This window comes from Myotis yumanensis, unplaced genomic scaffold (genome assembly GCF_028538775.1).
Source record: "Myotis yumanensis isolate MYYU_CA2020_CCGP unplaced genomic scaffold, mMyoYum1.0.hap1 SCAF_11, whole genome shotgun sequence".
Lineage (NCBI taxonomy): Eukaryota > Metazoa > Chordata > Mammalia > Chiroptera > Vespertilionidae > Myotis > Myotis yumanensis.
In genome coordinates, this window is record NW_027223762.1 from 7,031,198 (window position 1) to 7,174,755 (window position 143,558).

The 143,558-nt window shown below is 44.4% G+C and overlaps 4 protein-coding genes across 11 annotated transcripts; all 4 read right to left on the reverse strand.

Moving 5' to 3' along the window:
• Positions 1 to 15,908: 15,908 nt before the first annotated feature.
• Positions 15,909 to 27,930, reverse strand: TTC32 (tetratricopeptide repeat domain 32). Of its 7 annotated transcripts, XM_070428732.1 has the most exons (7): positions 27,556 to 27,930; positions 24,205 to 24,371; positions 23,072 to 23,265; positions 20,076 to 20,143; positions 18,080 to 18,196; positions 17,877 to 17,907; positions 16,006 to 17,617 (listed from the first exon to the last, which is right to left on the reverse strand). In XM_070428732.1, the coding sequence occupies exons 1-3, from the start codon at positions 27,705 to 27,707 to the stop codon at positions 23,138 to 23,140; spliced, it is 447 nt and encodes a 148-aa protein (XP_070284833.1). In that variant the 5' UTR covers positions 27,708 to 27,930; the 3' UTR covers positions 16,006 to 17,617; positions 17,877 to 17,907; positions 18,080 to 18,196; positions 20,076 to 20,143; positions 23,072 to 23,137. The 7 variants fall into 7 exon arrangements, with proteins under 7 accessions (XP_070284834.1, XP_070284833.1, XP_070284830.1 ...); XM_070428733.1 differs by lacking the exon at positions 16,006 to 17,617 and adding an exon at positions 15,909 to 15,927 and having other exon boundaries at positions 17,877 to 18,196; XM_070428729.1 differs by having other exon boundaries at positions 16,006 to 17,907.
• A 2,343-nt stretch (positions 27,931 to 30,273) lies between these two features.
• On the reverse strand, positions 30,274 to 77,711 carry WDR35 (WD repeat domain 35). Of its 2 annotated transcripts, XM_070428723.1 has the most exons (28): positions 77,577 to 77,711; positions 76,882 to 76,999; positions 74,178 to 74,249; positions 69,876 to 69,968; positions 69,118 to 69,246; positions 68,653 to 68,786; positions 66,456 to 66,621; positions 66,191 to 66,336; positions 65,021 to 65,146; positions 61,652 to 61,837; positions 59,776 to 59,808; positions 59,354 to 59,414; positions 49,846 to 49,990; positions 49,013 to 49,082; positions 47,903 to 47,956; positions 45,979 to 46,088; positions 45,314 to 45,524; positions 44,712 to 44,792; positions 42,264 to 42,400; positions 41,515 to 41,718; positions 40,503 to 40,649; positions 39,715 to 39,847; positions 37,369 to 37,479; positions 36,291 to 36,455; positions 34,814 to 34,954; positions 34,039 to 34,195; positions 32,287 to 32,527; positions 30,274 to 31,730 (listed from the first exon to the last, which is right to left on the reverse strand). In XM_070428723.1, exons 1-28 carry the CDS (start codon positions 77,598 to 77,600, stop codon positions 31,580 to 31,582), a joined length of 3,546 nt encoding a protein of 1,181 aa, XP_070284824.1. In that variant the 5' UTR covers positions 77,601 to 77,711; the 3' UTR covers positions 30,274 to 31,579. The 2 variants fall into 2 exon arrangements, with proteins under 2 accessions (XP_070284824.1, XP_070284826.1); XM_070428725.1 differs by lacking the exon at positions 59,776 to 59,808.
• Positions 77,712 to 80,548: 2,837 nt separating this feature from the next.
• Positions 80,549 to 96,287, reverse strand: MATN3 (matrilin 3). The gene is made up of 8 exons (XM_070428734.1): positions 96,071 to 96,287; positions 93,230 to 93,796; positions 90,071 to 90,196; positions 89,268 to 89,393; positions 87,777 to 87,902; positions 84,776 to 84,901; positions 82,962 to 83,072; positions 80,549 to 81,086 (listed from the first exon to the last, which is right to left on the reverse strand). Exons 1-8 carry the CDS (start codon positions 96,285 to 96,287, stop codon positions 81,031 to 81,033), a joined length of 1,455 nt encoding a protein of 484 aa, XP_070284835.1. The 3' UTR covers positions 80,549 to 81,030.
• Positions 96,288 to 99,488: 3,201 nt separating this feature from the next.
• Positions 99,489 to 117,374, reverse strand: LAPTM4A (lysosomal protein transmembrane 4 alpha). Its single transcript, XM_070428735.1, has 7 exons — positions 117,133 to 117,374; positions 107,190 to 107,310; positions 104,505 to 104,581; positions 104,283 to 104,405; positions 101,768 to 101,863; positions 101,174 to 101,272; positions 99,489 to 100,111 (listed from the first exon to the last, which is right to left on the reverse strand). The coding sequence occupies exons 1-7, from the start codon at positions 117,241 to 117,243 to the stop codon at positions 100,037 to 100,039; spliced, it is 702 nt and encodes a 233-aa protein (XP_070284836.1). The 5' UTR covers positions 117,244 to 117,374; the 3' UTR covers positions 99,489 to 100,036.
• Between the last annotated feature and the right edge of the window lie 26,184 nt (positions 117,375 to 143,558).

A 143,558-nucleotide genomic window follows, 5' to 3' on the forward strand; every position in this document is an offset into this window, starting at 1 on the left:
CTGTATTAAACTACTGGGAATTCCAGGTTGATTTTCACATCACCTGACTACTATAATGGCCAACCCCATAAAACCTACCCCTAAAACAAAAATGGGAGGGGGGGCCAGAAATTAGCAGAATGTAGAGAGCCTGAATGGAGAACCCAGGGAGAAAAGCCACAGAAAACAGTGCCGGGGGCTGCCAACAGAAGCTTTACCAAGTTCATGTTCTCTGGAGGTCAATGCCACCCTGTCCTATCCCAGCCAGCACCTACCCCAGCCCCATCTAGAAATGTTCTCTACTCGGCTCCTTCCCCCCAACCCTCCCCAGTCATCCATTTGAGCTGCATGAGGGATTGGGGGACTCTATGTGGGGATGGGGATGGGACCAGGTACAGAATTCAGGGGTCTGAGGGGAGACTGAAAACCCCTCTTGTTCAAACCTATGAAGAGTTTCAAGCTGGCGATTGTGTGACGCCTAAGTGTCGACCACCAGGAAGTGGGGGGACAACAGACGAGGCACAGGCAGGAGTGAAAGCCTCACACGGGGTCTCCATGCCACCAAGATTGCGCCAGAGCGCTTTGCTCCTAAACTGCCCCAGGAGCAGCAAAGGCTCCTGGAAAAACTCAGTGGACCACACAGCACAGGTGTGCCCTTAACCCAGGCCTCCCCATCACCCAGCGTCAGAGCTCAGCCCTCGGGTGGTCCAGGAGGTCCAGGTATGAGGCTGAGACCCAGCACCCATCTCCCAGCTATAGCCACCATCAACAGAATGCGTGAGGAATGAGCTTTCTTAGACCCCCATGCCCACGCTATCTGGCAACCCCAGGGCACCAGGCAGCCTCAGGGGAGGTACCAGGACATCTCAGCAGCACCAGGCTCAGCGCTGGGGGCAGGGAGGAGACGTCACAGGCTGGGAAGATGACCAGTGGCTCAGGCTCCCTGTAGAGCCATGAGAACCACATCCCACTAGCTCGGGGTCTCTAGAAGACGACCCTGCTGGGCATGAAGACACACCCCTCTCTCCCATCCCTGGCTCCTCCCATTCTTGGTCTAAAGAGACAACAGAGATGAGGAAAAGAGGTCCGGTCTCAGCCCCCGCAGTGACCTACTTTGACCTTCAGAGAAACACCCCTCCCTTACAGAGCCTGTGTCCTTCGCAGTAAAACCCAAAGCTGGGTCGTATGATCCCAAAGGCACTGCTGGCTCCCGAGTCATGATTCTTCCTGAGAGGACCCTATCCGAGTAGGACAAGGCACATCACACCAGCCAGGGGACTGAGCCTCACGTCCAGCTGAGAGCAGACCAGGAGATGGAGCCACACGACGTCACCTCCGCCCAGCTTTCCTGGAGCCGACTTCCTTGTGAGGTCCTGGGGCCGCTCTGCCCAGATCGCTGTGGTGTGATTTCCCGGCCTCGGCGAGGGCTTTGCCATGGACGCAGCCAGAGCCGCCGTCCAGCTGGCAATGCGTGGATTCTCGGACAAAGGCCATGTGCAAATCACCCATAAAAATCCCTCTCCTGCTCCCCACCCAGCTTTAGTGGACCCCACAGAATCATTTATGACGCCCACGTGAGGAAGACTTCATCTACCACCCGGGGCCATAAAGCCGAGGGTCTCCTGGTTGTTCCCACCGCCCCCAGCCCAGGCTGGAGCAGGGGAGACCCCCCCCCCCAACACACATGCTTCCAGCACAGACGGCTGTTTCACTTCCACGAAGGCCTCGCTGTAAAGGCGTGGGTGTCCCAGCCTCAGAACAGGGACATGGGCAGCGGCTCAGAGCTCCCGGCTCTGTGTATCCCCATCACTCCCGCAGGATAGAGCAAGACTGGCATGGTCACGTGGCATTCCATAAATTATTTCCAGATAGCTGTTTAGTATTAACACTAGTGATGCCTATACAGAGGTATAACGTCAAATAGCACACGAGGTCATACAATGAAAAGGCCTGCCATCTCACATCGAAGACGCCGCTCCTGCATACAGCCCAGTCCCCACTCTACAGATGTGGAAATTGCAGGAAGCGAAGTCAGGTGGCTTGTCCAAGGTCACTCAGCTGGCCTGTCATGGAGCCCAGGCCCTCTGACCACCTGAGGCGGCCGGTCCCTGAGGACAGCATTTGTTACTCTCTGCATCCCAGTGCTGGGAGGCCCAAAGCGCCTCCTGTCTGCCCCCGAGACCACGCACAAGCGCTGGTGCCCTGCCCGCCCTAAAGAAAGACGTCAGCAGGGATGGTTTCCGGTCCTGCCGTGCAGGTGTGGGGCCTGGCGGCCGGCCCCTCATTATGGAGCGTCCTCTGGCCCCAGACACTGAGAGGGACTAAGCTGGGTAGGGCCGTGGGACACAGGGGGAGAGGAGAGAAAGTTCTGAGTCGGGCACCCAGAGAATAGGGCTCTAACAACCAGAACAGACTCGCGCGGGGAGCATAGCACCCAGTGGTTACTGGAATGGAGAACAAAGAAATGAGTACCCTGTTCAGGGACAAACTGACCGGCAGCACCTTCGGGCCCTGGGGGAAGGTCCAGCAGGGCCTGAGAAAGGCAGCCAGGACCTCCAGGGCCAGGCCATCCCCAGTCATGGCAGGATGAGATCCGTGCCATCTGTGCCTGGCCCAGCCAGAGCTGTGTGATCTGGGACAAGCCCCAGAGTCATCTGAACACAAAAAAAACAAAAAACAAAAAACAAAAAAACAAAAAACAGATTCTAGGGATACTGAATTGTAGGAGAGCCCAGGGTAGAACACTGTATGGCCTTAACCAGAATCACAGAGGAGAGGAGAAAGGATAGCTATGATCAGGACATTCTCCCCACCCCAGGGCAGGAGACCGCTCAGCAGCCTCCCTGACAAGCGGCCATCCTCACTTCTCTAGTCTAGTATTCACGCCCTCAGAAGTCAGCTGATTCTTTGGTTGAAACTTATATTTCTTTGAAGTTTCTTTTCTTATTAGACTAGAGTCTGCCTTTTTTTTATAATTGTAACTGATTCAAGCAAGCCTAGTCTCTTAAAGCAGTTTCTCCAACATTTTCTCCTCCATAACATGTAACGGATGACCTCCAAAAGCACACTCATGGGCATTCTTCATTCACGCAGTCATTTAATACATTTCATGAAGCACCTACTAGGTGCCAGGCACTAGAGCAGAAGAGAGTATTAAAAAGACAAAAACCCCTGCTTCATAGACCCTACATTTATTATTGCTTAAAACAACACTAAGTAAAATGCACACTATACCAAATGGAAATAAGTAGAAAAGTAAATAAAGCAGGGAAGAGAGTGGTACGTTTCCAAATAGAGTGGTCAAGGAACGCTTCATTGAGTAGAGACCTCAAAGAGGGGGAGGAGCGAGCCGGCCATGCAGAGCGAGCAGTAGGTGCCAAGGCCCTGAGGCAGCAAAGGTTGGGGCACGGCTGGCACGGGCTTCCAGATGGACCTGATTCTGTGGCGTCTCAGTAGACTCCACCCTTAGCTGTCCGCTCAGTAAAGAACTGGAAACGCAAAGGAACGAGACAGATATTTCAGAGATAAACCTTGAATCTGCTCTCTCTCTCTTTTTTTTAAGTACTTGATTATTAGCCACAGATTATGCTGACAACATACCTCACAGCGAAGACGGCTCCCCAGGCACACACCGTGCTGGGAGCTCTCCCTCCAGGATGCAACCAACCCCGCTCCTCTTTGGAGAAGAGGAGAGCGCGCTCACCTCCCTCGCTGTCCTCCTGTCCTCCTCTGGACCCACTCCAGCCTGTCCGGGACAATCAATCACTCTCCACCCTTCGGTAACTCACGATGTGCAGCACACGACACGGAAGATGGAGAAAAGGCACGCAGCCGCCCCGTTCACACACCACTCAGGTTGCCTTAACCCAGACGCGTGACCTCCATGTCGGGGAGCCGGCGCACGGGGCCCCCCTCCCCCTTTCCATCCACGTCACCTTCAATACCAGAAACATGTATCACTCGGATCGTTTCCTTTTTTTTTTTCTTAAAAAGATGTTCCCCAGAAAATCTGTATTTAATTTATGGGCAATTTATAATGGAAATAGACCATATAAAATGTATACAAATGTGTAGGGCCATGGATGGGGCCGGGAAGCAGACGAGCTTTGCGGTAATTAACGTGAAGGGTCTCATCCCTGCTGCCAGGTACACGTTTGGACGGCCCGGACATTCGTTAAGCTGAAACCTCCGGGGCCGGGGTCCAGACATTCCGCAGGCCCGTGGAGGACGTCAGGACGGCGGAGCTGAGGACAGTGCGTCTCCCCGGGGGTGCTGATCCCGTCACAGTTCCCAGGATGCCAGTATTGCATTGCTTGGACGGCGGGGGCCAGCCCGGGCGCCACAATCAATTTTCCGGAGAAACGAAAGCATTTGCAACCAAGTCAACCCCAAACCGACGTGAGGCCGCGGGGCCTGCAAAGAGGTCGGTGGGCAGGCGCAGGGGACACCCGTCTGTCGGTCCCCACCCCTGCTCCTTGGCCTCCAGAGGCGGGATGGCCGGGGCTCCCAGGCCAGGACCGCTTGCTCACGTCCAGAAAGAGTTACAGAGAACCCCAGAGTTGCCAAAAGCTATTTCCAGGGGACTTTGATCAACTGATGCTGTAATCTCTGAAGGGAAGCAGACTTCACTGGGAAGGTATTCTCTGGGTCCTGCCCAAGGAGAAGGCATACTTGTGTTTGGAATAACAGAGCTCTCTCTCTCTCTCTCCTCTCTCCTCTCTCCTCTCTCCTCTCTCCTCTCTCCCTCCCCCAGGCCATGAGCACTAATTGTGATGGTACACAAACAGTCTTGCGGAATTGAACACAGTGAGAGAACATAGGACATTCTGTCGGCCAGGAAAGCGTGTTTTCAACAATGCCCCATTCGGAGCCAAAATCCGAGATGGCGGCCATACCCCAGCCTAAGGGCCAAATCCCCGGCTCCAGCCTCCCTCCCCAACCCCCCCCCCGCCCCGCCCCCGGCCTCCCCCAGCCTCCACTGCCCAGGACGCCCTGCCTCTGCCCCCATTCGGGGTGGGACCCCATTGTGGGAGAGAGGGGCAGGCCCCCATAAAGCGCATATGGGTCCCTCGGATCCCCTTCATGCCATGCTGAAGGGTGGTAGATTTAAATAATTTTTTCCTGGCATATTCTGACATGGCTTAGATCAATTACCTCATTTTTCAACAATGAAAAGATTAAACAGTTTGTTAAGGGTTATAAAATGATTTAATATGCTATTAAGCGGAGATGTAAACTATCAAAGTTTAAGTTTCCAGAGAGAGACTTAAATATCAATTATATTCGCATCCAATTTGTTCGCAGCTCCCCCCACGCCGGCCACCACAGGGACACAAGGCCCCTCGGCCCGTGGCTTTGAAAACCCCGTTCCTCTGCTCTGGTTTCATGAGAACTCGCCATGGACCGGGAATCCAGGCTCAGGCTGTTCACACGACTTTTTTCTCTTCCTGGAAACGGAGAAGAAAAGCGAATTCGGGAGACATTCGGGCTGTGTCCTCGTGCTGAGTGACAGCAGAGGACCCTCAAGTGCCTCACGTGAAACCAGAGTCGGACTCTGACCTCTGACCTCCCGGGGTTCCCACTCATTCACCACTGGCGGCATTTCAAAGGAGATTTTTTTTCCTCCAAATTACCTTCTAAGGCAAAATGAAAAAGAACCCTTTTCTTCATCTGTCTCCTCTCGTAGCATTCACTTTTACAGACCCTGGTTCTTCCGGCTCTCTCCTCCCCCAAACAATCCACGCTGGAAACCTGCAGCCCTAGAGTGACGCCCCTCGGTTTGCATGGAGCCCAGTTTCCATGACCCCCATGGGGGGGGGGGGGGGGGGCAGAGCACGCATCCTGCCTGGTCCACCTCTTGGCCCGGGGCAGATTCCGACACCGCAGGCCGTCAGGAGGGTGACTCAATCACCCGTGTTACCCACCCCGACCGCAAGAGGAAGTCAAGGCAGACCCCGCCACGTGAGACGCTCCGATCGGTTTTCATAGAACACAGATGTGTCCTGTTGTCTGTCTGCTGTTCACTCCGCTAGAGAAAGTCAGGGGCGCAGGGCACCAGCGAGGCCAGGCTGCCGAGTGATCAGACCAGGCTTCCTGTCCCGGCCGGACCCCCAGACCCTCGGTCCCCTCCTTCGGACCCCAGCAAGTGTGTGAAGACGAGGAAGAAGGAACCAGGGCTGGGAGCAGTGCGCCCCACTCCTGACAAGAGTCTGGAGGAAGCGGCTGAGAGCAGGGCCGGGAAATGTTTGCAGTGCGAACGCCTCTAGACCCTGTCCGATTGCTACCCAGTGTCCGGGGAGGCAGAAAGCTCCCACCAGGGCAAGCTTTCATTGCCATTCCAAAAATGTGCACACTCCACGCCTTCCCAGAACCAGCCAGGCTCCCCAAGTGAGCAGTAAATCAAAACGGCCCAGCAGGGACCGCTGTCCTCAGAGCAGCTTAACCGCAGGAACCCTCGGCCCTGCGGAGAGGAGCGTGCCTGGCCGCCGGACCGAGTGGTTTTCCGAGGGGGGCTCACAGTTCCTCACAAGACAAACGAAGTGGGTTTTGTGTGAGGATGGCCTCTTCCCTCCCGAGAGGAGGGCCACGCCTGCGCAGCGCGAGGAGCCGAGGGGGCAATGGAAGGGAGGACTCCCCAGCCCTCTGTGCGTGCAAGGACTGAGCTCACGGTTGGCCTGTCAAAGCAATGACACTCAAGTCACCAAGTGTGAGGGCCACGGGACAGGGGGACAGGGGTGGGGGAGGCAGCCTGGTGACTTCCAAGTTTCTCCTGGTCTTCCTCCTCTCACCAGTCTGCTACAGAGGAAGGAACTCAAGGTTCCATTCCTTTGGATTTGGGGTTTTTCCAATTGTGTGCCCAGACAGCTGGTGACTGGGTGTGTACCTCAGCCACACCCAGAGCACCTTTGCCAGAGGCCAAGGCAGGTCCTGCGGTGAGAACAGTGGTTCTCAACCTTGGCTGCACATTAGAATCACCTGGGAATCTTTTTAAAATCCTGATTTCTGGGCCTCATCCTCCGGAAATTCTGTTTCTTTGTTATGGGGTGGGGCCACAACATTAGTAACAAAGAAACAGAATTTCCGGAGAATGAGGCCCAGAAATCAGGACTTTAAAAAGATTCCCAGGGGATTCTAATGTGCAGCCAAGGTTGAGAACCACTGGGTTAGAAGGTCTCCTCTTCCATTTCTGACCAGTTGCGCCCCTGGTGCCGTTTCTGCAGCAAACAGATGCTTTTCCAAAGGGGGCACAGGGGAGCAATGGTGAGAGGGGATATGCAAGCACCGACAGGAGCCACCCTCCAGGCCCCCCCAGAGGTGCCCCACACACATCTCAGAGCCAGGGGTGAGCTCCCCTGGAAGGTAGACTCAGGGTACTGAGAAGTGAGAGCAAAAACTAAGTCAAGCGTGGCTCAGTGGTTGAGCGTTGACCTATGAACCAGGAGGTCACGATTCGGTCATGCCCGGGTTGCGGGCTCGATCCCCAATGTAGGGTGTGCAGGAGACAGCCGATCAATGATTCTCTCTCATCATTGATGTTTCTGTCTCTCTCTCTCTCCCTCTCTCTTCCTCTCTGAAATAAATAAAAATATATTTTTTTAAAAAAACAACAACACTAAGTCATTACAATCTTCATGCTTCAGTCAGTTTCTGCCTTTTGAAAACTTGTTTGGGGTCTGAAAAGGGGCAGGCATGAGCAGTTGGGATCCCAGCAGAGGCAGGTGAACTGAGGGCTCTGTGCGTGGGAGGGGTTCTCGCCCGGTGTCCCCAGTGCCTCCGTCCCCGCCCAGGTTTGTTCTCCCAGCAGAGCCCTCGGGCCCCTGCCCGGGCCTCAGTAGGAGAGCCCAAACCCAGCTCGGGCTGCAGGCCCAGCTTTCCTGAGAAGCAGTGATCAGTGCTGTGTCCAGAAGGCCTGTGGTTTCCCTCCTTACAAGGGCAGCAGCTGCGTGTTCTCCTGCATGAACTGAGCCAACGCGATTGTGAACTCAGGGCCATCATGTAAAAATGGGGTGAACTGGCGTTCTCTGGGGGATGGGGCCATAAAAGTGCTGAGTGGTCTTTTCTCCAACAGAGTGTCATGCCGGGAGCAGAGCTAACGTAGCACCTACCTTCTTACCCTGGACACACCCAAGCAGCTTCCTGAAAATCGGGGTGAAGGAAGAAAGGTAGGTAAAGAGCCCCTAGTGCCTGAGGAACCCCTTAATCCATGGTGTGAATTGAAAGATTCCAGGACCACTCGCCGGGGCCTAACACACTCGCTCCCAGGAAGCACTTCCGGAACCACAGGCCGACCTGGCCCCTGGACACCTGTTCTTCAGACACACAGACCACGACAACCCCAGGGATCTCTGGGGTCTGCGTCAGTGCACCCCAGCTTTCAGAGGAGGGACTGAGGAGAGGGGTCACTCTGGTAGGAATGTAATCGGGCAACCAAAGGGTCCGGCTGCCTGTCACTACTTGAGCCAATTCATCAGAGACGGGGTGGGATCATATGTGAGCGTTTATTCCAATCCTGCCGGCAGCAGGGGAGAGCAGCAGGTCAGCCACGAAGATCTGCTCTGCACCCCATAAGCCAGCTGCTTAGATAGGGCAGGAGGGCAGAGAACGGGGAAGTAGGAGAAGGGTGTGCCCAGTGGGCAGCGTGTACAGGTCTTCAAAGGGCTAGTGATTGCAAAGGGGGTCGGCAACGGGCTGGCGATCTGGTGTCTGCCACAAGGTCGTGCCTCCTGCCATGACAATAGGAGCTTCCCATGTGACCTTGCGTCCCTCTCAACCCACCCTGCCATATAACACAGGAACTGTGTGTCAACAGTCCTGGTTAGGGCTGCTTCCCTACAACTATGGGAATTTCAGCCATAACACTGGCGTCTTGTTTCTGGAAATTAAAGCCTGGGAACAGTGGAAATCAAGTCCATGGAGCAGTGAGTGACATTTCCGTACACACGTTAGCTCCCGGCGCTGTGGGGAAACAGAAGTGCAGCCCGGAGACCAGCAGCTCAGACCAGCCTCAGTTTCCCCACTTTCTGCCGGGAAGCCGGGCTCTCCATGAGGTCCCTGCTAAGACCGAAGCGGACTGACCTAGCACCGCAGGGAACACGGACACTCTCAGCAAGAGCGACTGGCTCCTGGGGAACGGCTCCGCCGCTGCCCACCAGGGACTGCTGGCCTTCCCAGCCTTGGCCCAGGTGCCAGGGCGTCTACCCCCTTCTCTAAGGCTCCTGAGGAAGAAAGCTCCTCCCCCACGTTCACAAGGCAACTCCGCCTCTGTGCCTCCCCGAGACCCGAGACCCGCAGGTCCCCCACCTCGCCAGCCCTCCACACCTGAAGGCCGTGGGTCACCACTCATTTAAGCCAGGCAGTGTGGCCTGCCTGGTGCCAGCGCTCTCCGGGCACCAGCACATCCAGCCGGCCCCACTCCCAGGAGGCCAACTAGGCCCCGCTGCCAGCACCAGCCATCCCCCCGGGCACTTGCCTGGTCAGAGCAGCTGAGAACAGCCCTACCCCAACGAGCAATCCCACTTTTACCACTTTTACAAGGCCACAGAGGGGAGCTGTGGGTGGGGGGAGGGAGGTGGGAGGGCTGGGCCGAGCTCTGGCCTCAGTCCTTCCCACAGAGGAGGGGGTAGGAAGACTAGCTCTTGCCTCTTCTAGCCCAGGTGAGAGGTGGGCCTGCACAGGAGGCCCCCAGCTGTGAAGCAGCCAGACCAGCACAGACTCTGTCCCTCCTCACAAGAACACACACCATGTTGAATGAATTACTTCGGGGCAAGCATTCCCAGGCCAAGAATACCCTCCATTCAACAAAGGGCCCTCTTCAGGCATTAACAAACTCCTCTTGAACACCCTTGCCCTGAAATCACATGACTTAGTGTGAGTCACACACCTCTGCGTGTGCAGCAGCTTGGTCACACTGCTTTCCTGACGTCTTCTGGCCGAATTCTACTTCCTGAGAGAATGGATACTGTGGGGGACTGATCCGGGTGGGTCATTTGGGAGTAGGGGGCACATTTGAGGCTGAGAAGAATGGCGGAGAGAAAGAAAAGGGGTGAACAAGGGATGGAGGGGGACAGCCAGCTGATCACAGTCAGAGGCCCAGAGGGAAGACTCGAGGACCCAAAACAACCTCTCAGACTGGACCTGTGTTAATGTGTTAGGGCTACGAGGCTTACCATCTCCAGTTCTGGGGGCCAGAAGTCCGAGATGGAGCTGTCAGCAAGGTCGCTGCCACCTGAGGCTGTGGGGGTGATCGGCACGTGCTGGTCACCTCTGGTCATGGCATATAGAAACACCATCTTCACGTGGCATTCTCTCTGTGTGCCCATCTGTGTCCAAATTTCCCTTTTATAAGAACACCAAAAGCCCAGCCAGCATGGCTCAGTGGTTGAGCATCGACCTGTGAACCAGGAGGTCATGGTTAGATTCCCAATCAGGGCACATGCCCAGGTTGTGGGCTTGATCCCCAGGAGCGGGCGTGCAGGAGGCAACCGATCAATGATTCTCTCCCATCATTGATGTTTCTATCTCTCCCTCTTCTTTCCTCTCTAAAATCAATAAAAATACGTAAAAAATAAAAAAGAACACCATCTTATTGGATCAGGGCCCACCCTAGTCTAGTATGACCTCATCTAAATAAAGACATCTGCAACAGCCATACTGCAAAATAATGTCACGTTCTGAGGGTTAGGACTTCAACACATGAATGTGGGGGGACGGGATTCAACGCAAACAGGCACCTTTTCTGGGAGGAAGTGCCCAGAAAGAACAAAGCTAAATGGCCCGGAGCAAGGCGCTCCTCATCAGATCCTCAGTCTATGGCATGGGATGGTGGGTCCCTTCCCGTCTGCCCGCAGCCTGTTCAAAGGAGCCATGAGGCAGGCACCAGGGCAGGGCCAGTGTCTCAGCCATGCCTGGCCTGTCTCAGTCCTCTCTTCCTTCCCTCAAATAAGGTCATAGGCCTCACTACCACACCCCAAGCCCCAGGGATAGGCCGCCGGGACCCTGCGGGGTGCAAAAGTACCAGCGGGGCCCTGAGAGCCCTGGAGACATGGGTAAGCCTCCGAGACCACATCTATGACCTCCACAGACAAGCATCCTAGCGAACATTTCCAATAGCTTCCTGACTTGCCTACACTTGTCCTTTCAGGGACAGCAGCCCTGGCTCTGGCCTAGTGGGGCCCGTTGCCTTCAGATCAGAGCCAGACAAGGGGGTGCGCCTCCCAGTACCTATCACAGGCCCACCCCCTACGCCAGCGGTTCTCAACCTGTGGGTCTCGACCCCTTTGGGGGTCGAACGACCCTTTCACAGGGGTCGCCTAAGACCATCGGAAAACACATACATAACTACATATTGTTTTTGTGATTAATCACCATGCTTTAATTATGTTCTATTTGTAACAATGAAATTGGGGGTCACCACAACATGAGGAACTGTATTAAAGGGTCGAGGCATTAGGAAGGTTGAGAACCACTGCCCTACGCCCTCAAGGAGCCTCCGACTGCAGAAAGGGAGGCCTCTGGTGGAGCGAGAGCAGCACCCAGTGGACATCTAGAAAATGGCACTCTCGGGGCCCCCGAGGCGGAGCTGGAGGGAAGTCACCCAATCAATCAACCAAGGAGCCCAAGTACATGCACGTGGCTGTATCACAAGAGTTACATCTCTGGGCTCCAAGCTGAGGCTCCCAGTCTTAGAAGGGGCGGCAAGGCTTCCGCCACCTTGGCAGCACAAGCCATAGCCGGCATCGGAAACACTCAGTAGAGGAAGGAGGGGTTTGGGGTTCCCCCGGCCCCATGTCCCCAGAGCAACCTCCTGTCCCCACCCAGCTGAGTGCTCTGCCACCCTGAGCAACCCAGCAAGGCAAGCCTGGCGCGAGGGGGAAGAGGGGGAGCAGAGAGCGCCCAGGGAGGGGCTGCCAGCGCAGCCTGCGTTCTGACTGGGCCGGGCCTGTGCTTCCGTAGGAACATCTGCCCTGCCCTCTGCCCTCCCCTGGGGTCAGCCCTGAGCTTTGCCCGACGTGACCTGGTACCAGGGACACAGGGCTGCCACGGGCTGGCAGGCGACCTTACCTCCCACTGCAGGCCCCTCTGGGCGCCTCCGTGCCCCGGATGCCCAGCTGGCCTCCGGCTGTGGCGGTGCTGAAGGAAGGTGTCTGGGGGACCCTGTGTCCCAGCGTCTGTGCTGGGCTGTCACATGGGCAACCACGTGAGAAGGCTTCCGAGGGGCCCTCCTTCAGCACCCCAGGAAGCAGGAGTCCATGGCCGAAACGCGAACAATAGCCACAGCAAGCCCCGGTCACAGTGTGGAGGAGCACCAGGCTGCCCGGAGCCAAGGCCATTGGAGTCCACACTCCCTCCCGGCGCGTCCGCTCACCTGGGCACGAGCTCCTTCCCAGCTGCAGAGCTCTCACCTGTGCTTGCCAGGGCGGACCTGCCAGGCCCAAGGAGCAGAGCATCTCTGCAGGGTGGGCCAAGAAAACCCGCTGCAACCTCCAGCGCTGAGGGAAGACCCGGTCCGTCCCCGCTCGCTGCCTGCGCTTCCTGCCTGGTGGGAGGGGGGCAGCCCACGGGACCTGCGCCCAGGTGAGGCTTCAGGCAGAATGAGGTTGTTCCAGGAGAGAGCGATTGGGGAAGGAGCCTCAGGTGCGAGGGCAAAGCCATTGGCCTGGCTACGGTGCAGGTGGGTGGAAGGCCAGATGGGAGCCTGGGCGTGGCTCAGACTGGGGTCTGGAGATTTAAGGATACAGCGCTGCCTGGAGTTTTTGAACAGAACAGATGAGACTGAACATCAGATTTCTAAATCCTGAGCCTTGGTAAACATAAAGGAAGGAAGGGAGGGAGGGAGGGAGGGAGGGAGGGAGGGAGGGAGGGAAGGAAGGAAGGAAAGGAAGGAAGGAGAAAGAACCACTCTAGTGAGTGATATTGACCATTGAGGGAGGCTACACATGTGTGGGACTCAGGGACATAGGCATATTCTCTTGTACATTTTGTTGTAGACCTAACACTTCTCTAAAAATAATGTGTTTTTTAAATAAATAGTAAAAACTAAATAAAAAATTAAGGAATGAGTGATTTCTCAAGTGCCCTCCAGCGTAAGTGTCATATGACTCTAATCAAAACTAGATGCCCATTAAGCAATTCAAAAAGAATTGTGTCTAGAACAGCGGTCGCCAACCTTTCGGACCTCATAGATCGCCAGTGGTCTGCGGACCACGGGTTGGCGACCGCTGGTCTAGAAATCTGAAAGCTGGCAGCCAGCAGGAGGAGGAAGAGCACTCGTGGCAAGGACACCGTGCGCACCCGCCCACCCTCCTCGAGGACTGCCGGCTGGGGGTTCATGAGGAGGCTGGGACCCAGCCGTGTGTGAGGAGAGCTATGAGGAGGAAGCCCGAGGAGACTACCCATCAGTCAGGCTGGGAAGTCCTTCTTCCCGCCGTGAGCCAGAAGAGCTAGCCCTCCCCCTGCCCAGATGAAGGACTGATTGATCCGCAAAAGGAACCATTAGCCAGCATTGCTTTACTTGCTCAATAGCAATGATTTTTTCCCAGGAGGGGAAACCCACATAAAACCATTGGAAACAGAAGCCCCAACAAGTCCGGTTCCCACGTGGGAACTCTTACCTATTATGCGAAATTACATGATGCTGATTTGGTCTCCAATTTGAGAGAGGAAACCTAATGCTGCCCCCAAGAAACTGAAACCCTGGAAAGACCATGGAGAACAAAGGGAACGTCCCTGCATCTGCCCCGCCCTCTCCCTTCTCCCAGCCCCACATGCTTGAATGGGACAGAACAGACAGGGAGGAGGCCTTGGGCGATTGGTTACCCCAGACATCAGTCACCCCATGCTACGATCTGGGCCAAGTCCCAGGGACACACACAAACACAGCTCCTGACCTCAGGGTCCTCAGCATGAAGGGGAGACAAATACACAGGAAATGAAAGAGCAGAACTAGATGCTTGGCGGAATGAGACAGACGAGTGGTTCTCAAACTCAAGTGCGCATCAGGGTCTCCTGGACGGCTCCCTAGACACAGAAGGTGGGCCCCACCCGCAGGGAATCACGGTCAGTGGGTACAAAAGTTGCCTCCGACAAGTTCCCAGGGGCTGCGGGGGCTGCTGGGAGAGACCACGCTCAGAGAACCAGTGCTTCCCACACCTCAGTGTGCGATGAGCCCCTCTAAGCTGGGGAGCTCGTGGAAATGCAAATTCCCATTCGGTGGGGCTGAGAGTCTGCACCCTAACAAGCCCCCCGGTGCTGCCCGTGCTGCACAGGTGCTGTCTGGGCCACCATGGAAAACTGGCAAATAGGAAAGGAGTTTGGCCTGATATTGGCAGCGAAGGATTAATGGCGGTTGTTGGACTTGGGGCATGGACACAACTTATATAAATGGAGGATACGGGGCATCTGGGAGAGACCACCAGGTGCAGAGGCAGGGAGGTGGGAGTGAGAACAGGAGGAGCAGGAGACACTGGCCATGGTCACCACTGTCACATGCTGACGCCAGTGACAGGTGGAGACCTAGGGCTCCACATGCAGGCGCTTCCCTCCATTCACCCTCCTCCCCACCCTCCCCATTCCAGAAGCTGCTCCAATCCCAACAAGTCTACCGGCAGCTGGTCTTCAAAATGGAAACGATTATTGTTTTGCGAGCCCCACTGACGGCTCCCAACACGGCCCGCTCGGCCAACTTGGATGGTGCCTCACCTGGCTGGTTGCAATGGCCTGTTGTTTGGCAGCTGAAGTGACCCCCAGTTTTCTTTCCCAGCCTCAAGCCAGAGGAGGGTCAGTCTTCCAGGAGTTGAGTGTCTTGAAGGCACGCGGGGCGGCCATGAACTTCTCAGCAGGCGGCTGGAGCAAACCAGTGTGTTTTGTAGGTGCTGAGTCATGGGCCCCCTCCTGACACAGGGTCACGACCACATAAGGAAACAGGAGCGCCCCTCCCTCCCTGGGAAATCTTTCGTTTACAGGCTGATTCTAGCAAAGTGGGCATCCTTTCTCCACAGAGCTGCTCTGGTGGCTGCAAGCACACAAAGCCCGCAGAACGTCCCTCATGTGGAAACTGAACTGATACCCATTGAATGCTGTCTTGTTCATAGGATGCTTAGTTTCCCCGAGCGGCCATAACAAAGTACCACAATGTGGGTGGCTTCTGAGAGCAGAAACATATTCTCTCACAGTTCTGGAGACCAGACGTCTAAAATCAAAGTGTCTGCAGGGCCAGGCTCCCTCCAAAGCCTCTAGGGCCGGATCCTTCCTCACTCCTCCAGCTGCTGGTGGCCAGGTGTTCCTTGGCTTGTGGCAGCATCACTACAACATCGGCCTTCATCTTTACACGGCATCTTCCCCGTGTCTGTGTCCAGATTTCCTTCTTCTAAGGACCTGAGTCATGTCAGGTGGCACCCTAAAAGGACATCCGTCATATTGGATTAAGGGCCCACCCTACTCCGGTATGACCTCAATTTAAGCAACGACATCTGCAACAACCCATTCCTAAGTAGGGTCCCATCCCGAGGTACCGGTGGTTAAGCCTTCAGCACACCTTTTGGGGGACACAATTCAATCCTTAACAGGGATGTGGGCACGTGTTATGAGGCCATATTAAAACATATGGTCCCTGCGGAATCTGACCTGCTCTTTTGGAGCGCTTTCTTCCTCTGAATTAAACTAGGACAGTCAGCTATTTACAATAAAAGGAAAACTGAACTACAAACCAGGCCACGGTCTCAAGATCAACTGTGAAACAAGGGATCGAACTCTTGCCTACGCCACACTTAACAGCCGGAGGTAAATCTGCAAGATCTGAAAAGCAAGTCAACGAGTAGGTTGGAGACCTCATTCATTTATTCATTCAACGTACCTGAGGCCCTTCTGAGTGCCATTCACCGGTCAAGGTGCTGATGACACAGCCGATAACAACAAAACAGACAGATGTCCCGCCCTGACATAGCTTACCTCCTGGGAGGAGAGGACAGAGACAGACGAGTAAGTACATAGTCTGGGTCGAGAGAGAAAAAGAAAGTGAGAGGAGGCGTATGCACGGGATCTGCAGTTTTAATCAGGGCGGTCAAAGGGGGGCCACCTTAGGGTGACAGACAAAGGCTTGAAGGCGGGGCGGGCCAGGCCGTGGGGTGAGGGGCAGGGCGGGCACAGCAAGGTGCTGCTCCTCACTGGACACAGGCCTTTGTGAGCACTCAGCTGCTCAGTCTCAGGGAGGAGAGCCACTGCCTTTTGGCAAACCCCCTCTGATGGCTGTGCTGGAACAGACCCGGGGGGGGGGGGAAGGACCAGGCAGGAGACTCTTTGAGAGACCTGCACAAAAGAGGGGGTGACATCTTGGCCTGGGGTGCAGTGGAGGGAGACATTGCTGGACTCCAGAGCAAGGCTGTCAGAACCCACACACTGGCTGCTGGGGCCCAGATGGAAGGAGTCTGGCCCACGAAGCCAGCGCCTGGAAACACCCAGCAGAGTGGGGAGGCCAAGGACTCAGTTTGGGACATTGTAAGCATGTGTTCCAGCCGCTTGTCATCTTACAAAGAGCACTCTAATGAGGTGGGAACAGGCTCAAATAAACGTGGACCTATTCAGAGGTATTCTTGGTACAGACTGGTCAAAACTGCCTCGAGGCCAGAGAGCCGCAAAGGTGGCGGGAGGAATGAAAAGTAATTTTTTAAAGATGTGACCAGTGGGAACAGGAAAACGAGCATTTAACCCTTTGTGTCCAGTCGCTCTGGTTAAAAGTGTTTAGTTCTAGAGCGGAATGTGGAGGCAGAGGGGGTCTCGCTCATTTATACCTCCTGCCCGTTTTAATTTTTATTACCATGAGCATTATTAATTTTATAACCAAAAATTGGCAAGCATTTCTAATGTGGTTTTTAAATATCATGAGACTAAGAAGAATGCAGATTTCTATGCTCTTACATAGACGAATGTCCAAGATAATAAATGATTTAAACTACTGATATGTAGGCCATAATTCTCTGCATGTACCTGCATCCATGTGTCTGTGTATTCGTACATAGGAAAAGGTCTGGAAGGGTAGGTATAACCTCACAGTGGCTGCCACCTAAGAGTGAGGATGAGGAGGGGCCTTCGCCAGGAAATTTTCACTTTTTACCATAAGGTATACTCCTCGCAGCTCTTGCCGACTTTGAAAAGTACCTACATATGTTTTAATTTAAGGTTCTGGCCTTCCCTACACTTTTCTTCAATTCGGCTTCACATAATCCAAACAGGAATGATTGAATATTTAAAATCAATAGGCAATAGAAACTTTTCAGTCCCCCTTCTCTCTTATTCCTACAAGAAATAATGTATGTGACTCTATTAATGACAAAAACTCTATTGAAGTTGTTTTTCCATAGAAGTGTCAAAATGTACTTTTTTTTTTAAGGTAAGCATGACTCTTACAAGAATACAGAATAACACATGGCAAGTGTGACTTAACTCATGAATAAGAGAACCACCAGGATGGTAAACGAGCATTTGGGAACTGAGTGTTTACAGTCAATGAAGAAAAAATTGGGAAATGAAGTTACCAGGTTAGAACCCAAACTGGTCAAAGTCCTCCAGGGTGATAAATCCATAATCCTTGAGGTTCTTGTTTCTGCTATTACAAAAATCATGTGCGCCTCATCTGGACAAAAGCCTACCAACCAGAGAAGCATCTATCAGAACGTCAAACCTCAGAGGGAAGGTAGGGGAGGGTGGGGGTAAGGGGGAGAGATCAACCAAAGGACTTGTATGCATGCATATAGGCCTAACCAATGGACACAGACAACAGGGGGGTGAGAGCATGAGGGGGGGGGGGGGGGGGGCAATGGGGCAATGACACATATGTAATACCTTAATCAATAAAGAAAAGACGTTATAAAAAGATAATAATGAATAAAAAAAAGCCTACCTACCAGTTGCATGTCATCTCACAGAGCCTGGGCCCTAATCAAGAGCAAATAAAAAAAAAATCAAAAGAAGACACAGCCCTGAGAATGAAATTGTCCCTGGTGGCTCTGGGAGGCTGGGCGCTGTTTGAAATTGAAAGGAGGGGAATCCTCCCTTTGCCTTATTTATAACTGTTGGATACTTTTCTTAACATAAGATACAAATTTACATATTGGCAGCTGTGGTTTTCAATTTTCCAAATGCACTTTGCTCTTCAGATTAATCTCCTTTTCACCATCTTCCGTGTCTGTTTTCAATCAGGAAGGAAAATGACGAACAAGCGATTCTGGAATTGCAATAATGTTCCATTATTAAAACGAAACAGACTTTAATATTATGTTGATACTCACCTGGATGGGCACTAAAGCGTTTATGGGCAAATTAAACTTGGTATCAGGGCCCCCAGAAAAGGGTCGTGTGTCTCCTCTAGTTGATGCCAGCCACAACAACAAAAATCTGTGGATACAACCTGTTTATGTGGATTTGGGACATAGCTTCAGGCAAGTTCCTGCGTTTCTTAGCCTCGGCTTCCTGTTCTGTGAAAAGTAAGACTTCACTGCGCTGCTGACAGATCCAAACCCGGGTGCTACTTCTGCGCTCCTATTTCACTCTCACACGCAGAGTCACTGGCCAGCATTCCTGCTGTTGGACTTCCTTGCAGGTCTCAGTGTTTGATCATTTGTCTTTCGCTATGTGAGTGTGTACTTTACCTTCTTATGATTTTAAAAAGCATAAGCTATTTTTTAAATCTTACCGATTGCTTTGTTTTACCTCCAAAATTAAATCGTGTTTCTCATCCTTCTTTCCTTTCTGTAACGAATGCGATGGTCTTCTGATGACCCCTAGCATTAGCAATGACTTTTAACAAATCTCTCCCCCGCTCTGACTTGATGCCATTTTTAACTGGAATCCGTCTCTCATAATTTACTGTCGCGTTTTTTTAGAAATACAGAAAACACCCAAACATGAAATTATGTGGAGGCTGTAAAATTACACACTGAGCTCACATAGCCCACTGCTTAGTTCTCCACTTGCCTCTTGAAAAACTAAACGAGGTGTTTGTCAACAATTTGTTTTTATAAACAACCTGTTCAATCAAATACGTTAAATAAATATGCCATAAGAAGAAATATTACAACGTCAGAGCTTCCGAGGGAGAAGGAACACAAGTTTCTATTTCTAACCAGAGGTTCTCACAGGAATCAAACTGGAGTGTGTGTGTGTGTGTGTGTGTGTGTGTGTGAGCGTGTGTGTGTGTGGTTGGGTGTTTTGAAGCACTCTCCCATTTAGCCTTTAATTTGCCCGAAATACCTTCATTAAATACAGTTTGCCTGCAGGAAGACTATGAGACCCATAAAGCTTAAAAAATACAGAAACTCTGAATATATTTAGAACCACTGAATTACACACTTTTAATGGATGAACTGTATATGTGAATTATACCTCCATAAAGCTTTTTTAATGCTACAGACAAAAAAGAAAAAGACGAGTAAACACTCAAGTCATTATAGTTGATGTGATTGCTGTAAACATTATCATTTCAAATTGCTGTTCCTTATGTAAAACTGTTTTCATTGCTCAACTGATCTGTTTTTATGTCTGTAAAAAGTATTTGGGTATCTCGGGCTAGACGGAATTCATCATTTTTTCCAATTAAAAAGTATTGGAAATAATTTCTTCACTCAGTGACTTTTGACTTAGCGTAAGTATTTTCAGGGACAGGTTAAAAAATTAAGCAAGAGATGGGTTTAATCACTGGAAGCATCGAGTTAAGTCTGATGTGGAGATGAGTATCAGTGTTAATAATGAACTGATTTGCCCGGGGTGGCAGAGCTGAAATAGAGTCTGTCTCCTGAGAAAGACGTGAGCCTGCAAACGGGGAGGGGCCAAGATGATGGATGGTGTAGGGAGGGTAGAGAGGCCAGTGAAAGACAGAAAAAAAACCAGGCAAGTTTTAGAAAAGGCAATTAGACCAGGGCTAAAGCTGACCTGGAATGTAGTTTGCTATCTCACCAGCCAGACCATAGTTTGCTATCACAAAGTCAGTCAACTGGCTTTACTCAGCTCCAGATTTCAGAAAAGGAAGAAATAAAAACTGCATGCTGAAGAGTTAGGACTAATTTTCTAAGCTAAAAAGCAACTTAAAGCCACTTGGTCTCTCTTACCTTATTTTGTGGAAGATGAACCTTGTAATAAACCAGAACTTTCAGCCTTGTTTTTGCAGAGAGAAAACCTGGAAAACAATGGACTTTGGGTGCTTTTCTACTAGAAAATGAAATGTGGGCAAACTGAACGCCAGCAAACTTAGAAGAATATCTTTAAGGCATGTACCAAAGGTACTACTTGGTCAATTCATTAGAATTGGAATGTGTAATGCCTAAAATTCTGAAGAAGATAAACGATGAAAATATTATTCTTTAGTTATTGCCAGTAACTTGAAACAAAAAATAACTTAAGAGAAAAAAAGTGTCTGGGTTCTAACCAGGAAGTGCTGACTGTGAACTTCACGAAATTGTTTTTTTCTGATAAAGGATGGAGAAACATTGAATAACAAATTCAACAACCCAAATGAAATTTCTTGGGTTTTTGTTTTTTGTTGGGTTTTTGTTTTTTGTTTTTTCATATTATATCTGATCCTAGTCAGGAATAGGAAAAAGAGAATATGATCCAAGAAAAAATAGCTACAAAGCATTATTTAAGTATTTGATGTTCTGGGTAGAATGGCTTGAAGCTCCCCCAGGGTCTAGGAACCTTGTTTTTTATTTTATTTTTTTTTTTAATATGTTTTTAGTGAGCCCTAACCGGTTTGGCTCAGTGGATAGAGCATCGGTCTGTGGACTGAAAGGTCCCAGGTTCGATTCCAACTAAGGGCATGTACGTTGGTTGCGGGCACATCCCCAGTAGGAGGTGTGCAGGAGGCAGCTGATCAATGTTTCTCTCTCATCGAAGTTTCCAACTCTCTATCCCTCTCCCTTCCTCTCTCTGAAAAATCAATAAAATATATATTTTTTAAATATGTTTTTAGTGATTTCATAGAGGAAGGGAGAGGGAGAGAAGGATAGACACATCAATGATGAGAGAGAATCATTAATCGGCTGCCTTCTGCAAGCCCCCTACTGTGGGGGATCGAACCCACAACCTGAGCATGTGCCTTGACCGAGAATCCAACAATGACCTCCTGGTTCATAGGTCGATGCTCAACCACTAAGCCATGCCAGTCCGGCAGGACCTTACTTTTTAAATGAAAGTTTTCTTAAGGGGGGTTTTGTACATCTTAATGTAACTTAATACCTTCTTTTATAACAAATGGAAAGATAGATTCTATTGGAAAATGTGAATAATTCCAGAAATATTGAGAATTTTTGTTTCCTTTCAAACCTCGTTTCCTTTTAATATTCATCCACCTACAGCCCAAATTCTCCATGTATTTTGCCAGATGTTCTTTATTAACTACAAACTGGGTGATTATTTCTGCTTCATGAGATCCCTTAAACTCAAAAATAAAATAAAATGTAAAAAGTTCCAAGGCTGATCGATGGTGGTGATTGCAAGGAGAAAACCACAGAAGTTCCTCTGCGCCTTTCTCCCTATTAGGCCACTTCCACCCCTAAAGGCTTTCCACAGCAATAATAAACCAGTTTTCGAGATCCCAGGATGCAGGAGCGGCATCTTTGAAAACCAAACCTCAATGATAAAAACATTAAAAATGTAGATGGCATGGCTGCCTTTGGCTTGCTCTCCCTTCAGCTTCCTCACACCCACTCGTTTGTTGGCAGCGCCCAAATAAAACAGATTTTTTACAGCTTTATATTTACTAAGTGCTTTTGTCAGCTCCTCGCCTTCCCATCCCCTCCATCCCCCTCCCAATTTATTCTGTGAAGAGTTTGAACAGTGTCTGACTTTTAGTAAGGGTTCAGTAAATGTTGATGATGACCATAAGTACAGTCATTATTTGCAGACAGAAAATTATGTTCAATATTTAAATCCTAACCTACCTTATCAGTGATTTCTAGAGAAAGTCAGTGGAAGTTGAATTCTTTCAAATCGCTCTCCTGTAGGACATTTGTTTATTTTTAACCCCAAATGATACATCTCTCTTTCTCGCTACATAAGATAGCTCTGCTCTCAAAGCTAATGCCATGGGGAGAACATGGGCAGGGGACTCTTCTAGATTAAAAGAACTCAAAGAGCCCTGACCGGTTTGGCTCAGCAGATAGAGCGTTGGCCTGCGGACTCAAGGATCCCAGGGTCAATTCCGGTCAAGGGCATGTACCTGGGTTGTGGGCACATCCCCAGTGGGAGATGTGCAGGAGGCAGCTGATATATGTTTCTCTCTCATCGATGTTTCTAACTCTCTATCCCTCTCCCCTCCTCTCTGTAAAAAATCAATAAAATATATTAAAAAAATAAAAAATAAATAAAAGAACTCAAAGAATGAAGGCCTGGGGTGAGGCAGGGGTGGGGAGAAAGGGAGCAAAGGTGGGGAAAAATGGGGACATCTGTAATACAGCCAACAACAAGAAAAAAAAATTTTAAGAACTCAAAAGAAACATAACAAAATGCAATGTAATTTGATTGACTCCAGATCCAGAAATAAAAATCTACACAATACATTTTGGAAACAATTGGTAAAGTTAGAATTGAGGCCGGGTACGGATTATATTATAGAACTGTTCGTTTTATTAGGTATTATAATGGCAGTGTGGCTATAAAGGGGGATGTCTCTATTCTTAGAAGATGCAGGATAAAATATTTAGTGGGAAAGCATTATGGTGTCTGCAACTTATTTTCAAATGGTTCAGCCAAAAGTTACACATTTAAATATAGAGAAAAAGCAAGTGTGAAAATTTTAACGACTGGTGAATCTAAAGAGTGTTTACTATTTTATACTTCAACTTTTCTATAGATATAAATTTTATAAAAATTGGGACTAAAAATATAGCAAAAAATTATTTTACTAAAAATATCACATTTCTTTACATATTTTACTGTTAACACATATAATTATACATTGTTACTTATTTATACTTTATAAAAAGCATACCTATTCAATATAAATACTTAATCTGAAATTAACTACCTTAAACCAACTATTTAACTTTTAGTGCTCATGTATGAAGCTTTTTATCTTAAATAGAAATAAAAATCACTCAACACCTACTTTAAACTAGAGACAGTGAGACGCCAGCTGTATGGATCATGAATTAATATTTCAAAGTTAAATTTTTCAATAGTTTCTTCTTTGTTTTTCTTCTTTGTCTAGCATAGTCTGTTTTAAGCTCAAAGTCGCATCTTGAAATCCAGGATTTAAGTCTAATACTTTCTTGAAATCTTCCAAGGCATCATCAAAGTATCCTGTACCAGAATCCAAAAAAAAAAAAAAAATGGGAGAGAGAAACAGCTGAGTATTTTCTTACATAATTCACAGCAAAGTTAGGATACACATGCTTTTATATTTATGAGCTTTCAACCCCTTCTACTGAAGAAATTTTTCCTCTTAATAATGATATAGGAATGTCTACACCAAAACAATTGTATCTGCCCTTCTAGAACAATACTTAAATTTAGCTAGGCCGGAACCGGTTTGGCTCAGTGGATAGAGCGTCGGCCTGCAGACTGAAAGGTCCCAGGTTCGATTCCGGTCAAGGGCATGTACCTAGGTTGCAGACACATCCCCAGTAGGGGATGTGCAGGAGGCAGCTGATTGATGTTTCTCTCTCATCGATGTTTCTAACTCTCTATCTCTCTCCCTTCCTCTCTGTGAAAAATTTAGCTAGGGGTTTACTTATTAAGATTTAACAGGTAAACAGCATAAACCATCATGAAATCTCAACAAAGTTGTATCAACTGTTTTAGATAATTACAGTAAAATTAGGCAACAGGAAATATTCTTTTTAACCCTTTACAATAAAAAAACAGTACCTTGATTCCAAGGATTTAAAACTCCTTCACTTTACCTCATCTCGTGTGCCTTCAAAGATTTTAACTCAGAAAACTCGCAGGTGATCACCAGCATTACCCTCCATTCGCCTTTGGGGATGTTACAGGCACAAAGTAATGGGGTCACCCTCCCTCTCCGCGCCCACGTCCAATTCCCTCCCCAGCGCGCCGCTGTGGCCTATAATGCCTATTGAAAGCTTAAAATAAACTCAGAACAATCCCTCTGTTCCAGGCTCCAGACCTAAATTTGGCATAACTTCTAAGACTTAACGATCATTACATTCGTTTTACAACATTCAGGGGCTCTCAATTCAGCCAGTACAACTAAGGACCCAAGGGGAAAAAGAGTCTTACCCAGCCTATACAGTATCAACCCTCGGTTGTAATAGGGAACTTCAAAATTGGGCTGGACTCCTATGGCCGACGTGTAGTCCTCCATGGCTTCGTAGAAATCAACCCTGAAGTACTTGATCTGCCCCCTGTTGTTATACGCAGTAGCCAAATCCTCAGGGCTGCATTCGCTTTAAACAAGAAGTTCACGTGAAAAACACACACCGCGTTACCAAATTCCTCCCAGCTCCACCCTCATTCTCTTTCGGGTTATTGTCAGACTTCATAGCGACAGCTTGCAGCATCCCCTCTGAGAAACCAAGGGCACAGAAAGGAAAGCGGTGGATCGGTTTGGTCTAACCCCGTTGTCTGCACCAGCAGGGTTAGAGCGCTACGTTGTCCATTGGAAAAGCACATTCATGTTGCGGTGTGCTCAAAGCCCCTATTCACTGCCAACTTGTCTGGCTGAAATACAGCATCAAATTCACTGTTCGCTTTCTAAGCACGTGCCAGCAGGGCAAAGATGACAGGTCAGACTCCAGCTGAGCGAGGAGGGAGCGCCAGAGCTGGAGTTCGCTGTGAACATGTCGCAAAGTTCACCATCGACTTCACCCTCAAATGTTTAAGTGATCCCCAAACAGTGAGATCTGAAATCATTGCCACCGATAACGAGATAAAAGTTCACCCTAAGTGAAAAGTCAACTCGCTGATCCCCAGGGCGTGCTTTCTGGGCAGAGAGCTGCCTTCCTTGCCCTTTGGCTGGGACCCTCCCCAAGGCCAGGCCGGCTTCCTGCTAGAGGGGTCTGAAGGCGCCAGTGCACTTTGGGGCTCCTGTGGGCAGAACCAGCTCTGCATCTGAGGGCTGCAGAGGCTGCCCAAGGAGCGTGAAGCGAACAGACATTCCTGAAAGGAAGCCCAGGCAGCCCTGAGCCACCAGCCCCACAGGTTACACAGCCCTCCCCTCCCTCACCCTCCACCCCAAGGCCCTGCCGGACAAGTCTGCACAGAGAACACTCCTGGGCTCTGCTCTGTATCAGAGATGCTTCTGTCTTCCTCTCTTTCCCCCCCAAAGGGATTCTCAAATGTGAACCAACCAGGGAAGATACAGCCCAAACGCACCTGTCATTTCACTGCTATATTTGTGACTGCCGTCAGTGTTATTAAAAGTTACTTCCCTTGTCAAGGGGGAAAAAAAAAAAAGTTACTTCCCTTAATCTTGATCCTGGAAATGTGAGACTGAAACTACTGCTGCTCACAGCCTAGAGGTCTCCATCAAGTCTAAGTTTGCTAGCCACAGAGTGGAATTACCGCAATTTTAGAAAACATCTGTTTGCCTGGCTGACGTGGGTCAGTGGTTGAGCCTCCACCCATGAACCAGGAGGTCACAGTTCGATCCCCAATCAGGACACATGCCTGGGTTGTGTGCCAATAGGGGGCGTGCAGGAGGCAGCTGATCAATGAGATCAGAAATTCTCTGTCATCATTGATGTTTCTCCCTCTCCCTTTTTCTCTCTGAAATAAAAAAACATATAAACATATTTTTAAAAATCTTTTAAAAAGAAAATGTCTGTTTCTATGATCTATGACTGAAAGAGACTTCTGGGTGCCACGAGCACCATTGCACAAGCGGGCACACTCCCTTCATCTATTACACTAGGTGAGCTGCTACCCCGTAAAGAGTTTTAAGAAAAATGCAGCATCAGGAGTCCAGTAAGGTTTTAGTCATTAAATTTCCAAGCTTCAAAGCTTTGTTATAAATTTAATATATTCAGAGGATCATAGAATGTTTGATTCAGAATTAGATCTCAGTACAACAAATACTAAAAGCCTACTTTTCATGTGAAAGTTGTTTCATATTTTAAAGATATGGGCTAATAGTTAAAGTCCCAAACTTTTTCTGCAATATTGAGATTTTTATAATAACAGTATTTCTGGTAATGTCATTAACCAGATTACATAATCCAAATGTGGCTGTCTAGCATTCGCTCACTTTAGCAAAGAAAAAAAAAAAACATTTGGAAATTGGGTTATGGCTAAGGCTATACTTTTGGGTATGAAGAGAAATTCAAAGTTTGCAAAAACTATTTCAAAATGATTCAGTGACCCAGTATTTTTCTAATAATTTTAAACTCTAAAAGATACACATAAAGGAAAACGCTGAAGAATTCCGTTTCAACCCATGAGCTCCTAGAATTGCAGAACTGTAAGGAAAGGGAAGATTCATTTCACAGATGAGAAACTGAGGCAGAGAAAAGGTGAAGCTATGCGGCAGCGCCAGGGCTGGAATTCAGGCGCACGGAGCTCCCTTCTACTAAGCCATGCAGGCTTTCTTTCTAAAACTGGCAAAGGGGCAGAAATGCTATTTGCTACAGCTGCACACGGTGCCCTCAGGCGGAGCTGTGCCAAGGAGGAAGAGAAACAGGACTAGAGGGCATCGAGACGCCTGCTGCTGGGTGAATGCTCTTTGACACCTACTCGGTAAGCCAGAGCTGTGCGTCTCCCTCGGGACGGGAAAGCCTCCGTCCTATTGGTCTGAATAGGATTTCCGGGACCTGCAGGCACCCAGCGCAGCAGGCAGTTCGGTGCAGGCCTCTGCGCCCTCAAGTGCAGTTTTGCATGAGAGGCCCGTGGGTAGGGATGGCTGCTCGGCTGTTGTTTTTACATCTGAGCCCAACTGGCCACCAGGAGCCCTTCTTAGTAGGTGTCTCCTTTCTGAGGGATTGCAAAAAGGGGGCGTGGGGGGGGGCTATAGATTAGGAGCCCTGATGTGCACCCTGGCTTGAACCATCTGCAGAAAACCAACAACCAAAAAAACACCAACTTTACTGACCCATCAGGAAAGCTCCAACCTTTCCTGGGCATTTGCTATGAAGGAATTATGTGATAAAGATATTGCGGTTATGTCTTAAGAATCCTTAACACTTAGAGATGCATTTGAAACACCCACAGATACAGAACGTGAGGTCTGGGTGCAGGGATGGCACGGAAGCCGAACCGTGACGACCGGGAGGGACATTGTACTGTATTCCTTATATTTACACTTTCCTCCGGGCACGTGAGAAACCGTTGCCTTGCTGTGACTGGGGTGCTCGCAGAGCCTTCACCGGGTCCCGGGATCCGCTGTTAAATGACGGGTGGAAAAGCGCTTTCCGCTCGGAGTCCCCGAGAGGGAGGACCGAGAGAGGGGGACGTCCCGGGTGCGGGACTGGCCGACGCTCCCGGACGCCCCCCTCCCGCCTTCGGAGAAAACGAGCACCTGCCCCGCGTCCCCGCAGCTGAGTCGGCCCTGCAGCTCAGGGGGCGAGCAGAGCGGCTGCGCGGCCCCAGCGCCCACCTCGCGAGGACGCCGCCGGCCCCATGTCTCGCGATAGTTACCTCCCGGGCGGCGCTCCCGCGGAAGCTGCGCAGGCGCACTGGCGAATGTAAGCGGAGTACAGCGCCTCGGCCTCGGCGTACTCGCCCTTGTCGAAGTGGGCCTGGGCGAGGCCTAGGGTTGCGCGGCTTCCCTGCCCCTGCGGCCCCGACATCGCGGTCGGAGGTCTGGCCTTCGGGGTGGGATGCGGGCTGATTTCAGGGGCGGAACCGCAAAGCCACTTCCGGACCCGGCGTTTACCCTCCGCGCTAGCCCGGGGGACAGCGCCGCGCAGGCGGGGCGCGCAGGCTGCCGGGAGAGCTGGGACCGGCCCCTGGGAAGGGCAGGTCCTTCGTTACTGTTAGTCCTGTCGGCCTCGGTCCCCAGGAAAGTGATAGATCGAACTGGCTCCCAACCCCGTGGCCCAATGCTGCGAGGAGCTTGCCCTTTGTTACAATGGGGGGGAGGGGGGGGGCGAGGAGCCTGCCCTTTGTTACAATGGGGGGGGGGGGGGCGGCGAGGAGCCTGCCCATGCCGGAAGCGGAAGAGACCTCGGTTGTTTTATGAATGGGGAAGTGCAGCACCTATCGGGTTTCAGCGTCTACCCGAGCAAGACACCCCAGTTCCGAGCAGGCTCTGGTTAACCCCGAGACTCTGTGGAATCCCACTCAGTTGTCCCATGGTCCAGCGTCCCAATTCAAACGGTTTATTAGCCCCATAGATTGTAAACTTCTCAACCCTTTTGAACCTTTGGAATAGTATAAAGATTAATGAAATAGTAGTTTGTGCCGAAGGTCTGTGGTCTATGATGTTACTTTACTTTCCTTGACTTTTTATGCCAAAAGGAAACCCATATAGAAATTTAAGTATGTTTAATTCAAGTAAAAATTATGTAAAATGAATAATCCAGGGGAAATAAAGAAAAAACAATTCCATGTACAATAACATCAAAAATAATAAAATACTTAGGAATTAACCAAGGAGGTAAAGTAAAAGACTTCTACAATGAAACGTTGCAGAAAGTAAAGACATAAATAGACTTCCTATGTTCATGGATTGTAAAACTATATTTTACTAGTAAATATGCCGTCACAGATTCACTGGAATCCCTCAAAACCCCAATGATGCTTTTACAGAAATAGAAAAATCGATTCTAAATCCATATGGAATTTCAGGGGATCCCACGTAGCCAAAACAATCTTGAAAAAGAACAAGGTTGAAGGACTCGTGCTTCCTGATTTAAAATCTTACTACAAAGCTACTACAGTGATCAAAATAGGGTGGCACTGGCGTACGGCAGTCTTCTCAATAAATGGTGCTGGGAAACTGGATATCTGCATGCAAAAGAATGCAGTTGGATCCTAACCTAACACCATATTTAAAAATTAACTCAAGATGGATTAATGAACTGAATATAGGAGCTGAAAATACAAAATTCTTAGACGAAAACAAGACAAAAACCCTCATGACACTGCATTTAGCAATCTTGGATATGACACCAGTGGCACAGACAACAAAAGGAAAAATAAATTGTACTTCATGGAAATTAGAAACTTCTGTACAACAAAAAGGCTATCAACAGAGTAAAAAGACAACCCCGAGAAGGGGAGAAAGTATCTCGAATCATGTATCTGATAAGAGTGGGGAATGCAGAGATGGAGATTCTGGGGGGCAGGCTGGTTGGTGTGTCCACCTGCTCATAGAACACACTCGGGATTCTGACATGGCGTCCCCATCACACGAGAAGCTCTGGTCTACAGGACACTGAAGGGTCGTGCCCTGTGACAGGTGCTGGGGCAGGTTCAGTGGCTGTCCCTCCACCTCATGCCCGTCTTCCATAGAGTCCACCTACACGGGTACTTGGCCTGCAGAGTGGCATCATCAAGCCTTCCCTCTGCCAGCTCACCCAGAGATACAACTAAAACAAGATGATCTGCTGACAGTGTTATGCTTGCTGCAGCCCCATGCTGTCAACTGCCACAGGAAGTGTGGCCACACCAACAACCTGTGCCCCATGAAGAAAGTCAAATCAGGCTCCTCCTTCCCCACAGGGTGGCCGCCTACCTGAGCCCCCAGGCCCTGGGGCCTCAATAAAACTTCCATTTTGTTAACTGGAGCAGCAAAAAATGAAATTCTTTTAAAACAACACACACACTCATACATATACACACAGGCAAACATGTATTTCCATAATATATATGGAGCACTTCTAAAACTCAACTTTTCCAAAGTTGGTGTACTGTTTTGCATTTCCATCAGCAACATACAAGGGTTTCAACTGCTCCATATCCTCACCAGCACTTGTCAATTTTAAATAGTATAGTGATTATTTTTAAAATGAATTGAGAAAATAATAAGAATACACAGAAGGGGGCAGCATAATATTGCTATTTGCATTTTAGAAACTCAGTAGTAAGATCTTGGAGCTATATCATCATCAAATTAAATACTCTTGATTTTCTCTTAAAAGTCTAGTAACATAATTTTCCCCTCTCCCCCATTTCTAAATGAGAACTCTGTGAGGCCTCTAAGGATCACTGCACTCTAACCTCCAGTCACCTGACATTCGCCTAGTACCCTAATAGGTGGTGGTGGTCACAGTTTCTCCTGTTTGGTAGCAAAAGCGCATTATGCCTCCAGACCCTTTCTTCCCTTATCCACTCTGCAGCCCAACAGCCTCCTAACCAACCCCCACGAAAATATTTAAACTAACAAATACCATGTTATCCATAAGTTCTAGATAAAGGAAACTTAAGATAACTCATTTTTTTTACTTTAATATTTATTATTTTCATATTATTTCACTTAATGCCACATAAAACCAAAGATATCAGCCCCTGAAATACAAAAATATAATTTCAAAGTGTACTTTAGAAAAAAAATGTCTAATACAGTCATATTTGTGCAGGACAGCAGGCGGGTTAACAATGCTATGTTGCTTTTGGTCACAGTGCCTACTTGTTTAGCTTTATCAGTAGGTTCTGTCATCTCAGTACTTTGGCTTACCATGCGACTCCGAAACTTCACATAGTTCAGACCAAGTTATATGATAAAGCGTTACTTAAAGGGACTTATTACAAGAACAGAACAGAACTGTTTCCTATACTATCTTTAATATACTACTTCTATCCAACTTCTTTCCAAGTATTTGTTACATATAGACAATTTTGTTCCCTGTGCCCCTTTCACCACGGGAGAGTTTGTTGTTGTTATCCTGAAAAAAATCCTTCATGTTGAATAAAACCAGTTGGGTCAACTCATGCTGTGGGTCTTCCTCTAGTACCACTTTCAAGACAGACAAGGTCCCCAAAACATGGCCGATCACTAAAACTTTCACAGCTATAAATCCCAAAGAACATAAATAAGTCTACAAGAGGTTATTTAGAGATTTTGGTTTCTATATTAAACAGAACAAGAAGTAGAGACAGCCACTCAGGCTCTATCTGAAATAATTAACTGGAGGAAAAATTCTAGCGCTCAGGCATGGTTGAACTAATAGCAAATGAGAAGGCCCAAAAGAGAGTTCCCAATAGATGTGTTCGGAAAGGCTTGAGGAGTCAATAGCTGATTTGGGGCTTGAAGCAAATTGTTTAACCTCCTCTGGTACAACTTCGCCCCACTCTCATGTTGCCTCTATGCCCTCGCCAAAACTTTTCAGTGACTTAGTAATCTTGACACTATGAGAAAAAAATTTCTTATTCAGAATATTTCCATAGTATCATGTAACCAACCATAAGATAGATAAATAGATAGATGACAGACAGACATGAAATAAGCTTGACTTCCATATGTTTCATAAGAAAATCAGCATCATTATTTCATAGTCATAGTTTAACACAAAATTATATACATAATATGTACATGTGTATACAATATAGATATTATATATAGGCGTAATTTATATATAATTTTATGTCAAAATACAACTATGAAATAAAGATGCTGATTTTCATATAAAATGTATGGAAGTCGACCTTATTATGTACACAGTGATAGCTATGCATATACGCTACTATGTGTTACAGTTACACACGACTCGTCGTTCCTTTATGCCACTGAGCTGTGGCATAAGGGACAGAAGTTGTAGTTACTGATCTCCTGAGCCAGCACGCAGTGCTTGCACACACTGCACATCCAGAACTGGTACTCGGTGATGGGGCTGCCGGTGGCAACGCATGTTGGCAGTTTCCCTTTCCCTCTGTGAACATAAGAGGAACAAATCATTATACTTCAAAGCTTCTAATTACTTAACACTTTATTACATTTAAAAACTGAGGAATATGCCGAAACCGGTTTGGCTCAGTGGATAGAGCGTCAGCCTGCGGACTGAAAGGTCCCAGGTTCGATTCCGGTCAAGGGCATGTACCTGGGTTGCGGGCACATCCCCAGTGGGAGATGTGCAGGAGGTAGCTGATCGATCTCTCTCATCGATGTTTCTAACTCTGTATCTCTCTCCCTTCCTCTCTGTAAAAAATCAATAAAATATATTTTAAAAAAATAAAATAAAATAAAAATAAAATAAAATAAATAAAAACTGAGGAATAAAAAATATTTCAAGGTAAACTTAAAAACTTTTCTTACAATGAGAAAATAAAGCATTAATATGCTTCTAAGACTAAATAATATAGGGTATAATGTTAAGGTAACCTGCTTCAAAACTTAGTGCTTTAACTACTATATCACACTATTATACATACAGAAATCCAAACTTCTAAAAAGGTAGAATGACACTTACTAATTAGAACTAGCCTTACCCTTTAAGAAGGTTGTCCAGTTCCGATTTTCTATTGTCTTTTGGCGTATGTTTGGTGAAGATTTCTATAGCAAGGTCTTCATATTGCTGTTTCTGCTCGGGACTGAGGCTCTCTAACGATTCGAGTTTAATAAAAGCTTTTGAACAAGTCCCAAAGGCTTCACAGGCACAGGCGCAGAGTGCCAGCAGAGAGTAGATCTCCACGGCGGGGATAATGTCTTCATAGTCTCGCAGGTGAAGAGCTGGGGAAGAAAGAACAATGTAGACTTTGCAAGGCAATTCTGATGGCGCCTGGGAAAGAATCTGTGCTGCGCTTAGTTTACCCTACATGAGCTCTAGCACAATGAAAGAAAACAATGGTGGGAGGTCGGAGCACTAGCAGGAGGAAGCACGCTACATGATCTCCAGGGTCCGGAACGCCAGCTGGCAGCTCCGGTCCTGGAAATATAGACTGATGATCTATGAGGGTATGATGTGCTGGTGATGACAGGAGCAGCAGCCTGGTGACTGCACAGTGGCCCAACCAAGATGCTACAGGGAGGCCGGGTGGATGGTGACATTCTACAGTACTGTCGTGGCCCATCTGACAGCACTTTGGTTCAGTCATTCATGTGTCCTGGCTTATAAGAAAATTCTCATACCTATGCTCTTTTGGACTTAATATATCACACTGCATGTAAATAATCTATACATTACAGTACATAAATACAATGGCATGTTACACAACTACTAGAAATAGTCACATAGCTCTCTTTACCAACATGGAAAGATAACTGCAATATACTGTTGAAGGTAGAAAGCAAGCCCCTGAACAACATATATTGTATTGATATTTTTTTCAGTAAAACTGTATACAAACAGCAACTTTATGGATAAAGAGAAATGTCAAAAAGGGCCCTAGCTGGTTTGGCTCAGTGGATAGAGCCTCAGCCTGCGGACTGAAGGGTCCTGGTTCAATTCCAGTCAAGGGCACATGCCTGGGTTGCAGGCTCAATCCCCAGTAGGGGCATCCAGGAGGCAGCGGATCAATGATTCTCTCTCATCATTGATTTTCTACCTCTCTCTCCTTCTCCCTTCCTCTCTGAAATCAATAAAAAAATATATTTAAAAAAATGTCAAAAAGGAAGTTCACCCAAATGTTGGAAATGACTATTTGTGAGTTATAAAATTTTACTTTTATCTTTGAATTTATCTTTTACCTTTTATCTTTTTGTTTTAGTTGAAATTGTTATATAAGTATCATTTTTATTTTAAAAAGTTAAATGCTATAGAAATCTATCTACTAATATAAAAATATTTTACAACATATTACTGTTTTTAAAAAGTATGATCTGCTATACTCCCAATATTGTAGAAAAACAAATTTACTTACTTAAATATATTTATTTTATGTAATATATTTTATTATATAGATTATAGATTATAAATATTTATATAATATATATATATACACACATACAAAAGGACATGGCAATTAAGTGGGGGTTTTTTAATAAATAGAATAGTTAATGCTACAAATGTTCTTTTTGCTTATCTCAAACTTCTTGTTTTTCTGTGAATCGTACATATTGCTTTCTATGTATTAAAAAATAATAAGAATGTCAAAAAGGGGAATGCACAAACACATTATAGATAGCAAATCTCAAACATAACAAAATAAATCCACTGGAAAAAAGGTGTTATTGAAATTACTATAAGGCCCTTCCTATTCAGTTTAGAATTTTAGAGCCCGCCCATTAGGGAGCAGGCCCACCTGTCTTCAGTGCACTGTCCGCGTAGCCCTCGTAGAGCTGCCTCTGCGCCAGGATGAAGAAGTGGTAGGCCTCGGCGCCCCGCCAGGCATTATCTGTGAGCCGACTGGTTGTGGACAGCACCTCTTCCTCCAGCAAACCAGCCAGCGCGGAAGTGGCCTGCAAGTGAAGCACAGGATTCCCTCAGCACAGCCACAACAACGGCCCCGCCCATGAAGATAACTTCTGAAGTTGCTACATTCCAATCTCTAAATTAGCAGATTTTATCATTACAAAACTGTCATTGCAGACTTAATTTCTTCATTATAATTCATGTTTTAGCAAACTGGTATGATCAAATTTTCTTCAGCTTTACCAAGGTATAATTTAAATAAATATAAGATAAAGTATACATCGTGGTGACTTGCTATACATATACATTGTGAAAGGATTGATCTAATTTTAAAACAGAATTGATTAAACTTTAATAAGAGATTCATTTGCATATTAAAATAATATACATAACCTAGAAAATTTTTAGGACTAAAAGATTTGAAAGGATTGTCTAAGTAAGGAATTAAAGCAGACTGTAGATTAGTCTTGTAGTAAAAATAGTTTTCCAATATTTCCAAATAAAAATTTCTAACATTTGAGTACTAATTCCATATCAGTCATTCCTTTCCTCATATCACTTAAGGAAATAAATGCAAATAAGCAAATTAAGAGGCCTGTCAAAAAGAGAAGTTTGATTGTTTTTTCTTTAAACACTTCAGATGAGTTATATAAGGGTCTACTTACCTCCGAACTCTTTCCTTTAACTTTTCCTCGCTGAGCGTTTTTCATTTGCTCATGGTACTGCTCTATCAATAAGGCTGACAGTACATACAGCTTCTTGACACACAAAGGTTTAGTTCTTTTCTTCGCCTCTTCATCTGCAATCTTTAAGTATTTAAAGAATTAGGGCCGAAACCAGTTTGGCTCAGTGGATAGAGCGTCGGCCTGCGGACTGAAAGGTCCCAGGTTCGATTCCGGTCAAGGGCATGTACCTTGGTTTCGGGCATATCCCCAGTAGGAGATGTGCAGGAGGCAGCTGATCGATGTTTCTCTCTCATCGATGTTTCTAACTCTCTATCTCTCTCCCTTCCTCTCTGTGAAAAATCAATAAAATATATTTAAAAAAAAAAAAAAGAAAGAAAAAGAATTAGGGGATGATATTGCTCAATCTATATTTGTACAGATATAATCACCTCTAAATTTAATTCTCTTAAAAAAGGAGGAAAGTCAGTAGGATAGAATATAAATATCCCTCATTTTAAATATTTTTAAACCCACTCTCTTTTCCTTAGTACTGATAAGTACTTAGTTCCTGCTTAGTATTTAACCCTTGAAGTTAGAACTTACAAGATTCTTAGAAAATAACAGATGTCAAGTCAGAATGAAGAAAGCATTCAAGGAATGGGTAGTATTTTCCATAACAGATTTTTTCTTTTTCTTTTTTAATATATGTTTATTGATTTCATAGAGGAAGGGAGAGGGAGAGAGAGATATAGAAACATAAATGATGAGAGAGAATCATTGATCGGCTTCCTCCTGCACGCCCCCTACTGGGGATCAAGCCCGCAACCCGGGTATGTGCCCTTGACCGGAATCAAACCCGTGCGTGACCTTTAAATCCACAGGCCAATGTTCTATCCACTGAGCCAAACCAGCTAGGGCACAAAGAAATTTTTTAAATAATGTTCTAAGTACACAGAGATTAAATGGCTTTAACATGGCAGGTATATCTTTCAGAAATTTTTATTTAAACAATTCTGAGGGAAATTTTTCATTTTTTCATTAAAGCAAATGTGAAAAGAATAGAATGTAAAATGTGCATACACTCATACTGTACTAGTCACCTTCCTGCCAAATGCATATTATGAAAAGTGTAAAGTCTTTAAGACGTGTGCATTTTAAGGGACCCAAAATTCTATTGTCAACAGGACTTAATTCCCAGTTAAGGGAAATTGTACTTTGTGGTCCCTAAAAATTCTATAATTCTTTAATGTTAGTATTAGATAAACACATAATTGTTTAGGTATCAATAAGATGCTAATATTAATAAATAGCCTGTTAGTAAAGGTAATAATAATAGCACATTGTTATAGTAGTGATAAAACCAGAGGTATTTTGCTACAACAAGTATTTGTTTCCAAACAAATTAGAAAATGTGTTCTTTAACATCTAAGAAAACACTGGTAACTAGAACAAACCAAATACCAACAATATTACATACCTTAAACATCAATTTAGCAGCATCATAAAAGTAATTGGCTTTCCGATAGAGTTCTATGGCATCAAGAGTTTTATTCTTTTCCAATAAGTGAGCTGCATACCTCGCTAAGAGGGATCCAATTTCTTTCATATTATGATTTTTAGCCAATTCAACAGCTTTGTTCCACTAGGAGAAAAAAATATACCGTTCAGTTACCTAAGCACTTATAGTCACCTATCACAGACTTCACACAATAAATCTTTAAGTTTATAATAATAATGCTGTATTAAAATTAAAATGGTATATGTTTTTTAAATCACTTAAAATAAAAGCAATTATAAGTTTTACAAGTAAAACATGCATCAAAATGATGACATGATCTAAGACTTTGCTTTGCTTAAGAAGTACATCCGAAAAGGGAAGCTTCAAAGTGGATAATCACATTAATCTTAAAATTCTAACTCTCCTCAAACTATGAGAGAGAAAAAGATGTGTATAGTACATCAAAATACACAATTTCAGCTAAGAAAATATCCTATCAGCTATAACATTCGAAAGATATTTTTTATAAAGCAAATGAAGCTTTATAAAATACTTTGGGAAAATACTTAAAAGAATGCAGCGATAGTGAACAATGTCAACAACAATTCTGTACTTCAATTTTAGTTAAGTTCCAGCTCTTTAAAATATCAAGTATACATTTTCTTTAAAGGCAAAAGAATATAGATTTGCCAAAAGAAATATTAAGAAAGTAACTCAATCCTTTCCTCTTGCAATAATCATTACCTGGTCCTTCTATGGAAACAAAACCCAGTCCTAATAAAATGCAGAAAATTATGAAATTGCTTCCAGATAAAAACTTGCCAGACTAAAGCGCAGGGTTACTTCCTGTTCCCATACTGAGCTAGTTTTGACTGCGTCAGCCTTAATGGTGGCACTTGAAGAGGCGAGGGAAGGCCAACCTTTTCTCAGTCCTCAACTACGTCAGAGACGTCCTGTCTCCTGTCACTACTTCCATCCCAAGCTCTCCCACCCTTACTAGTATGTTGGCCACAGTTTCTAAAGGACGACCGCGGTCACTCAACTTCCAGTTCCTTACTTGGTTGAGATGCACACAGGTATCTACTGCTGCCTTTGGTTGATTACATTTCAAAAACGCAGTCACTGCTTGTTCACACATTCCAACTCTCACAAACATTTGTGCTATTTCCTGTAAGGACAAAACAATACTCTCAGATTTCACAAACCAAGGAAATCACTTCTACTTGAACTTACAAGACTCCCTGGGAACGTGTGCGTATTAAATGGACTGGTGGTTACAGTAATGTTGCATTTAAACAGACAGAGGGACAGAAGCCACCAACCAGCACGGATGCTAACCATCACCCTCTATAAACCTGTGCTCCCCGGCTCCCACCGGGATCTGAGTTTTAACCAGGACCTGAAGACACTGACTCTTTTCTTCCTCAGGTTAGAAGCTAGCTTACAGAAACACCAACCAAGCAAACCCCACACTCGTGGTAAGCAAAGCCTTTAGGCATATGGTATCATCAGAGGTAACTGTTAATTTGAGGCTTACGGGAACTCTCATTCACAGAGCTCCCCAATATCCCTATAAAGAATGCCCCAACAAGCTGGCCATTCATCAGGTCAGGACACTGGACCCGAAACAGCTCCCTCGGAGGGCGGTGGCAGGAGAGAAACCACACAAAAAACATCACACCTACGGGGCTGGACTTCCCATTTCCAGAATATTTTCTTTTCTTTCTGAATCTATTTGGCCAGAGTTGTTCTTTCCCCACCCCTACTTTTAAAATATTTTGAGAAACATAAAAGTATATTTTGTACCAACTATCTTTTAAAAAGTAATGCTTATATTTTCTGATTATAAACTAATACATTCTTATGGTTAAAAAATTTTAAAACACAAAAATGTGGTTACTCATAATCTATTAACCACAGGAGACCGTTCTCAACAGTCTGATGGAATTTCCTAACATCTTTGTCCTCTGAATACATGTGTGTATATGAGGTGGTGCATGTATTGTAATCATACCATTCAGGGTGGGGCAAAAGTAGGTCTACAGTTGTGAGTATGTGAAACACAGAGTTTATTCTTGTATCATTATTTAGTAACTAGAGGCCCGATGCACGAAATTCGTGCAAGAGTAGGCCTTCCTTCCCCCGGCTGCCAGCACTGGCTTCCCTCTGGCACCTGGGATCCGGGCTTCCCTCGAAGCTCCAGCTTTGTCCGGAAGGTCGTCCAGTCTAATTAGCATATTACACTTTTATTATTATAGATTAGTAATTATTAAACATTATTAATTTGTATTATTTTCCATACAAACAACTGTAAACGTACTTTGCCAAACCCTGTACTAGTATAAGGCTTTATATCATCCTGCCTTTCCCACTTAAATATTATGTACATTTTACCATATTACTAAAAACTCTTCAAAACTTGATTTGAAATGTGTAGTACTATTTTAAGTTCTTAATATTTTAGTTACTTAAGTGTTACTATAGCTATAAGTATTTAGTACTGACTTAGTAACATTACTGTTCTGGATACTCCACAGCAAGACTTTTTTTCTGCGTCATTAGACACACGAACAGACAACAGCCACGTGGGCTACGCTGTCGTTACTCCGGGTCACAGGTAATTTCCATTTCTCTCCCTTCCAGAAAACACACAGGGCGAGAATGAAGGTGTGTGAAATGCCCTGCCACAGGGATAACTGCTCTAATTCACAGAAAACGGGCTTCTCAGAACTCTATGCTCACCTGTTAGTTAAGAGACAACGTTTTTGTGGCAGAGCTCACAGCTGATCCAGGTGCAGACCCTGCAGTTGGGAGCTGCTAACTCTGTGGGTGTTACACCGCTCAGTGGTTTACATTTTGGATAAAGCAAGTCAAATACAAACTCATTACCATCATCCAACAAGTAAAGCTGCTTAAAAAGGACTAAGTTCCAGAGAACTTGTAGTTTCTCTTTTTTAACACTAAATATTTTATTGTTGAAATTAAAAAAAAGTCAAGCTCTCTTTTTTAACTCTTGTTGCAGCAAATTTCAAACATACACATACTAAGCACCAGACACAGCCTGGACTATTTGAAAACAAATATCTGACCACATATCATTTCATCTGTAAATCTGTCCTGGTTCAGCTAAGTTTTATAAGCAATTTTATAAAACGGGTAAGACTACGCAGAACTGTGATCACGTTAAAGTAGCAGGAATGTTACTAGGTTTTCCTCCATTTTTAAGTATTCTGTAATACTGATGTAACGTTTTAGCAATCAAAAGCATTGTTCCACATGTAAGAAACTAAGATTATAGATTAATTTAAAATTTTCCTTCCCACAGAGGATATATCCTGACTATAACATAAAAACCTTATAAAGTAAACTAACAACTTCAAAAACTTCAATTTACAATACCCACTGGAAGCAACTTATGGTTTTCTGGAAGTGAATTGGCAAGATTCTCCAATCCCTCACAATCTTCTAACATGTAATAACACTCAGCTAAGCGTTCCTGGTTTTGGCCTTGTACGTAATATTGTACAGCATTCAACCTATGGGAGAAAAAAGGAAAACTTTTAAAGCTAATGTGAATCTCCTGATAAATAGCACTTTCACCAAAAAATGTTCCTTCATTAGAATTACTAGGATTATTCTAGTCAACATCTTCAGTTACAAAATGTCTTGGAAGCATAGAAATTGGGGGGCGGGGGTGGAATCTAAAACTGTGAAGCATGCTTTAGTTACAACACTCTTTGAATAGTCTTAATACTGTTTTAATCTGATACACAGTGGTGCTTCCAGACACTGACATCAATAGAAAAGCATACTGCTCAAAATGAAAACTGAAGAATAAAAGCCAATGACTTCTGAAAGTAATCTACAATAACAAAATAAGCCAACATAAAATGCTGTTTTCACTTTTTCGGAAATGAATCATAGAATGGCTTAGAATTGCACACTGTGGTCTCAGACAGGAAGAGCTGCTGGGAGTTAAGCTCAAGGTTTTTGAGTTTGAAACTCCAGAGTTGCACAGAGCTTATCTAACAATTGGGAGCATCTCATGCCCAACGTGAACCTAGAGCTACTTGAAGTGCAGGACCCAGGAGGGTGCTCCTCATTTCCTGAGCATCATTTCCTAGGTAAGAATGCCGGCAGCTACGTTCCACAGGCTGTGATTGGCTGAGTGGGTCCAGACAGGTTCCTTACCACTTCTGTCGGTCAGCAAAGTAGTCTCCGATGGCATTGTGGGCTTGCTCAAGGAGACTGTCGTCTGCATCACCAGACCCAGTTTTCAGGAGCTGGAGTACTCTAAACCAATCTCCCAACTTCAGCCGGAGGCCAATAGCAAGATCTCTGCAAACAGAGGCATTCCTTCATTTACTAATTCATTCATTTGACAAATATTTATCAAGCGCCTACTATGTGCGAGGTCCAATTTCTAGGGTACTGAGAATACACAGCAATGAACAGACAGACATGGCAATTCTCCAAACATTTTAGAAACTTAACCTGACCAGGTAAGAAGCAATGGGGAGAACCTGGAATAGGGAAAAGGAAACAATTTGCCTCCTTCTATTTTCCTGGACTTCCAATTTCCTCAGCAAAATAATGACTTCAATAATAATCACTTCTTTTCATCAATTTCTTAGACATGATCAGGTTTATTTAAAAACCAAACATATAAAATCATGTTTGGCTTTATCTTTCTTTTCAGGGCTTGAGTTATATTAAGGGCCTCTCACAAGTACAAATAATATGAATAAAAATTAGACAATGTTTAGAGCTGAAATGAAGTTCATACATTATTTTATATAAATCTAAAATAAAATATAAAGAGTAAAACTCAATCCCTAAATACATTTGATTTTTATTTCATGCTCCTTGACAACAGTAAATTAAATAATGGCCTAAACCCAAATAATGAACTGTGTAATAAATGAGAAAAGCCCCCAGTCACTGTGCTCACATGATTATTTTTCCTACCAAGGGAAAAAATCTACCAGGGCCAGCTATTCATATGTGTGAAAACTAAGAAAACTGCCCCAAATTACAAGCCATAAATTAGTGAGGGGCATGTGGAATATCTAGGTTGTACTCCAAACTGAAATGATTTTCTAAAAGAAACGGTTTGGTACCGTTAGTCTGTTTTACATTCCTCCTTCATAAAAAAGCGATGACCTCTGGCAGTACCCCGGATGCCGGCACGCTGAGCACTGACCTTCTGTCCATGTCAAGATACATCTTCTCAGCCTCTTCGAACCTGCTGAAGTAGGCAGCCACTTCCGCCTGCTTCATGGCCTCGCTCTGCAGGTGGCCCAGGCGCTTCACAAACTTGATGCCCTGGTAATCTTTGCAGTGCACAAACGCTTGCTCTGCCGTGTGCAAATCCAGCTTCTGGAGAGCCGCTTCGGCCAGCAGGAGCCTTCAGAAAAAACGAATCCGAAAAGTCTATGCAAATTCCTGATAAATGAGTCTTGCACCAGAACTCAATGATCATATCTATGGTTTCCAGTGAAGCATGGTGGGAAGCGATTATTCTCACACATCTTTATGCCCACTTCATTTAATATTATGCCTATTCTGAGGTCTTCCAAATCTAAAATGAATTTATCTTAAAAAGAAGAACGAGAGCAGGAAGGCCATCCCGATGGAGGCTGGCAGGAGAGGGGGCCAGAGCTGAGGGTTTAAAAGCACCCACCAGTCCTAGCCGGTTTGGCTCTGTGGATAGAGCATCGGCATGGGGACTGACTGGTCCCAGGTTAGAGTCCAGTCAAGGGCACATGCCTGGGCTGTGGGCTCGATCCCCATTAGGTGGCGTGCAGGAGGCAGCCAACCAATGATTCTCTCTCGTCATTGATGTTTCTATCTCTCTCTTCCCTTCCCTCCCTCTCTAAAATCAATTTTTAAAAAATTAAAAATTAAGAAGAACACACCCACCAGCCACTTGGGGAGAGTTCTACTACCTACCAAAGTCGGGGGTGCGGATTGTCCTCTATGAACTGAGATGCATCTTCAATTCCCACCTTCTCAATCAATGCTCGGCTATCTCGCAGGGACCGAATCTCAAAGTTAATTATGTAATCCTTGTTGGGATGTTCTGGATTCTAAACGTAAAGATGGAAAGAAAAAACTTCAAATAGTTGCCTTTGGACTATATGTTTCTTTTTTACAGTTTAACAAAAAACTGCACCGTAGTGTAGGCAAAACTTGGAAGCAAAAGAAGTCCCCCGTGTGGGTCCTTTGAGTTACCCAGAAAACATGCCTCCTAGGCTCTCAGGCTGCCTGTGGGAACAGGGGACAGTGGTAGGAGTCCCTTTCTAGAAGGGACACTCAGGCAGCCTGGTTTCCCTCAGCTCAAACAGTCTATGGTCTATTCCCGAGGCACTGCTGACTTCTGGCCCAAAGCCTCTGCCCCTCCCTCCTTCACCTCCCTCCCAGCCTGGGCAATGAAAGGGTTGCTCCACGAGCAGCTGAGCAGCAGCAAACAAAAGAAAAAGAGCTGGTGTTCATTGCCACTTTTGTTTTGTAATTTAGTAATCTAACAACAACAACAAAAACAAAGGCCTGTCTTGCAGGGAAAAGCTAATGGCCAAAGAAAGGAACCAAGTGTTTATAATGAATTCAGCACCATTCTAGCATTCCAAGTAATGAAAAGCGAAGTGTAGGGAAAATGAGAGCCCTGGGTGTCAACAGCAATGGCTCCCCAGAGACCAGTTCTCTGAAAACGTGAACTGAGCTGCGTGGACCTCTGTTCACCCTGCCACGAAACCACTGTATCTAGAAGCTGGGAAGTTCTCAGGGATCTCCAGGCACCAAGGAGGAAGTAGTATGAAAAGAGCATGAGGTTGGGACTCAAACAGACCTGGCTCAAATCCTAACTCCACTGCTTTCTGGCTGACAACTCTTTGTAGGACCTGCCTACCGTCCACGTCCTACAGATGTGAGGCAGGAGGGTAAGGGTGAAGGGTGAGAGGTGAAGCTTAAACGCTGTCAGTGTCAAACATCAAAGATGAAGTGTGAGGCATTATATCATCTCCACTGTGAGCGTGGGGCCCTTCTCCACGTGGAGAGCACTTCTGCCAACAAGTAAAGACAAAGGCCTGGCCCTGTTTAGATTTGTGAAAGAACAGAACTGGTTCCATCTGCAGTTACTGTCCTATTTAAATTGAATACATAACAGCAGTGAGTATATATTTCCCTTTCATCTCTTATGAATGAAGAGATAAGGCCTTTTGCTTGTCTTCTTTCCCAAAAGATTTAAATATGAGACTAAACAACTACCAAAAAGCCAGTCTCCTTCCCGCTCTCTCACACCATTTTCAGACCAGCTGGGGAGGCTGCCCTTTCCCCCCAAAGCCTCCTTACGGAAGTAGAAACCTTTTTACACCTTCTAGGTGCCTGTGGGCCCATCACCCTTGACATCCAAATCGAACTTTGGGTGGGGTCCATCCTGCTGCTGCAGGGTGGTCATGATATGGGAAAGAAAAAAACTAGTTCATAATAAAATGGCTATAATTACATAGCAAACCAAAATGTGAAAACATGCTACAAACTGCAACTAACTTCTGGAAATTTAAAATCTATTCTGATTCCGAAAAATATACAAAGTACATATAAAAAGTAAGTGCTTAGGATAAAATGAAGCTAAAACGAATTCTCAAGTTATGCTTAATGAAGACCAAAGCAGGGGTTTGAAGAGGTATCTTGAACCAGAAATAGGTTATTTTTTTAAAACCTGGAAAAAATGAAAAGATGGTGAATTTTCAAAGAAAAAGTTACTCAAGTATCCTAGAGACAGAAAAGGACTAAGTAAATTATCAAAAGTTTCTTCAGGACCTCTTCGTTATTAATATAAAAATGACAACAACTAGCTACCATTTTTGAGCTCTTGGTCCTAGCACTGTGCTAAGTGCTTGTTACACATTATAAATCACAATCCTATCAGATAGGTGTTACCATTATCCGTACCTGATAGAGGTAAAAACTGAGGCTTGTAAACAGGAAAGTGACGCTCTGAAGAAGAGGGAACTGTCTAAAGGTGCACAGTGACAGCAGGTGGGACCCGATACACTGACTCCTCAATGCGTACCCCTAACCGGGACCCCACACTGCTTGCTGCAAAATTAATCCCAGTTAAGCCAGCAGCAGAAATATAATTGTTTTTTAAGAATTACCTTGCCCTGGCCAGTATGGCTCAGTTAGTTGGAGTGTCATCCCTACCAAAAGGTTGCCAGTTCGATTCCCGGTCAGGGCACATGCCTGGGTTTCAGGTTCGATCCCCAGTTGGGGTACATTCTTATGTGAGGCAACCAATCGGTGTTCCTCTTCCACCTCAATGTTTCTTTCTCTCTCCCTTTTCCTCCCTCTAAATAACCAATAAACCATACCTTCCAGTTAGGATTAAAAGAAAATTACCTTTAATATCTCGTCCAATAACACAGATTTAATTTCTAAATCCTCAAAGTTGCAAATATATCCAGAAGTCTGAATGGGTTCCTTTAAAGACAAAAACAAATGTTATACTTAATTATATAAAATTTTCCTTTTTCAACATAAAGCAAAGGAATGAATAGGAGAGTGAGTTAACCACACGGGGACCACAGCCAGCCAGGTCCTCCTGAATGAGAACAGTACAGCATGGTTTATGAAGAAACCCAGTCAGTGGTAAGGTTATAAAAATTCATCTAGCTGTAAATCTCATAGGAATCTAAGTGCTAGCCAAGCCAGACAACAAGCTCAAATTTAAAAAGAAGAAGGCTGCTCTGTTAAAACTACTTAAGAAACACTTTCCACAGGCACCGACTTCTCAGAGGACGTAGAGAACATGCAAAGGATGAGTACTGTTCCCCCGTAAGACCAAGTATTTTAAAACTCTACGGAAATGTTTCTGTTTACTTTCAGAAATTCATGCAGACAACACCAATAAACCTCTTGCAGAAACAAAAGAGAAATACCCAGGTCTTGATATTTGTACCGTTATGATTTATGTACCGTTAATGCTCATTTCTTGTCTTTACCTCAGGATCCAAGTTTCTGAAAACATACATTCTTGTTTTCTCCATCATTGCAAACAAATCAGGATTATCTCTGGCCCACTTCATATCCCAGACATCTTTCCGCTCCAATTTCAACAGCTCGCCAATGACTTGCTGCCCCGTGCTGTCCGTTACCCGTGCATCCAAGTCAAAGAAGGTTAGGACTCCTGAGTTGTCTATGATGGCAAGACGGCTACAAATAATGAACCCGGAGAAGGGGAAATGGTAAGTTACTATCAGCGATCATGAATATAAGTATGACCCAGCAATCCAGGTAGAAATGGCTTTAGATTAAAAAAAACTGACTTCAAACACAGTTTTACAAATTTGATAGAAGACGTGGACTACTCTCCACTTTGCTTCCTTGTAAGGAAAAGATATCCAAGGAGATTAAAGCAACTGGCATATAAATAACTTAAACATTGCACTAGCATTTCTATATTTTGCCCGATTAGAGAAAGACATCTAAACCAAATACAGTACCAAAAATATAAATATTTAAATACTAATACAGTATAGTCAAACCACACTGAACTATAAGGCAAGTTCAAACACACACATATCTTTGATTTTATTACATAAATCTAGCAATCCACACTGATAACGTCTAAGTCACACATTTGCTTGAGGGGGGCCTTCAGACTTACCTAGAGTTGCAGTTCAGCGATAACTGGTTGGCTCGACAATTAAGGGAATATTTCTGAATCAAACCAACATTAGGAAGACTGTATCTCTGGATGGCGCCAGACTCACGACCCTATGGAAATTACTTTTGATTATTAAGCAAATTTCCACAATATTTTAAAGACCAACATTAAATTACAACTACAGGTCTCTCTATATGTTCATAATTTGTTTCAAAATCAAAGTGATGGTATCATAGCAAATCCCCTTGTGATAGTGAATCATGTTTCTGAGTACATATTTCTCTCCTACGTTAATCAAAACCTTTTAAAAGTGGCAGAAGGTGATCCAATTGTTTTCATGTAGCATTCAAAAGAGAAGTCAAAAATCTAGTTCTTCAATAATATACGCATTCTTACATCACAAGGAAGAAATAGCTAGCGTTATTTATAGTTGTCTAGGGTAATATTCAGGGTACATTAAAGGCTAAAATATAAAGCATCTACTGCATTAAATTTCATATATAAGATCACTGTATGAAACAGTTGCTACTGAGAGTCTATCTGATATGTGTTAGGAAGATTATCAGAAAGCAATGATACAATTGTATTAAATGTGCTTAAAAATGAAATCGAGTATAAGTTCCTATGCAACTCTGTGCAGGCCTTAAGGAGCAAACCACCGTTTTCAAACCCTCTGTGCCCCACGCCGAGCCCAGGCAACAGGGCAGCGGAGGCTCCTGGCAGCCGGTCTTCCCCTCATCCCTTCCCCTGCCACAGAGCAGCGCTGCTTTTGCAAACTGACTCTCAAGAGGGGCCAGTCAGAAAGGCTGGGGAGAGCTAGGGGAGGGGATGGGGAGGATATTTTCTAATGTATAAAAGAGACGTGGGTGTTAAAATATTTAATATATCGACAAAACAAGATTTTGTTTTTGAAAAAGGTGGTCCTGTGGCTTAACACATTTGAAAAAGTGAAAGTTCTAAAAACTGTTTACATTGCAACAGTGGAAAGAGGTGTTCAATGCAGAGGACATCTGCTCCATCAAAACTTTTGGCTGATATTAAAACTATTTCAATGCGTTTCTTATAGGTAGGTTCTCATTTGGGAGCTAGGTCAATTTTTGTTATTGTTCTGAGTTGCAAGTTACTATTTTCTGCAAATGTCAGAAACACACACAAGTATTTTCTTAAAAGCCACCCTGCCATATAGCAAAAGAGGAAACAAGAGATTCCACAGACCTCTGAAACAAACTGCTGAAAACATACACCAAGTTCATTTGGTGAGGAAAAATGAATACCACGTTCTTAAGATTGTTTTCCCCCTTAAACTAGTTAACTAATGGCTATAGCACATAACTAGAGCTGGAAACAGACACCATGAAGGCTTGGTTTACATAATTCAAATTCAGTGACTCTACCAGCATTACTATGTCAAAGTCAACATTTATCTCTAAAATTAATATTTTCAAATGTCAGAACTCAAGAAAAGACACTATACACTGATGTTATTTGAAAGATTCAGCAAAAATTTGCCATGCACATCTTTATTTTAATGGCTAGCAAACACGCTACCTCTTCACCCTAAATCTTACAAAAGTAGCTGAGCCAAAACACTTTCTCCAATGTGAACTAGCAGGTGACATAGAGGAGGAAACCTCTAAACCTACAACCACCACCTAACCCACCCCACTTCTGCTAACCCTTTAGAGGGCTCATTCAACCCAGTGCCAAACTCTCCCCACTGACCCTCATTCTATTGCTTTTATAAACAGCTTTTTGCAAAAGATGAACCATTTGTGAGGCAATCTTTAAGACTTTCTTATTTCTTATGTTTGATTCAATTAAACACAAAGTGCCCATAAGATGATATTCAAACCCAAAACATGTTGCTTTGCTCTATTTTTACAATTTAAACAACTATTATTCAAAAAATTTTTTCACAACTTACCACAATCAATGTCTTATCAGATGCAGTTAAGGCACAAATTGGATCCCTTGTGCCCTAAAATAAATCAATTTGTTATTCTTTAACAAATATTTATTGGATGACTTATCTGGTAAAAGGTAGTATGCAGTTCAACAATACGTTTTCTAGCTTAACAAACTTTTACTAACCTACTATGTGCCAGACACTAAACTAAGCACTAGAGATACTAGGATGAAATCTTTACCCTCAGGGATTAGTCAAAAGTCTACTGTGGCCTGGGCTAGTGTGGGTCAGTGATTGAGCGTCAACCAGGTTGCAGGCTCGATCCCCAGTAGGGGGCGTGCAGGAGGCAGCCGATCCATGATTCTCTCTCATCATTGATGTTTCTATCTCTCTCTCTCTCCCTTTCCCTTCTTCTCTGAAATCAATAAAAATATATTTTTAAAAAAGAAGTTCACACAGTAGTTATGAGATCACAGAGGAAGGAGCATGGAGGCAAAAACCTGAGCTTAGTCATAAGAGATGAACAGATGATAGAAGGACCACCATGCCAAAATGAGGGAGGGAGATGGCCTGGCACTGTCACAACCTGGATGGTACTCAAGAGGTTACGCTTAGCGAAAGGAAGCCCATCTCTAAAGGTCGCATGCTACACAATTCCATACATAAAACATTCTCAGGGTGTCAAAACTAGAGATGGAAACAAATTATTGGTTGCCAGGGAACAGGGATGGCGTAGAGAGGTGTGAAAATGAAGAAGTAGCTAGCACAAGGCACACATACAAACAATAAGGAATCAGATCATAGTAATATTACCAGTGTCAATTTCCTGATTTTGGTATTATACTATATTTATATAAAATGTCCCATTTGAAGGAAGCTTGGTAAATAAGTTCTATGTGCTATTTTTGCAACTTCCTGTGAGCCTACAATTATTTTAAAATAAAATGTTTTTAAAAATCAAGAGAAGAAAAAGTAGCAGATCTAGAGAAAGGTTTTCAGAATAGAAAAATGTTTAAAAATTACTAGGATAATATGCTATCACTGGAAAAAAATTCTTTTACTGGCCTCAAAATAAAATTACAGTATTTCCAAATCTACACGTTCGACGGCAGCAATAAAATCACCTACTTGAATGGCTTTATTATAATCAAGCACTCCATCCACTGATCCAGAAGGACTATCATCAATATGATAGATTCTAGGGGGGAAAAAATCAGAATTTCAAAGACAGTGTAAAGGTTATACTATTTCATAATCTCTAGAAAAGTTAAAGGATTGGATGACACCAATGAATATTGTTACTTAACATAAATGCCATTATTTTAAAGAATTCTTGACAATGCTCAATCTTATAAAGGTAAAAATTATCTACCTACCAGGTGAGAGACAGAAACCACCTGACCAGTGCACCCAACCTAAGACCTCGCCCATGTCTGTGTCTAAGGACCTGCCCCTCCTGTGGTGAGGAGCACTAGAATCACCCCTCCTGTCCCGGAAGGACCTGCACCACCAACACACAGGCCTTAGCGGACTCACCATGTTTCAGTAGAGCATCGTAGCTCTAATTAGTGAGAGCAGATGGGTGAGAATAGCCATTTCCTTATAAAAACACAGATTTCCAGTCTTCATCTCTAAGGGCTTTCTTTTATTATACCACTTACCTCTCTTTTATTTTGATCAATTTAAACAGATACATTTGAAAGCTATTCAGATTAACTGGAAAATATTATTTGTGTTCATCAAAACAATTTACAGTTCTCAGGCATGACAATTTATAACTAACTCTGTGTGATTTAAATGTGATCTAGTTGAGGACAGCATTTGAGAGCTTGCCCCCCAGCATATGTTGTCAGTTCGGCTCAAAGAAACTTATTAAAAAATAGAAAAAAATAAAAATAAAAAATAAATATTATAAATATGATATGGTTGAGCTTCTAAAAAATATGCAACAAAAGACATACCTTTCTCTTCCTTCTTTCCGAGACCGTGTCATCTGATTGATTTCCAACGCTGTGAGCTTCTTTGACACACGATATTGCCAGATATAAAATGCTTCTTTTGAAGCTGCTATCACATGGGTTTTGGTCATTGCAACAAATAATGGAACTATTAAAAACATTAGGACAATGAGGTTACAGTCAAAGGACTTCAGCGACCCCCGAGTTCAACCGCTCCTTTTACAGACTACATACCCCACACAGTCTGGGAAATCAGATGAGAGTCAAAAGCTTGTAAAACCATACAAAAATGTTCATTCAAAATAGGTCAAAGAGCTAACCATAGGACTCTTAGAAAAAAATGTAGGAGTAAATCTTTATGACTTTGGGTTAGGCAATGGTTTCTTAAATATGACACCAAAAAAGCGCAAGCAACAAAAGCTAAAGTAGGTAAACTGGACTTCACCAAAATTAAAAACATGCATGCTGCAAAGGACAGCATCCACAAACTGAGAAGACAGCCCACAAAATGTAAAATATATTTACAAATCAAATATATGATAAGGGATTATATCTAGAAAATGTAAAGAACTCTCATACTTCAGAGACAAATAGCCCAATTGAAAAATGGGCAAAGGATCTGAACAGAAATTTCTCCAATGAAGATACACAAATGGCCACTAAGCAAATGAAAAGATGCTCCACAGCATTAGCCGTCAGGCAAATGCCACAGGTACCACTTCACAGCCACCGCACTTGCTAGAATCAACAGTCACACAAGACCTGCGTATAGACAAGGATGTGGAGAAATGGTTGGACTGTCCAGTGGTGCACACCCTAGCAGTTCCTCAAAATGTTAAACACAGAATAACCATATGCCCCAGCAATTTCACTCTTGGGTATACCCAAGAGAAATGAAAACAGATGTCCACACAAAAAGTCATACACAAATGTTCGTAACAGCGTTATTCATCATAGCCAAAAAGTAACAACAGCCCACATGTCCATTAACTAATAAATGAAAAATACAATCCCAGTCCTTCCTCCCTTCCCCACTACCATTACTGCTCGGTGTAGGCATTTACTACACCTTCTCTCTGATTGCGTATGTCTTATATTTCCTCATTAGTTTAGAAAAGAAAACCTGGCCAGAGTGGCTCAGTTGGTTGAGTGCCATCCTGTGTACCGAAGGTTTGCCAGTTCGATTCCCAGTCAGGGCACATACCTGGGTTGCAGGTTTGATCCCCAGTTGGGAACCTAACAAAAGGCAAACGTTCGATGTTTTTCTCTCCCATCGATGTTTCCCTCTCTCTCCCTTTCTCTCTCATATCCTCAGGTGAGGGGGAAAAAAAAGAAAGAAAATTCCCCAAAGTTCCTTCCTAATTTAGGAATATATTCTCCTAAACATGTAACTTTTTTTGTATGTTCTGCTTCTTAGAGCACATTTAGAGGAGCTCCTACTGTGTACCCTTTAATGAAACAGATAGTCTCATCAAATCCATCCTACAGATAAAGAAATGTAGAATTAAAGAAGTAAAATACTTGTCCAAGGTCACAAACAAAATAAACAACATAAAATTAAACATAAATTCACACAAAATATATAAAAACAAAAAAAGTCCTTCATAAAAGATCATTTTAGTACCTAATTTCTAAAGTAATGATTTAAATGGTACAAAAATTAGTCTTCTACTCATAATTATTATGAAAAGTCACCATTTATATGTCCAGAATAAACAAATGGTGTTAACTGCAGCTGCCATTTATGGCATTCAGGCCACAGGCCAAATAAAAGACATTAAGGCAGTAAAAGACTTAGAAACTGAAGAAATTAGACCCATGGTATAATGTTAAATAGATTAACACCTTGGGAATTCAAATTCAAGAATTTTTATATGCTAAATAACTCAGTATAGTGAATCATATTTTTTTTAAAAATTTCCTTGCCCTAACCAGTTTGGTTCAGTGGATAGAGCGTCGGCCTGCGGACTAAAGGGTCCCAGGTTCGACTCCAGTCAAGGGGATGTACCTTGGTTGCGGGCACATCCCCAGTAGGAGGTGTGTAGGAGGCAGCTGATCAATGTTTCTCTCTCATTGATGTTTCTAACTCTCTATTCCTCTCCCTTCCTCTCTATGAAAAAAATCAATAAAATATATATTTTTTAAAAATTTTTTCCTTATACTCGTCTCAGATTTTTCTATTAAAATGTGTACAATTTCCAAACCCTAGAGGGAGACAGAAGCCTTCCAAATGGGGAACAACTGGTTGGAAGGCAGTCGTGGCAAAGCTGGTGGGAGCTGAATGCAATGACTCAGCAAGCCAGGCCGCTCCGCTCAGCTTTCGCTGACTCCGTCATTGCTAAATCGTTAGACCTTTGCGAATTCTTAGTAAATTCTCTCACGGAGACTGATGCTGTAATTATTGTCACATTACAGCCCTTAATGTCATGCAACGTTCTACAAACTATAACTGCTTTCCAATAAAACATCACTTTTTATAAGCATATTAAAGCATTTTTCTAAACAATGTTTACCTACAATTATAAAATACTAGAGGCCCGAAGCACAAAATTCGTGCAAGAGTAGGCCTTCCTTCCCCTGGCTGCTGGCACCAGCTTCCCTCTGGCATCCAGGACCCGGGCTTCCCTCACAGCCCCAGCTTTGTCCAGAAGGTCATGTGAAGGACATTCGGTCTAATTAGCATATTATGCTTTTATTATTATAGATACTCATATCCCTTTATTTCAATTCATCCTAAGTAATCATGAGTTTATCATTAGCCTGATTAATTCAAAATTAAAATGTTATACTTTACAATGAAAGTCAGACTTCTTGGATTCAAATTAAAAGCATTTTAACTCTGTGGCCTTAGATACAGTACTTATTCTCTCTGAACTGTAAATTAAAGGTAATAATACCAACCTTTAGAGCTGCTTTAAAGATTTAAAAAAATAATAAATATAAAGCATAGTATGGTGCCTGGCATAGAATAAATGCTTAATAACAATTTTAAAAGTCTGTATTTATTGAATTTTTCAAAATTATGCTAGGCATATAATTTAATATATTAATTATAATTATATAGTTATAATATATAACATAATCATATTCATATAAAATTAAAATATGACATCTATTTACTCACAACCAGCCTCTCAGGTAGATAGTATTATTATTCCCACTTAGCAGATGAAGACACTTAAGGAGAAAATGGTTAAATAACTTGCTGAAGTTGCACAGCTAGAAAGCAGTAGAAGCTGGGATACAAACCCAGTTAATCTGGCTCCAAACCTATGCTCTTAACCACTAGGGCACACTGCCTTTCCTTAAGGGTTAGCGTTAGGTGTGGTTGCTATTTTTGTTTTACTGGTATTACCCACATAGGTTTTTCTAATAAAGCCATATTCAGATCCACTAGTCAATACAAAAAAACAAATACAAATATATCTAAAACATACTAGTAGGTTCTTTTGAATCAATATGGCAGTAATTTCAGCAAATTCACATGGGTAGCTAACCCTATCAACCTAAATTTGCTAGATCTCTATTAAAAGATCCACCCCTCCAGGTAGATTAGTGCTTAGTTTCCTAGACCTAAGCCTCTAGGACACGGTCAGAAGAACAAATTTCAGCAGATAGGACAGTTAGGAAGAAAACACACCAGGATAAAAGCACTCCATGTCCTTCTCAGCTATTCAATATCTGGAAAGAGAAACTCAAAGTATCTACAAAGATTATTGGAAAAACATCTTAAGAAAGTAATATTCGCATGCGGAGGACTGAAATAAATGTCTGCATCTGTAACGTTCCCCCAATTTCCTTCTTACTCATTGCTCAGCCCTTTAAAGAGCTGGTAAACTGAGGCTGCACTGAAATGTTTTCATCATAAACGACCCCTCTCTGACTACGCAGAAGGCTCGGTGCTTGTGCTGCGGCCCGTCCTTAGAAAGCTCCTACTTGCTCCCGCCACAGTGGCTGCAGCACAGGCCCCGCACATTTTTCAGGCACTTTGCATGCCTTCATTCCCCTGAAACGCTGTCTTCTCTCCTTAAACGGCACCTGAAGAAGTGCCCTTCAACACTCGGCTTAAATGAAGCCTTCTCAGCTGATAAGATGTCCCTGATGTCCTCATGCACTGATAACTTACCCACACCCAGCCCAACACCTCGCAGGGGAGTGATGGCCATTGTTCAATGGATTAACTATATTTTAATTATTTACTTAGACAGCCTACAGGAAATGCCATGATTAAGTTCTTAGCCCTCCCTGTACCAAGTATAGTACATGAAACAATATCTACTCATTGATGGTTTACTAAGTAAGTGGACTGTATTTTAAATATTTTCATATGCTCGATAAACATTTGTTATGGGGCAAGTACAGTCTTAGGTAGTGGGGATATAGAAATCAATAGATGTAGATCTTTAAGAAGCTCAAAATCTTGTGGGGGAAGATAGAGAAGAAAGTCAACAATCAGTGCAGAGTAAATACTTGGAATAGAAGCACACCAAAGATATTTTTAAGGGATCAAAGGGAGAACACCAAATGTTGGGGTCCAACCCCAATGGGTCCAGGGGTCCCCAAAGGTGTGGACGGAGTCGGCGAAGAAGGAATGACATGGAAACTGGGTTCAGTTCATCAGCATAGCGAGGTTCTCCCTCCAGGATCTCCAGCGATGTTCTGGTCAGGATCTCCAACCAAGTTCTGTAGCCAGGTTCTGGTTCTCCAGCCAGGTTCTATCCAGGTTCTTTTGCCATGTTCTGTCTAGGTTCTCCAGTGAAGTTCTGTAGCCAGGTTCTGTCCAGGATCTTTTGCCATGTTCTCTGGCTAGGCTCTGGTTAGGATCTGATGAGGGTCTGATGAGGATCTGATGTGGATCTGATGAGGAGCTGATGATGATCTGATGAGGAGCTGATGAGGAGCTGATGTTTATTGTCTTGTTACATCCGTATTTATACCAGCCGATTTTAATCCCGTCAATTTCTATTACAAAGGTTAGGGCGTTTCTTATCTCCATTCCAGGGAGTAAAGATTATGTAGCTCAAGCATGATTGTTTGTAGTTAAAGTGATTAACTACCCGCCTGGCACTTAGTTAAGGAGCTTTATCCCCTCCCTAACTTCAGGGGAAAATCCCTACCTGGGAAAACCACCTTTTTCGGAGAGGTGACCTTGGTTAAAACACATAGCGCCAAGAAGGTGAGCAAACATATTAAGAACAATATGCCATATATGCCAGGTCCCTTGAAACAGCAAGGATGGACCGGCTCCCGGCAAATTCCCCCTTTTTTATTTTTTAAATGATAGCGCATGTAAATCAGTGGCCACCTCTCGGATTGGGTTGTTTAAGACTCGGAAGAAGACTGGCAAGCAATGACAGTGAGCATAGCTATAAACATAGTGGATGGAGCGCACAAGGAGCCTTGTTCCTGTAGAAGGTTGCTGGCCTCTTTAGTCAAGGGATTTTAGCTGTCCTCAAGTTGGTGGTTTGGTTGTCCTTGTTGATCTGGCTAGTGGGCAGCGTCATTGGCGACAGGCTTCCCGAAGCGTCAGCGAGTTGAAGGGCTGCATCAAAGGGTCCATCAGGGCGGAGTCAGCTGTGCCCTCTGGGTTGGCCAATATGGATGATACCAGGAGGAGGAGGATGAGGAGGAGACGGAGGGTGGTGTGATATAAGGTCGGATTAGACGGTCTGGAATCCACACAGGTGAGTCTGCATCCTGTGGAAATATACAAGCATCTCCTCTCACCCAGGTTAAAAGTACATCAGGTCCCTTCCAGGCTCCTGTAAGTAAGTCTTTCCATTTGACGAAATAAGTGAGTTTCTGCTAAATGAAAGTTTCTTTTGCTGATTTACTCAGAGTCCTCGGACTTGGCTGAGAGATTAGCTTCCACTTCTTGCTTTTCTACCATCTGTTGGGCCTCAGTTGTTAACTTCTTCAGCTGACCCCATGTTGGCATCTCAGTCTCTTGCATAGCCTTCCTTTTCTTCTTTTTTCCGCTTTTCTGTCATGGGGCAACTCCAAGTCTTTGGAACGATGAGACAAGGAGCTTCTCTGGATCCATTGTGGTGACGCACATAATGCATTTACTCAATCCAAGGCAGGCATTAAAAAGAAAAAAAAACCAAATGCTCTCTTGTATCCATTTTAAGAGTAGGATTGGTGCTTTCTGATATTACTGGAGTCCTGATCTATCACCCCAGGGAGAGCTTTCCAATCCTGCACTTTTCCGGGGTGGAAAGGCTGTAGTGGGGTTAAGGATAAGGCTCCTTGGGCCTACCTTCTCCCATGCCTCTACATTTACCTTTCCGGCACCTTTCCTTCCTCAGAAAAGCATGGACATACTTCTTGTATAAAACATTCCGTCTGACTGGGCGTAACCTTAACTCCTCTGCTAGCAAGCATATGTGTTAAAAGATCAATACAGAGTCTTCTTTCTTTGGACTCAGTATGGCACATCTTCTCAATCTAAGGATCAATACAGAGTCTTCTTTCTTGGACTCAGTATGGCACATCTTCTCAATCTAAGTTCTGTACTATCCACCTTCTTACCCTACTTATCCTCTATAGGGGGGTCTGTAGCACCCTGGTGGAGTCCTATCCGTCCCGAGTGTGGGGGTTTTCAATGGGGGGGGGCTTACCTAGGGGAATCCTGTTCCAGGGGTTCCCAAAGGTGTGGACAGAGACGGCGAAAACTATCCACCCTCTTCCTACGGTGGAGTCCTATCCGTCCCGAGTGTGGGGGGGCTTACCTAGGGGTCCCTGTTCGGGCGCCATATGCTGGGGCCCAGCCCCAGCAGGTCCAGGGGTCCCCAAAGGTGTGGACGGAGTGGGTGAAGAAGGAATGACATGGAGGCAGCGTCCTGTTGATCAGCATAGCAAGGTTCTGCCGCCAGATTCTGTTGCCATGTTCTCTCGCTAGGTTCTCCAGCCAGGTTCGGTCGCCAGGTTCTGTAGCCAGGTTCCAGCCAGGTTCTATCCAGGTTCTATCCAGATTCTCCCGCCATGTTCTGTCTAGGTTCTCCAGCCAAGTTCTGTAGCCAGGTTCTGTCCAGGAGCTTTTGCCATGTTCTCTCGCTAGGTTCTCTAGTCAGGTTCTAGCCCGGATCTCCAGTCAGGTTCTGTGTCCATGTTCTCTTGCTAGGTTCTCCAGCCAGGTTCAGTTGCCAGGTTCTCTAGCCAGGTTCTCCAGCCAGGTTTTCCAGTCAGGTTCTAGTCAGGTTCTCCTGCCATGTTTTCTTGCTAGGTTCTGTCTGTAGGTTCTGTCTAGGATCTCCAGCCAAGTCCTGTCTCTACGTTCTGTCTCTAGGTTCTGATGAGGATCTGATGTGGATCTGATGAGGAGCTGATAAGGAGCTAATGATGATCTGATGATGATCTGATGAGGAGCTGATGAGGAGCTGATGTTTATTGTCTTGTTACATCCGTATTTATACCAGCCGATTTTAATCCTGTCAATTTCTATTACAAAGGTTAGGGCGTTTCTTATCTCCATTCCAGGGAGTAAAGATTATGTAGCTCAAGCATGATTGTTTGTAGTTAAAGTGATTAACTACCCGCCTGGCACTTAGTTAAGGAGCTTTATCCCCTCCCTAACTTCAGGGGAAAATCCCTACCTGGGAAAACCACCTTTTTCGGAGAGGTGACCTTGGTTAAAACACATAGCGCCAAGAAGGTGAGCAAACATATTAAGAACAATATGCCATATATGCCAGGTCCCTTGAAACAGCAAGGATGGACCGGCTCCCGGCAACCAAAAAAGGGGTAGGTACAATACAACAGAGTCCTACAAACTAAAGTTCTTTTTAAAAGTTCCCATAGAAATTGACAGGAGGAAGAGTAAGCGACAAAACAAAAATTATTCTTTCTAGAACAACATCTGTTACACACTTTTTTTGCTTTAGCCTCCAGTCCTCATAAAAATTTGACACAGAAACTTAAAAAAGGAATTTTACAGTATAAAAAAAATTGTTGAGTCTTGGCTGAGTTTACTTTGGCAGTAAATCAATGAAAGAACTGTTTGTTAAAACTTCAGCCACAGAGACTGCATAAAAAAAGTTTCTAGACTCAAACCTACAAATAATCATGCCTTAAGCATTTGCCATTTGATGAAGGTGAAGAATTTACATCTGGCTTTATTAAAAAATAGAATATGTACAATCAAAATTGCTTTGAAGCTTATCCTATCATCATTATGATTCTGTTAAAACTTGATATTAAAAGAAAAAGAAAAAAAAGCATATAATCTGAAGGTTGACGGAATTCACCCCTTAGACTTTTGTTTCTAATAAATGAAGATATTCATGTGACATGTCTGTAATAACTTTAAGCTAAGCCTTTTAACAAGAAACACTAATACACACACACATACACACACACAGGGTATGCCAACAAAATGTATACACACACTTTGAATAATTACAAAGGCAGTGCTTATTAAAATACATTTCACTTTCAAAATTGAGCTGTTAAAGTGTGTATACATTTGGGGGGAACACCCTGTACATATACATATAAATATGCCCATGTAGCAACAAATTTAGGACATGAAATTGAGCAGTTCAAAATATAAAAGTGAGTTACCAAGTCCCTAAACATAAAGTATAAAATCTCTGAGGCCGGTAATTATTTCCCACATTTGCTTGTATTACCCAAAGCGGTCAGCACAAAAAAACACTTAGAAGGCAAACACTGACATTTGATTGTTAAGTCCAAATGTGAAATCTGGAGGGGGAAAAAGAAATGTCTAGTTCTCAGATTCAGAACATATGGGTTTTCAGCTTCTGAAATCTAATCATTCTTCTAATACCATATCCAATAAACTACCATACGCTTTCAAAGAAAACCATTACTTCTGGAGGTTACAGTGAAACAGTAGAAAAATATTTGGTAATGGTTTTTAACAGAATACTTAGAATAAGACTTGTAATTTTTTAATGGTTACCTTCATAGCATTTGGATACAGGGAAGGGTATATCTAACGTAACAAATATCTGAAAACAAAAACTCAGGCATTTTTAAAGTTGTCCCTATTAACAGACATATTTCATTGAAAAATTCTGGAAAAGGCAAACGCACTTTTACAAGCAGCTAAGTGTTTTTAATAGAAGAGAGGTATTTACAGGCAGTTTATTAATATTAAAAGTGGTTTAAGGTTAAGGGCAAAATTCTTTCTATAATCCTGTTTGTTGCATACTAATCATTACGTGGCATATCAGTCCCTATACAATTATAATTCCCATTTAAAGCAAATAATAACAGCATAGCAGTTGTGAGATTATTATGGCATTTAGATAAAGTAACCTTATAACTGATTGTACTTCCCAGGATAACTTCTGGGTAATTCAGTGAGATGGAGCATCATTAACAATTGTTCCATGATGACAGGCATAAACTGGGCCTGGCAAACCAGGAAGTACGCTCCTTGTTTTAGAGAATACCATTCTAATTTAATAATACCACTGTTTAGTTTTTAATTAGCTTTACAAATAAAACTTGATTAAAGAAGTAATAAATATTAACATTTCCTTACCAATATCAATGTATTTGGGATCCAAGGGTGTACCAATAGAATTACAAAGAACTAGCACAAACTGTGAAAAATAAAACAAAAGGTATCAGAACTCCTGCTTAAGGATAATAAAGGAAATAATGCTTAACATAGCGTATCTCTTTTTCAAGTATCACTAACTGAGAGATAATGGATAAAATTGTTAAGTCAAAGAACAGCAGAGAAATATAATCTATAGCATTAAAGATAAAGAAATATTAATTTAATCTAAACCAAAGCTGATTTCTCGATATTGGAACTCTGTGGTTTTTAAGAGGCTACTTAAGAAACACAAATACACTGGCTACTTTCATTATTTATTCTTATAAAATTCCTGAACAGCTATAACATCAATATTCATTTTTTTCCTATGATCAGCTTTAAGAGCTAATTTAACTTGTTACCGTTGCACCAAATGTTTCCGTCTCGCACTCCTCCTTTGAAGCAATATATAAATGATGGAGAAATTCAGAAAAATTCAGTGAATTTAGAAAAAACATAATCCAACCTAGTGAAAATGACTCAAAATGCCCATTAGTTAACACATATTCAAATAATTATCAGTAATTCATATTAAGAAAATAATCAAGCATAATTCACACTCTACATCATATTATTTTTATATTTTCGGTATTAAGAATATTATTCTCCGTAGATGTTCTCTTGACTAGGATAATGATTTCAAATTAACCAATATTCTATGTACTATTAAATATAGACTTTATCTTTCTTTTTCCAGCATCTCAAGTAAAATTTGTTTCATTTCATAAATATAATCTAAATGACAAAAGGTATACTACCATAATTTACTCTTCCACAACTTAAGCTTACTTACTGCCACAAAATACCACAAATAACTTGTATTTTTTTAATTTTCTTATCATTTACATGCTCAGACTCAAGTAATTCCATGAGACTTCTTACTAAAAACACACATCTCCCCTAACTTCCCATTTCTTACTCCCTAATTATTTTCATCTTTTAACTCATCCTGTTGATATTTACCTCCACAAACCTAAGGGACACGTTTATCATGGTGCTTCTTGTTTTGTTCTGCTTTGTTTCAGCTGGGACTCCCAATGTGAGTGCGTTCAGAGGTCTTTCCTCCGGGCTCTTCCAGTCTCCTACCTACATGCTGTGTGTTTAGCTACCAGTGTTCTGGGAACCAAGTGGGGAAAGACGACCGGGGAACACAGAGCAGTAAACTTTGTATTTCATTGCCTTGCTTTCAGCAGATCCCCTCCCCTGACCTTCCTTGGTGCCCTTCCGTGCACAAACTCTTGCTATCCTCTCTGGAGAGTAACCTCGGGTCCCTGGGTGAGGAAGGGCAGCTGCCTATGAGCTCAGCAGAGGGAAAGGAGTCTGCTCCTTTATCTGCCTTTGTTTTGTTTTAGTTTTCTCCTTCCTGCATAATCTCTGCTGCTTCCAAATTGCTGTTCTGTCTGTTTCTTTCTCTGACCAGGTACATCAAGAGCTGTGTCTCTTCGGGGCTCTGCGAGGTAAACTGCGGCTCTCGCTTTCTCCTCTGATGCGTTCGCCGTGAGCTTTCTTAGTTCTGCTCAGGCGATTGCCACCAACCCACCTCCGCTCTAACCTCCACAACTAGATTGTTGTTCCCTCTCCCTTTTTGGTCCCCGTGGCTTTATGGCTTCTTTAGAAATACCCTGTTTTAGTGAGTTTCAGGGGAAAATGTGCCTGTTCAAATGGCCACTTTAAATTTCATACTTTTTAATGGGATAAAATAATTCATAACACAGCCAAATACAACAGTAATCTTTTTTGAAAAATTGACATGCTTCTGTAAATATTTAAGTTGTTAGCATACTTTTTAAAAGGGCATTAATTATATTATTTTTTTGTGTGCTACCAAACTGATTTTTAAAGCAATATAACTCTGAGTAAAAATATATTTCTCAACATCACAGCTATCCAAAGTGTTATATGGTCATTGTTATGTAGTTTCTTGAGCATTTATACTAGACATCTGCCTATTCATTTTTGCTTATGGGATTTTTAACTTGGAAGAGGATTGTGGTATTTTACATACATTTCAGAGACAAAAAGCTTCAGTACTGAACTGATCAATATAAAATGTCAGTGGATAAATTAATTGAATGGGGTCATATAATTTTCCAACAGAAGTCTAGCCAGACATGACCAAGGGAACCAATACTTTGCTGGACCTGCCAGTGTAGAGGCCATGCTTGCAAGTAGATAACGATAGCCTAATTCTGCCAAGTGGTTGACCCATCTAAGTTTTTAATATCGAGGAACACCTACCTGAGGAAGATTTTCATCAGCTTTCGTAGCCAAAATGCAGAAATCTCCACAGGTAGTAATAGAAATGAGACTCTTCACATATTTAACATATTTTTCATTGTTTTTCGTATCCCAAAATATAACACAGTACTCTGGGCGATCAGGTCTGGTATAAGCATAAACTATAGTATTTGAGCAATATCCCCACTAGGAAAAAAGGAAGGAAGAAAGGGAGGGAAAAGGAGGAGGGAAGAAGGGAAGGAAAGATGGAAAAAGGAGAAAAATACATTTAATCCTGGGAAAGAAAAACCGCGTTATTACATTTTTACTATAGAAATATTGCAGACATGTGGTTTATCAGTTCTGACAAAATATATTCTTCAGAAAAGGATGACAGAACTGAACATTCAGCTTAATACCTTTTCTCATTAAAATAACAAAAAATCTAAGAACAATACAGATAGTTATAAAAGAAAAAACTGCAAAAATAAATTAGTTGTTTAACTGTCCTTATTTTAATGTGTAAGATTTAAGCCTCGGTGACAATTTCAGCTTTTTCAATAGTCAATAACAGCTGTATGGGGGCCAATAGGAAGTATGATCCCTGTCAAAAGTTTAAATTCTGGTCCCCAAGCCAAATTCAAATTCAGATGCTTTGCCTTTTTTCCACCCACCCACATTTTTTATATTTGTTTTTATCAGAGTAACATATGCACAGAGTTTATAATAAAACTAAATGCCCAGTGCACAAATTCGTGTACCAGTGGGGTCCCTTGGCCTGGCCTGCAGGATCAGGCCAAAACTGGCTCTCCAACATCCCTCGAAGGGTCCTGGATTGCGAGAGGGCACAGGCCAGCCTGAGGGCCCCCAACGGTGCACGATCAGGGCCGGGGAGAGATGGGGGAGGTTGGCTAGCCAGGGAGGGACTGCGGGAGGGCTCAGTCCCAATGGGCTGGACCCCAGTAGCAAGCTCACCTAGCAGTCGGAGCGTCTGCCCCCTGGTGGTCATGTCATAGCGAGTGGTTGAGCGGCTTAGCATATCATTAGCATATTACACTTTGATTGGTTGAACGACCAACCAGACACTTAGCATATTAGGCTTTTATTATATAGGATTAGTCTACACGGCTTATTTAAAACAAAAGCAAAATGCAGACACCCTGCTCCCATAATTTCCTCCCAGGGCAGCTCTTTACAACTCTTTCAGCTGTTAACGGTTTCGGTATTTATTTTCATGTCACATATGAATTAATTACTCACACACTTAGTGCTTTCCCTTCCGGCTAACTCTCCCAATATATTTACATGTAATTTTGAACAAATCAATATTCAGAGTCAACAATATTATGACTGTGTTTACTATTCAAAGCTAAGCCATGTTTACTTTTTATACCATGATAACTTTTTTAAATTTTACTTTACAATAATTTTAGATTTATACAAAAGTTGCAAAGATAGTACATAGTTCCCCATACTCCTCTCCCATGCCCCCTATTAACATCTTACATCGCCACGGAACATTTGTGACAACTAAGAAAGCAACACTAATGAAGTGCTATTCACTAAACCCACACTTATTTGGATTTCATCCGTTTTTCCCTGAGGTCCTTCTTCTCCTCAGAGTCCTATTGAGGACGTCCTATATGTAGTCATCATGTCTCCTTAGGCTTCCCAGGGCCATGATGGCTTCTCAGTCTTGTTTTGATGACCGTGACAGTTTTGAGGAGTCCTGGCCAGGTGATTTGTAGAAGGTAGTTCAGTGTGGGTGGGTCTGATGTTTTTCCCATGCTCGGATCAGGATAGTCCGTTTTTAGGAAACCACCACAGCGGGGAGCAGCTCTTCTGTCGGCTCACATCGGGTATGCGATCCCCACGTGCCATCCTGAGGACGCTGACCCTGATCACCTGGACAAGGTGGTGTCTGCCAGGTTTCTCCACGGTAAAGTTTCTTTCCTTTTCCTCCCCTCCCCATTCTGTACACTTTGGAAGTGAGTCACTAAGTGCAACCCACACTCAAATTGGGGAAGGGGGGCTACACTGCACTTCTGAACAGGGTGGTGCCTAGTAAATCTGAATACTTCTTTAAGGAAGATTTGTTTGGTCTCCCCCATTTATTTATGTAAGTTATTTATATCAGTTTCTATTCTTAGACAATGACCACTTGGACATTTCTTATAATTTGGGTTACAATCCAGTGTTACATCACTTATTTTGTTGCTCAAATCGCTCCACCTGTGGCCATTGGGAGCTCTTTCCGATTGGCTCCTTCGTCTCTTTGGCCCACGCCCATGCTCTTGTTTTTGGAGCACTTCCTGACTTCCTGGCACTATAAGATGCTCCAGCTATCTTGTACTTTCCCCACACTAGTCCAAGAATCAGCCATTTCTCCACGGTTCTTTGCCCTTTAAAAATTAGATAGATAAGTCTTTTTAATAACCAATACTTGTAGTAGTTTACCAGCTCAGTCTCATACTTCAGAACTTGTTTTGGATCAGATGTTAAATTTAAGATAAAATAAAATACTCTTATGCTGCTTATGCCCATTTCTCCTCTGATCCTTTCTCTGCTCTTCTCTACCCTGCTCTGTGCCCTGGCGGCCGACTACTATGAACCCCATTTCCTGGGCTACCTTGCCTTCTGGTGTGGCCAAGAGAAGACCCCAGCGGTGGAGAGAGGGTGGAAGTATTTCCTCCCTCCCACCCTCATGCTGCCTCTGCCCTGCCAGCTGGCAGTGGCTCTGCTCCTGCAGAGGGTTCCCCTGGCACAGCCACAGCGCTAGGGGTTCCTGAACACTTCCTCACCTTGCCCACTGTTGCTAGTCTCTAGGTACTTGCTGTACCATCCCTCACTGGTCCCCTTAACCCTGCCCAGATCCCTGTAGTAAGCCCTTCATCCAGTGGTTCTCAACCTTCTGGCCCTTTAAAACAGTTCCTCATGTTGTGACCCAACCATAAAATTATTTTTGATGCTACTTCTAACTGTAATGTTGCTACTGTTATGAATCGTAATGTAAATATCTGATATGCAGGATGGTCTCGGGCGACTTCTGTGAAAGGGTCGTTTGACCGCCAAAGGGGTCACGACCCACAGGTTGAGAACCGCTGCTTCATCACTCTCCCTCAGTGACTCCTCTGAGTGTGCCATCTGTCTCCTGTGAGACCCTGATTGTTGGAGTAATGTTATTAGTCATATAATCTCCTGGAGAAACTTACTAGTTCTAAGGTCTTCACACTGAAAAGCCTCCATTTAGCTGGTCTCTAAAACAGGTATGTTTTAGAGATAAACAGATATATGAACAGATACAAGAAACATATTATACTTGAGCTATAACACAATTATTTAGTAAAAGGCAGCTTTTTTTAGTAAAAGACAACTGCTCATAATACTCACCTTATAATCAGGTCGAATATTTGCAAAATATATAAAACAGTCAACAGCTAGTGCAATTTTCAATCCACCTCCTTCCCAAGATAGTGCAGATATCTGCTTTCCAGCAACCCTCAAAGTACCTAGAGACTGAAAATATAGTTGTATTTAACCTAAGAATCACGATGAAATAAAATACAAACTACCACTAATCACCTCACAGGGATCAAAACTGGTATGAAAATTGTTTTGTGGAAGGGTGCTACTCACTTCAAAATCATTTTCCTTGAATTTTTATAATAAAAACCATACATATGGTAAGAGAAATTTACAAACTATAGCCAAAAGAATTCGGTATCAAATTTTATCAAATCTAAGATGCCAGAGATTTAAACATGCATCTTTATTTTTATGTGCAACTAAGAAAGAAAACACACATTGTTAAGTAAAATATTAAAATAACTGGTAAAAGCTTTGTGTAGCAAAAATACATATTTTTGAAGTGTATGGTGAATTTAAAGAAACTAACAGGATATCCAAAAGGGACTGAATATATTCCAGAGTTAGAAAATAAAAGAGGTAAAAATTTATTAAGTTTGGTTACTAATAAGTTCTCATTTTCTAAATTCTTTAAAATTCACAATATATTACTTCTCCTTTTTGAAAATTAAATGTAGTAATAATATTACTGAGAAGGATAACATGCATTTATGAAAAACAATGCTTATCATTTAATGTAGAATTACCTTTGATTAATTATTAAGATAGACTTTTCTTAAAATAATTGATTATTTCACAACAAGTTAAAACTATTAGAAGTTTGGAGAAAGGATATATATATATATATAATCTATGCATATTCAATATATCACATTAAAAATCCAAAAAAGTCCTCTGAAACAACTACATTACACCAAAAACAATTCAAACACCAGCAGCAAACACAGATGCATATTCAGATCACATGTGAAACATCTGGTTTTCTCAATGTATAGATTATGATATAAATTCCATGAGAAAATTATGAAAACTTATCATGAGGATCATTCAAAGACATACACCTGATATTTTTACTGAAAATGTCCCTTATAAAAAATGTGACAAGTTTGTAGCTTTTCCTCCATTCTTTTTCCCCTACCTTATTCTCTGCATATTTAAATGGAAAGAATGAGACAAAATCTTGACTACATTTACCTCACCAAACGGGTTGTAGAACTGCACGATGTTGACATCTCTGTCCTGCAGGCCGGCCTTCTGGGTGCCCGCCACCGCCAGCACGCTGCCCGTGTGGTTCCACTGGATACTGACCACGCACATGTTCGTGTCGATGAGAACAGGGTCTGGTCACAGAGAAGAAAGGAGGCAGTTGGGGTAAAACACTCAGCCTAGGGAACTTGATCATCTTAAGGACAATTTTTAAATATTCTTTCGTTCTCCACATTAAAAATCAATTACATACTTTGGTCATTCTCGTGTCTCATTATTTGGCACCGCCCATTGTCAAAACAAACAGCGAGGCAGGGGCAGTCGGGCTCCACGTAGCCTTCGGTGCCGTGGTACCAGTGAATTCCAGCAATACTGATGGCGCCAGTGACGTTCACCAAACAGTTCAGCTTCATTTTCATCTGAGTAAAATCATGTTAATGTTCTATGTTTTAGAACAGATCAGCGAGAACAGAGCATTGTAGAAACAAACACAGAAAGTAGGATTTAAAAATCTGGTTTCAAATGCAAGCTCTATCACTTACGAGTTTACCAACCCTGGAAAAATCACTTCCCCTGAGTTTCAGCTTTCCCCATTTGCAACATGAAGAATAAAAAAACCTTAGAGTCTTTTTGAGTCTCGAATGACAAGAGGATATGAAAGTACTATGGAAATAGCGAAGTGTCATATAAAAGCTGCTATTCCCACTTCCATTAATGAGTGGATGCATGGAATGCCCTGACCACGACTAAAGATAGTGCTGCCCACACGATCAGATCCTCACAGCTCAATCGCACAAAGCCAGGCTTTCCTGAGATGTTACCACCTGAGCCCATACATTTTGCTTCTTTCCAGGCCTGATGTTTGTCCCTTACTGTTGAAGTCTTCATTCTTTTTACAAACAGCCCTGAGTAGCTTCCTACAGGAATATCTGTGCTATCTCATGTAAACTGCGGCTTCGGGCCTGAGAAGACACAGCAATTAAACTGCACATCTTCCCACTCATCATCCCTCAGCTCTGTACACTGAAATCTTGTCCCTTCCAGCTACCTGAAAAGGGAACGAAAAGCATCTATTTATCTTGACGCAATCAGAGGTGACTTTTTAATTTAAAAAAAACCTATTTAGATGATTTAAACCTGAATTGAAGACGTTCTTTTGTTTTGTTTTAATTGAATTTATTGGGGTGACATTGGTTCACACAACCATAAAGGTTTCAAGTGTACAACTCAACCAAACATCATCTGCACACGGCGTGGTGCGCCCATCTCCCAAGCAAAGTCTCTCTCCATCCCCATTTATTCCCTTTGCCCATCTGCACCTACCCCCCACCTACCTCTCCCTCTGGCTATCACCACGTTGTTGTCTGTGTCTATGTATTATATCTACATATTTTTTTTGTTTAATCCCTTCACTTTCTTTCACACCCAACACCCCTCCCCTCTACAGCTGTCAATCTGTTCCATGCATCCTGACTCTGTTCCGATTTTGTTCATCAGTTCATTTTGTTCATTAGATTCCACATATAAATGAGATCATATAGTATTTGCTTTTCTCTGACTGGCTTATTTCACGTAGCATAATACCCTCCAGGTCTATGCATGCTGTTGCAAAGGTAAGATTTCCTTTTTTGCCACCCAGTAATATTCTACTGTGTAAATGTACCACAGCTTTTTAATCCACTCATCTACTGATGGGCACTTGGGCTGCTTCCAGGTCTTGGCTATTGTAAATAATGCTGCAATGAACATAGGGGTGCATACATTCTCTCAAATTAATGTTTCAGGTTTCTCAGGATATATTTCCAGAAGTGGAATCACTAGGTCAAAAAAGAATTTCCATTATTAATTTTTTGAGGAAATTCTACACTATTTTCCACAGAAGACTTTCATGATTACACAAACCATCTATATATATAAAAGTCTAAGCGACTCTTACGACAGAATGACCGGAACCGGAATGACCGGTCAACCGGTCGCTATGATGCACACTGACCACTAGGGGACAGACTCTCAATGCAAGAACTGCCCCTGGTGGTCACTACACTCCCACATGGGGAGAGCTGCTTAGACAGAAGCTGGGCTCATGGCTGGCGAGTGCAGCTGCGGTGGTGGGAGCCTCTCCCAACTCCACAGCAGCATTACTGCAGCATTACCGAGCAGCAGCGGCCACAGTAGGCGCAGTGGGCCAGGATGAGCGTGAGCAGCGTGGCACCAGCCCCAGTTTGGGTTCCTCCCTGGCCTCCTGCTGCTTGGTGCACTGCTACATCCCTCGAGGGGTCCCGGATTGTAGAGGGCACAGACCAGGCTGAGGGCCCTCCCACCTCCGTGCACGAATTTTGTGCGCAGGGCCTCTAGTCATAAATAAATGTGTATATGTATATGAAAGATACATAAAATAATCATATAAAATTATATAAATAAAACTAATGAATATATGGGTATATACTTACTATAAAATTCCCTTGACTATCATAAATGTGAATTTCTCCATTTGCCATTCCAAAAAGTAAGGCTTTACCATCTGCGGACCATGCTACATGCCATAACTGTACACCCTTCAAGTCTTTTCCCCAGATGCGATTCCCTAAAACAAAACATACAACATAATTATTTCATTAAAAGTTTAAGTATAAAGGTAAATTATATAATTAGGCAGACATATTTAAAATAATCCTGAAAATTGAATTCACTTTTTTTTAGCGCCACTATAAAAATTTTTTTTAAATAGACTGTCTTATTTGAATATAATTAAAAATAAATGATTCTGGAATGTCATCAAATTATATGCCAACTGTTTTCTCTTTTTATGTTTACTTTCCTGTCAGAAGACTAACATATAGTAATTAATTTAAACCACTAAAGATAAAAACATCAACTAAGTCTCGATCTCAGTTCTGGGTGCGATAAGGCATTACCATCCACTGAACCGACTATCACAGCCCCGTCTTCATACACAATGCAGATCTTCTGTCCATCTGCAGTCCAGCTCATGCTGCGAACCACGGATTTATTTCTATTGTTGATCATTTCCTCATACCAAGAGCCTATTTGCACAAATAAAAAGTACAAGTCAAAACTTCCACATCTATTTGGTGGTGCTGAAGATTTGAAAACATCCCATGGAATACAATGTGAAATAAATAACTACAAAGTTTTCTACAACACGAGACATTAAACTATAAAACCCTCAAATCCAACATAAACAAAATGAAAAATTAACTTAGACCTTGACTAAGATCATCTCAGAAAACACAATAAATTCCCACCTTTTTTTATTATTGCCTTTGACTTCTTAATAGATGTGTTTTTACCTACTGACCTAACTCTAGTCACTGGCCACATAGGAACTAATTCTTATTGGAAACCTGGAAAAACAAGAGCTACCTCAAGCAGAAACTATTCTGCTAAGAGTCTAAGTTAATTTTGGAGATAACCAACAGTCACTCTCAACAGTCAGTTCATTCACTTTCCTAATCCAAGGTCACAGTTCAAAGGAAAGGAAATTAAAGAGAAAAGTAGAGAGAAATAAGTCCAGAAATATCACCCCTGTACAGTCAGAACGAACTCCTGTTGCTGGTTAAAAGGGGTCTATTTCAAAGATGTTATTTCCCCATTCAAATACTGTAATCCAGACTCCACTTTGTGAAAGGTTAAATAAACTCTCCTAACATACCTTTATAAAACATCCAAACAATGATAAGCCCATTTTGATCACTGGTAGTCAACTTCTGATATTGTTCATTCCATGTGACAACCTGAACACAACCTAAAAAAATATAAAACAATTTAGAAACTACAAAAAAGATATAATTAACTTCATACATATTTTTATAAAAAACGCCAAAGAGCATGTTAAAATCAGTACAGTTCCTCTCCAACTACCCAGCCTTAATATTAGCCAAAAATGTTCATAGGAGCCTGGCCAGTGTGACTTAGCTGTTGAGTTTCGACCTACGAAGCAGGAGGTCACAGTTCCATTCCCTTTCAGGGCGCATGCCAGGTTGTGGGCTTGATCCCCAGTAGGGGGTGTGCAGGAGGCAACCAATCAATGATTCTCTCTCCTCACCGATGTTTCTATCTCTCTCTCTCCCCGTCCCTTCCTCTCTGAAATCAATAAAAATATATTTTTTAAAATATTCATAGGATACAGTTACTATTATCACTCATTTTTTACAAGAATGGGCAATACTATTTCATGTTTGTTCCTATTTCATGCCAGCAAAGCACCTGTTACGGTCAGTTGCAAGAGCTGCCATACAGCTGATGACAGAAACAAATGTAAGTTTTACCGAACTGGCCAGACTCCCAAACACTATAATGCCCGAAGGACATCATACTAAGTACTTGGTTGTTTGCGGTTTTTACTTTTCTTTTGCGGGGGGGGGGGGGGGAGGGGGGGGTGTTGTTTGTGGTTATGTCCCCTAATCACTCTTCCCCATTCCCCCTTGTTATCCATTCTATTAGTAACACACTTTTGAGCAGATCTTAAACCTCTGGGCTATATGAACAATTGACTTTTTCTTTTTCTATTTTTTAGTTTTTGTAATCCCTAAATATTTTAGTGTATATTTCTTAAGAATAAGGACATTCTCTTTCATAACCACATTACAACTTAGGAAATTTAACAATGATACAATATTATTCTCTAACCCACATTCCACATTCAAATTTTATCAATTGTCTAAATAATGTCCTTTATAGATACTTGTTTTTCTCATTCCAAGAGCCAATCTAAATTAATATTGCATTCAAATGTGCCCTGACCAGGTGGCTTAGTTGGTTGGAGCATCCTCCCATGCATCAAAAAGTTGTGAGTTCAATTCCAGTCCCGGTCAGGGCACATACCCAGGTTGCGGGTTTGATCCCCAGTCAGGATGTGTATCAGTTAATGTTTCTCACATCAATGTTTCTCTCTCTATCTATCTATCTCTATCACTCTCTCTAAAAATAAAAAAATAAATATATATATACATATATATACATATATATATTTTAGGTGAAGATTAAAAAAAAATAATAGTGCATTCAATTGTTACATCTCTTTAGTCTACTTTAATCTGGAACCATGGGACAAATTCTCGAAAAAGATTATATCCTATCCATAGACAGATACAGTATTTTCTTACATAAAATAACAGCTACTTTTTTTCAGATTTATTGAGTATGTTGATTAATCATGTATGTAAAAGCTGTTGAATGACTCTAGGCTAGGGGTGGGCAACCCTTGGCATGCGTGCCAAACATGGCACGCCTGTAACTTTTGCTGGCACACAAAACCCTCTCTTATAATCTTCCATTTACAAGTTTTTTCTTAATATCGACTTTTTTATTTTTCAGATAAATTCAGTGTAGGTGCATCTTAGATAAATAAATATTTTTACATAACAAGTTATCTTAAAGACCATAGACATGGATTGACGAGAGAGGGGAAGAGCAATTTCTATGCCTCTGCCTTAACTCTCCCTGCCTTCCTAGACCCGACCAGTGTTTTGGTTTCATCCACATACGCTTGTGAATCTTTGTTCTCAGTGATGAATTTTGTTAAGTCTCGTAATAGGAGTACCCTGACGGATGAAAGTAGTAGCTCCTGCATATCTCTGAAGGTCACGAAATATAAACCTGATGTAAAATCTCTGTCATCAGTGATGCAGCAGCAAAAGTCCCATTGAAAATATCAAACGGAGGGTAGACCAAGATGGCGGCGTAGGTAAACACCGGAGACTGCTGCCGCAAACAACCATTTCAAAAATACAACTAAAAGACTGAACGGACATCACCCAGAACCACAGGTAGGCTGGCTGAAGAGAGACTCTACAACTAGAAGGAAAGAGAACAGCAAATCGAGGCTCAGAGGCGGCGCAGTGTGGAAAATACAAAGGTACCGAGGTGCGCGCGCAAAGCGGGCTGGTGGCTGAGGGCGCGGTTGTCGTTTTCGGTCGGGAGTGAGTCTCAGACTCTGGGCTCCAGATCCGGGCGAGTCTCTAGGGACCCAGACTCAAACGGGAGAAGCGGGATTATCCGGCATCAGTTGGAACCTGAGGGCAGCTTTCTCTCCGAGGTTTGCAGTGGCTGCCGGGGTTCTGAGAAGCAGAGCCTCTGGGAACGGGACTGAGCGTGGCCATAACTGCTCCCTCCGCCCGCCCTGTTGATCCCACCCCGCCCAAAGCCTGCGCACAGCCATTTGCCGATCGCCTCAGGCAAAGGCTGGATTAGCGCCTCCCCAGAAGGCAGACGTTTTCCATACAGCTGATTCCTACAGCCAGCCGGCCTGGGGGTCAAATCCCTCTAGTGTTAACTACAACAATTAAGGCTTGGCTAGAACAAGACTGCGCACAGAGACCACAAGGGGGTGCACCAAGAAAGCATAAAAGATGCGGAGACAAAGAAACATGACAGAAATGGAGGATATGGAGCTAAGAATCGCAATTTTGAGGGCTTGCCATAAATTTGTGCAGAGCCTCACGAAAACTAATGAGACCCTCGATGCTACAATAAAGAAATTAGAAAGTAAGCATACACGGACTGAAATAAAGAATATTATACCCAATAGCAGACCAGAGGAGTACAATAATCAAACCAAAGATTCGACAAAAAACACCCAATTGGAAAAGCAAAATGAAAAAAGAATCCGAAAGTGTGAAGATAGTGTAAGGAGCCTCTGGGACAGCTTTAAGCGGTCTAATATCAGAGTCATTGGAGTGCCAGAAGATGAGAGACAGCAAGATATTGAAAACCTATTTCAAGAAATAATGGCAGAAAACTTCCCCCACCTGGTGAAAGAAATGGACTTACAGGTCCAAGAAGCGAAGAGAACCCCAAACAAAAGGAATCCAAAGAGGACCACACCAAGACACATCATCATTAAAATGCCAAGAGCAAAAGACAAAGAGAAAATCTTAAAAGCAGCAAGAGAAAGAGGCTTAATTACCTACAAGGGAATACCCATACGACTGTCAGCTGATTTCTCAACAGAAACTTTGCAGGCCAGAAGGGAATGGCAAGAAATATTCAAAGTGCTGAATACCAAGAACCTACAACCAAGATTACTTTATCCAGCAAAGCTATCATTCAGAATTGAAGGTCAGATAAAGAGCTTCACAGATAAGGAAAAGCTAAAGGAGTTCATCACCGCCAAACCAGTATTATATGAAATGCTGAAAGGTATCCTTTAAGAAGAGGAAGAAGAAGAAAAAGGTAAAGATACAAATTATGAATAACAAACATGCATCTATCAACAAATGAATCTAAGAATCAAGTGAATAAATAACCTGATGTACAGAATGAACTGGTGATTATAATAGAATCAGGGACATAGAAAGGGAATAGACTGACTATTCTTGGGGGAAAAAGGGGTGGGGGAGATGCGGGAAGTGACTGGACAAAAATCATGCACCTATGGATGAACACAGTGGGTGGGGAGTGAGGGTGGAGGGTGGGGTGGGAGCTGGAAGGAGGGGAGTTATGGGGGGAAAAAAGAGGAACAAATGTAATAATCTGAACAATAAAGATTTAATTAAAAAAAAAATAAAAAAAAAAAATAAAATTGAAAAAAAAAAAAAAAAAAGAAAATATCAAACGGAGTCATAAAGTTTTCTGTAGGACTATCAGTGTACATGTATACATTAAAAAATAAATGTATTTTTCACCATCATATACTGTGTTTTTGTCGCTCGAATGAATTTTATTATTTCTTCAAGGTTCTTCACATACGTACACCTTAAGAGATATCAAGTAGGCGCAACATGTTCTCAAAAAATTAGGGTTGGCACGCAGAAGAATTTTGAGTCAGAGATTTTGCTGGTTTTGGCACGCACTCACAAAAAGGTTGCCCACCCCTACTCTAGGCTATACTATAGCTCAACAGCAATGATTATTTTAAGGAATACCATTATTGAAAGTGATGACAATTTTGCATTAAGTAGATGGTTTCTAAATGCCTAAAGATGAAATATGATTAAAAAATTGTATGACTTACCACTATGACCATCAAGATTCTGATTCATAGAAAGGTTATTAGGAGCTGCAAGACCCCTCAATTTTGCATCATCTAGAAAAACAAAAAACAATAACAGAAACAATTACGGCAAATATGTAAGTGACAGGTTATAAGATTTTGACATTTCTTGCATTTTTTGAAAGGAGATCCTATTCCTGGATGACATTAGAAATATTATTTTTAAGTATGCCTCATTCTAATCTATTTTTCTCATGGTGGAAATATGGACAAGAATACGTACACCCTTGCAAAAATATTATTCTGGCAAAATGTATACAAGAACATTGTTTACTCAGTCTATTAAATAATTAGTAATTATTATTACTACTTATTGCTTCCCAAAAGATCACAAATAGAAATATTGATGACATATAGATTGAAAAATCTAAAGCATAAGAGGGCTCAAGGAGCAAAGACTTTGGAAACTGGTTTTTACTAGACTGTGCAGAATCTTGTATTTATTCATTCATTCAGCAAATATTTATTGAACATCTACACTATGCTATGCACTGTGGGAGGTTCTGGATACAAAATGATAAACAAAATAACTAAGGCCTCTCCCCTCAGAGAACTTGTAGTCTACGGAGGGGATAGATATTAAATACACACACATAAATATATCAACATAAATGTATATATATGAAGACTTTCTTAACAAAGGATATTTAAATTGAGACTGAGGGATAAACTGGAGATAGCCAAGCGAGATAGGGACAAGGGAGAAGTATCCCATGCTAGGGAACAGCCAGTGCAAAGGCTGGGGGTCTAGGGGTAGAGCCTTTGACAAACTGAAAGAAGTCCTAATTGAACAGGGAGAATGACACAGATGAGGCAAGTGCGATAAGCACAGGAGAAATTATGAAGTCTTCATAGTGAAGCAGGGGGTCCCGCGGGGGTGAGGCCGAACGGAGTCCTAACGAAGCATGCCCCACTCCGGGGACGGTTCAGTGACGCAGATCCAAGTTTATTGTGTGAGTGCAGCAACATATATAACATTCTAGACCAATCAGAAGTTTACAACATCCATAGGGCAACCAATAGTAGGAAAGATCAGGGTACTATGTAGTGGCTCTAGGAGGTCAGCTCAGGCGGGCGATGCCACTTCCTGGTGTGCCGAGGAAGCCTGTATAGGCGGAGCGTGCTCACGTCATTGCATCTGCCGCAGCACTGAGATAAATCTCCTGAGCTCTTCCTACATCATAGGAAATGAAAAGAATTTTAGATTTTACCCAAAGTGCAACAGAAGCCTTTAAAGACTGCTTTTTTATTTTGTTATTCTTGATTACTAATCATACCATAGATAATACATACAATTTTAAAATACATCATTTCAGTAAGTTAATCTTCCCTTAGAAAATCTGGTTGTTACATGTAAAATATAGCCTTTTAAAAGTTTCATTTAAAAATACAAATCTTGCCGAAACCGGTTTGGCTCAGTGGATAGAGCGTCGGCCTGCAGACTGAATGGTCTCAGGTTCGATTCCGGTCAAGGGCATGTACCTGGGTTGCGGGCACATCCCCAGTAGGAGATGTGCAGGAGGCAGCTGATCGATGTTTCTCTCTCATCGATGTTTCTAGCTCTCTATCTCTCTCCCTTCCTCTCTGTAAAAAATCAATAAAATATATTTTAAAAAAATAAAAAATAAAAATACAAATCTATGAAAATCTTTAAAATCTGTGACAGTGGAAATTATAAAAGTTGATGCTAAAAAATTCTACTTTCACATAACATATGTCTTAAAATATTATAAAAAATACTCTTTACTCTGAAAGCAATGTCAGGAAAAAAACATGAGTTCCTTCAAAACCGCTACTTTTAATTATCCAGTTCAGGGGTGGGCAAACTTTTTGACTTGAGGGCCACAATGGGTTCTTAAACTGGACCGGAGGGCCGGAACAAAAGCATGGATGGAGTGTTTGTGTGAACTAGTATAAATTCAAAGTAAACATCATTACATAAAAGGGTACGGTCTTTTTTTTTAGTTTTATTCATTTCAAACGGGCCGGATCCGGCCCGAGGGCCGTAGTTTGCCCACGGCTTATCCAGTTGCTGTCTCGGACAAGACAAGAATACACTTTTTTTTTTAATCCTCACCTGAGGATATGTTTATTGCTTTTAGAGAGAGGAAAAGAGAGAGAAACATTGATTTGTTGTTCCACCTATTTATGCAGTCATTGGTTGTTTCTTGTATATGCCCTGGTAGGAAATTGAACCCTCAGTCTTGGTGTATCCCAACAACGCTCTAACCAACTGAGCTACCTGGCCAGGGCCATGAATGTATTTCTTAATGCAACTAAAACTTCCTGCATATGTTAAGCAAGATTTTAAAAGTATATATAATATACATACGTATGTGTATATGTGTTTGAGAAACGTAACAGAAAGAAATTTTCTTTTAAGACAGTTAAGGAAACCAAAAAATTGAGAGATTAAATTACTCAAAATCAGAGGCCAAATTCTTTTTCACTTTCCATCAATAACTTCAGCAAAAGCCATCTGACCTTTCCTTTCAATATTCTCTGAACTTTCCTGCAAAAATCCTCTAGAAAGGCACCATGAAATGTTTGTTTTGTTCCTCCCCTTTTAAAAACAATTAAAATTGCATCCTGACAAAAACATGGGCAAATCTCAAGCCGATTTGCCATCAAGTTCAAGCATGTGGGCTTGCATTCATCCACCTACCCGTCTGTGTCTCTAACTTCAACACCTTCAGTAATCCATCTTCGCCCCCACACGCGATGAATCCTTGGTCCTTGTTCCAAGATATACATTTCAGCTTCACGTTATTGGGAATGGCGATCTGAAAAGCAACGAGGGCCGCTCACAACTTCTTACGAAGGAGGTGAAAAGTGAGTCTATGGGAGCTCAAAGGCTGAAGAAAATCCCCCCAAGAACATGGGCGTGGTCCCTGAACTGTGAGAGAGAGACGTGCCCACCAACAAGGGCACACACCGCAGAGGAGCCCAACGCGGGAGTCGCCTGGTGGGTTTTTAAAAGGAGACGGAGATGGCAATGCATCCCCTCCGGCCGCGTTCCCTTTCCACGCACACACCTAGGCTACCCTTTTGCAATTCTTTTTCTCTTCCCCGGAGGCCCATGATGGCCCAAAGAACCTAAGTCACCTGGACCAGCAGCAGGTGGAGAAGCCAAGCTGGGGAAGCACCCACTGGTCTGTCCCGCTGGCCCCGCTAAAGAACCCCGCCTGGGGCCGCCCTGGCAGAGAGTCGCACGGGAGGGCGGCTGGGCGCGCCCCGGACGCTCTGGGGACCGGCGGGAGGAGGTCCGATGCTGGACCAGGAGGGATGCAGGAGCCGCGACCCAGACAGATGCGGGCAGAGGCGGGGACGGAGAAGCGCGGGCGCCCCCGGAACACTCACTCTCTTGCTCAGATAAAAGAACATCCTGGAGGCCCGCGGGCACGTCCCCAGCCGCCCAGGCCGGCCGCCGGGAACTCTTTCTGGAGTCGCTAATTGCCAGGGCCAGCGGCTCTTGGAAGCTCCTGTTGCCCTGGCAACCCGGTCGCATCCGGGGCGCCGGGGGACACTTCCGGCGTCGGGCACGCGTCGTCCAAAGGGCGTTGTGCGCCTGCGCGGGCGTCGTGGGGCCGGTGGGAGTCGCTGTCTCCGGGGCGAAGCTGTCACTGGGGCTTGAGGGCTGGTTGCTCCCCTTGAAGGCCTGGTCGCCCCCCCTCGGTCCCCGGGCCTCGGGTGCCCTCGGTCCCGCACCACCTCGGATGGCGCTGGGAAACTCGCGTGCGTGTCAGGCAGGGTCCATTGAGCAGGAAAGGCGCCCGGTCAATGTTTGAGTGTTTCATGAGCCCCAAAGCCCAGCATCGTGGGAAGGGAAACGTCATTAGTTGCCTCGGGTAGGTTGGCGCCTTCGGGCAAATGAAATTGCAAACATGCGTTTTCCAAAGGTTGCAAACCTTCCCTTGGGCCTTTGGGGATTCGCGAACTCCCTGGAGCGATTTGGAGGTTGGAGTATGTGTTCGTTCTGCTGATTCAGAACTTTTCAACAGCTTATTTAAGCTCTTACTGCAGCCCAAGGGTCCCTATAAAAATAGGTATGGGCTTTGGGCCACTGCCGCATATAATTGCCATTGGGGCATAGCCCTCATTTTCAAATAATTGCGGCATTTGGTATTTTCTCGCCTGGAGGCCACTGTTCAGTATTCTCTTCTTTCTACTTTATTCCTTTCTTCAGTTCTCCTTGGTGCTTTTTGAGTCCCTGGAAAGTTACAAAGCACCGCCATTTGGGCCATAGAGCCAAAACTCTCATGAAATTATTGCCTCAGACATTTCTTCCTCCTTTGGTTTTCCCTTTTACCATGTTCTGCGGCTACTGATTTGTTGACTTGTATAATCTAGCATGTACTTACTGTATGCCACAGTAGCCAGTTTCAGGCAAATACGTGCAATCCTTCACCTGAGTCTGTGGCCTCGCCCAGCCCACTCATGAATTGACAATGGCCCCGGCCTGGGTGGCTCAGTGGTTGAGCATCACCTCTGAACCAGGAGGTCACTTTTTGATTCCTGGTTCAATTCCAGGTTTGATGCCTGGGTTGTGGGCGTGCAGGAGGCAGCCAATCAATGGTTCTCTCTCATCATTAATGTTTCTATCTCTCTCCCTCTCCCTTCCTCTCTGAAATCAATGAAAAATATATTTAAAAATAAAGAATTGACAGTTGTCCTGCTGCCTTTCTATCAAATCTAAACTCTAGCTAACATCAGATCTCCCTCCTAAATCTTTCCTATGGCCCTACTCTGAGCAAGCCAATATGCTTTCTGCACCCCACCATTCCTCTCTGCTTCTAAGGCCATTTTATATATATCCAATGATGTTCCCACCCTCTTGGCCAAAGGCATTGATCTTTCTCAGGTCTTCCTGAGAAATTCTTTCCAAACTTAACCCCCACCCCATTCAGATAAAATATGTGTTTTCGAATGTATGGGTATCTGTTTTTTCAGCACCAAACTGTAAATTCCTAAGATATGTTGGCACCTTCTCACGGGCTCCCTATACTGGACTCATGAATCAAGTGAGTATTATCTAAGCCAGGGGGATTTAAGACATGATTAGTCAAAGCTAGTTACTAAGGTCACACTCTTGAAAAATCATATCTAAATACTTTTCCTTAGTTCTTGAACATGAACTCTCATTTATTCCTTCTATAGCATCATTGCTCTGTGATATCTATATATATAAACAGCTAATATGCAAAGTGTCCCCTTGGGAGTTTGACCCGGAGACCAATCGATCACTATGACATGAGTTGACCACCAGGGGGTGGTGCAGAACAAAGGACAGCTCCAGCCAGCAGTCGGAAGGCCCCAGTTGGCCTTGATGGCCAGCCAAGCCTAGGGACCCTACCTATGCACGAATTTCATGCACCGGGCCTCTAGTATTAATATATTACTGATCTGTGTTCAGATATGCTTGGAAAATAATACTGCTCTATGTCATGTCCTTCCAAAAATGTTGAGAAATAACAATATATGTTTCATAAAATATATACTGCCTTGACATGTTTATTTTTCATTTATTCCCATTTATTCCCTTTGAAGTTTGTATTTTAGATTTTTTTACTGTTTCTAGGTTTTGACTGTTTCTGTAGGGAATTGCAGTGCTATTTACAATAGCCAGGATTTAGAAGCAGCCCAAGTGCCCATCAGTAGAATAGATTTAAAAAAAAGCTGTGGTATCTTTACACAATGGGATACTACTCGACCATTAAAAAAAAAAAGGAAATCTTACCTTTTGCCACAGCATGGATGGATCTGGGGAGTATTATGCTAAGTGAAATAAGCCAGTCAGAGAAAGACAAGTACCATATGATTTCACTTGCATGTGGAATCTAATGGCCAAAACAACCTTACAAAACACGAAGGACAGCCTGACAGCTGTCAGAAGTGATGGGAGTTGGGAGGCTGGGTGAAATAGGTGAAGGGACTAAGAAAAAAAACCTCATAGTCACAGACAACAATATGGTTATGACCTGAGGGGAAGGGAGGTAGGGTCAGGTATAAGAGGGTAAAGGGGGGATACATGGTGACGAAAGGAGACCTGACACTGGGTGGTGAACACACAATGTACAGATAATGTATCATAAAACTGTACACTTGAAACCTCTATAAATGTATTAACCAATGTTACCCCAATAAATTCAATATTTTAAAAAACAAACAGAATTTTAAAATGTACATTTATAAAGGAAGAGCACTGGGAAAAAATAGCAAACTGTTAGTAGTTTTGTACAGGTGATTTTTATTCCTTATATATTATACATTTAAAAATATCTGTGATGAATATATAATATGAATATAATTATAGAAATAACATACTTGTGTTTGAGAATAGAATGAGAACTTAGGAACTGAAAAAAAAATGAAATGGCTCAATTAGTAAAGAAAGAAATATTAAACTTTTCATTCTATTTCCTACCAACCATTTCATAGTCATAACTTAAAGACACTAAAGTTTGCATTAAATTAAGGATCTGGACATTTGTTCCCTTAGAAAAATAATACTGATTCTCCAGAAGATTCTCAAACTATGTCTCCACTAATTCAAGCATTTTAATGGCAGATAATTAGCACCATTGGAACATACAGAAGTATTAAATACAGTAAGTTCTATATATTTTCAGGTGAAACTTTTGAGCAGTTTTAGAGATCATTTATATTGATGATTGATCGGCTGCCTTATACCCCCTAGTGGGGATTCTAAAACCTGGGCATGTACCCTGATAGAATCGAACCGGTGACCTTTTGATGGATTGGATGATGCTCAACCAACTGAGCCACACTGGCCAGGCTGAAAATTTTGAGCAGCTTAATGATGTATTTGTCCATATTCATTTGCTTGCAACTTCTCCAAAATGTCATCAAGTGGTTAGTTGTTAAGGCCAACACCATTTATTTATTAGAAAACATACACACACTTTCAAACACTTCAATACAAAACAAAAGAAAATAATTACATTCCATTGTAAATAAATAAAAAGAGTAAAAATGTTTTCTCAAGTCTAATGTAATCTAAAACTCAGAAGTTCTTTTTTTAGAAAGCATAATATAAAGCAGTAGTCTTCAAACATTTGTGCTCATATGCCCCCTAAAATATTTAACAAATAAGTGGTGTCTTGTGCATATTTAAGTTATTTGAAAATTTTCATAAGTTTTAGTTACAAAATACACTAGTATAATTTATGCTGTTATAAATATTGACTTTCTAAAATGAAATTTAAATCAATCTTTCAAATGTATCCCATGTAACATTAAAAGCATACTAGATTGATACCTAGTATTCTTCTAAAATAAAATATTTAAAACAAAAGAATTTGTATTTCCTTTCTACTTTCTTCACAGAATTTTATCCTTCTCTGAATCTCAGAAATCTTGTTTTTTAATATATTTTTATTGATTTTTTACAGAGAGGAAGGGAGAGGGATAGAGAGTTAGAAACATCAATCAGCCGCCTCCTGCACACCTCCTACTGGGGATGTGCCCACAACCCAGGTACATGCCCTTGACCGGAATCGAACCTGGGACCTTTCAGTCTGCAGGCCAACATTCTATCCACTGAGCCAAACCGGTCAGGGCTCAGAAATCTTTTCTTGATCACTCTATTATACTTCTCTGAAGTAAACTTACACAAACAAGCACACACATTTATATTGAAATTACCTTTCAATTAAATTTCTTTGACCATAAGGCCCCAATTTTTTTTTAATCATCTGGATTGAATTATCAATACAGCTATTATGAGCACATAATGGATCCAAACAACAAATAAGGTATAAAAATTTTTACATAAAACCATTACAAATAAATGGTAAAATTTAATTGGAAAGGTATCTTTTAATGGTATGGATTGGAGTGGGGGGAATCGTGTTTATGAAGCCTTGGTTTAAAAATCTGTTGAACTGCCCCTTTGTTTGAATCTTTTCCAAGAAATGCACCTTAGAAAGATTCAGGCTACGTGAGAGGTTTATGTAAAGTTAGGAGAATGGGGATACGGAGGTGAGAGAGAGAAAAAGAGAATGCTAACTCGCCCCAAGTAGCATCTTAGGCAGATCAACTTAAGGAAGTGATGGATTTGGAAACTGATCCTTTATAAAGTCCTGTCTGCCACCCCTTCACTCCCCCACACACGTCCACTGTACCCCTGGAAAGTCTCTGCACCCACCTCGGGGATCCCCGTCACAATTTGAATGCCACTCCTCTAAGATCCCTAGGAACAGCGTTGCTAAGGTGAGCCGCGCTAAACAAGTAATTTCCCTGAATCACAACTTTGATAAAGAGCTGATCTTGAAAGTTTCTGACGTGGTAACATGGTACATTTCAAATCTGCTTTTTGACGGCTTGGCTAGCGGGTATTACAGCTGTGTGTTATCTGAGCGATCACACCCCATGAATCAGCTGACTCATTCTATGCATGGCCAGGTTCCTAAGAAGCCATATAAGGGTGTCATAGCATGATAGCTGGATCTGTGAAGAAGAGCTCAATTGGGAGCAGAGACAGCTATGGAAAAACACTAGAGAAAGAAACAGGTAGCTTTTCCATGTCAATGTTAAATGGGTGAAATGGTCTCTTAAAACGTTTCAAAGAAACTCTCAGTTTACAAAATAAACGCTGTGCAGTATTACTATTGCTCATCTTAAAACTTAATAGAGAGGGCCCTCATCCTGTGAAATATCCTAAAATGTTTGGCTCATTGTCGAACCTAGGTAGGCTTTAAGCAGAAAAGCTCCCAGAAAGGATATTCTTGGTGTTCAGTCTCTGCAGATACGAGATGACCTTGTTCTGGAATGTCAGTGTGGCTTCGCACCCACAAGCGTCTCTTATGGAGGTGAGTCTTGCTGCTTCTTGAACGGCTGATGACAATGACAGGACACGAAATGCTAGGGTTAATTAGAAATCATAGCAAGTCTGGAAATCCATGATTTGATAGTTCCATTTTTAGGGCTTAACCTAAATGCATTTTCTGGGAGGTAAAAGGATATGGGAGCACACGCAAAGAGGACAGAACACTTTGGAATGTTAATGTCACAGAAGAAACTGAATTAGGAAATGCTGGGGACAAATCTACAATTGTCGAAGCTGGGTGATGGGTATATGTGAGCTCATTATATTTTCTCTATACTTTTGTGATTGCCTGGAATTCTCCATGATGTAAATTTTTAAGAAGATAGTGTAGCGGGAAGCCAAGAACGCAGAGATAAGACAACTAATCTTGTGATACTGTGTCCTCATTAAAAAATGAAAACGGGGAAAAACCTCTACTTGTGCAGCCAAAATACTTCAAGGTTCAAAACTAGATAATTCCTGATTTCCTATGTGGACTATTATTCTATTGACTTGTTTAAAATGAGAGTTCTTGCCCATAAATACTTCAGGTTTGGGTGTGTTTTTTTTTAATCTTCATTGTTGAAAGTATTACACATATCCCCTTTCTCCCCCATTGGCCCCTTCCAGCATGCACCCAGCCCCCAGCCCTCCACCCCATAAATACTTTGGAACTAAAGTTGCATTGACATTTAATCGAAGAACCTGGGAGAAGGATAATGCTAACTTCTGTTTCTTTCTGTAGTTCAGTGAGGCAGCTATTCCTACTCAATCTCATAGCCTCTGAAATTGCCTAATAGAAATATGAATAACCTCCCAGGTCTGAAGTGTGACCTTGCAATGGAGTAGCACTACTGCCTGAGGAAGGCAGTGGGCCTTTGCTCCTACATGTTCTCCCACATTCTACAAAGATATGATATAGGGCTGGGGACCAAAACACACTTGATTAAATAGAATCTACCTACCTGTCCAAACCCTATCGAACCTTTTAGGAAAGGCCAGCTCAAATCCCATCTCAATCAATTAGTAAACCAGAATGTAGCTACTGGATGCAGTACAAGCCCATCCAGCATCGCGATAGAGTATAAAATTGGAACTTAGGATACTTTTTCAGTGTATGTTGCCTGAGAGACTATAAGCTCTGTGAGGGCAGGGGCTCAGTGAGATGTTCTAATTAACAGATCCCATAGAAAACCGGACAACTTCGATGTAGCACAACTGAAAGCTGAGAGATGGACTCATTCACAATAGCAGCAAAAAGAATAAAAGATTTAGGAGTAAATTTAACAAAAGAAGTGCAAGACTTGTACACTGCTCACTACAAAACATTGGTTTCTCTCCAGTTCCTTCCTCAGGACCTAACAGTACCTGACATGTAACAGTAGCTCCATGAACAGCTGCTGAACAAATAACTCAGTGAATGACTGGGCAAATGAGGTCAGAGCCTAAACCATTATAAATCACGTCGGAATCCCATTTTCCAGGAGTAAAAAAAAAAATGCCCAAGAGTGATTTTGCATTTTAATTTGCGAGAGAGAGAGAGAGAGAGAGAGAAAGAGAGAGAGAGAGGATGGAACCAGATCATGGAAGGAGTAGCATTATTTCGTTCTGATGCCAAGTGGGAACCCCTGGAGAATTCCAACAGGAAGAACATGCCTCAGACTCTGAGAGAGAAGAGCTTACTCCTAGGTTGTCCTACCGAATGAAATAGGATTAAAGCGCCAGTCTTTACCTGAACACGTCTTCTTGTCTTCATTCAGGGTGAAGCCAGTATGACAGTCGCAGTGGTAGGACGCGGCCCCATCACTCACACAAATGTGCTGGCAACCGTGAGAGCCCAGAGCACACTTGTCAAGAACTGACCAGGAAGAGAAACAGTCACAAATTACAACGGGAAACTAAGCGCAGACTTCTGGGAGAAAAGGCTTTGGTTTGGTCCCAACAAGTGTCAACAGCAACAAGGCTCCCCTGTTCCACAAGAAGAAAGCCTACTTTCTTGTCTCATATCTCACATCCCCTCGCCTGCCTTTTATTGCATACACCCCTTTCCTTTTTTTTCTTCTTGCCCATATCTGGGGGTGCTGCTCTGTTTTCCTACCTGCAGCACTGGGGCTGCACTGAGTCTTGATTATATTGCAGAACTCACCTTCAGAACTTTACTGATGACCACCAATGCCTCCAAACATACACGGAGCTTCTTCACCACCACTAAATTATTATTAGGGACCCACCTACACATGGAGCTAAATTTGATGCTGCACAAAAAGGACTCGAATGACGGAGGGCCTGCCCTTGATAGCTTACAAAGTGGGACAGAAAGCACTGACCTACACACACACACACACACTCGATGATGATGATGATGATGATGACATATATGAGTCCGCCATCTTGTCTTTCTCTTCTACCTCCCTTTGCTATCTTGTGCCCTGCACCATGAGACAGTATAGCTTCGTGTTATGAGCACATGTATCCCCGAGCAAGTATGTGGGTTCAAATCCTGGCTCTGCTACTCATTAGCTGGGTGACTGTGGACAAGTTACTTAATCTGCCTGTCCTGTTTAGTGGGAGTATTCCAGGAGTAGTCTGCCTAGATTGAAAATTGCCCTTGATGTTTTGTGAGTTTTCTTCAATAAAATGTTCCTTCATTCCACACCTGTTAGTTGAAATGTAAATTTGTTTTTGTGTCCTTTTCCCAGGACTTCAATGTTCCTGCAGCTTACAGTACCAAGTGGGATACTTGTCATGAATTGAGAAGTGCACCCCACCTGACAGCCCTACCGCCCTGAACAAGCCAGCACAAGCCAGTCCCCTTGCCTGTTCCATCTCTCCTCCCCTCCACCAAACTGTCACCATCCTCCAAGGCCCACCGCCAGTCCCACCACCTCTGTGTCGCTCATGTGGATGGGAAAGGGGCCACATACTAAACCTGACAAGCTCAGGGGAGGCCTGTGTGGTGGCCTTCCATACTCAGAGACAGAAAGTACCCACATAGGAGGGTCTGAAATTAAAACTTTTAAACTAAAAGCAGTTCAAGGCAGGTAGTCATGTCCTAGGGCAGTATTTTTCCCAACAAAGGTCAACCTTCACCTTAACTGAGGCTGCCCGTTGTCTTTTTGAATGGAAGATAATATGCCTGATAGCATGCCTTTGGAATATCAAAGTAATTCTTTTTTCCAGACCCCTCAAAGCACAACCACTGCACCAGAGTGGAGATCACAAATCCTCATTGTTATTATCATGCTAATGTTAATATCCTATACCCGCCTATGGAAAAGAAGTATGTGTCTATTCCTTTTACTTTTATCCATACCCAGAGATTTCCCCACTTTGCATTCTCCAGCCTCCCTAATCTATCACCACTGGATTTCATGTAACTCCCTTACATCTTCCGATTCTAATGTGTAAGGTAAGTGGTAAACCCTGGCTGGTGTGGCTCAGTTGGTTGAGCGTCATCCCATGCACTGAAGAGTCACCAGTTTGATTCCTGGTCAGGGCACATACCCAGGTTGCCTTCATAGTCAGGAGACAACTGATCAATGTTTCTCTCATACATCGATGTCTGTCTGTCTCTCTCTCTGTCAAATCAATTTTTTGAAGTGGTAAAACTGCCATTTTTCTGGAGCATTTTCTCTATACATTGAGATTCTGCTTCCCAGCAATTGTCAGTTTGGCTCAAATAAACTCATAAAAATTCTTACAGGTTTGGACGTTTCTTACGTTGACACTCACTAGAGATAACAAGTGGACATGCCCTCCATCCCCGGCCCTTAGTTCCCATCAGTCCCTCTCCCGGCTACTTAGTCTCTGCTTACTTTAGACATTGGGTCTCTTTGCCCGTAAAGAGAGGCAGAAACTTATGCTCAATATCCGCCCAGCGCTTAGCAGTCCTGGGGACAAAATAGGTGCTCAGTTCTCTTTCACTGATCCCATTTTTTTACAAAGGAAATTGGTGATAGCCATTTCCCTTCATCCCTCTTGTAAAGGTCACCCAATATATCTCTTCAAGGGAGAGGAAACTATACATCAAATCTAAAAAAATGTGCCAGAACTAAACACCACCTGGAGAGCTAGGAGTTTCTCCTAGGAGTGTTTTTACATTATAAATGCCACTGTGTTTTGCCAGTGCGTTTAAATCAAGTTAATGAGGATTCGAGTTCGGGCATGGGCGCGCTCGCCAAGTCTCAGATGCTTCGAAGATTGATCATCTAGAAAGTGTCAGGGGACGACCTGCCGCAAACTTACTGGAAGATCCGTGTGGGTCTCATTCAGTCGTTTACAAAGTCTCCTTTACTAACACGATCCAGCTTTAAGATTAACGCCACAGAAGAGTTCAAAGCCAAGTTTTAATTGGAAAAAGATCAGTTCGGCCTATCACACCAAATAGTTCCTGTCCAACTGACTTCCTCTAAGGTTCCCCATTTGCTTTACAAGCCCCCAGTGTACAGTGCTACAAAATGTTCCTGGATAAGGACCCTCCATTCACTGAGCTTTCCTCATATCCCCCACTCCAGACCCATTTCTCAGTCACTTTCTGAAGTCATCCATGTTTGCTGATTCTGCTGAGCTCACTGCCCTCTAAGCGACCATGCCTTAGTCTGTGAGCACAGCAGAATGTCTGAATCCTGACTCTTTAAGTTGCCTTGAAGAATCTCTCTCTTGGGAAATTGCAAGTTGGTTTCCCTGCCATAGAAAGGAGCCAAGTGTGAAAGAGTTTGTTGAGAGTGCCTTACCTGAGCAGGTTTTGTTATCTTGACTCAGGGTGTAGCCCTCGTAGCATTCACAGTGATGGGACCCAGCTCCGTCGTTCACACAAATGTGCTGACAGCCATGTGTCCCTAAAGCACATTGATCTTGAGCTGCCAGACAAAAGCCCAGGAGAGAAGAAATTCAACAATATAAAAACATTCGCTATATTACGTGTATACAGACATCTCATTTGCAGCTAGAACATGTCAGAAGCAAACCCCTTTCAAAGGCATCAGTTCCATTTGCTCTTACAGGAAGCCAGCTGAGTTCAACAAAATCCGACACATACAGTACTCATTCTTCTACTTTCCCAACTCCTTTTCAGAACCATCTATATTGAATTTTTATAATCTAAATATATCACAAAATGCTTTCTAAAGCATTCCTTTTAGGTTTATTTGTACTTTTACTGAATGAGAGCAATACCAACAGTTGGGTAGCTACTTATACTAGATTCAGAAAGACATAGAGTTTGAAGAAAGTGTAGTTCAACCCTCACCCGTTATTAAGTGAGGAAACCGAGTCCAAAGGAGACCCACTGACTCAGAACAGCATCAGAACTCAAGACCCAAATGCATTCAGTGCACTTCTTCTCTGAACTGCCATGAGATTTTTTTAATTACTCTTTTTCTTTTTAAACTTTTCACTTTGAAATAATTTCAGGCCTATGAAAAAATTGCAAAAATGGAACCGAGAGGTCCTATTCTTCATCCAGTTTCCCCAAATGTTAACATATTAAATAATCATAGTGTAATTATCAAAACTGATACAATACTATTAACTAATCTACAGATCAGTTCATTACTAATCTAACTAAGCATTCACATTTTGCCAATTATTCCACTGATGTCCCTTCTCTGGCCCAGGATCCCACATTGCATTAAGTTGTCCTGTCTCTGGTCTCCTCCAATCTGTAATATTTCCTGCCTTTCGTTGTCTTTCATGACTCTGACACTTTGTAGGGTCTCTCTCAGTCTGGGTTTGTCTGATGTTTCCTCGTGATTCTGAAATTTTAGCAAGAATACCACAGATGCGCTCCTGTGCCCTCAGTACACGGTGTCAGGAGATGCATGATGTCACTCTGTGTCCCTGTTGTGGATGTTAACTTGGATCACTTGGCGAAACTGGTGTCTGCCAGGTTTCCCCACTATGACGTTACTATTTCCCCTTTGTGAGTGATGAATATCCTGAAGGGGTGTTATTTGATTTCAACTGACTACATTGTCTTTAGCATTTGGAAAGGACTGTTAGGGCTGGCACAGAGAAGGAATGAACAACACTCTTCCACATGTGGACTGCGATACATACATACGGCCTTTTCTACATTTTCTAACAAGACCTAGAAGTGGGAAAAGCCAGGGTGGCAAGAGAGGAAAACAGATGAAGTTTCCCATCAGTGTGACCCGCCCTCCGCCACTGCTCAAAGTGCCAGGCAGACAAAGAGGTGGCAGCAGTGGAGCCTCCTTCCCACGTACCTGCACACGCTTTCCTGTCTTCCCTCAAAGTGTAACCTTCGTGGCACTCACAGTGGTAAGAGCCAGCTCTGTCGTTCACACAGATGTGCTCACATCCATGAGTGTTCAGAGCACACTTATCGATGGCTATCAGAAATGGTCAGGACACATGTAAACACATGGAAGCGTGAATCAATATTACAGACCATACACAGATGCATGCATACACACATGCACACACACATGCACACGCACACAGCTGCGGACAGCTCAGCACAATAGGAAGGCTACGGGGCTGGAAGCTGGGAACCAACTTTCTGGTCTCGGCTCTTTACTCACAGACCCCAGGCATGGGTGAGTCTCCCTTCTTTGGGTCTTAATTCATTATCTTTAAAATAAGTAAGTTGAATGAAATGATCTCTAAGTTTTCTTCCCCTCAAAAACTTCTTCCCAGGATTTCAGTGGGCCTCGATCCCCTTCTTCATTGCCTGTGTGTGAGTGTTCCCATTCCAGAGGAGCGAGGCCCTCTCTACGTTTTCTTCTAGATCCCATGAGCATCTACGGCCACAGAGAGGAAAGGGTAGCTTTTCATGTAAATAAATAAAATCCACGAAAATTCCAAACCCTCAAAAGGACCAAGAATGTTGTACCATCATAGGCTGATTTATGTATTCCCTCACTTTTCTTCTCATTTTCCTTTTGCTAAACAACAATATATCAGCCAAAAGTCAATTAGGAGAAAAGCACAAGGCCAGGCCGAAACCTGGAGTGTAGGTCCCCGAATCTAAGTTCCGTTCAGCCCCCCTCGGGTAAGCAGGCCTCACCTGAACAGGTCTTCTTATCGGCATTCAAGGCGTACCCTTGGCTGCACTCACAGTGGTGCTTGCCGTCCCCGTCACTGACACACACGTGCTGGCACCCGTGTGTGCCAAGCATGCACGGGTCCACTGCTGTGCAAAGGAAGTGGACGACAGTCAGCGGACGACAGACACGTCAACATTTCAGGTACTTTCTCCCATGTCAAAAAGACATCGCTCTCTGGTTTCTTTCCGATTCCATCTTCAGTTCACTGCCAATTTTGACTATTTGTTTCTGCCCCGGCTAGAAATACCATCCTTAAACTAGTCATGTTACTAATTTTAAATCACAGATCTTATTGTAAACTTTCTGAAGGAGAAGGAGGAGGAGGAGGAGGAGGAAGGAGAAGAAAGAGAGAATTCTTATGGATCAGGCAATTGGATATTCATTCAACATATCCACCTACCCATGAAAAAAAAACCTTTGTTTTCCCAAAGCCAGAAACGGGGGAGACGATCATGTATTTCCTGAAGTGAAGTTCTATGAGCTGACTGTCCCATTGCAGCTGGAATCTGGTTTCTGGGGGTTCTATAGTATGTGTCCAAACAGAATTCATAAACAGGTGTGTTCATCTAGGCCTAGATGAACACTTGGGCATATATGAACTTAACAGTGGGGAATGGCAGTGCAGGTAACTGCCTTCAGAATAGACAGCAAACTTAAACACACGCAACTTCAGGGCCTCTGATATCAGTAAGGAGAATAAACTCTGTCGCTATAACACAAACAGGTAAAAAGAAAAAAACAAAATAAACTCGACTCTATCAGCTAAACTGCATCTCCATCTTTTCCCTTCTAGAGCCATTTATAAGTCATTGGCTTTTTTTCCTAGTGACCTGTTTTGGATGAAGACTCAGTGAATTTAGTCATTTCTGTTGGAGGGGGCTGGGACTCCTGGGGCAGGTAAGCAGCCTCCACTGCTTTGGCAAGAGGACAAGCCTAATATTTTCCCAAGAAGAGCCTTTTCATGGGATGATCTTTCTAGTCCGTGAACAACAACAAGCTGCTTTTGCTCCTCAGTCTTTTTTCCCCCAGAACAAGCAGGTCTTTTGTACCAGAAGGAAAAGATCGCCACTCACCACTTATTACTCTATGGCCTTCAAGCCCAACCCCCGGTGCTGGTTGTGAGAGCCAACTTTGCCACAGACCAACGTCTCTTTGGCAAGCTCTCACCCACCCACAAGCACAGGGGGTCTTCCTGGGAGAAAGACGGCCATTTTCCTTTGGGAAAACCAATAAATGCCAAGTAGATGCCACCAAAACCAACGACTGCTTGTGAGAGAGAGCCCAGTGTCCTGGGACAGGAAAGACAAGGGGATCCCAGCCAGGTCTGGCTGAGATGAGGCCAAGCTTAGCTCCAGACCAAGCTTCATCTCCCATTTCCTGACAGACTGGTGATGGCTGAGTTTCCCTTTGTTTAGATATAGAGTCTCCTTGAAATACACGGTTGTAATTATTACTTCACTGGTTTGTCTCATCCCCATCGCCGAACTACTGCTTGATGGTAGGGAGGGACAAATTTTATCTTTGTGTCATCGGTAGTCAATAAATGCCTGTTAAATAAATAAATGTGGAATAGGTTATACAGCAAAAAGTACCTACATTTTAAAATTCACCTTAACTAGAAATTTGTCTACACCAGCTTGGGGACTTCCATAGAGGGCTCCAAAAGATTATCTCCAAATGACAAAAAATAATAATAATAAAGCATGATGATAGATAAGAAAAATAAGTTTGAAAATAAAATTAAAAATACAGTATAAGTCCCACATTCATAATTCTGATCAGTGACTAATAATAAACTCCAGCCGCGAATGGATTGAGATTCATGAATTTGGCTAATTCATGCTAAAAATTCCAATTTCAAACTCCATCCTAAAGGAAGAAATGAGAATGACAGTAACAGAAGGATTTTAAAAAACCAACAAGCCCTGGCCGGTTTGGCCCAGTGGATAGAGCGTCAGCCTGTGGACTGAAAGGTCCTGGGTTCGATTCCGGTCAAGGGCACGTACCTCGGTTTAGGCTCCTGGCCTTGTCCAGGGGCATGTGGGAGGCAACCAATTGATGTGTCCCTCTCACATCAGTGTTTCTCTCTGTCTCTCCCTCTCCCTTCCACTCTCTCTAAAAATCAGTGGGAAAAAATATCCTCAGATAAAGATTTAAAAATAAAATAAATAAATTGTTATTGTTGAAAGTATTACAGATGTCCCCTTAAAAAATAATAATAATAAAATAAAACAAACAAGCCCTGCTCCTTCTACCTGTGAAGTGAGCTGAAATCCCAGTCTCCCTGATTCCTGACCCTGTCCCTCCATGAAGAATAGTCAGAGAAATCGCCCTAACCGGTTTGGCTCAGTGGATAAAGCGTCGGCCTGCGGACTCAAGGGTCCCAGGTTTGATTCCGGTCAAGGGCATGTACCTTGGTTGCGGGCACATCCCCAGTGGGGAGTGTGCAGGAGGCAGCTGATCGATGTTTCTCTCTCATTGATGTTTCTAACTCTCTATCCCTCTCCATTCCTCTCTGTAAAAAAAAAAAAATCAATAAAAAAAAATATATTAAAAAAAAAAAAAGAATAGTCAGAGAAAGAAGTGAACCTCCGAGCTGGAGCGTCACTGAATGTCCACTCTGCCCGCCAGTCACGCTGAAGCAGGCTGCCTGGCCCCTGCATGGACACACGCGGGCCCTGTCTTCTGCAGGAACAAGAGGAGTTCTGTAAACTCGAGACATGGGTAAACTAGAGAAAATATCGGGGGAAATGCAGGGGTGGGCAGGAGGGAGGAGAGCAGTCTTGTGCGTTTTATTTTTATTTTTCTCTGACCCCATCAGGGAACAGCGTGATCATTTACCCAGGATTATTTCCAGACCTTCCCATTTCTAATGCAAACATGGGGATTTTAGGAGCAGTCCAAGTTATATAGAAGGCAGCTCTATATTCCTAAACCAACAAAGTGTGTTTAAGTTGGTAAAAAAAAAAAAAAAAAAAAAAAAAAAGACACAAAAAGCATTGCTTCTATTTAAGCTTTCCCTAAAATTTCCACCAAAAAAAAGAAAAAGGAGAGAATTCTTTCTTTCTTCTGCTTCATAATGTTTGACTATAGCATCCTTGCTAGTGGCAACGACTTACCGCAAAAGGTTTCCTGGAACCTAGAGGAAAGTTTCTCAATGACCCCGTAGGTTTCCACGTAGAACACGTGCTCGTCCAGGGGTTCGCTGGCAATCATCCTGAGCGATTCCCTATCCGCCCGGTCCACACCCACCGCATAGAGCTCAATGCCGGACGCCCGCGCCCGAGCCGCCACCTCGTTCACCTGGTCCTGGGGCCGCCCATCGGTCACGATGATGGCTACCTTCGGGATGTTCGAGCTGGGTCCCCGGGCTCCAGCCTCCACTGTGAAGGCTTTCTCCATGGCTGTTTGGATGGCCAGGCCCGACATGGTGCCTGTGGACAAGGGCGTGATTCGCCCCACGGCCTGTTTCAGGGATTTCTTGTCCAAGTGGGTCTGGAGATGGAACTCGATGTTCACGGTGCTGGCATAGTTCACCACTGCCACCCGCGTGTCCGCTGCCCCGATGTCCAGGTTGTCGATTATCCGGGAGACAAAGGTTTTCACTTTGGTGAACTCCAAGGGCCGTACACTACGAGAACTATCGATGATAAACACCAAGTCCAGAGGTCGGCTCTTGCAAAAACCTGCAAGGAAGGTGTGGGGAACAGAAGTGACTAAGCAGTGATCTGACCACAATCAGAAATGGAGCAATTCCTCACCCCCAGCTCTGAGACCGGAGGTCAGACAAGGCAGCATCCGCTACCTCCCAATGGCCCACTGTCTGCTACCTTCCCCAAGACCGTCTCCCTTTGGATGTTGAGAGCCGGTAGGCCTTCCGAATCCCCTGATGAGAATTCACACGAGGCTGTGAATTACATCATTTAATTTTCCCACTAGGGCAGTGGTTCTCAACCTTCCTAATGCCGCGACCCTTTAATACAGTTCCTCATGTTGTGGTGACCCCCAACCATAAAATTATTTTCGTTGCTACTTCATAACTGTAATTTTGCTACTGTTATGAATCGTCATGTAAGTATCTGATATGCAGGATGTATTTTCATTGTTACAAATTGAACATAATCAAAGCATAGTGTTTAATCACAAAAACAATATGTAATTATATATGTGTTTTCCAATGGTCTTAGGCGACCCCTGTGAAAGGGTCGTTCGACCCCCAAAGGGGTCGCGACCCACAGGTTGAGAACCGCTGTAATAGGGGCTGGAAGTTGTTGCTACTCTAAGGCTACCTACCCCAATATCACACCTGTAGGCTGGCTGAGCCCTTAAATTTCACTTAGAACCTCATCCCTTCGCTTCAAGTTTTGTACTCAAGGTTTCTCTTGACTCCCAGGAGCGAGTGGATTCCAGACCCTGCTTGGGCGCCTTGGCTACCTGAGGCCATGGGACAAAGTGTCCCTGAACAGTGTGCAAGGTGAACTGTCCGGGCAGCCGCATTGCACGCCACCCTGCCCACTCCCATGGGGTGAACACTGCTCCAGAGCAGCCCTAAGTCTCCCTCTAGCTGGTCATTAATTCACGTTTAGTGCACTCAAGGGCCCAACTAGCCTGAGCTACGTTGAAAGTAGAAAGAGGGATGACAACTTCGTCTGATTGAGGCATGTTAACTGCACTTCAACTCTGTGGGTGTTTCTTGTTTAAAGAAGCAGAGATTGAGATTTGGTGCCAATCCCACGTCCCTATCAAACTCTTAGTCACCTCTCTCTCATTTTTTCATTCACCAAAGTTTTTTGAGGGTGGGGAGAGGTAACACTTCCCCACTCACCCCCATTCCCTCACCCCCTTCACCCCACCCCGGCTGAGCTGCTGGACCTAATCTAGGTCAGGAGGCTTAGAGAGAAGCCAGTTATTAAATGTCTTTTTTCAAGTCATTCCTCCTTTTCTCCCAACACACACACACACACACACACACACACACACACACACTCATCACACACACCAAGTCCTAATTAATGTCTTATCCCTGGACATTAATTGTCAATCAAAATTCTTTCCTTTCCTAATAGGGGCTGGAAGTTGATGCTACTCTAAGGCAATCTACTCAAGTGAGTGGGGAAAAGGTAGATTCAAAATAAATTCCTAGGCTAAGCATGGGACAGGAATTATATAACTCTATAGTTTAAAAAAAACCTGAAAATTATCCTGCTGCCTGGAGGTATTTGATTAAGAAAATAATAATGCCGAAACCGGTTTGGCTCAGTGGATAGAGCGTCAGCCTGCGGACTGAGAGGTCCCAGGTTCGATTCCGGTCAAGGGCATGTACCTGGGTTGCGGGCACATCCCCGGTGGGGGATATGCAAGAGGCAGCTGATCGATGTTTCTCTCTCATCGATGTTTCTAACTCTCTCTATCTCTCTCCCTTCCTCTCTGTGAAAAATCAATAAAATATATATATTAAAAAAAAGAAAATAATAATATCCTACTACCAATAACACTTTAGAGATCACAGGGTACCAACACAACAACCCTGTGAGTCGGAGGTGCAGAGGTTGCTTTTATACCCATTTTACAGACAAGAAGTCTGGATCTCAGGGAGGTGTAAGAGCTGGAAAGTGGTAGGTCATGGATTGGACTGCCAGCCTACGGGCTTTTCCCTGCAGGGTTACCTCTCTCTGAGGCAACGTCTCCACCACAAAAGTCAACAGGATCTCCTGTACCTGGTAAACACCCTGCTGCTCTGGGAGTTATTCTGCCGCATGAACCAACTCCTGACTCAAAGGGGAAATGGCATTGTTCCCAAAGACCCCCCTAGCCCTGACTCCTTCCTTCTTGAACCTCAGTTTGCACCAGGGAGGGAAGGAACACACCGACGCCCCAGCCGGACTCTCCCTCCCACCGCGCCCCCTGCCAGGTGCCGCTCCAACCCCCATCTCCACCCCGACCCGGAGCCCGGACAGTACCTGCAGCACCGGCCCCTCCGGGCTGGCCGGCCCCCGAATAGGGCGCGCGTGGGGGGACGCCCGGAGCGAGGCGGCGCCCGGGGCTGCCCCCCGGGCCATGGGTCCCCAGCCTCTGGAAGCCCGGGCGGGCCGGGGAAGCGGGGACCGTGGGGGCTGCGGGGCACGGCAGCAGCAACAGCGGCGGCAGCAGGAGCAGACCCGGGAAGAGGCGCCGCATGGTGTCCGCGCCGGGTGATGTCTCGCAGGCTGGGTTCGTCGCGGCCGGGACCAGGCGCACCGGCGGATTTAAGTCAATGGCCCGCGCCTGGACCAGCGGCCAAGAGCGTGGAACCCCCAGCGGAGCCAATGACTGGGCAGCTGGGCCAGGGAGGCGGGGCCAGGCTTAAGCCTATGGCCCGCCCCCGCCCGGCGGAGCCAATGACTGGGCAGCTTGGGCAGGAGGGCGGGGCCTGGACCCCCACCACCTGGTGGCTGGGCCTCCGCTGGGTGGGCTCAGTCCTTGCCGCCCACTCTGAACCCTGGAGGGGCCAGTCCAGGGCCTCAGCCCGCCCGACCCTCCGCTCCCGCTCGCAGCCACCTGACCTAACCCCGGGCGCCTCGGGCGGTCCGCCCTCCCTCTCCGTGCAGCCCTGCCCCAAGTCTTCATCCTGCTCCCCACACTGCATTCCTTTCCCTGGCCGCGGGACCCACCTTTTGCGGTGGGCTCTCGGTTAAAAAAAAAAAAAGCCTCAGATTCTAGCAGCATGAATAGCAATGCTTTCATCCCGCTTCAAACATCTGCACACTATTGACCTTACGGGGTGGGCAAAAGTATGCTACCCAGAATAGAATGGCAAACAAACATTCCCGAGAGGCCCTGCTGCTGGAGAAGGGAAGACAAGGCAGCCTGCTCCCTAGGCGAGGCGCCCTCCCGCCCCTACATCCTAGTTCTTCTCCAGCAGGTGACCCCCAGGTCTGGAATGTGTGGGTGCTTGACTTCAGGCAGGAGGATTTCACGGCAGCGGGTATTTTGAGAGTAAGTTTATTAAAGCTGGAGAAGGTGAAACAAAGGAAGGGTTTAGGATAGAAGAGGCCACATCACAGCAGGACTACCTCCATGGGACTACCTAGATGGGGTGCGCGCGGGGGGGGGGGGGGGGGGGTCACATTAGGAAAAAAGGAATTTTCCGTGACAGCACAGAGCTGGAGGCTGGCCAACGGAGACCGCCAGGAACTCACAGTCTCCTGGGAGAGAAGGGATAAAAGCGAGGGACTGTTGAGTGAGTCATAAAACATGACAAAGAACATGAATTCCAATGGAACCTTTCCTGCTTCCAGACTTGGCCCTTTAAAACCCACACTCCACACAGTAACCTTAAAGCCGCTTCTCTTCTTAAACCCTGCACCTTCCCTTCCAGGACAATCCAAACCATCTGACCCACTTGATAGCAGGCTCCAGGTGGGCAGGGGGATGCCTGCACTGTTCACGGCTGAATTCCCCTAAGTGCTACCTCACCGTGTGCAGGTTCAGTCTATGGTGGGGCTGAGACCGCAGGGAATGGAAGATGATCCACAGAGCTGATGTCTAGCTCTTCCAGGGCAGGCCCATGAGCCGGAATGACAGTTTGTTGAAGAAAACACCTGGCATTGCTTTTTCCAAGAGTCTAAGACGCTGAGGAAATGGCTCTGCTGTTTCACTTCACTGCCTGGCAAGACAGCTCTGTGCTGGGCGGTGCCCCCTTCCTCTGGCCTCCTCCACCACCTGGCTCCTTCTCTGAAGTTCAGAGGGAGAAGCAACATAAAGTACTAATGGTCTGTTTCAGCACATTTGCATGTAGGCATGTGGAAAATTAAAACTATTTTGTTAGACGAGGGCATACATTATGGTTAGCTTTCTTTAAAAAGTCACACAGCCAAGCCATAAACTCAAAATGGATAAAAGACTTAAATGTACCGTAGTCGCAAAACCATAAAAACCCTAGAAGACATAGGCAGTAAAATCTCAGATATCTCTCAGAGTAATATTTTTGCCAATACAGTAGGGCCTTGACTTACGAGTGTCCTGACTAACGAGTTTTTTGAGATACCAGCTGTCTCTCGGGGGAGTTTTTTGCATTGAGTTGATAGAGTAATTTGAGTTAACGAGGCCCCACTGTACATCTCCTAGGGCAGAGGTCGGCAAACTCATTAGTCAACAGAGTCAAATATCAACAGTACTTCTTCAAAATAGACTCGCCCAGGCTGAAAACCGACTTCTGCACATGGGCCACGAAGTTTCAATCACACTGTACGTGAGAGCCACACTCAAGGGGCCAAAAAGCCGCATGTGGCTCTCGAGCCGCAGTTTGCTGACCACGGTCCTAGGGTAAGGGAAACAAAGGAAAAAATAAACAAATGGGACTACATCAAACTAAAAAGCTTTAGTACAGCAAAAGAAACCATCAACAAAATGAAAAGGGAACCCACTGCATGGGAGAATTTGCCAGTGATACATCTGATCAGGGGTTAATTTCCAAAATATATAAAGAACTTACACAACTCAACACCAGGAAAACAGACAATCCAATTTTAAAAATGGGAAAGGACCTCAATGGACACTTCCCATAAAAGGACATACAGTGGCCAAAAGACATATGACACAATGCTCAACATCACTCATCATCAGAGAGATGCAAATTAAAACTACAATGAGATATCACCTCACACCAGTCAGAATGGTTATCATCAATAAACCAACAAACAAGTACGGTTTGGAGAGAGCCAGAGGGAAAAGGGAGTGGGGGAGGGGGATAGGTGAGAGTGGGCAAAAGGGGTAGGGGAGTGGGGATGGAGAGACTTCGCTTGGGATGTTGGGCACACGACACAGTGTGCAGATGTTTATTGAGTTGTACACTTGAACCTGTATGGTTTTGCAAACCAATGTCACTCCAACACATTCAATTTAAAAATATGTACAATATATTTGTCTATAAGCTAGATGAGCATGTCACCACAGCTGCATCTTAGCCAGAGGCAAAGTGGAATATTTTCAGGAAAGAACTTTAGCTGTGGTGCCCATAAGCTGCAGTTTGCTTCTGCTTCCCCTTTGGTTCCCCTCTGGAGGTCAAATGATGCATTTCAACATGAACTGCTCTTGATGAACTCATTACCCAACTAAATGATCTCAACATAAAAGCAGAGCTTGCCACACTACACGCATAATTTTTCTATCAAACCATTTATGTTAATTTATGACCTAAATTAACATAATATACACAGTCCCTATAACTTTAAATAATACTTCAGAGTCACTGGATTAAAGAAATGCTTTATAATAAAAAAATCTAGCATTATAGTCTCAAAGTATCAAAGTCCATGGCAGTCTGAGTTTATTATAATGAAAAATGTTAGGTTTTATCTACCAAAAAGAGGGTAATAGACTTCTTAAAAATGACAACAGTAAATTTTAAGAAATTTATTAAAGCATCTTATCACAAAATGGAAACATACAAATTAGAAACATGCAACCGTCATTTCCATAGTCAAGTTAAAACGTCATACATTTTTCCTGTTTTCATAGCTGAAAACTTCAGATCTTATACCTAACTCATTCACCCTGAATATTTTATTCATTCCTCCTGAAAGTATCCAGGGCAGCAAAATAACCAAAATGCAAACTATTATATAAAGGAAGTGCAAAGTTAAAAAAGTAAATGTGTAGAGAGCACCCCTCCCCACCCCCCAATTAAAGGCAAACAATGGCACTTTGCTCTTGCTTAACTAGATTGTCTTCAAAAACTACTAAAATGTAATAGACTTAACAAAACAGAAAAACAACTCACTTCTAATAGATGTCCCAAAAGCTTGTTAGTGTTTGAAAATTAATGCTTACACAAAGGAAAATGTAGTTTATATCAAACAAGTTTGAAGAGCCCTGTATTGCAGCATTCTGTAAAATAAACACGACAAAAAGCTGGTATGGGGTTTATTGACAAAGGCAGGATGTCTTCAGGCGGGTATGTAAGGAGGCGGTGGTTCTTTTTCAGGCATCTTCACTGCCATTTCATAGGTTGGCAAAACGTACTGAAGAGAGAAAAAAGTTGTATCAGACTCAATTCTCCTTTAAAATCCTACTTGGAATAATTCAGCTTTCAGATTTTATGTCCTAAAAAGGGACACACAGCCCCACAGAGAAGAGCTGAAGAAACTGCTAGCTACGCAGGGCCTGAGAGGAGAGATGACTAGTAACCTGGACCTTTAATGCAGACGAGACATCTGGGCCAGAATGCGAGAGAGGGATGAAGGGAGGAGGGAGGCCAGGCGGGAAGGAGGGACGGAAGGAAGGGCAGAATTTTGCCTCTGAACTAACCCTGGGGGCTACCAAACACCTGGACAGGAAGCATGTGCCCTTGCTCTTCCCACCCTTCCCATGTGGCTGATCAAGTACCAACTACACCGCAGGTAGTTGCGGGTCCAGATTAAGGGCCCCAGTGAACGATGCTAAAGGAAGCCTCCAATAAAATGCTGCGTCCTGAATTTCATCCTCATCTAGGATCGGGTACTTATTTCTTCTGGGGTAAAGGGCACATCTATATAGGAGAGCAGCATTCTAACCTACTGACTCCAAGTGTGACAGGCTGGCCCTACACGGGCCACAGAGATTCTACATGTTGAAAACCGGGAAAGAGTAGAGTAACAACTAGAGGGCCCACGAGGTGAGCACCCCCAAAAGACTCGTGGAGCCCATCCAGTCATCTCCCCACAGAAAGTCAGCGTCTCCTTTGGATCGTATACATGTTTTGTGAAAGCAACACAACTGATGGTACCTCCATCCTCAAAAGTTCCAGAACCCACAAGCCTGGCATGGGTCACACTGCTGTTTCCTGCCTACTCTCTCCCCAAAATGCAATACTCTTAGGAAGCACTTATGAATCAAACCTAACAGCCAAACTGAGGAAGACTGGCAGTGCAGGCTGCCTTTCGTCCATGTATCCAGGATTCCAACTGGGAAGTGCTCAATCTTGTGGATTTAAGCTATTCACACCCTAAACCACAGCATGACACTGCAGAGAAAGTCAAGACCCAGGTTCTTGAGAAGAATCACTAATGGCTGGTGAAGTTTCAATATATTAGGAGGTCATTCACCTGTGGAGGTGCTTCAAAGGCAGGGTACACAGCAATCTCTGGTGTGTTTCTGTTGTTGATGTATTTATAGCAGTTCCAAACACAGTTGATTAGATAAGCCTAAATGAATAAAAATAAAATTTACATATGCTGGAAGTCAACAGACTACCTGTTCTAAACTAAGGGGACTTCTAATGCTTCCCCCCACCGTTCTCCATGGAGAAGGAAACTGACACGCGCAGGCCAGGCCCTATCTCCACTTGCTCTCACTTAATGTCACAAGTTTTATTATCATCATTTTACAGAAAACCAGATTTGGGGTATCAGATCTGATAACCATTGTGCTGCAGAAGAAACTGTTTCTGAACCTTGGAAATTTTAACAATTTTCAATCCAAATCATGAACCACTTCTAAATACATGACAATCCTTAATAAGGATCCTGGCATTTCCATTCTCTGGAAACAAGAGGGAGGACATTCCCTGAAAGCTCTCTCTACTGCTGTCTCAAAATGAACAGTCACTTACTGTGAACTGTAGGGAGACAAGGCAACAGTGTTTAGATGGACAGTGTCACAGTCTAACTGCCCCCCCAAATATTTAGTCAGCAACTCACCTTAAAAATGATGAATAAGATGAAGAACGCAAGAACAATGAACAGGAGGCAGCTGGAGTCCAATGCCAGGAGGTCATCTTTATAGGGAAAATCAGGCTATAAAAAAAAAAAAGGCAGGATGAAGAGGCAGAGCAGAGAGGATTTCTAGGGCAGTGAAACTAGTCTGATGAATACATGTCATTATACATGTGCCCAAACCTGTGTGGAATGTACACCAAAAATGAACCCTAATGAAAACTATGGATTTTAGGTGATAATGATGTGTCAATGCAGGTTCACAACTGTGACAAAAGAATCACTGCGGTTAGGGATGTGGGTAGGAAGAGAGGTTATGGGGGCAGAAGTAGGGGATATGTGGGAAACTCTGTACTTTCTGTTCAATTTTGCTGTGAACCTAAAACTGCTCTAAGAAACAAAGTCTATTAAACAGATTTTAATTCAGCCACAGCAACTGCCCTCTGTGACAACCTAAAGAGCATGGCACAACTACAAACAAAAGGCACCAAAGTCAGAACTGATATTCTAATAAAAACTTACAGAATTTAACTCAAAGTACTTTAAAGCCTCATCATTAATGCATGTGACTGATCACTTAAAATACATTTGTTTGAATATTCAGAAGAGTCCTAAGAGTCTAAATTGAGCTCACTTTCTTTCTTTTCAAAATCACTAAATCCAGAAGTGCTGATATTTATCTAAAGTCCATGGGCCATTTGGTTCTACCTGGGGAAAATAATTCATCTAAAAGCCCATCGTCAGGCTCCCTGCTCATTAGGAGGGGCAATAGAAGGCATGCCCCTGGTTAGAAAGCCAGGCGACCACGTGACTTACTGCAGGCATACCACGTTCTACTGAGAAGGATCAGCTATATGTATTCAAATATTTAGTTGGCATTTACTGTGTGCGAGGCAATGAGCTAGGTTCAAGGAGAGGGGCATTACAGAAGAATAGTTTAGGATGTACAAGGTGGCCAACAGACAAAGTCCCTTCCAGGCTGAGAGACCAAGCGAACAAAACGGGAGAAACCAGTGAGGTCTGTAAAAGTAGTAAACATTTAATTTTCGTGGGTTTCTATATGGCTCATTTAATCATTTTAAACCACGTTTTTCAATGGAAATGTCAACACAAATAATCTCACATTTTTGTAAAAAAGTAGCACAAAGAAATCCCAAAGGACCAAAAAGCAAGAAAAATCTACACACGAACCCCAAACTAAGTGTTCCCTTGGGACAAAACAATTCTTTAAGCTTTCTTCACCTCTAAATAAAAAGGACAAACACATAATGGAACCAGCTCATGAGGGAAATGCTATGACTTTATTCAGAAGGCTTGTAATTTTCAGCCAGCGATGACATCAGCAGAGAGAACTGTGTTTAGGAAGCTGCTGACCAGGCCAACAGGCCCTGTGCCTGGCCCCTTCTCTCCAGCCTCGCCACATTCCTTCCTTCCATTCCTCCTGTGTGCCAGCCACCAGTCCTTCAGTCCCCTGGCCATCTCCCACGCTCCTTCCTGCTTCAAGGTGTCTGTTTTACTGGGAACATTTTCTTTTGCACTTTCCCTATCTTAATTCCTACTTGGAATTAAATCTCACTTCCCAGCTCAGGTCTGATACCTGTGTGACATCCACTCACATAGCAGCCTACACTTTTCCTTCACAGCTTTTATCACAATTTTAATTCAGTAACTGTCAATTTTCCAATTCCTTCACTAGAAAGTTCTACTGATATATCCCTAGGATCCAGCAGTGCCTTGCACATAAGAACCAACAAATGTTTTTTAGAATGAATGATAAATTTGGTGGTACGCAAAATGGATTAGGCAGAAAATCGGAAAGTGGGGTGCCAATTCTTGAAAGGCAGCATTTTTTAAGTGAACTCTCATTTGTCAGGACCCCACTCCTCCTCCGAGACCTTACTTTGGTCCAAAGTGTTCCCTGCCCCTCTGTCATACAGCACTTAAGCTCCTCATTTACCACCGTGCTGTGACAGCTCTAGTTCATTATCACAGATAACATCTTCATGTCCTGAATCCCCAAATGGTTTGCTCCTTGAAGGAGAAGTTATCTTTTTTTGGGGGGGGGTGGGGGGTTCTTTATATCTACATCATTCACCAACAGTTCGCGTAGAACAGAATAAGCAGACAATAGGCACTCAAATATTTGCTATGAAGGCCTGCAAAAATAAAAAGCTAATACTTTAATGAGTGCCAAGTACAGTCGAATTATTATACTTTTAGTTTATTCAAAACAAAAGTTGAACTACTCCTCAAATTCCATAATAACCATTTTTAGGGATTTCTAATATTGACTATCCAAATGGTATGGTAAGAAGATAATTCTATTTTCATCTTACTGGTTTCAACATGGTAGTTAAGAGTAGTGATATTATTTTAGAACACTTTAAAAAAATAAATAGGGTCGGTTAAAATAAAAATAGTGCCTAAAAAGCTAAGAATTTAAATTTAAATATTTTACTTAAAATGGAAAACAATAAGTTTAATTAGCATACACACTTACTAATTGATCCAGATATTCTTTGATTCTTGGCAAGTAAGTGAGAGAACTGATAGCAACCAGGCAACTGAGGACGAAGTCAAAAAGCCGGTAACAGAAGAATGGAATAAGCCAACCCACTTGATACTGAAGAAAAAAAAAAAACCACAACATCACATAAATCAAAGTACTAAGTACCGTTCAGTAAAAAGCAAAGTCCAAAAGTTGAAAACATAGGATACTTACAGAAATTGCTCCATATACCAGCATTGAACTGATTATAAACATAAGAACAGAGACGGCAAAAAGAACACAGGCATTATCTAAGAAAACAAAAACCAAAATCTAATTAAGCAACTTACACAAAAAGAACAAAACTCTTCATGACAAAAATAACACTTTAAAGCTAGCTTACAAACATCAAAGTATTTTTAAGATTGGCTATGAAAAAATCTGAGAGGGTAAAAAAAATCCAAGAGGGTAAAAAAAAAAAATCTGCCTCAGCTTTAAGTAATGAAGCTTAAGCAATTAGTCCCTTTGTTTTCTTGTTTGTTAAACTGCTACAACTCACTGATACTTATTAAAGGACTAGAGGCCCAGTGCACAAATTCATGCACCGGTAGGGTCCCTCTGCCTGGCCTGTGGGATGGGGCCAAAATGGCTCTCCGACATCCCCAAAGGGGTGCCGGATTGTGAGAGAGCACAGGCCAAGCCAAGAGACCCCACTGGTGCACAATCCGGAGTGGGGAGAGATGCGGGAGGTTGGCCAGCTGGGGAGGGACCGAGAGAGGGCTCCAGGGCATCTCCAGCCCATCTCACTCAGCAATAAGCTAACCCACCGGTCAAAGCGTCTGCCCCCTGGTGGTCACTGCATGTCATAGCGAGCGGTTGAGCTGATTTAGCATACCATTAGCATATTACGCTTTGATTGGTTGAACAGAAGACTGGACAACCAGACACTTAGCATATTAGGATTTTTATAGGATGGCACATGAACCAGGTACCCTGCTAGGGAGACAGCTCTCTGCCCAGAGTCTAAGAGGTTAAGATGTGCAAGCAGCAAATTAAAATCCAAAGTGGCAAGTGTTACAATAGAAGCAGAAACAATCAGCTTTGCCTGGAGAATCAGGAATAAAATATAAAAGAATAAGTTGGGTTTTGTGATTTGAGCAGGGTTCAACCGAAGGTAAAGGCTGGCATTTCCTTAAAAGACGTGTGTATTAAACACAGAATGCTACAGATGCCCCCTCGTGCCTTAGATAAAATACATGATCTGAAATTAAAGGCTGTCCTTAATTAATCTCCTCTTCCCCACCCCAACACCCAAGCTCACTGCTCCGCATCCTTCAGCTGGGCTTCTCTGCTATATTCAGGTCTCTTTTCTTTGTTTCTCAACTTCCTCATATTGTTCCAAAGAAACACAGATACCACATGACCAAGAACTATGTGTTTTTCTATTCTCTCAACAGCAAGGGCTTTTGTAGAATTATAACTAACAAAAACGGATAATGAATACATCTGATTCACTGGAGAGTTACAATACTCAGGCAACATACAATAAACTTGTAACTTCACACCTGGAGCTCTGGCCAAGGCTGGGGGCTGGCTGTACAGACATACAGGAATCTCAATAACCCTAAATCTTTTTCTACACCTCAATTTTAAGAGAAACACACATGACCAGAGAAGAGGCTGACATGAGGAGGTTCAGTAACATTTTATAACCTAAAGTAAAATTTTATAAATACCACAAATGGCCATTAGGAGCTAAAGTTTATTTATCATTCTATTTTGGTTTTTAAATAAAAACAGACAACTAAACACACACACACACACACACACACACACAAAACAACAAATGCCAGAAGGGCTGTTCCTAATATGTTCTTGGTATTTTTTCTATCACATTTGACAACAAAATTAAAGAATTATACTATACTTTGAAAAGACAATCAGAAGACCCTTTTTTTAAAAAAGCACCTTAGACACAAAGTGTGAAAAATTGTTAGAGCTTTCATAAACGTGTGACGGATGCCCACAAAACACTACCTGCTCCTGGAAACAGAAGTTAGCCCTGTGGACAATGAATCGTTTGAATTAACAACCAAATTTTTTTAAAAAACAACTTCATAAATGGATTAGAGCAGGCCATAAATGTAACAAAGCACAGAACTTTATAATAAAAGCTAACAATTTTAAAAATGATCATTAAGATCCTGTAATATAACATATAACGTATAATACATACAGCGAACTGGGAACATTCTTCTGAAGTGAAATTTTTTTTAAATCAACATAAATCATTCACACTGAGAAGTCTGAGGCATAATTTCCTGCTCAAATATTAAATTTCTAACATAATTTATAATAATATAATACTACAACTTTTCTGCACCTGAATCGTAGAGGAAGATAAACGAAAATACTGCTATCAGGAAATGTGTAGGTTTAAAAAGGTAATATCTATGAATGTGCTAGGCTTCCTCTATTTTTCACTCTAATGTCAAGTCTTTTTTCATCCAAACAGAAATATATTTAGAATAGTGACCCTAAGCAAAAGATATCACCAAATATTCAAATAATTCCTACTTCATATTTACTGTAAGCCTTTTTGTTCCATGAGCAAATTTCCCATCCTCTGCTACACTTGTCAGCTGACCCTCAAAGGCTCACAGTTTTTTTGTAATGTCTTCTTTCCCTCTGATCTCCACACCAAAACAGGAGTCAAAGTATAAAATACCAGTTCTAGCCATTACATTTTCTGGCTAGAACTGCTCAATTATAATCCTCACTGAGTATCTTTGAAAAACCCACAAAACATTTTTCTGCTTCAGCAAGTTGAATAACTTAAACAGAATTAATTCTCTTCGAAATAACGGGTGTGTGTGTGTGTGTGTAATTAGCAGGAGATATTTTCATCTAAAAACATACCTGTCATTCTCTCAGATGAATAGTAATTGCCAATGACTTCATACTGAATGTTGACAGATGGCATTGAGTTTGGATGAGTTACCTCCACAGTCAGCAAAATTGCCATCAACAGGTTTACCACCTATGGAAGATAATATTTTATCAATTATACTAGAGGCCCAGAGCACAAAATTCTGGCAGGGGGTGGGGGTGGGGCGTCCCTCAACCTGGCCTGCCCTCTCTAGCAGTAGTGCGCCAAGCAGCAGGCGACAGGGAGGAGCCAGAACCAGGCCAGGCACCGCCCCACTCACGCTCATCCCAGCCCACTGCGCCTGCTGCCTGCTGCCTGCTGCCTGCTGCCTCCACTCGGTAGTGCTGCGCAGGGGAGTGGGGAGAGGTTCCCGCTGCCGCAGCTGTGCTGAGCGGTGGTCCCCCTGTAGAAGCGCAATGACCACCAAGGGGCAGCTCCTGTGTTGAGCATCTGTCCCCTGGTGGTCAGTGTGCATCATGCAACTGGTCGACCAGTTGTTCTGTCGTAATGGTCGCTTAGATTATTAATCAGGAAGCAGTTTGCAGCAATCTTCAAAGGTCTTCCCATATTTAAAATTGTTTTACTTGAAGTAAGAAAGATATGTAATTGAAGACTACCTGTGAGATAAAATAATATGCAATACCACTATAAGAATAGTTTTAAAATAAATATATGATAAAGTATAAACTTATCTGTTTCCAAGAAAAGATGATTGATTTGATTCAATACAACAAACTAAAACAGGGCAACAATTAAACATAAGGGACCATTACAAATCGTTCGAGTCACATCTTTAGATGTCTGGTGTTGAAGAAGCTAGTTCATCCAATATACTTATCCATCAGATAATGTAACAGCCATCGGGTAAACGTATAATGAGCTATCAGAAAAGCTTGAACCCCCTCCATAATATTTCCTATCCAGTGATAGAGAACTATTTCCTCTTGACTAAATTCTTTAAAGACTTACCAAGATTTTGACTATGTCACTTCACATACTAGTCTTAATTCTACCCTTTGAGAAAATGTGCTCCTCTAGCACCTACGGACAGCTGACATGTGCCTCCAAATGTCTTCTCCAGTGCAAACCCTCAGGTTCTTACACTGCTTCTCTCACGAGCATTCTGCCAGCTACGTCACTAACTCCCCTTTGCTCTCCTCTACACACAGGTCCCAGTTCGCTGGACACACCATTTAAGAAGCTAAGATGGGTCTGGAGAGAACACAGGGGTCCCAGCTTGACAAATTTCAGTTAATGCAGCCTGAAATCGCACTGGCCTCCTAAATGTTTTGAATGTTATAGGAGAGTAACTCCCTAAAACCGCTAATTCTTTTTCACACTTGATCCCACTAAACTGCCATCTGAACCTGTACAGTTACATTCAGAGGCCCAAGCATAAGCCCTCAGACATTTACAATAGAATTTTATCTTATCACACTCTTGCCTGTTAAGACTCCTCTCAATCTAGATTCTGATACCATACAGATTTCCTCTCTCTCTGCATCCTGCGTTTGAAAATATAATCAGCATGTAATCAGTATTTCCATCTGTGAAACGGCTGCCAGAGGCTGACCTCTTCCCATTAATCAATAACGTTTGAGTAAAATTGTTTCTCTGATCCAGAGGAACATCTTGAGACCTTGTCAAACATCTTACTGAAATCCCTTCATAACTATCTGGTAAATTTTCCGGGGTGGCATGGGAGGGTTGTAACTCCATTTAAAAAGGAAATATCCATGCCGCTAGTTCTGAGTCCCTGCAGTATCATGCACCATGCCCTTTAAGTGCTCAAACTGGTGCTAATGATTTCGTAGAAAAAAATCACACCTAGAATTGGACTCAGGCTTTCCTATCTCGAGTTCACAGAATCTGTCCTTCTCCCCTTTTGAAAATCTGAACATTTGATACTTTCAAGGAATGTTTGAGCCTTATCATCAGAAATTTTTGCTGTTGTTGATAATTCCCACCCGAGGTCTGTTGATCTGTAGACAGAGTGGAAGGGAGGGTGAGAGACAGACAGATGTTGGGGAGACTTGGTTGGAAAGTTTGTAAGGAGGGCATTCTGATAAAAGGGAAGTGTGTGGAAGGCCACCTGCCCTGTTTTATCGGAATTCCGACTTGGGGGAGTGTCAAAGGCGGCGCCCCTGATTATTCCCTGACCTTTCCAAACACGCCTGTGCACGCGCAGACCCCAGGGTGTTTACTGGAATCCTTATGCTTAATCCCTGGATGCCCTTGCCTAGACAGTGTAAACACATGTGTCCTGCCAAGATTACTCACCTACTGGTTGTATCTAAAGATAAAAAATCCAATAAAGGCTAATGAGGCAGGCAATCGAGGAGGCCTGGCTCCGTCAGCCAGGCTGTCCCTCAGCCCTCTCCCCCACAGTGAAACTGTGTCGGAGTGGAGTAATCTGTTCATCCACCATTCAGGGGCTGCTGGTCAGCCCTCCCCCCGGCAGAGAGAGAAACATCGATGTGAGAGAGACACATCAATTGGTTGCCTCCCGCATGCACCCTGACCACGGCCAGAGGTCCAACCTGAAACCAAGGTACGTGCCCTTGACCTGAATCGAACCTTTGACCATTCTGAGGTTCCAATCACTGAGCCAAACCACACCAACTAAGATTATCATCAGAATTTTAAACAAACTGTATTATGTAGCTTTCCTGTCCACCCTGAATGATAAATAACAGTTTTATCGGCATTTACATTTTCCTAGAGGTGTTTATCAGTCATTACACATTCTCTAAGACGAGCAGCCCAAGTCTTTATCTTTAAGATAAGGCTAGGTGATCTAAACAGTGTCACAATATCAATTACACAATCCACTGATATTTCTGAAGATATACTATATACCAAGTATTCTGATGTATATCACTTCACTTTATTAAGTGAAGTAAATATTACTAAAGTCCATTTGCAAATGAGGAAACTAAGGTTCAAAAAAGCAAAATAATTTGTGTAAATTCACTGAGCTGACAGAGGATGGAGCTAGAATACAAATCTGGCTCTTTTTAAGACAGCCTGCTTCTTAGCACTATAGGTCTTTCCAAAACAAACGATTACCTAAGGCTATAAAACATTTATACTTTACTCTCCAAATAAATGTTCAGTAACATGTCCTTTTCCTTGCACTGCTCAAAGGCAAGGTACTTTATCCTTCAACTCCGGAGAGGCTTTACAAGGGAAAATCATATTTGCAAAATGGCTCCCAGCTGAAGGCTGACTTTTCCATAGTCCATTTTCATTGCAATGGGTGTTCCCAGTGCACATGGTATAAACATATGAGTTAATATGATTAGATGCATTAATTATTGAATAATCAGCTACATCTACTAAAGTTAAATATTCTGTTTAAGAAAGTAAGGTTGGAATCAATTCAGCCAACTTGTTGCTAAACACAATATACTCATAGCTAAAAAGCTCTGCAGGGAAAACCATTCTTATATCAAGAAAAACATGCAAACTCAATTATTAAATAAAAGACATGACACATCCAAAATATTTAGAAGTTTAATTTTCCCTTTTTAAATCTTTTTATCACATATAGAATTTATTAAAATGTATTTTGTTACCCTGGCTGGCATGGCTCTTACACAAAAGGGTCTCTGGTTCGATTTCCACTCAAGGGCACGTACCTGGGTTGCAGGTTCGTTTCCCCACCTGGTTCAAGTGAGTTCAGAAGGCAACCAATGGATGACACTCTCTCACATCAATATCTCTCTCTCTCTCTCTCTCCCCTCATCCCTCCCTTCCACTTTCTCTGAAAATCAATGGAAAAAATATGCTCAGGTGAGGATTAACAACAAAAAAAGTCTTTTCTTCTCTTCCATGGATAAGTCACAATCATCCACTATCTTCTTCTAGTATTAATGACACCTCAAATTTCATTTCAGTGTGAGTCATACCCCTGAATAATCAAACAAATCATGGCTCTAATCAAAAGGACCAAGAAATGGTAAAACAAATTTCAGTGCTACTTCATTAAAATCACACACAATTTTTCAAATCTTCATTGAGTTAATATACTCCATTAAGTCACCAGATTTCATTGGAACCCCAAGTTACATTTTAAACTACTGGCCTGGAAACCCATCCTTGTGACCTTAAAAAATTCACCACTGCACACCCCTCCTGTGCTTAACTACAGGCAATTCACTTGACTTCAGTTGATATTTCTAAGTTCCATGTAGCATTTTTCAAAAAATACATAAAACTAATTTTATAGTCTTGCGATAGAAAATTTCTCTGAAAATAGCAAATATGTACAATTCCAGAATATTTATTCCCAATTCATTTTCCCTTTATTATACTTAAAGAAAATTAACAAAAATGTAATTAAAATAATTCATTTCTAAATCTAGTATTATGGAGAGGTATAGAATGCAGCAACTATACAAATACGTTAACACCATGGGCAATGGACACACCACTCAATGTGGGAATGGTAATATAAATTTAGTGGGCCAAAAAATATTATCTTATTTTTAGAGAGAGAAAAACATAGATGAGAAATGCCCCCCACCGGGGATTGGGCCCAAAACTCAGGCATGTGCCCTGACCTGGAATCAAAATCGAGACCCTTTGGTACACAGGGTGATGCCCAACCAACTGAGCCACCCTGGCCCAAGCAGTTTATATTTGAAAGCCTTTTTCACAACTTATATACAAACAAAAACAACAAAACCCAGAAATGTTAGATTTCACTTGTTACAGTATCAGGCCATGGAAGCAGCCCTTTGCTTTCTCATTTCATTGCCTCACTCAGCCCAGAAGATTCTTTTGTGGACTGGTTTTTGTTTTTTAATTATTATTCTTGACTGTTCCCACAGCATATTTTGCCACAACCCAATATCTGTGGAGACTATAATTAAAACAATGTGTTTGCTTCAAGGCATCCCAACAGAGTCTCATAGGCAAAGAAAGGGGGAATCCACAGGGAGCCAAGTCAGCAAAGAATTGTCATCAGATAAAGATCAAAATTAACTATCTTTAACATTTTAAATCATGGAGGGATTAAGCAAAACCAACCAACCAACCAACAAACCTCACAGACAACAGTATGGTGACTATCAGAGGGGAGGTTGCAGAGTGTAAAGGGAGGATAAATATTAACAGAAGGAAACCTGGGGTGGTGAACACACAATACAATGTACAAATGATGTTATAGAATTGTACACCTAAAACCTTTATAATTATATTAATCAATGTCATCCCAATAAATTCAATCAAAATAAAATAGAAAATTTTTAAAAATTTAGAGAGAATTTAAATTATAATAAATGTGTATGTTTTTGTTGTTTTTTTACCCTTATTATGCAGTAACTAATGAGTTATTCCTCCTGTTTTTTGTAGGAGACAATTCATTTAAAAAATGTCTAGCCTTGGCTGGCATTGCTCAGTGGTTAGAGTGCACCAAAGGGTCTCGGTTCGATTCCTGGTTAAGGGCACCTACCTTGGTTGCAGGTTTGAAGCCCAGTACAATCAGGGCCCATGCAGGAGGCAACCAATCGATGTGTCTCTCTCACATCGATGTTTCCGTTTCTCTCTCTCTCTTCTCTCCTCTTTCTCCGCCTCACCTCCCTTCCACTCTCTATAATTTAAAAAAATGAGAAAAATATCCTTGGGTGAGGATTAACAAAAAAGTAAATTTAAGAGATGCAGAAACTTTTCCAGGTGCACAGTGAGAAAACCAGATCCCTCCGGCTGGGAAGCAAGGGAAGTTTCCACCAAGAAACATTTGAGCTAATCCTTAAAAAATTAACCGAACTGGCAAAATGTTCATGGTTGAAGCTGGGTGATTTTTATACGACTTCACTATTTTTGTACATTTGAAATTTTCCTTCATAAAGTTTTTTTAAGAGTTGGGTGAAGAAGAACATTTCAGGGAAAATAAATAGCACAGAACAAAGTGTTTGAGGAAAGATAATAACTTTGAAATAAAAGCAAGCTATACTTATGTAAAGGAGTCCGGCCGGGGTGAGGGCCAGAAAGGAATCCAGCTTGAGGAAACCTGTCTTCACTTCTCGCCCAGCGACCTAACGTTAGATTGGTTATGTTTGAGGCACTCATGCAAAATCAGCCACACATTAAACAGACAACAGGGTTCACCCCTTCCCAGAGAAAGATGAATAATTTCAAAATAAATTGTTGTCAAATGAAAAAAAAAGCCACATATTAAATCTTTCCCAGACCTAAAATTATTCCAAATGGTCAAAATGCATTCTTGGCCCTAGCTGGTTTGGTTCAGTGGATAGAGCATCCGCCTGCGGACTGAAGGGACCAGGGTTCAATTCCGGTCAAGGGTACATGCCCGGGTTGTGGGCTCGATCCCCAGTAGGGGGTGTGCAGGAGGCAGCCAATCAATGATTCTAATCACTGATGTTTCTATCTCTCTCTCCCTCTCCCTTCCACTCTGAAATCAATAAAAATATTTTTAAAAAAATGCATTCTTGTAGTACACCATTAACAACAATGGAGGACACCTCCTGTAGCAGAAATTAATGGCCATTTCAATCATTCAATAAATATTACATAGAAAATATACCACATAAGAAACTATTGTTTAAAATAATCTGTCTTCAAATTCTTTAATAAATGATAGAGAAAACAATTTCAGAAATGCCAGAATTTAAACTGGAGCTCATTCTAAAATTTCTTATATTACTTAACCCAGTTTTAAGTCAGGCATGCTTCATTCCCATCTAAAATGCCAACAACTAACACTTAGCCTGGTGCATGTAAGTGGCTCTGGCTTCTCCATTTCCTCCTGCACTATTTAGTGCCACACAATTAATACTTTAGTATATAGTATTACAGTCTCTTTACTCCAGACCAGTAGAAACAGTTGCTAGAAAGAAAAAGGCACAGTATCGGATACAGTCACTGATATGGCGCCTGGGCCCAGGAGGTGGGAGTTCCAGACAGTACAGAGGCAACCTAAAGAGAGTCATAAATATTCTCCCCTGGAATCGAGGCGAGTATCATGGCAAGGCAGCTGGAGAGGGACGTGACATTCCACCTCACTCATTTCCAAGTTTTTTCTCCATCCTTAGTAAAGGAGCTTCTGGCAACAAAATGCACTGTTAGGACAAATCCTTTGTTTAGAGATATTTCATTACACTTTTCTCTAACTGGTCTTGATTTCTAAATGCTATATGCCTCCCCTACCAAAAGCCACACTTTTAAAAGTCACCAGCAATATTGTAACGAAAACCAACAGCCTTTTCCAATCTTTAATCTGATTAGAATCTGATAACTTTTTCACCCCACCCCCCTTATTGATGTACCCTGAGTTTCATTTTTGTGTATGTGCTCCGAAGTTCTTTGTAATACCATAAAAGTCTTGAGGGCAGACGCCATGTTCAAGCCAAGAAACACTTGAGAGAGCCTCTATGTGGCAGATAATACCAATAAAAAGATCAATGACATACAGTTCCAGTGACTTATTCTTTTTGTATGTCCACCAGACTTTTCCACTCTAGATGGTCAATAAATCTCTTAATGTAAAATTGATTTAACCAGTTAACTGCCACCATATTGTGAATTTAATTTAAAAAGGTCCGTTGCTTGTGTCTATAGATGCTTATGGCGTGCAAATGGTTAAGCAGCTTATAATATTCTATTAACCAGAAAAGTCCACGCAAAGTAAAAACAGCTATGGCTCAAGCACAGGAAAAGGGAGATATGTGAAATATTTACACATCAAGTACTTCCAGAGAAAAAGAGATTTAAACTCCTCATTCCCTATTTTGGGCGAATAAATGCATTTTGAGTTTTGCTGTTTTAGCTCCCACTTTTCCCTGCTATTCCTTTCGTTTTTATGAACTGACCCCATAGCATTAAAAAAAAAAAAAATCTGCCTTGGGTCCTGGCCGGGTAGCTCAGTAGGATAGGGCCATCGTCTGGATACACTAAGGTCGTGGGTTTGATCGCCCATCAGGGGGTCAGGGCACATACAAGAATCAACCAACGAATGCATAAATAAGTGGGACAACAAATCGATGTTTCTTTCTTTCTTTCTTTCTTTCTTCCTCTCTCTCTCTCTCTCTATCCTCCCTTCCTCCCTCAAGCTTTCCCTCCCTCTCTCCGCCCTCACCCCTTCCTCTTTCTCTAAAAAATAAATAAATAAAAATTTTAATATGCCTTGGAAAGAAAAACAGCCAATGACATTCAGATGGCTGAAACTGGGGTGGTGGTTATTTATTCTGGAGAAGCTGGAAATCCTTTGTTCCGTGAAAGGAAAGGAGAAAAAGGAAGATTGGGTTTGCAGGCACGCGTACTCGACCACCGGACACTCATTCTCTGTTAAAGCAGGAGGGAGAGGTCATCCTCTAGGGGTGAGGGAGGCCGGGTGGGTAAGAGGTTTGAGGACCCTAAAGATTTCAATGATCCTTTTAGGGGAGCGAAGGCAAAGTTCAAGGCAAATAAAGGAAATTAAAGACTCATACCCTTACCAAATGGATTAGGAATAAAAGAAAGTTAGAAACACAACGGCTCCTATTGCCATTAACCGATCGACGTCCAATATGGCCCATCAGTTAAAATACAGAACTAGAAAGGAGCCTTTTCAGGGGAATGGGATAGAACTACACCAGTAAAATGTTTCTGCATATAAAACTACAGGAAATATTTCTTGGAAACAAGCAAATAAGCCTACACTTTCACGTTTTGTTGCTGTTTCTAGCGTTCCTAATGAAGCAAGGCTGAAAAAAAAAAACAACAGGGCAGTGAGGAATAATGTGTAGATCAGATGCGGGGGAGGAGGGGCGGGCATGAAACACTATCCGCCTAAGTGAAGACGATGCTCATCTGGTGTTTGTCCAAACAGTAATGACTTCAAGGCACTGGGTAGGGAAGTAATGAGAACAGAGAAAGGCAGAAAGAACGTCTGTGATAAAGCTCTCCCCTCTTGAACTTGTTATCAGAAACAATGCCACATCCCCCCACCCCACCCCCTTTCTCTCTCTCTCTCTCTCTCACACACACACACACACACAATCACGAAGACATCAGGGAAAGCGGCCACGTCGCCCATATGAGAAGTCTGTTCAAAGCCCCTGTGAAGTCGTCACGACCCCAAAACGACCTAAACGAGACACCTATTGCGAAGCCACGGGCAAACCAGCTTCCACATGCACGCATCCTGGCGATGACGTAAGGGATCTCGGAAGCACTGGGAGGGAACCATCAATCCACTTGGCCCTGACGCGTGACGACACAGGTCTCCGTCCAGGGGGTCGCGGCGCCCGTGGCCAGCACCGAAACGCGGGTGCCGGGGGCGGGGGGGGGGGGGGGCAGAGCTGCACCCGAAGCCTGCGGGCCCCAACGACACGAGGCCTCTAGCCGAGGTCCCCAGCTCCTCCCCGCAAACGAGGCCCGGGAGCCAGATGCAGGCACCAGCTGGGCCTGCTCCTTTCCCCGCGACGCGGGCAAAACCGATCGTGGACGCCAGGCTGCATTTATTTAGACCCGCTCCTCCCCGTTTCGTTCGGGAGAAAAATCCCAGGGAGCAGGGAGGGCGCCGGGAGAGGGGGAGGCTTGCAGACCAAGGAAGTACAGAAAGTGCTGAAACCTGGTAATTTCCAGAACTTCCCACCAAAACACAACACCCTCACTCCCTCCTCCCCCTCGGCCCGCACCGCCTCCGCCCGGCCCGGCCCGGCCCAGCTGCTCAAATCCTGGCAAGGAACCGTCTCCCCGTCCCCACCCCCGCCACTCGGGTTCCTGGACACCGTCCCCTCCCGCAAAGTTAGGGCGCCCGCAAAAGAAGCTCCCCTAGGCCTGGCCGCCCCACCCAACGCCCCGTTCTCGGTCCCACCCCTCCCAGTGAGCATTCTCCTCCTCTCCCACTGGGATCCCCGGCCTCCCGCCCATGCGCATTCCTCCCCCACCCCCCGGGCCCCGGCCCCCCGTCCCGCCCGTCCTCACCATGTACCAGGTCCCCAGGATGATCGTCCCGGTGCGGACATGGCAACAGCCGCAGCACCGGGTGCTGTAGAACCGGTCGCTGCGGCTCCGTTTGAAAGTCATGGACACCATTGGGAATCTCGCGGGCCTCGTTCTCGGCCGGGACCCCGACAAAAGCTTTCCGCTCGACGGATGAACCCAGCGAGCTCTGTGCCTGCGTCCAAAAGCCAACGACGCGTCTTCAAGCCCGCCCCCGGTCCGGGCCCCAGCCAGCGCCTGCGCGCCTGCGCACTGAGGGCCGAGCGCCGCCCTCGGGCGACCTCGGGCTACACCTTCTTTCCCCGCCTCCCCCCCCCACACGGACCAATAGGAGAGCGGCAAGCTCGGTGGACTCGACCTCTGATTGGAGCAGCTTGGAAACTGACAAGACGTCACGCCCAAACAGAAGTGCAGCTCGCCTCCTCTCTTAAGGGAGGGTAAGGGCTGGCTGGCTCGGAGGCCTAGGGTAGTTAGGGTTAGGTGTAGCCCGGTAGGTTACCATCTCCGAGACGAGAGCGGCGAGAAAAAAGGCATTGAATAGGGAAAGGGGGAGACGGGATGGGTAGCCGGCAGAAAGGGTCGAAGGACTTTTCTGAGTGACGTCATTGCCACGTCCTGCTTTGGAAGCGTCACGGGAGGGCGGCTGCTCACGTGACCTTGGCGCGCTGCCATTATTGGGCGGGCCGGCGATGCCTGTGGAGGGTGGGCGGGGCTAACCCCGAGCTTGAGCCCTCCCCCTGCTCTGGCGGAGATTGATTTCCTGCAGGGGCACAGATTTGGTTCCCCTTGGGGCTCACCCTGAGCCCCGGTGGTGGGAGCAAAGAAACACCATGGAGCCCTGCCAAAGGCAACGCAGAGGCAAGAGGATGGAGACTAATGAGGAAAATGCAACAAAGATAAAGAGAGAGACCTGCGTAGGTGCAGGATGTTTACAGCTCATCAGAGTGATTTTTGTAGGGAAACTTGTAAGCACGTTGAAATGGACCAAAAGTTCACTGGGTGTCTTCCCTTCTGGCTCACCTTCCCGGTATTCTGATCCTAAGGGGGCTCCCCATCTTTGTGGAGCTCTGTGCAGCTCTACATTGTAGATACCTGAGAGCAAAACAAAATACCTGTGCCCATTGAACTTCACATTGAATCGTCCCCCTCCTTGGAAAAAGCCGTTTTGCATCTATTTGTAAATTCATTTCCTATTCCTGATTCAGTAATATAAGTGGGTACTTAAATTCTGCTTTAACCTGGTTCTAACATCTTACTGGTCTCCTCAATGAGTAAATAAGACTTTTGACACGTGTTGATTTTGTATTTGCAAGAGATTTATGACTTTTTCCCTTTTAAAAAAAATATTGTCGAGTCCAACCAGTGTGGCTCAGTTGGTTGAGCATCCTCCCTACACCAAGAGGTTCTATTCCCATCAGGGAACATGCCCGGGTTGCAGGCTGGGCTCCAACCCCAATAGGGGCTTACAGGAGGCAGTAGATTGATGTTTCTCTCTCCATCTCCCTTCCTCTCTCAAATCAATAAAAACATATTTTTAAAATATATATGTTGTTGAATTAAGAAATGTCCAAACTTGTAAGGAATTTTTATAAGGTTTTATTTGAGCCAAACTGACAGCAATGCCAGGCGACAAAATCTCAAATGATCTGCACAATGACAGTTTTACAGCTTCTTTTATGCCTGAGAGGGAATGTAAGGAAGATTACTTGAAGGTGGGAGAAAACAAGGCAGGGACTGGATTATAGGAGAGTAAAGATCATGTGTTCTCTTGAGGGTAGTTACACTTATTTGAAAGGTGGGTTAACCTAGATGCATGGAAACAATGGACAGGGCTTGCTTAAGGGAAATAGAAACACTAAGAAAGGTGTAGCCCTGGCCAGTTTGGCTCAGTGGATAGGGCGTCAGCCTGCAGACTGAAGGGTTGAAGGTTTGATTTCGGTCAAGGGCAAATGCCCAGGTTGCAGACTCAATTCCCAATAGGGGATTCAGGAGGCAGCCAATCAATGATTCTCTCTCATCATTGATGTTTCTCTCTCTCTCCTCTCTCTCTCTCTTTCTCTCCCCTTCCTCTCTGAAATCAACAAAATTATATTTTTTTTAAAAAAGGTATATGCCTGGGGCATGACTAACCACCATGACTTTCCCAGTAAGAAATTTATTATCTGCCGGAAGCTGGTCCATCCTTGCTGCTTGACACAGTCGCTGCAGGAAAGAAACATCTGCACAGCATATGTTTCAAGGGACCTGGCATATATAGCATATTGTTCTTAATATGTTTGCTCTCCTTAGCGCCGTGTGTTTTAACCAAGGTCACCTCTTCGAGAAAGGTTGTTTCCCCAGGTGGGGATTTTTCCCTGAGGTTAGGGAGGGGATACAACCCCTTAACTAAGCGCCAGGCGGGTAGTTAATCATTTTAACTATGAACAATCATGCTTACGCTACATAATCTTTACTCCCTGGAATGGAGATAAGAAACGCCCTAACCTTTGTAATAGAAATTGACAGGATTAAAATCGGCTGGTATAAATACGGATGTAACAAGACAATAAACATGAGATCCTCATCAGATCCTCATCAGTTCCTAACCAGAACTCCTGACCAGAACTCGGCTGGAGTTCCTGGCTTGAGATCCTGGAGGGAGAACCTCGTTATGCTGATCAACTGAACGCTGACCCCATGCCATTCCTTCTTCGCCGACTCCGTCCACACCTTTGGGGACCCCTGGACCTGCTGGGGCTGGACCCCGGCAATTATCAGATCACCCTGTGAGGTTACTTTTCCTAGAACCCCTTTTTCATTTACACTACAGTTTAACACTTTGGAAGGACCTACACTGCCAAATATATTCTTAGCTGGAGAGACCACAGTGAGTTCAGAGTAAAGGTTATTGCATTGGCATGGCTTCCTTGAGCACTGCCTGAAATTATATGTTGATTTGTTGATTATTTTTCTCACCTACTAAAATGTAAATTCTGGAAAAGCAGAGACTTTGTTTACTTCCTCAAGTGAAAAAAATTGTCCATGGACAATTTTTCTAGTTTGGATAATACTTCAAAATCCCTGGGAGGCCATAATTCACCCAAGCTACACTAAAGGGTGGAGTGGAATGGTAGTAATTTAACTCATAATGAATTTGGACATTTCTCCACTATCAGGGGGTAGAATATAATAGCCCCCCCCTGAAATTTTACATAAATTTACATATCCCTTACTGTGTTCTATGCATGGATCACTTTGTTTCTTTTTTTTAAAATATATTTTATTGATTTTTTACAGAGAGGAAGGGAGAGAGATAAAGAGTTAGAAACATCAATGAGAGAGAAACATTGATCAGCTGCCTCCTGCACACCCCCTACGGGGGATATGCCCGCAACCAAGGTACATGCCCTTGACCGGAATTGAACCTGGGACCCTTCAGTCCTCAGGCCGACGCTCTATCCACTGAGCCAAACCAGTCAGGGCTCACTTTGTTTCTTTTGAATAATTTCCTTGCATCCCTTGGCCAGCAGCCCTTATTTCTCAAGGTAGCTGTAGGCATAGTCATTACCTATTAAATGTGAGCAGAATGATGTGTATACAACTGGGTCAGGGCTTTTAGGATTTGAGAACTGAACTACCTGCTTTATTCACACCACCATTTTTACTTGAAAGAACAACTGACCGGCAAATATTAAAATTCAGACATGCTATTTGGCATTCCATTTTTTGGAAACAAATGTAATTAAGCCTGTCCTAACTGGAATATTTGTTGCCAATGATAAAATTGGTCTTTCAAAGGAAAAAAATACAAAAAAACAACAACATTATATTCACCACCATGAACTTAGAGATTTTTTCTGATGAGAATGGAGGTAAAATAAACTGTGATTTTTTTTTTAAGTTGGTTAATGTCAACATTTGAATATCTGCACAACTCAGTGAACCAACATCTCCCAGGTAACCAATGCACAATGTTGCAAAACCATGCATAGTGAAAGAACCAGTCGTGTTTAATGTAACTATGAAAAGGTCATTGATATGGTTTCATATTCTACATTGTAACTGAACTTTAGGGAGTTATTACTAAGTTTTAGTGTAGAATCAAAGAAGAATAGCCACAAATATCTAAAAGGGCTATTAAAATACTCCTTCCTTTTTCCAGCTAAGTATCTGTGCGCTACTAAATTTTCTTTGTATAGTTCACCTAAAAGAACATACCACAGGTTGCATGCAAAAGCAGATGTGAGAATGGAGCTATTATTTTTTTCCAGCCAAACACTGAAGAGATTTTCATATAAATATAAAATAATGTCACTCTTCTCATTACTTTTGTAAACTTCAGAAAATATATTTTCCATAAGATTATTTTATGTTAACATGTAATGGGTTATTGTTATTTTTTAATCAATTTATAGATATTTTAAATTATTTCAATTTTAATTTCTAGTATGATAACTATCAATAGCTATAACCCATATAAATAAAAGCTCTTTGGTGTCCTCTATCATTTTTAAAAGTGTAAAAGGTTCTGAGACCAAAAGGTTTGAGAACTAGTGAGCTAAGCCTCCTAACCACCACAGTGGACAATGGTTACTGATATTTGAAGTGGGACTTGGAGGTAGTAAGAGCTGCCCTCAGATTATTTTTTAACAGAAGAGGAAAGTGAATTTAGGGTTTTCAAAATTCTGAATAGTGTGGCTTTATACAACTCTCACATTAACAGTTTGGATTACTGGCTCATCAGCATTTGCCTGGACAAGAAGCTTGTCTGAATCTGTTTTTTTCACCCGTAAAATGGAAATAAGATCTGCTTCCTAATGAAGCTTTAATTTCTTTGCTCTGATGAAAGCAGAGGCAATCATGCCTTGAATATTCCTACCATAGTTTCCTTATTCATCTCCAGTCCCTCAAGGTATTTCTTGTCTGCTAACATTGGTAATTATCTCCTTTAGCCGAATTAAACATGTGGTTTCTATTTTTAATTGCTCCAAGGTATTGAAAGGAGTAAGTGGTAAGTGCTGCCCAAGTATCTTGAAGATGAAAAGTACTATGTAATTATCGCCGTGGGAAAATTACTTTCCATGCACTGGGCTAAAATCACTACTTGGGCTGTGGAATTATATTCTAAACCAGTGATGGCGAACCTATGACACACGTGTCAGAAGTGACACGCGAACTCATTTTTTTGGTTAATTTTTCTTTGTTAAATGGCATTTAAATATATAAAATAGATATCAAAAATATAAGTCTTTGTTTTACTATGGTGGCAAATATCAAAAAATTTCTATATGTGACATGGCACCAGAGTTAAGTTAGGGTTTTTCAAAATGCTGACACGCCGAGCTCAAAAGTTTCGCCATCACTGTTCTAAACTGAAGGGCTGCTGGCATGCACACGGTGACGTGGGTTTAGCATCTTTCTGTTTCTTCGCCTTTAAATCTTACAGAAGCATCAAGAAGAATGCCAAATCAGTGAACTTGAGGTTCAGCAAAACTAGCAGCGGATATCTGTGGCCTTCAAAATACAAATCAGGGCTGCTAAGAGCAGCTGAGATTAGACAAAAGCCACGGAGGAGGAGGTGAGGGAGAGACAGGCCCACGCAGCGGCAGAGTTCAAAACACAGCAGCAGACCTGTTTCCCCAGGCCCATAAAAGCTATCAAACTATCACCCAAAGGGCCCCGCGTCCTTATAAAAATGGGAATCTGGACACTGACATGTACATAGGGAGAACACCGTGTGAAGATGAAGGCAGAGGTTGAGGTGGGGCTTGGAGGTACCAAGAGCGGCCGTCAGATTACTTTTTAACAGAAGAGGACACTGACTTTTAACGTTTTCAAAATTCTTAATACTCTGGGTTTATACAACTCACACACTAACGACCGACCACACCCTTGCAAAACCAGACAGAACAGCCCCGTGGCTGGCATTAGAACCAGATGCTATGATCCATTACCCCCTACCCTAGAGCCAACCATCACAGTAACCGCACCCCTAACTCCACCATGATTGGTGGCTTTCCCCTGTATAATCCATCCCCTGGAAGCCATCAGGGGGCCAGGTCTTTGAGCATTAGCTCACCTGTGACTCGGTGCAGCACCATTTTCTTGGCTGCAAACCCCCGTTTATTGGGCTTGGATGCGCACAGGTGAACGAGCTCCCTTAGTTTGAGAGCAGTGAGGGCAGGCGGGCTCCTTCGGGGAGCCGAGCCGCGAGAGGGCATCTGTGCCAGGCCTCTTGCCTCGCCGCTGGCGATTTGCTGGCGATCTGTGGCATTTCTTGGCTTATAGAAGCCCCACCTCGACCTCTGCCTTCACCTTCACACGGCGTTCTCCCTGCGTACATGTCAGTGTCCAGATTCCCTTTTTTATAAGGATGCAGGGCCCTTTGGATGAGGACCCGTCCTGATGGCCTCTGTTTTCCCTATCGTCTAGAAAGAAGTCATTTACTTCATTTAAAAAAATCTCAATAGAGCCTTTAACTAAAAATTCAACTTTCTCATTCAAGGAGTTGCAAACGAAGTTTAAATAGAAACTTTCCGTGGCTTTAGGTTGACAGTTTTAAAATTCTCCAGTTTCCCGAGGGAACCTATCAAAATGTTTTGAAGGCATAAACTTTATAATTAATGGGTCTACTGGTCTGCTCCCATGCCCGACCTGCTGGGAGAACAGCTCTCTCTGCTCCGACCTACAGCTAGAGCAGGAAGTAATGTAGGTACCAACTAAATCCTGCATCAGCTGCTGAAAGGAGAGTGGAGATATCTCAGGGTGGACATGTTATGTGTCATTATCTTACACAGTTTTACTCCTTCAAGAGTGGAAAAACAAACCCAAAAGCTTTCCCCATCGCTTTAAAAATGTCCTGAGCCACCCCCTCCCAGAAACGCCTTCCTTCCTCCAGGAAAATGTAGAACTAGGGGTTTCCCTGGTGGCCTGGCTGGCTGGGCGCCTGGCTCCTCGGGCTGTCACAGGCCCGGAAAACAAAGGGAAATCCCAGCCAAGTCCTCCTGGGCCTGAGCATCACTAATGGCCTCTTCTTAGCTTAGCTAATTCCACCGGCAGTGGCCCTATTTCTCCCTTTTTTTTTCTTAGTTTTTAAAAAATATTTTTAATTGAGAGAGAGAGAGAGAGAGAGAGAGAGAGAGAAAGAAACATCAATGCTGAGAGAGAATCATGGATCGGCTGCCTCCTGCATGCCCCACATTGGGGATGGAGCCCACAGCCAGGGCATATGCCCTGACCAGGAATTGAGCCGTGACCTCCTGGTTCATAGGCCCACGCTCAACCACTGAGCCACACCAGTCCAGACCTGTGGCCTTATTTCCAAATAAGATCGCACTCTGAGACACTGGGGGTTTGGATGTCAACATCTGGATTTGGGGATACACATTTCAACCCCGAGGACCACACACCCAGGAAGCAGTCTGCTGCTGCAGTAGCAGAAGAGAGCCTTCGGGCAGTGGAACCTGAGGGCAGGGCTGCCTCAGCCTCTCCCTATAGTCGAATTGCCTTTTAAAGTAACTTGAAGTAATTCCTCTCTCTCCGTGGTATGTCATCAACTGAATGTACAGCTACATGGAGGGACGTTTTCAACATTTAAGAAATGGACAGGATGCTGAGGGAACCAAGGTCCAGCCAGACTCTCAGCTCCCACCTTGACCACTGCAGGGGGCACCGTTCGCGGGGCACACCCTGCTGGTTTTCTTCAGTATCTGCGTGTGAGTTTGCCTTACTACCTTGGCCAGACAGCTCCTGCCGGTCCGGGACATGTTTATAAATCTTTTAATACACCAAACCACCTAGCGCGAAGCCGAGCTTGATAAATATTTGCTGATGGATGGGCAATCCAGAAACAGGGTCATCGGCCCCGGGCCACAGATAAATGGATTCTCTTGTCTGGTGAGGGCATCTGTTTCAGAGCTCTGCACACCGGCTTCTGCCCAGCCTCGGCAGCCGGGGCTTCAATACATGAGTCACTTAGGAAGGGGACCTTCTGTGCGTGTCTGAGCAGCAGTATGGGCGACCCACTCGGCGCTCTGGCCCTGCCATGAGTCACAGGGAGAACTGACGCGCTCTGCGAAACCCAGAACGGGGTTTGGATTAGTCATGCTCAGAACCGATTTCTCCCAGAAGCCCAAGCTATTTCAGTGTGATTTTTTTTTTTTTTTTTTTTTGGAAGCATGAGACAGCAAAACCATACGTGAATACCTCTCCTCTAACATAAGAGCTTCAGTCGCTAAATTCTACCTTATTGGCCCTCTCAGGCCGGCCTACCTCCCATCTGGCCACCGACCCGCACGCAGCAAGAACACTATGAAGGCACCGTCTAGATCAGTGGTTCTCAACCTTCCTAATGCCGCGACCCCTTAATACAGTTCCTCATGTTGTGGTGACCCCCAATTTCATTGTTACAAATTGAACATAATGAAAGCATAGTGATGAATCACAAAAACAATATGTAATTATATATGTGTTTTCCGATGGTCTTAGGCGACCCCTGTGAAAGGGTTGTTCGACCCCCAAAGGGGTCGAGACCCACAGGTTGAGAACCGCTGGTCTATATGTTGGGCTGGAATCAATGAAAACAAGTGGCAACAGTGGGGGGCCGGGGGGGGGGAGACAAGAACAAAAAACAGAGACAATGAACTGAGAATGAGAGCCGTGGGGTTCTCAGTCTGCAGCCTGTTGGATGTCCTTGAGCCAATGACCTCTCTGTGCTCCCTGTGGCCCTCTGTAAGGTGCAGGAGAGACCTAGGTCAGGGGGTCTCTGCCCTGCCATCCCCAGGACACCTGTCCAGAGCCGCGTGTCCCTCCGGGGATAAGAATCGGGGAGGGCAGCACAGGGGTGGCCTGCCCAGAGCCACTCAGCCCTCCCTGGTGCCTTGGATTGGACGGCGGAGGCGGGGCTGTCACCTGAGAACACAGGACAGACTTGGCTGTATTTGTTGAGGCAGAGACTGAGTTTGGAATTGTTCTCCTGGCACCTTCCCCAAGCCCTCTGGTTCCTAAACGAATGATCTAGATTAATGAATTGATTCTTCCAAAGGGCTGAGGGCGAGAGGGGCAGCCTTTTGTGTCCCCAGTTCCCTGGGAGGGAAGGGGGGGGCGCGGGTGGGCAGTGGAGGGCCCAGCACTGTCCCAGGAGCTGTGGGCCTGGCTTCGGTTCCACCCTTAAGTCGCAGAGTGACCTCAGCTCCCCATCTGTGCAATGAGGGGGTGAGCCTTGGGAGCCCCAGCCCTGAGCTTGGAGGATCTGTTTGCCCTTCCTTCTTCGTCAAGCCTGTTCCCTTCCTTCCTTCACTTCTCAGTCTTCACATTCCTTTCCTCACCCTTGCAGAGGGGAGACCTCGATTCTTTTGCTGGCTGGTCTCAGCTGTTTCATGATCAGGGCCACCGTTTTCTCAATGGCGATGAAAGGATTTGACGAAGGGTCTCAAAGGCTTGCCCATCTGTGATGCTCTAGACGTCCTGAGAGTCCGTGTGAAAAGTCCCATGTGGTGCGCAGCCGGGTAGAGCTGGGTACTCTGGGCTGGGGCCACTCCATGCACCCATCACAGGGGCCCTCATCCCTCAGGTGCCCCTGCTGTCACTCACCTACTGGTCCACCACACTTCTCAGGAGGACTCCATGGAAATGGTTGAGAATGAGGCCAAACATGTTGTAATGGTTTTTTGTAGGCATCAACTTGGTTGAGTAACAGCCTCCACTCATTCAATCAAACACGATCTAAGTGTTGCAGTGAAGATATTTTGTGGATGTGATTCAAATCCGTCATTAGTTGACTTGAAGTAAAATAGATGATTGTAGATAATCTGGGTGGGCCTGATTACATCGGTGGAAAGGCCTTGACGGCAGAGCTGAGGCCTCCCTGAAGAAGAAGCCCTACCTGTGACAGGAGCTTCCCCCGGTGCCCCTGAGTTCCAGCCTGCTTTCCTGATGGCCTTCCCTACAGACTTCAGATGTGGTCCTCCAGCCCCCACAATCACATAAGGCAATGCCTTGCAATACATTTTTTTTTCAAGGTATTATATATGTGTCCTTATCTCCCCATTTCCCCCTGGTGTCTGTGTCCATTGGTTAGGCTTATATGCATGCATACAAGTCCTTTGGTTGATCTCTCCCCCTTAACCCCACCCTCCCCTACCTTCCCTCTGAGGTTTGACGGTCTGATCAATGCTTCTCTGTCTCTGGATCTGTTTTTGTTCATCCGTTTACCAGTATGTTATTCATTACATTCCACAAATGAGTGAGATCATGTGATATTTATCTTCCTCTGACTGGCTTATTTCACTTAGCATAATGCTCTCCAGTTCCATCCATGCTGTTGCAAAAGGTAAGAGTTCCTTCTTTTTTACAGCAGCATAGTATTCCATTGTGTAGATGCACCACAGTTTTCTAATCCACTCATCTGCTGATGGGCACGCAATACATTTCTTAATATCTACTTCCTACTCATTCTGTTTCTCTGACTGACCAGTACACTCTTCTTTGAGGCCTCTGGTTCGACCTGTAGTCGCCAGGTTATTTCTGAAAAATGTGAAACTCTGCTCCCTAGTTCTCTAGTCCTGACCCTCATGACCTTGACAATGTGCGTCAAACGTTTCCGACCAGAATAAATTTGCCCCTACCCTCAGCCACATTCTGGCCAAGGCCGGTGAGACTCTTGAACTCTTGCCTTGGCTGGGTTTTTGCTACCTCACAAGTACTTGACCTTGGAGTTCTTTGTACATTTCGTTTACCCAATGTTACCTTTAATGGCAGAATCCTGTAAATACCTCTTCCTGAGAATGGAATATTCCACCACTCTCACCATTTCATTTAACATCTAAACATCTGAACATCTAAAATAAAGACCAATGGCCAAGTGTAACTAAGCATGGGAGTCCCCAGAGAATACCAGGATCCTGTGTCTGTGAGCGAAAGCAATCCTGCAAATGAGGCCTCGAGGCCTAGAAAGGGATCCTGGAAACGTGAAACCAAAGAACTCAGAGCCCTTTGCCTTTTTATTTCCAAGAACTGAGCTTTTAATCATCTCCCTCTTCATCCTGCAAATATGAACTTGCCAAACATCTGGACCATAATTTAAAAAATTTTAAAAACGCAGATTCCGTCCATGTTTGTCCCTGCTGGCTGAGCAGGGGATGGGTGGGACGTGCTGACCTTTTTCTTACAGCTCATAACACGGAGAATATTGTCCTCTCAGGTCCAAGAGAACCTGCGCCCAGAAGATCCCTTCTTCCGGGGGTTGAGGGGCTGGACTGGGGAGCGAGGGGGTCCCTTGCGCTCACATGGGCATCAGTGAAAAGGACACAGAAGACAAGCAACGTTTGTCTTGTCGGAGTCCTCAGCTTTCAGACAATCCCAGGCGATGGGGCTCAGGGCTTGCTGAACTACAGGGAGTGTGAGATTTCCCAGTAGAAAGGCTGCTGGCCCTGTCTGGTCTGCAGCCTCGAAGGAGGGCTGGACCAGCTGGTGTGGAACCCTTCCAGCCCCACCTTCGGCGTGCCCCTCTTCCTCCTGCACTGGGTGCATCCGTTTGCTTTGTGCTTCTGGCCTGTGCTGACGTGGAAGGGAGGGGTGGGGAGTTGGGTCGGGGGGGGGGGGGGGGGGCAGTGGCTTCTCCCAGGAGCTCCTGGTTACTCACCCAGCTCTAGATCCTGGGCAGCTGCTGAGGGCCTGTCTGGGCCTGGCAGGGCTGCCAGGAGTGAGGGCTGCCTGGCCTCTGAGTGCCATGGCCCCTTGCAGGCTGCACTGATTCGTCTTTCTCCTCCCACAGCTACAGCCAGGCAAGGAGGGCTCAGCTCAGAGCAGGGAAGGGCATCACCCCTTGGACACCCTCAGGCTTCTGCCTCGAGGGGGCAGCAAGCTCCTGGCCTCAGCTGTGCCCACTCCACCGGTCACAGTGGGTGTACCTGGGAACTAACAGTTCAGTAAGGTGTGGCTTAGCTGGCACTTGGGGCGTGATGGGGATGAGGCTGAAGAGCCGGGCGGGGGGGGGGGGGGGGGGGGATCGGGGTGGGGCGGGCCCACAAGGCATAATCACAATATAAATTTGTAACTCACCGGGCTGATGCTTGGGGAAAATGTTAATGTGCTTTTCCTCTTTGCCTTTCTGAGTATGTGATATTCTCTAGTCTTCCCGAGCGTTCACTTCCATGGGGGAGAGGAAGCTGGTTCTGGAACACAGAAAGAAAACCTTCATATTCACCCTTTGACATTCAAAATACGATTTTTACAGCTTTGGGGATATGTATAAAATTGAAATACAATAACTGCACATATTCCAAGTGTGCAGTTTGATGTGTTGGCATATGTGTGCATGCGTGAAGCAGTCATCCTAATCAAGACAGAGAAGGTATTCAGCACCCCAAAAGTTTCCTTGCTCCCCCACTCGGCTCCCAGGCAACCACTGATTTGTTTTCTGTCGCTATAGATTAACTTGTTATTTTCTAGAATTTTAGACACACGCAGTATTTACACGTGTTTTGCCTGGTTTCTTTCACTCTGCATATTATTATTTTTTAATATTTTTATTGGTTTTAAAAGAGAGAAAGGGAGAGAAAGAGACACATTGATGTGAGAGCAGAACTTTGATCAGCTGCCTCCTGCACACCCCCTTCCGGAGACGGAGCCAGAAACCGGGGCATGTCATGTCCCTTGACCGGGATTCGAACCAGCAGCCTTTTGGTGCACAGGAGGGATGCCCAACCAAATGAGCCACACAGACCAGAACTCTGTGTGTTATTTTGGGACGCATCCTTGATGTCGCATGACTCAGTAGGCCATTCCTTTTTGTTGCCGAGCAACATTTCATTGTATGAATAGCCCACGATGTGTTTATTTACCCCTTGATGGCCATTTGGTTGTTTCTGGCTTGGAGCTGTGACAAATCAAGCTGCTCTGGACATTTGTGCACACGTCTTTGTGTGTGTGTATGCTTGCATTTCTCTTAGGAACATTCCAAGGATGGAATGGCTGTGTCCTGTCATCACGGTGGTTTTGTCTTTTAAGAAACCGTGAAACTTTTACAAAATAGGTGTCATGTTTTATGCTCCCACCAGCAGGGCAGGAGAACTTCAGTTGTCCTGCATCCTCGCCAGCACTTCCAATGGCCAGTTTTTCTCATTTCAGCTGTCCTACTGGGTCTATAGGGGTGTTTCATCATGACTGCAATTCGCATTTTCCTAATGACGAATAACATTCAGAATAAGATTTGTAGCAAGATGTTACCCACGCTAGCCTGGCTATTGCTTGGGGAGAGGCTTCCTAAATTCCTTCACACTGAAGCAAAATACTGAGGTGGTTAAAACAAGGGCTTGGCATGTGCGTAAAAGTGATGGCAAGGTGGGATGGGCCGGGATGAGGCCAGCATGTGCTCCCAAGGGGACAGCAGCCCAGACTGCAATTCGCCCTTCTGTTGTGGGGTGGATGGCCCGGGCCAGGGACTGGAGAGGACAGGGCTGGAGCCAGGATGAGGCCGAGCCACCAAGAGGTCCACGGGCTCCACCTCGCAGTGCGGTTTGCCTTGCAGTCAAGTCTGGCCTGCTCGCTTCTTGGCCCGAGGAGAGGAAAGATGACATATGTCTCCGAGGTATTGAACCCCACCCTGAGGAATCTCTTCCTGGTTACAGACTAGGCTCTGCCCTGACACTTGGGGTTTACTCAGCTGTGTAGAGACTCCCTCCTCATAGGGGGCCCGGAGAGGAAACCCCTGCATGGGGTGGACAGGGAAACCCTGTGCTTTGCCGAATCTAAAAAAAGGGGGGGGGGGGGGGCAGCGGGTGTTGCAAATTCACGATGAACATATGGTAGTAGTTAGTAGCGTGCTGTCATTTGCCAAGTCATTCCAGATTCCTACAGCCCTCCCTCCTCTCCCCGCTGCTCCTACCTCCCTCTTCCCCACCTCCTACTTCCCCCTCGGTCCCCCCACACTCTAGGCTGACGTGAATCCTTACTTCCCCGTCTCAGCCCGCCCACCCCGCCCACCCCTTCGTCACGTGTGTTCAAAGCAGTGAACAGAACCCCAGCCCCCACTGCCACGCACTTAGTCGACCCATGAGCACATTGCAAAGCTTCGCTTTTTGGTTTTGTTGGGCTTTCTTTTGGGAGGTGGGGGGACCGAACGTTTTTAATCGATGTTTTTTTCTTCTTTTCCTTTTTTCCTTCTTTCCAGAAAACCAGCATTTCCTGGCTCAGGATGCTGTGGAGAATCCAACATAAGTCCCAATAAAATCAAAGGAAAACGTTAAAAAAAAAAAAAAAGAATTTGTCCCCTGGTCAAACGGTCTTTTAAAATGTAAGGTGTTTTTTATTTTTTTTGTTTTTTCAATGTAAATTACAACTAAAATCTTATTTCTTTCCTGAATTCTTTTGAGAGGTTTAAGCACATTTTTGTCATTTTTGAGAAAAGCACCGTGTGTGCCTTCACCATCTTGCCTCATGCGTGTTGGGCACCGCATTCCAAAAGACAAATATAAAACCAAGTATAATAAAGACAAATGTGTCTCCAGGGAGAATGTAAGCCAGTTTGCTTGCAGCCCATTACAAAAAATCAGGGCTCCCTGAGTTTGGGGTTCCCCAGCTGTGACACAAGCCCACTGCATGTCCAGCATCCACCTGGGCCCTCCGTATCACCCTCGTGGGACTTGAGGGGCAAGAAGAACGGGCACAGCAACGAAGCTCCTGCCACCTGCTGTGCTGTAAGAAAGTCCTTGTCTGTGGTCCAGGAGTCTCGAGTCTTCTGTCAGCGTCCATGAAACGGTAGCAAGCCCATTCCCAGATTGCACGTAAGATCATGATTAGCGCCGCCACCGTTCTCGACACGTACAGAACCTTGCACCCAGCAGTAGACAGTACCCCGTCCTCTCAAGCAAGGCAGGGACGTGTGCAAATTACTTAGCAGTTTCCGCAGCGTTTGCAATACTAGGACCCACCTAGCTGGACACAAGGCGGCTCCTGGGCTGCTCTCCGACTCCAGGGGCTTTCTGCATCCATGATGGTTCTCAGTGCTTCTCGCAAAGGGGGAGGCTGAGGGGCAGAGAGCTGAGGTCATTGCTGGGCTCACCCAGCTACAAGAGGCAGAGCCTGCTCGGCGGAGGTCTCCTGTCTCGAGCAGGCTCTGCCTCGAGTGTTTCTTCCACTTATTTGGGTCATCGCAGCGAAGGAGATGCCTGTGAAGTGAGCCAGTTGCCCAGCCAGTGAAAACCCTAAGATGTTTCTGGTTCCCACTGGTCTTCGGGAAAGGCAAACAAAACAGAAAGGGCAAATTTCTTGTTCTTGATCCAGGGCAAATTATATGTCTTTAAATATATATATTTAAATATATATATATTTATATATATATTTGCTGGGTTTCTGCAAAGAAGGAAAAAATAAAAAGAACAAAAAAAATCTATTAAATATATATATATTTATATATATATTTATATAGAGAGAGAGAAACATCAATAATGAGAGAGAATCATTGATTGGCTGACTCTGCCTTGGGGATTGAGCCTGCAACCCGGGCATGTGCCTTGCCTGAGAATCAAACTGTGACCTGGGCAAATATTTGAGGCGTTTGGTAATACCTACCCAGTGACCCTCTAGAAAATGTCGCCTTGCCTGACCCTCTGTATCCATGGTTACGGTTTTCAGTCTCGTAAGTGGACACTATTCATTAACCAACTCATCCTTTCTTTCAACTGGTATTGAGTAATGAGGGAGATGAGTCTGTCCTCGAAGAGCTCCCAGTCTTGCCGGGGATGGCGGTGGGTGGGAGGGTGGTGTGCGTGATCGACAGGTAACCCACGACCACAGTGTGATATGTCCCCAAACACCCGGGGAACACAACCCATAACTAATTCTGCTGCGGGAGGGGCCTCCCCGAGGAGGTGACATCCGAGGACCGAGCTGGGTCTGAATAACGTTGTCGGGTGGAAAGTGAGCAAGGTCTCAGCTTCCCGTGTGCAGGTGCCGAGGTGTAGAGTTCCCTGGTTGTTCCGGAGCCTGGGCCACCCTCGCCTCTGCCACGTGGGACCCAGATTTGACCCCAGTGCTGGTCTGGTCATATTTGGGAGGTAGCAGTAGGGGTGCTGGTTGTAAAGCTGGTCCCCTATGTTCCCAGGGTCCTAGGATAGATCAGGGCCGGGGGGGGGGGGGGGGGGGGGGGGTTGTCTCCTGGAACAGTTGTGAGGGTTTTTGTCAAAGCATCCAGGGACCAGGTTTTCAGAATTAATGCGAAGGTGACCACTGTGTGCAGACAAGCCCATACAGAGATGGCGACTTCCAGATCTCCTCAGAGCCTCAGACTTCTACAGCCCGCCCCACCCGCCCCCCCACCCCGGAGGACTGCAGCCCGAGGCATCAGCATTGCCCAATGGCCGAGGCCGAACCTTCAGCCTGGAGCTTTCCCAGAACGATTCTACAGGCCTGCGGGGTCCTGTGTCAGGGGCGTGGAGGGAGCTCTCTGGGGCTATCTTTCCAGCAAGGACTCAGAAAGGTTTAACGGAAAAGAATGAAAGGAACCGACCAGGGTCTGAGGTGTGGGCAGAGTTAAGGGAGCCAAAGGAGGTCAAAGCACCCTAGAGCCAGCAGCAGAGGAGTCTGAAGGGATCAGGGGAGGAACCTGTGTCACCTGTGGGGATGGAAAGGGGCTAACTCAGGGAAGGCCTGCGTGGCAGCCTTGCAAACTCATAGACCTAAAGAAGTGATAGTGAACCTATGACACGCATGTCAGAGGTGACACTCGAACTCATTTTTTTGGTTGATTTTTCTTTGTTAAATGGCATTTAAATATATAAAATAAATATCAAAAATATAAATCTTTGTTTTACTATGGTTGCAAATATCAAAAAATTTCTAGAGAAACCAAGATGGCGGCATAGGTAAACACCTGAGTTTGCTGCCTCGAACAACCACTTACTTCAAAAATACAACTAAAAGACGGAACGGGCCAAAACCGGTTTGGCTCAGTGGATAGAGCGTCAGCCTGCGGACTGAAGGGTCCCGGGTTCGATTCCGGTCAAGGGCATGTACCTGGGTTGCGGGCACATCCCCTGTGGGAGATGTGCAGGAGGCAGCTGGTTGATGTTTCTCTCCCATCGATGTTTCTAACTATCTATCTCTCTTCCTTCCTCTCTGTAAAAAATCAATAAAATATATTTAAAAAAAAAAAGACGGAACGGACATCATCCAGAACCACAGGAAGGCTGGCTGAGTGGAAATTCTACAACTAGAAGGAAAGAGAAAAGCATACCGAGACTCAGAGGAGGCGCAGTGCGGAAGCAAAATACTGAGGTACGGAGTGCATGTGGAGTGGGCTGGCGGCTGAGGGCGGTTGGAGTCTCAGGCTCTGAGCTCCAGTTCCGGGCGAGTCTCTAGGGACCAAGACTCATACGGGAGAAGCGGGACTGTCTGGCATCGGTCAGAACCCTAGGGCAGCTTTCTCTCCGAGGGGCTTGCAGCGATTACCAGGACATTGAGAAGCAAAGCCTCTGAGGGCAAGTCTGAGAGCAGCCATAATTGCTAACCCCGCCCTGCTGATCCCTGGGACCCACCCTGCCCAAGCCCTGCAGGGAGGCTTTTGCTGAATAGCCTCAGGCAAAGGCTAGATTAGCACCTCCCTAGAGATCCAGGAGCCAGGAAGCCCAGAGGTCAGAGTGGGACCATCCAGTTTGCAGCTCCCTGGAAACATAAAGGACACACTCAGGGGGCAGACTCAGTGAACACCAAAGCCCCATTGAAGCAAGTCTTGCCCCAGAGGGGTGTCTCCAGCACAGTTCTCCCATTGCAGACACAGCTGATTCTCACAGCCAATTGGCCTGGAGGTCAATTCCTCACACTACAACAATCAAGGCTTAACTACAACAAGACTGTGCACAAAGACCACAAGGGGGTGGACCAAGAGTGTCCTCCTCAGCGAAGCATAAAAAAAAGAAACAGAACACAAACGAAAGAAATGGAGGAAAGCAAGCTGCTGGATATAGAATTCAAAACTACACTTTTAAGGTCTTTAAAGAACTGTCTAGAAGCCGCCGATAAATATAGTGAGATCCTCAAGAAACATAGTGAGACCCTCAATGTTGTGATAAAGAACCAACTAGAAATTAAGCATACACTGACTGAAATAAAGAATATTATACAGACTCCCAACAGCAGACCAGAGGATCGCAAGAATCAAGTCAAAGATTTGAAATACGAAGAAGCAAAAAACACCCAACCAGAAAAGCAAAATGAAAAAAGAATCCAAAAATACGAAGATAGTGTAAGGAGCCTCTGGGACAGCTTCAAGCGTACCAACATCCGAATTATAGGGGTGCCAGAAGAAGAGAGAGAGCAAGATATTGAAAACCTATTTGAAGAAATAATGACAGAAAACTTCCCCTACTTGGTGAAAGAAATAGACTTCCAAGTCCAGGAAGCACATAGAACCCTAAACAAAAGGAATCCAAAGAGGACCACACCAAGACACATCATAATTAAAATGCCAAGAGCAAAAGACAAAGAGAGTATCCTAAAAGCAGCAAGAAAAAGAAAGTCAATTACCTACAAGGGAGTACCCATACGACTGTCAGCTGATTTCTCAACAGAAACTTTGCAGGCCAGAAGGGAGTGGCAAGAAATATTCAAAGTGATGAATGCCAAGAACCTACAACCAAGATTACTTTATCCAGCAAAGCTATCATTCAGAAGTGAAGGTCAGATAAAGAGCTTCACAGATAAGGAAAAGCTAAAGGAGTTCATCACCACCAAACCAGTATTATATGAAATGCTGAAAGGTATCCTTTAAAAAGAGGAAGAAGAAGAAAAAGGTAAATATACAAATTATGAACAACAAATACACATCTATCAACAAGTGAATCTAAAAATCAACTGAATAAATAATCTGATGAACAGTATGAACTGGTGATTATAATAGAATTAAGGACATAGAAAGGGAATGGACTGACTATTCTTGGGGGGGAAAGAGGTGTGGGGGGTGCGGGAAGAGATTGGACAATAATCGTGCACCTATGGATGAGGACAGTGGGTGGGGAGTGAGGGCGGAGGGAGGGGTGGGAACTGGGTGGAGGGGAGTTATGGTGGGAAAAAAGAGGAACCAATGTAATAATCTGAACAATAAAGATTTAATTTTAAAAAAATTTCTATATGTGACACGGCACCAAAGTTAAGCTAGGGTTTTTCAAAATGCTGACACGCCGAGCTCAAAAGGTTCGCCATCACTGACCTAAAGCAACCACAAAGGGTGGCCTGAAATGACAACCTTTTTGTTAAAGAGCGGTTTATAGTCCTGTCCTAGGCCAGGATCTCCCCTGACAAAGATCAACTTCGATCTTTACTGACCCTCCAGGTCTGCAGCAAGTCTAGAGCCACACACAGGTGTCCTCGTCCTCAGAGCCGTGGCCACCTGATGTCTCACCCCGAGCCAGGTCCTCTGGCCCTCACGTGGTCATAGAGAGACAGCTACGTGGTCACAAAAACAACCGGAGAGGGAGGGAGAACTCAGAGACTTCCAGGTCATGCGTCACGTACACCGCCTTGCACATCAGCCGCAAACGTGTCCTCAAGTCACTCGGTTGCCCAGCGACCTACTAACTCTGTCATTCTTGCCTGTACTGAAGCACCTTCTCTGTTTGCCCAGGGTCCACTGTAGATCTATTTCTCCGCTCAGACTTGCAGAGAACACAGCTTTGTAAATGTTGCATAGGGTAGATCTAATCTTCCCAGCAAGCTGCCCTCCCCCGAGAAATGCAAGCCACCTGTTCAGGGAGTTTATCTGATGCATTCCTGTGCCTCATCCCTCCAGGCAATGCCACCGGGCAGCTGTCTCAGCTCTCCTCCCCTCCCCTGCTTCTCTGCAGAATGGTGTCTGATCCCCGGATGGGGTGGGTCTGTGGTTTGTGTCCCCTGGCAGAGGGGTGGGCCCTGGGATGGGCCAGGTGGCTCTGATCCACCCTGGTGTCCAGGGTGTACCTCCGGCCTGGCCTGGCCTGGCCTGGCTCCGAGCACAGATTTCAGTGAGGTAGACGCGTGGGGAGCCCTGGAGATCTGCGTCCGGGAGGGCGTCTGCGTTTGTGTGGCCGGGTGTTGCTAATGTGTTTATTTTGAAAAGCCCAGATGAGGTCTGTGCTGGGTGGTCTGGGACAGAGCTGAGCCCACACCCAGCCCAATGTCAAAACAGGAGTCGTCTGGCCCGAGGGTCCTCAGGAGCCCCACTGTCTCCTGGGGGCCGGGGTGTATGAGCTGTACTCCGGGCTTCCTAAATGGACCTGTTCAGCCCCACCCGCTCTGCAATCCACCTCAAACACCCTGGCCTTGTGTCCCAGGGCATCCCAGAGCTGGTCAGTGGCTGTGGCCCAGGAGGAACCAGCCAAGGCCAGACTGGTTCTGCCAGGCTGTGGCCCTGGGGAGAGATCCCAGCTCTCCTGAAGAACAGGATGTGCCGGGGGCTGTGGAAGGGCCTGGCACCCTTGCCCCAGAAATGCCCTGACCCAGCCTTACCTCCCAGTAATCACGTCATCAGTAGATAAAGCTTGTACTTAATGCATCAGCCAAGCTGGATCACATGCACAGAAAAGATAGTGAGAGGTGTTGATGGCTGATCGTCAGCATGATCGTGGCCACTGTTGTTGTTTTTTACAAGAGGCTCTGGGGCCTTGAACGTCCAAATCTGGCCCCCACAAGCCCTCCCTGCTCAGAAGCCCGACCCACAGCAGCACGCTCGCTCCTCCCATCCCATGGTCTGTGTCAGAGGCAGCTGAACTCATGCCCCGTGACATTTCTGAGCACCGTCCTCTGCAGGCCCCGGGCCCAGGTTCAGAAGACAAGTGGGTAGGACCGGTTCCTGGCCTCCAGGGCTCGCAGCCTCAGGGGGGAGGCAGACACGTACAATTAAGGGAAATCACAGTAATTACTGCTTTTGGAATGCTTGCTATGTGCCAACATTCTTACAGAGAGCATCTCCGTTCCTCCTGACCCCCTGACGGGTGGGGAAGCTGAGGCTCAGAGCGGTCAGGGCCACCCAGCCAACAAGTGGTGGTGCTGGTCAAGTGCACGGCTCCCGGCCACCCTGCCCCTGCGCCCCCTCCCGCCACAATGCTTCGGGAATGAGGGGGTCTCCTCTCCTCCCAGACCCCAGACCTGTGCTGTCCGCTCAGCTCAGGACAATGTGGGCCCTGCCCTGTGCCTCCTGAGTCACTCGAGGGACTCCCTCAGGGCCTCCATGCAGCCTGCCCTTCGGGAAGCAGCAGGAAAAGGGGGTGCACGCTAGCAGACCTTGGTGAAAAGTGGAAGGCGTGAGTGGGGGCCAGATATGGCAGGAAATGAAGGACCCCACCAAGAGGTTCCCCTGGAGAATTTCATGAAGGGCCCGTGACAGCGTGTGGGCAGGATTAGTGGGGTTCAAATGGGGTCACTAGATTGGGCACATAAAAATAGAGATGACCAGATAAACTTAAATTTCACATAAGCAATAAATAATTTTTAGCTATAACATTTGGGACATCCACTAAAATTTATTTATTACTTATCTGACATGCAGATCTAGCCTAGCATCCGGTAATTTTTTTCTGGCAACACAAAGTTAAGGACAGCAAGCGGTAGAGAGAGGGTGGGGGGTTGCGATGGCCCCCCCTCCCAAGGACCTGGTGGAGCGGAGTTTCCATAGGCAGAGAAATGCAGCCAGCTAGCGCCAGAGTTCAGCAAGACAGGGAAGCAAAGTGAGGGGGGAGTAAATATCCCATCTCATTCTCCCCCGGCCTCGGATCTCCTGTTGTACCTCCCTTTAGCAAGGGAGTCCCTCAATGCCATCCTCTGGGGGTCCTGGGCAGAGGGACAGAAAGACTCCACACAGCTCACATACAGATTTCTATCCACTCCTCGCTGCGTCCTCCGTGTTTGCAATTGATTTTACTACTACCTCCCTCTAGGACCTGCAATGGTTCCCACTGCCTCTAGCATTCAAGGAGTCTCCCTTCTCACCCTCTCAGACACAGCCATGCTCTGAGCAGGCAGGACTCTTGGGAGAACAACGACTTCATTGAGGCTCAACCCAGCCTTGGGGCCTTTGCTGGTGCTGGGCCCCTGGGCAGTCATGGAATTTAGAGCTGGAAAAAGCCCCTCCGGGGATCTATGGGCCAGACAGGAAACTGCAGGCTTGGCAAAGGGAAAGGACACCTTAAAGCTCCCGCTCCTCCAGCCATTCCACCCTCCCTGGCCTCTGAGGGCCCCAGCAGGGCTGCCCAGCCCACGCTCAGATGCGGCTGTGGCTCACCCCTTTCAACACGGCCAGCCGCGCTGTCCCTACGTGCCGACCGAATCCGCGTCCTTTTCCCTGCCCAGAGCACACGGCTCTTTTTCTAAGCTTTCCCCTCAGCACAGTCCTGGGAATGTCCACCCAATGATTTTCTTTTCAAATTACATCCTTTGATTACAGTTCAACAATTTAATCATAGTAATTGAATAACGAAAGGTCTGCCTAATTTGGTACTTGCGGTATAATGAGAAAAACACACACGCACAGAAACACACGCTTTAGAATCAGACAACCTGGGTTTGTTTACATTTCTTTCCCCCCAAAAAATGTTTGTTGAGTTTACTCTGGTGAAAGAAATCCCACCGCAGGGAGTGGCCCAGAGGGGTGGGGACCCCAGATCCTGTCCCGGCAAGGGGGGGGGCGGCTTTCTGATGGGCGTGACCCCCTCCGCTTTCCGCACCACTTCCCCGGGGCCTGGTAGCATCAGAGCAGGAGGGATTTTCCGTACACAGTTTAATTTTTCACTTAAAGTCAAGGTGATCAGACATCTTTTTCATATATTATTTTTCTTACAAGGGCTTGCCGATTCAAATGACGGATGGTGCTTTTTCCATGGATGACAGCATCCTCTCTAGCCTTTGCTGTTCTTTGCTTGGGTCTCCGGATGCCTTTCCGGGTGTCCATGAGCCCTTTAAACAGCACAGGGAATGCTGCAGCTGCCTCGGCCTCCTCCCTGTGCTCATCCCCCCTCACACACACACACACACACACGCGCGCGCACACACACACACACACACGCAGCAGCACCAGCCGGGGAGGGCTTCCCTGTGCAATATACTATACAGAGCCCTGCTGGTGTGGCTCAGTTGGTTGGAGCATCGTCCTGCACACAGAAAGGTTGTTCAATTCCCGGTCAGGGCACATACCCAGATTGCAGGTCCCATCCCTGATTGGGGTGCTTATGGGAGGGGAACTGATCGATGTTTCTCTCATCCATCCTGCCAGCTACCTCCTGCCAGCTTCCTAACCAATGCCTCTCTCTGTCTCTCTCTCTATCGCCCTCGCTCTCCCTTCCACAGTCTCTAAAATCAATAAGCAAGCTCTCCGGTGGGGGTTTAAAAAAATAAAAAATAAAATGTGTGTGTGTGTGCGCGCGCGCACGCACACACACACACACATCAGCTACTGATTTATGCTTGTTGATGATGCAGCTTTTATGATATATTTGTTTTTTAGAAACAGTTCTTTTAGTTCAAAACAATGCTATGCAATTATCTGTTAGCATGTGTGTGTTTATAGACTATCCCTGAAAGAAAAGACTTGAAAAAGAAAATCACAGAATGTCTGGTGCGATAAATCCCGTATTTCCTCGGGAACAAACAAGGCAGTGTAGTCCTCTGCCATCTGCTCTCCATGCTTCCAGAAACCTTCTTTTCCCTCCGGGAGCGAATTGCCATCTCTGAGGCGCCCCCTGCAGGACATCAGCACAATCTCTTCCACGAACTTGGGCTGTTAGTAGAGACGCGTCAGGCCTGCTTTGCAAAATTCTCTCAGGGAGGACATCGCTCAGGGGAGCAGCAGACGCTGGGAGAATACATAGCACTGACTCAGCGACTCGTCCCTCGCCTTTTCTAGAAAAGCTGACTCATGTTGCACCAACGTCCCTACTAATGAGGCGAGTGTCTGGAGGCACAGACTGAGGGGAGAGTTGGGGTTGGCCCGTAGATGGAGGGACTCAGGAGGAGCCTCTTGTCAGTTCAGCAAGGAAAGGAGCGGCAGGAGGAAGTCACAGTCAGTGACCCTCCCAGTCCTGGGCTTCAGAGCTCCCGGGTCACCCCACGCACACATACGTCTGGCCCCGATGCCAGGAGCTGAGACGGAACAAGACCAGTAGGGGCCAGACGCAGTGTGCTGGGCCCTGTAGGAGGGATAGACAAGGACCATAGACTCTGGGGATCCCACAGCCTCGTGGGGAGGCAGCCTCACGCACTGACTCACAGGCCGTGATGGGCAGAACGCCTGACGTGTGGATAAGGAAGTCTGAAAAGCTGGTTCCTGTTGGGGAGCCGGTGGAGCCTACGGGACCTTAGGAAGCTTCTTGGGTGAGGTTGGGTTTAGGCTGTCTTTGGTTAGGAAGCTGGCAGGAGGTAGACAGGGACATGCATTCTGCACAGAGGTGCCGGCTTCTGGACCGGAGACGTCGTGAAGGCTGGGACGTCACAGGGGTGTGGGGAAGGTGGAGGGCAGTGGGAAACAAGCTGAGAAAAACAGCCGGCGGCAGATCACAGAGCGCACAGAATGCCTGTCGGTGTGGTGTGCGTTTAACTCTCGATTGAGTTTTTATCAGATTTACATGCTCGTGGTTTAACGACCCTTGTCCCAGTCCCAGCTCTCACCTCTTCCTCCCCAAGCTCTCCGCTGGTTCTCTCGGGATTTACCTCCACAGCTCTGGATGTTACCCGGCCGTTACTACTATCTGATTTTCCAATTTTGAACATCATTCATTGAATTTCCACTACGGAACACGCGGCTTTCACTCCTTCCCACTGTGCATCAACACATTATGTCCCTGTCCCTTTCAAAATAGTTACATTATCATTTCCGTCAGAGCATTATTTTGCATTTACATTATTACTATGTCAGTGATATTCGCAGCTGAACCACAGTGTGCACTATGGTGACTTCTTCCTTCTCGCTTATTTTTACAGTTTTCCAGAAATGAATCTTTGTCTGGTTGACTGGTTTGCTTTGTTCAGGTTTTGAGGTGCTTATCACTAACTAAACCTCAAAGTTGTTGTCAAGTATGCAAATCTCCTTTCAAGTTGCTCAGAAACCTATGCTTCCGACCAATTTGACCTTCCCTGGAGTCCCTCCTGAAGCCCTGCTCCCACCTGGAACATTGCCCTGGAGGCCTGAGCCCCGCGTCCTGGGACCTCCCTTCTCCTCTCGCCTGGCTTAGCGCTCCCTTGCCTTCCTCTTTCTTGTATATATATATATATATATATATATATATATATATATATATATATATATGTGTGTGTGTGTGTGTTTTCAGAGAAGGGAGAGAGAGAAAGATAGAAATACCAATGATCAGAGAATCATTGATCAGCTGCCCCCTGCACGCCTGCAACCCAGGCATGTGCCCTTGATCGGAATTGAACCTGGGACCCTTCAGTCCGCAAGCCAACGCTCTATCCCCTGAGCCAAACCGGCTAGGGCTGCCTCCATGTGTTTTGGAGCACCTCCCTTAGTAGCATCCTGAGAAAAGGTGCATTGGAGGCAAATTTTTTGACACTTGGATATCTGGAAAAAATCTTTCTTTTTTTTTCAATTACAGTTGACATTCAATATGACATTAGTTTCAGATGTACAGCATAGTGGTTAGGAAACGTCTTTGTTTTACCCTTGCAATAGATGTTTAACTAAGTTTTTTTTTTAATGCGGTGGAGAAAACTGCTATTTATATTGGTAATCCATGAAGCTAGCTTGACAAGAAATCTGCCGGTTGGTAAGGGCGCCCTCATGTGGCACTGAAGGGCAATGCCAACATGGTCTCGCAGCTGTAATGGCCCCTGTGAGGCCAGAAACACCAGGCCGCGGTGGCCCCCTGGGTCAGGGCAGCAGCAGGCCCTGGGGGCGAGAGGCTTCTAGCCAGACCGAAGGCTTTGTCTCATCACACTCCACACGTTTCTACTAAAATATTATTGAGGATCCCAGTAAGTTTATGTGGGTGATAGCCACTGGTTTATACTATGTTAGAAACGAAGGCTGAGGATTTTTAAAATATGTGTTAATCCATTTAAAAAGGCAACAATAAACCCATATCAACACAACGTTTTAAATAAAAATAACTAGATTTTTTTAAAACAAAAAGGGTGGCATCGTTTTACACTTTCACAAATCTCTGCTACGCCTGGCTCGGTGGGAGAGAGCCAGATTCTTCTAGTAGCTTCAGCACTCAGTCCCTGCGTCACACGTCCTGTAGCCTCTGAGAGAATGCTCGAAAAGGCATTTAACATCTGGGTATTGTTATGAAAGCAGTTTGACCTCCACACCCCCTGAAAGGGTTTTGGGACACCCCCATCCCTGGGGCCCCCAGACCACTTTGTGAACTGCTGAATGAAGACTATGGTCACAGGCCTGGCTGGTGTGACTCAGTGGTTGAGGGTTGACCTATGAACCAGGAGGTCATGGTTCG

Excerpts from the sequence above, each read along its gene's own strand:
- WDR35 (XM_070428723.1), bottom strand. The coding sequence starts at position 77,600 with ATGTTCTTTTATCTGAGCAAGAGA. Across the intron at positions 68,787-69,117 it reads GATAGTCGGTTCAGTGGATG|GGAATCGCATCTGGGGAAAA; the intron begins GTAATGCCTTAT and ends GTTTTGTTTTAG. Across the intron at positions 37,480-39,714 it reads AAAACCATAAGTTGCTTCCA|GAAATAGCACAAATGTTTGT; the intron begins GTGGGTATTGTA and ends TTGTCCTTACAG.
- TTC32 (XM_070428733.1), bottom strand. The coding sequence starts at position 27,707 with ATGTCGGGGCCGCAGGGGCAGGGAAGCCGCGCAACCCTAGGCCTCGCC. Across the intron at positions 24,372-27,555 it reads GCGGGAGCGCCGCCCGGGAG|CGAATGCAGCCCTGAGGATT; the intron begins GTAACTATCGCG and ends TCTTGTTTAAAG. Across the intron at positions 23,266-24,204 it reads GTTGATACTGTATAGGCTGG|GATACTTTGATGATGCCTTG; the intron begins GTAAGACTCTTT and ends ATTCTGGTACAG.
- LAPTM4A (XM_070428735.1), bottom strand. The coding sequence starts at position 117,243 with ATGGTGTCCATGACTTTCAAACGGAGCCGCAGCGACCGGTTCTACAGC. Across the intron at positions 107,311-117,132 it reads TCCTGGGGACCTGGTACATG|GTGGTAAACCTGTTGATGGC; the intron begins GTGAGGACGGGC and ends TATCTTCCATAG. Across the intron at positions 101,273-101,767 it reads TCTTATTCATCATTTTTAAG|GCTTATCTAATCAACTGTGT; the intron begins GTGAGTTGCTGA and ends TTATTCATTTAG.
- MATN3 (XM_070428734.1), bottom strand. The coding sequence starts at position 96,287 with ATGCGGCGCCTCTTCCCGGGTCTGCTCCTGCTGCCGCCGCTGTTGCTG. Across the intron at positions 93,797-96,070 it reads CGGAGGGGCCGGTGCTGCAG|GTTTTTGCAAGAGCCGACCT; the intron begins GTACTGTCCGGG and ends CCTTCCTTGCAG. Across the intron at positions 83,073-84,775 it reads AGACAAGAAGACGTGTTCAG|CCGTTCAAGAAGCAGCAAGA; the intron begins GTAAAGACTGGC and ends CATTGTCATCAG.